A 144,179-nucleotide genomic window follows, 5' to 3' on the forward strand; every position below is an offset into this window, starting at 1 on the left:
CAATAGCTACAGACCTATTCAGGATCTATATTCATCTCAAGGTCTATAGCCACTATAGGTCTATAGGTGTAGGCCGCGAGCTCCGAGGGTCGTGTTTTCAATCCCAGTGTGTGTGTGTGTGTGTGTGTGTGTGTGTGTGTGTGTGTGTGTGTGTGTGTGTGTGTGTGTGTGTGTGTGTGTGTGTGTGTGTGTGTGTGTGTGTGTGTGTGTGTGTGTGTGTGTGTGTGTGTGTGTGTGTGTGTGTGTGTGTGTGTGTGTGTGTGTTAGATGATGGGAACTACGGGATCGGTGTCACTATAATGGGACGGTTGTTGCTAACGTGTGCTAATGTGACTAGAATGACGTAAGTAACAGCAAACTTTCCAGGACATAGACATGTCATATATGGGCAGAAAGCTTACATTCTTGTTAATCAAACTGCACTGTACAATTTACACTAGCAATTACAGTGAAAAAATACCAAGCTACTGTTTGAGGAGAGTGCGCCACAACAAAAAACCTCTGAAGGTAAATAATGTACTTACATTCAGTAATCCTGCTCTGATTTGTCATCCTGAGGGTCCCAGAGATAAAATGGAGCAAAGTTTTGTTTGATAAAATCCATTTTTATATTCAAATGTAGGAACTGGGTTCTACAGTTAGAAACCCCGCTGTCTCATTTCCTCAAACTTCAGTGTCCACAGGTATGCAGAAGAGCTGCTTCAAAATACAGTGTGTATATACAGTACCAGTCAAAAGTTTGTACACAGCTACTCATTCGAGGGTTTTTCTTTATTTTACTATTTTCTACATTGTAGAATAGTAGGGAAGACATGAAAACTATGAAATAACACATATGGAATCATTTTTATATATTCATTTTATTTCACATTTATTTATCCAGGTAGGACAGTTGGGAACAAGTTCTCATTTACAACTGCGACCTGGCCAAGATAAAGCAAAGTAGTGTGACAAAAACAACAACACAGAGTTACACATGGGATAAACAAACGTACAGTCAATAACACAATAGAAAAATCTATATACAGTGTGTGCAAATGTAGTAATATTAGGGAGGTAAAGCAATAAATTTGCCATAGTGGCGAAATAATTACAATTTAGCATTAACGCTGGAGTGATAGATGTGCAGAGGATGATGTGCAAGTAGAGATACTGGGGTGCAAAGAGCAAGAATAAATAACAATATGGGGATGAGGTAGTTGGGTGGGCTATTTAAAGATGGGCTGTGTACAGGTGCAGTGATCGGTAAGCTGCTCCGACAGCTGATGCTTAAAGTTAGTGAGGGAGATATGAGTCTCCAACTAAAGTGATTTCTGCAATTCGTTCCAGTCTTTGGCAGCAGTAAACTGGAAGGAAAGGTGGACAAAGGAGGAGTTGGCTTTGTGGATGACCAGTGAAATATACCTGCTGGGGCACGTGCTACGGGTGGGCGTTGCTATGGTTACCAGTGCGCTGAGATAAGGCGGGGCTTTACCTAGCAAAGACTTATAGATGACCTGGAGCCTGTGGGTTTGGCGACGAATATGAAGCGAGGGCCAGCCAACGAGAGCATACAGGTTGCAGTGGTGGGTAGTATATGGGGCTTTGGTGACAAAACGGATGGCACTGTTATAGACTACATCTAATTTGCTGAGTAGAGTGTTGGAGGCTATTTTGTAAATTACATCGCCGAAGTCAAGCATCGGTAGGATAGTCAGTTTTACGAGGGTATGTTTAGCAGCATGAGTGAAGGAGGCTTTGTTGTGAAATAGGAAGCCGATTCTAGATTTCATTTTGGATTGGAGATGCTTAATGTGAGTCTGGAAGGAGAGTTTACAGTCTAACCAGACACCTAGGTATTTGTATTCTAACATATTCTAACTCAGAACCATCCAGAATAGTGATGCTAGTCGGGCGGGCAGCGATCGGTTGAAGAGCATGCATTTAGTTTTACTGGCATTTAAGAGCAATTGGAGGCCACGGAAGGAGTGTTGTATGGCATTGAAGCTCTGCATCGTGGATGTTGGTGTCGATCCATCTGCTAGCCCCGGCCCGCTAGCTTCCTGAACACTGTGTCTCCCGCTCGCCTAGCATAGTAATCGACTACCGAACAGCTTCCTGTTTCATCTATTGCTGCTCATTGGACCCTATGATCACTCGACTACACTGCTGATGCCTGCTGGACTGTTCATTATCACGGTACTTCATTTTGTTTATCTGTCGGCCCAAGTCTCGAACTCAGGCCCTGTGTGTTTCTAACTGACCCTCTCTGCCCATTCATCGCCATTTACCCGTTGTTGTTGTCCTAGCTGTTAACCCATTGTTGTCTCACCCGTTGTTGTCTTAGCTCTCCCAATCAACACCTGTGATTGTTTTATGCCTTTCTCTAATGTCAATATGCCTTGCATACTGTTGTTTAGGGCAGCTCTCATTGTTTTATTTTACTACGGAGCACCTAGTCCTGCTCAACATGTCTCAGATAGTCCCACCCACCACACATGCGGAGACTGCACCTAGCTTAACTGGCGCCTCCAGAGATGCAACCTCTCTCATCGTCACTCAATGCCTAGGTTTACCCCCACTGTACTCGCACCCTACCATACCCTTGTCTGTACACTATGCCCTGAATCTATCCTACCACGCCCAGAAATCTGCTCCTTTTATTCTCTGTTCCAAAAGCACTAGACAACCAGTTCTTATAGCCTTTAGCCGTACCAACATCCTACTCGTCCTCTGTTCCTCTGGTGATGTAGAGGTTAACCCAGGCCCTGTGTGTCCCCAGGCGCTCTCATTTGTTGACTTCTGTAACCGTAAAAGCCTTGGTTTAATGCATGTTAACAACAGAAGCCTCCTCCCTAAGTTTGCTTTATTCACTGCTTTAGCACACTCCGCCAACCCTGATGCCCTAGCCATGTCTGAATCCTGGCTTAGGAAGGCCACCAAAAATTCTGAAATTTCCATCCCCAATTACAACATTTTCCGTCAAGACAGAACTGCTACAGGGGGCGGAATTGCAATCTACTGTAAAGATAGCCTGCAAAGTTCTGTTGTCCACCCACGACCAGCTCGGAAACCAGATTGCATAGCGGAGAAGGTACGATGGGATTCGAAATGGTCGGTGATCTGTTTGTTAACTTAGCTTTCGAAGACTTTAGGTTTTTGTAGTTCATGTAGTAACCAAAAAAGTGTTATACAAATCTAAAATGATTTTAGATTCTTCAAAGTGACAAAAGCAGCAGTGTGGCGGCTCTACAAGGTATCGATGACAAAACTTTACATGTTTTTTATATTTATTTAACTAGGTAAGTCAGTTATGAACAAATTCTTACTTACAATGATGGCCTAGGAACAGTGGGTTACCTGCCTTGTTCAGGGGAAGAATGACAGATTTTTTTACCATCGGAGCTCAGGGATTCAATCTAGCAACCTTTTGGTTATTGGCCCAACGCTCTAATCACTAGGCTACCTGCCGCCCGGTAAATGTAATGCACAAACAACACATTTTGATTATTTAATTGACCTCCAACATGATTGGCACTACTTTTATTGATCTCACATTATTTCTGTATTTTCCTAGAGGTACGTGTAGTCGGGTTATGTGTTATCATTTTAACTTCCAGTTTCCACGATGATGTTTCTGTATGCAGTGCTGCTGCTTGCACATTGAGATGGTTTGGGATGAGTTGGACCACAGTGTGAAGGAAAAGCAGCCAACAAGTGCTCACCATATATGGGAACTCCTTCAAGACTGTTGGAAAAGCATTCCAGGTGAAGCTGGTTGAGAGAAGGCCGAGAGTGTGCAAAGCTGTCATCAAGGCAAAGGGGGGCTACTTTGGAGAATCTAAAATCTAAAATATATTTTGATTTGTTTAACACTTTTTTTGTTGTTGGTTACTACATGATTCGCTATGCGTTATTTCATAGTTTTGATGTCTTCACTATTATTCTACAATGTAGAAAATAGTAAAAACAAAGAAAAAACCTTGAATGAGTAGGCGTGTACAAACTTATGACTGGTACTGTATATAGATATAAATAATGTAAAATAAAGATACATAGTTAGATATTAACTGATTTGTGTTCCAAGATGGCTTACCATACAAGACAGGAAAGAGAGACAAAAACAGAATAGTCACTTATGGCAGAGCATTAGTATCTAAAATATCACTAGTACAGTGGCTTGCAAAAGTATTCACCCCCTTGGCATTTTTCCTATTTTGTTGCCTTACAACCTGGAATTAAAATATATTTTTTGGGGGGGGGTTGTATCATTTGATTTACACAACATGCCTACCACTTTAAAGATGCAAATAATTTTTATTGTGAAACAAACAAGAAATAAGACAAAAAAACAGAACTTGAACGTGCATAACTATTCGAAGTCAATACTTTGTAGTGCCACCTTTTGCAGTAATTACAATTGCAAGTCTCTTGGGCTATGTCTCTATAAGCTTGGCACATCTAGCCACTGGGATTTTTGCCCATTCTTCAAGGCAATACTGCTCCATCTCCTTCAAGTTGGATGGGTTCCGCAGATGTACAGCAATTTTAATTTAAACTTCTTCAGGACTGGTGGGTCCCCTGCGGGACAGTTGAGCTAACGTAGGCTAATGCAATTAGCATGAGGTTGTAAGTAACAAGAACATTTCACAGGACATAGACATATCTGATATTGGCAGAAAGCTTAAATTCTTGTCAATCTAACTGTCCAATTTACAGTAGCTATTACAGTGAAAGAATGCCATGCTATTGTTTGAGGAGAGTGCACAATTTTGAATATAAAAAGTTATTAATAAACAAACATGTGTACAAATCCATCCCATCCACCCTCCGCCCCCATCCACCCTCCCTCCCATTCACCCTCCCTCCCATCCACCCTCCGCCCCCATCCACCCTCCCTCCCATCCACCCTCCCTCCCATCCACCCTCCGCCCCCATCCACCCTCCCTCCCATCCACCCTCCCTCCCATCCACCATCCGCCCCCAATCCACCCTCCGCCACCACCCTCCGCCCCCATCCACCCTCCCTCCCTCCCATCCACCCTCCCTCCCATCCACCCTCCGCCCCCATCCACCCTCCGCCCCCATCCACCCCAATGTTCCTCAATGATTTGATTTTCTTTGCATCCTGGTTTTGAATTCTATTTCTACTCTTGACAACTATTCCCGTTGGGATGGTCCTGGACAGGGCCCTCTTATTTGTGAAGCAGTCAGTGTGGATGTGGACCATGGATGTGCCTGCAGTGTCTTCATGTCTTTACCTGCTGCAGACAGGGCTTAGGTCTTACCAGGTGCCCCATATCCCCAATATTACTGGAAATAAGTAGCCTACTTTGAGCCCCCCTGAGTGCATCACTGTTCTCATAACCTTGTCAGACAAGAGCAGAGGATGATCACAAGGGTTTTCCCTGGGGCCTATGCATAGCTGTTAAAGCAGGAGGAAGCTGTCAGCCTCTTTAACTGTCTGGCAGTTTTCTTCTCCCTTTCTAGCAGCTCCCTCTATCTCTTTTTAATATTTTCCGCCCTCTTGTCTCCCTCCGTTTTGATGTACATTTTGATTTCATTCGATTTTCAGGTATTTCTTCCGGTGTGTGTGTGACCTATCTGACACAGGACAGTATAATACATCCCAGTGGATCTTTTGAGAGTATCGTACCCATCTCTAAGGCTGAAAACAGACATCCTGGGAAGGGGGAGGGGGAGTGATTTTTGAAATATACTTTGTTCAAGTCAATTGAGTTAGGATAAAGGTAAATATCCTATGACTATCCTTTTCCAAAAGTGTTGGCTCCGACGGCCACTACTGCACATTAAACATTGACATTTCACAGCAACTCGTGAAATCAGAGATTTGTTCAAATAGTAAGTTAGATTGATTTATTACTGTGTTTCTCTGTGTGAAAATGGTAGCCCAGCTAACAATTCTAAGGATAGGGTTTTTGTTATGTAACCTCCAATTTTCTGTTAGTTAAGGGAACATCCTATGTATGTTAGCAAAAACCTGTGTCTCATCAACGTTAAACCATGAGGTGTAGTTTAATCTGTTTTTTACTGCTTGCTTGAGCTACTTGATGTGAAATAGAGTTCCATGTAGTCATGGCTCTATGTAGTACTGTGTGTTTCCAGAGTCTGTTCTGGACTTGGGGACTGTGATTAAGGAGTAACATTAAAACACGAAGATTAAACAACTCTGCAGAAAACCCTAACATGTTTTAAATAAGTTAATCAAATCAATGATGTGAGAATAGTGAGATTAGTTGTTAAATGACACAGACATGGTGGTGTAGCTGGAAGTTTGTAATGCCAAGAACCAATAGTCTGTGAGTTCAAATCCCAGGTGAGGACATGTTGAATGCTAATTACTGTAGAAAAACATATGCACAATCTAGTTATGGATGTCAGAGTGTGTAAAAAAATGTCATGGATGTTAAATTGTCCATCAGTGTCCCTAACCTTGCAGACAAAAAGCTTTGAATGGATCAGTGGTTCACCAATCAGGGCCTTGATGGGCTCAGCAACAGTAAGAAGGAGTGATGTGTAGAGAACCACTTTTATTTTGTAGATCGTTTCTTAAGAGCCATCAGGCGACGTCCTTAAAATGTCTCCAGAAAAAGATGGGAACTTGACAAAAACCTCCAGTGGACCATGATAGAACGTCTTATGTTTTAAATGTCATTGGACACAGGAATGTTCTTGCAACGTTCCAATGAAACGTGTCTAGAACATTAATATTCAATATTCTGAGAACATGGTCATCGCGTTCTGGGTAAGTTCTGTTTGACATTAAGAGAATAGTCTCTTGGAAACAGTCCTTACCCATCACTGGAACATTCCTATGAAAAAGTTAGGTTATTTTTTTTTTTTTTTATTAATTTTTTATAATGACCTAATGAGACCTAATGAGACTCATCTCTAAAGTTGTGGGAGCGGTTGTTGTTAGCTGGGAGTCGCCTACAGCTATAGGGTGTTTTATGGTCCTACAGTAGCAGTATGTTTTTTAGAGCCAGGATGAGGAATTTAATTCACCCTGTCAGCTAACACCAACCAGGAGAAAAATTGAGAAGGCAAGAGGGAGAGAAAGAGAGAGGGAGTGATTTATGTATGTGTGAACACAGAGCATGTTACTGTTTTAGCAGTGAGTATTTTCACTGAAACACAGTCAGGCTTTTATGCAGCAGCTCTGTCACACCATAACGCCAAAACCACTATACCAAACCACTCTACAAACCACTGACAAAGCCACGGTAAAGGGAAAGGGTATACTGCTCTCTAGTGGTTTACAACTAAAAAAGCAGCTTCTCATATCAGAGCTAATCCAATGGGAAGCGCTGTTGTGTTGAGGATTGGGACTGTGGAGGAAAGGAGTTGTACAAGCATAGTTGAACACAGCCCAACCAGACCAAAGAGAGAAAGGGAGGGGAATAGGGAGTGAGAGAAAAGGGGGATAAAGAAAGAAACACAGAGAGACTTTGCTACAGAGGAGAAGAAGGAAAAAGGTTGGAGGGAGAAAGGGGGAGGTGGAGGAGGCAACATTTTGCCCAGCAGCAGGTGAATGACCTAATTGTGCCCTTCTCTCCTTCTCTCTAACTCTCTCTCTGTCTCTTTACCTTACCTCTGTCTTCAGACTAATGATATTGAATGAGGGTTAGAGTGTCAGTCAGAGCCAACAGCAGGTATAACATAATACCTACATGACATTCTTCCTAAAGACTTCTACTTCTAAAGAGATCTGAAACAAGCCAAAACACACATTATTATACGACCCCGTTTGCAGTTTTGAAAGCTGCCAAGAAAGACCTTATGAAAGAGTGAGTGCTGTAGATACAGTAGTAATGTGAAGATAGATTTTGCAATGGAACAACCCAGTTAGGAGAATTTTCTATCAAATTCGGACCAAACATACACAGAACATGGTTGCCATGTTTGCAGAACATAATGTATTAATGTTCTACACATGTTTCATGGGAACATTGCAGGAACATTCATGTGTCCTGTTTTCTGAGGGCTAGGAGAATATTCCATCAACGTCCCACCAAACTTACACAGAACATGGTTGCTCTGATTTGTGAACCACTGATCCATTCCTAGCTCTTCTTCTGTTGACAAGGTTAGGGATACTCAGACACACTTTTCACATAAACTGTTTTCAACTTAAATATTTGACATAGATGATTACATTGTGCATGTTCATTTATACAGCAATTAATATTCAACATGTCTTCACCTGGGATTTGAACTAACAACTTCTTGCTACATGGTACTCTGATCTTCCTGCTACACGACCATGTCCATGTCAGGTGTTGGTTAATCTGACTATTCTCATCATTGATTTGATTGACTAATTCCAGCGATTTAAGGGCTTTCTGTATAGTTTTCTAATGTTGGTGGGGCATGTTGTTTTGTGCAGTGGATAGCAGCCGTCTTACAGGATCCGGATCAATTTAGCGATTTTGTGTGGGGTTTTTTACACTTATTTTAACTTGTTTTGTACACAATGTCTCCGCTATCATTTCCTATGACCGCAAACAGCTTCTGGACATCAGAAAAGCGATCACTAACCTCGATTTGGACGAAAATGTTTACTTCCGTGAGTCAGCTGCTCTGTACGTTCTGTTTACCCCAGACAAGGCCCTAATCCACAGGAATCAAAAGACAGTGGCAGCGAAAGAGAGGCAGAGGAGGTGTTATCCTTACGAGACTACGCTGGCGAGCAAATAAACTGCCATTGCCCTCTGTTCTGTTGGGGAACATGCAGTCACTGGAGAACAAACTTGAAGAGCTTCGTTTGAGACTATCTTTTCAACTGGACCTGAAAATGGTAAAACCCTATGTTACTCAGAGTCGTGGCTGAACAAGGACATGGATATATATCTCACAGGTTTTTCTATGAATCGTAAAGCTCGGACAGCAGACTCTGGTAAGACGAAGGAAGGAGGGGTGTGTCTCTTTGCTAACAACAGTTGGAGCACGATCTCTAATGTTAAGGAAGTCTCAAAGTTTTTGCTCACCTGAGTTAGAATACCTCATGACAAGGTGCAGCCCATATTATTTACAGAGAGAGTTTTCATCGATATTTTTCATATATGTCTATTTCCAACCACTAACTGACTCTGGCACTCAACAGCATTTCTCGTGGCCGGTGATTTTAATGCAGGGAAACTGAAATCTGTTTTACCTCAATTTGACCAGCATCTCACCTGTGCAACTAGAGGGAACAAAAGGCCCTCCCTCACCCTCCCTTTGGCAAATCAGATCATAACTCTATCCTCCTGCTTAAAAGCAAACACTCAAACAGGAAGTACCGGTGACACGCTCAATACTGAAGTGGTCCGATGAAGCAGGTGCTAAACTACAGGACTGTTTCGCTAGCACAGACTGGAATATGTTCCGCGATTCATCCGATAATATTGAGGAGTTTACCACATCAGACTCCAGCTTTGTTAATAAGAGCATTGACGACGTCGTGCCCACAGTGACCACACATACATACCCCAATCAGAAGCCATGGATTACAGGCTGTGCTGAAGGCTAGAGCTCCCTGCCATTTAGGACCTTTATACCAGGCAGTGTCAGAGGAAGGCTCAAAACATTGTCAAAGACTACAGCCACCCAAGCCATGGACTGTTCTCTCTGCTACTACACGGCAAGCGGTACTAGTGCACTAAGTCTGGAACCAACAAGACCCTGAACACCTTCTACCCCAAGCCATAAGATTGCTAAATAAGACTGCTGAATAGCTAATCAAATGGCTACCCCGACTATCTGCATTGACCCATTTTTTGACAATGCACAAACCATGGACTCTACCCACACACTCACACATACTAACGCTGACACTGCAACACACACACACACACACACACACACACACACACACACACACACACACACACACACACACACACACACACACACACACACACACACACACACACACACACACACACACACACACACACACACACACACTACATACGTTCACACACACATAACATGTGCACAAATGCACACTAACACCACACACACACTCACTTTCACACTCACCACATATGCTGCTGCTACTGTCTATTATCTATCCTGTTGCCTTGTCACTTTACCCCTACCTATATGTACATAGCTAGCTCAGTTATCTCGTACACCTGCACATCGACTCTGTACTGGTACTCCCTTTATATAGCCATGTTATTTTTACTCGTTATTGTTATTCATTATTCACTGTGTGTGTAGTTAAATAAAGGTTCATTCCTCGTGTGGCTATTTCTATTTTTTATTACATTCTCTATCTTTAACTCTGCATTGTTGGAAAAGGACCCGTAAGTAAGCATTTCCCTGTTAGTCTACACCTGTTTACAAAGTACTTGACAAATACATTTTGAATTGATTTGTTTTAATGATAGTCCTGAATCACTATGATCAATAATACAAATGTTTTGTGTACTTTTAACAGAGCTGAGATTTACTTCAAAGTGCATTCACCATATTGCTTACAGCTATCCAGTTGTTTCATCTACATAAGTGCCTAGGGAGGAGAGGTTAGGGTTTATTCTGGACAGGGCCTAATTATACTGGCCCAATAAGCACATGCCATGGAGATATCCCTTACTGGGACAGTAGTTAGGGTGTTTGATATTGGTGCTGGTGGCCTGGGTTCGAGACCCACGAGGGCAGGCACCCTCTGCTCACATTCTCAGCAATATATGTTAATGTCATTATTTGGAAAAGGTTACAACACACTTATCTGATCTAATTCAAATGAGTTTGTCAATGACACATGTTTGTTCTACCTTGTATATGTGGTGTAGAGTTTTAAAAAGATGACAGTTCTCTTTGCGATGCACACCAATATAGAACTAATAAATACTAATAATTTTTGAGGTAGTGGAAATGTGGTCATAATTCATGCTCAAGGGGAAATCCTACAGATTCCCATCTTTCAATGAGAGACTCATTTTAATTCGATCAGATAGGTGTGTTTTAAATGACTATCATATATTGCTAAGAATGTGAGATTAGTGTCACGCCCTGACCTTAGAGATCCTGTTTATGTCTCTATTTTGGTTTGGTCAGGGTGTGAGTTTGGGTGGGTATTCTATATTCTATTATTTGTATTTCTATGTTTTGGTTCTCAATCAGGGACAGCTGTCTATCGTTGTCTCTGATTGAGAACCATACCTAGGTAGCCCTTTTTTCCACCTGTCTTTGTGGGAAGTTGTCTATGTTGTTGGCACTATAGCCTTTAGCTTCACGGTTGTTTTCTCATTTGTTGTTTTGTTGGCGTGATTTTTTTAAATAAAATAAAATGTATGCTCACCACGCTGCACCTTGGTCCTGTTCTTTTAACGGCCGTGACAACTAGGGTGATTTCCGTAGCTGCTCTCGAATACAGGCCACCAGTAGCAATGACGAATGCCCTTACCACTGTCCCAATAAAGGATATATCTAGGACATGTGCTTATTAGGCCAGTATAGTTAATCCCTGTCCAGAATATACCCTAACCCCTCCTCCCTAGGCACTTGAGTAGATGTATCAATCAATCAATCAAAAAAAACTTTTTACATCAGCAGATGTCACAAAGTGCTATACAGAAACCCAGCCTAAAACCCTTAACGGTAACCAATGCAGATGTAGAAGCACGGTGGCTAGGAAAAACTCCTTAGAAAGGCTGGAACCTAGGAAGAAACCTAGAAAGGAACCAGGCTCTGAGGGGTGGCCAGTCCTTTTCTGGCCATGCCGGGTGGAGATTCTAAGAGTACATGGCCATTAAGGCCAGACCATTCTTCAAGATGTTCAAATGTTCATAGATTACCAGCTGGGTCAAATAATAATCACAGTGGTTGTAGAAGGTGCAACAGGTCATCGCCTCAGGAGAAAATGTTATTTGGATTTTCATAGCCAAGCATTCAGAGGTTGAGAGAGAGAGAGGTGAGAATTAGAGGAAGCATACTTAAGTTCACACAGGACACCAGATAGGACAGGAGAATTACACCAGATAGGACAGGAGAATTACACCAGATAGGACAGGAGAATTACACCAGATAGGACAGGAGAATTACACCAGATAGGACAGGAGAATTACACCAGATAGGACAGGAGAATTACACCAGATAGGACAGGAGAATTACACCAGATAGGACAGGAGAATTACACCAGATAGGACAGGAGATTTACACCAGATAGGACAGGAGATTTACACCAGATAGGACAGGAGAATTACACCAGATAGGACAGGAGATTACACCAGATAGGACAGGAGAATTACACCAGATAGGACAGGAGAATTACACCAGATAGGACAGGAGAATTACACCAGATAGGACAGGAGAATTACACCAGATAGGACAGGAGAATTACTCCAGATAGGACAGGAGAATTACTCCAGATAGGACAGGAGAATTACACCAGATAGGACAGGACATTTACACCAGATAGGACAGGAGAATTACACCAGATAGGACAGGAAAATTACACCAGATAGGACTGGATATTTACACCAGATAGGACAGGAGAATTACACCAGATAGGACAGGAGATTTACACCAGATAGGACAGGAGAATTACACCAGATAGGACAGGAGAATTACACCAGGTAGGACATACTGACCCTAGCCCCCCGGCACATAGCTTATTGCAGCATAGATACTGGAGGCTGAAACAAGGGGGGTCGGGGGACACTGTGACCCCGTCTGACAAAATCCCCGGACAGGGCCAACAGGCAGGATATAACTCCACCCACTTTGCCAAAGCACAGCCCCCACACCGCTAGAGGGATATCAACAGACCACCAACTTACTTACATATTGTACGTTTTGCTAATCCATAACATATTGTATGCATTTCAATTCGTAACATATCATAAGAATTGTAATTTGTAACATATCATACGAAATGGATGACGGACAACCACAAATTAATACATACCATACAAAACTTAACATATCATATTAAATGGAGTGTCTCGGATTTGAGTACAGAATAATACGAAATGCTCTGAGACCAGATTGAGATAGCATGTTCCCTTAACTAACGGAAAACTGGACACTCAAACATTAGGGGAACATTATGTGTAAAATTACAAAAATGTTATCTCTCAATAGATTTGTTAGCTGGGAATGAATCCTTATTTTCTCCTTCTCCTCCCTCTCTCTTCCAACTCCTCTTACCAAGTCATCTTTCTTTGAACTTTGAACTTTTGCAACATTTCAAACCTTAGCAACAGAAAGACTTAATGAAAGTGTGAGTGCTGTAGATAGTAATGTGAAGGTTGATTTTGCAATGGAATAATCAATCCCTCTCTCCCTCTTCTCCTCCCTCTCTCTTCCAACTCCTCTCACCCAGGCATCTTTTTTCGAACTTTGAACATTTGCAACATTTCAGAGCTATCCTGGACAGTTGATAGGGTACAAGCAAAGAAGTTAGGGAGCACCACACTCATAGGCCTGCTGTGACCTTTGAACTCCTGTAATATGGCTTACTACAGCCTAATCAGTAACAAAGAAGCACTGTGAAGTAGGGTTAAAAAGGGGCTGCCACATTTGAAATCACATGCAATAGCAACACTATATCATGATGGCTCTCAAGGAAAGGGCAATGTGGTGATTAAACAATTTCCTTACTATCTGAGGTAAGGTTAGGGGTTAGGTTAAGGTTAAAGGTTACATTATGGTTGGATAAATTGGATGTCTTATTAGTCAACACTTGCAACATGGCATGTCTTCCATGTCCCTGTTCAAATACTTTCATAACGCATCATTGAGTAAGCACCAATTAGACATGACTGCACAGGCGAAAGCTATTCACCTGTCTAAGTGCAAAAGGTCTGATAAACACAGAACCCTTATGTCTGGGTAGAAAGACAGATGGACAGTAACAACAGACTCTATTCCCCCCACTCACTCACTCACTCACTCATTCACTCACTCACTCACTCACTCACTCACTCTCCCTCTCTCTCTCTCCCTCTCTCTCTCTCTCTCTCTCTCTCTCTCTCTCTCTCTCTCTCTCTCTCTCACACACACACACACACACACACACACACACACACACACACACACACACACACACACACACACACACACACACGCACAGACACCCTGTTGTCACACTCCCCCTCCAGAGCCTCACTCTCATCATCATTCCTATACTCATTTACTCCTACCAACCACAGGACTCAGAGGAGCTACAACTGGCTCTGTCAATGAACAGTGACAAGGTGTTGTTCTTTGGGTTTTTCTCCTCCCTCTCTCGCCTTCCGGGAACACTAATTGGCCACATGCAGAGTAATGTGACCAATCGAATCATCCTCGGCAGAGAGCCGGAGCTGCAGAACGGAAGAGCAGAGCGTTGGGCTCAGTCCGGCTCCCACGCCGAAGAGTTCCTGGGGTGACACTTTCTTTTTCCTCCCTTTACCTCGGGAATACCTCGGGATTTACCCCCCATCTTCTCATCCCAAGGATTTGGTCGTTTTCCCGCCCCTGGCCTCGCCTCCTGCCCGCCCTCGGATCAGCGCTCGGGTGAAAAGGGCACCATCAGAGGGGTGATCGCTGGCCCTGGTGCTACACTACGGTGAGTAACCTTAAGGACGGACAGGGAGTAAGACGATCCCAGCCACTGAGAGGGAGAGAGAGGGTGATACGAGACTGTGAGAGAGACAGATAGAGAGACAGAGCGAGAGACAGAGATAGAGAGACAGAGAGAGAGAGAGAGAGCGACAGAGAGAGACAGAGATAGAGAGAGAGTCAGAGAGGAGACACACAGAGAGAGAGAAGTGAGACTGTGGTGCATCACTACAGAAAAAACTAAAATCTGTCCCAAATTTTTTTTTCAACTTTAAATTTTAAGATTGATTTTGTGCAACGTTCTTGAACATTGTGCAAGAACTTGACCTGCGGAATCACCGATTTCAGCTAAACTTAATCAAGACTGTGTCTACTGTCAATAATGTACATGTAAATGAATACATAAACACAGCTTGTACCCTTAGAGACCCTAGACTGAAGAAGTCAAATAACAGGTCAACTTTTTCCAGCTAGAAGTAACAAAATGGGTGTTTCTTTTAATTTTTAACACATGTTAGATATAGGCCTAAGTAGGACAAAGGCAGGTCAACTTGCACAACCTGTCCAACTCTGTTTTATAACCACAGAGAAAGCATTTACAGGATTTATCTATAAGATAACTGAGTGTAACTGTATAACTGTTTAGCTCTGGGTGGTTAACAGGTTCTCCCCTCTTGTTCTCAATGGATCTTTAAGGGGATGGGGGTAAAGCTGGACAATAGAGTGGGGAGTGGAGTTTCCATCCATATGCTATTAAACAACACTCGTCAGATGCGGTAATCAATACCAGTGGAGGCTAGTGGAGGGTGAAATCGGAGGACAAGTAAAACAGCCTCCTCCTACATATAGCTATACCCTTTAAACTTTGACACCTAAGACAAACACTCAATAACATGCTAGTAATGTGTTATCTACAATTAGCTTATCTGTGGGAAAATGGCAAAACTCTCCTGCACCCCATTTTGCAGTATCATCGTTGGCTAAACTAAGCTATAGCCTAGGGAGCTGTGTAGCCCAGCTACAATATTTCCAACCAACAACCCCAAACTATCTCAGCAGCCACTGAGCCCCCTCATCAATCCACACTGAGAGCACACAGACAGAGTGCTGTTTGTTAGCATCATCTGATAGCCGCCGCTATCCCACACACACACTGAGGAGAAAAGGGCCAGGCCCAACAGACATGGGGGGATATGGGAGATTTGTAACCACTGTTTGTGTGTGATTGTGTGTCTATGTGATTGTGTGTGTGTGTGTGTGTGTGTGTGTGTTTGCCTCCCCTGCACGCCGCATGCCCCTCATGTGACGGTCTCTCTGATGGCCTCTCTCAAGCTGGCATCCCGCCACCTCAGGAAAATGAAGCACTTCTTACTGCGCTAACACATAGCCATGCTTACTATTACCCTATAGAATTTCTGTAATAACAGTCCCATGCTTGGCCTAGAGAGAAGAAGCAGTAGCTAGCAGCTAGCCTCCGAAAGCCTGACTTGTAGCCTGTGCCAGTGATTAGTTCTGGCTGTAAAGAATCTGTCATTGAATTAGCCAACATAAGTGCCTCAATATTCCCCATTTTATGACACACAATTACAGAGGTTGAAAAAGTGCACAATTGTCATACTTGAGTAAAAGTATAGATACCTTAATAGAAAATTACTCAAGTAAAAGTGAAAGTCATCCAGTAAAATTCTACTTGAGTAAAAGTCTAAAAGTATTTGGTTTTACATATACTTAAGTATGAAAAGTAAAAGTAAAAGTATATATCATTTAAAATCCCTTATATTAAGCAAAGCAGACTGCACCATTTTCTTGTTTTGAAAATGTATGGACAGCCAGGGGCACACTCCCACACTCAGACATTATTTACAAAAGATGCATTTGTGTTTAGTGAGTCCGCCAGGCCGGAGGCAGTAGGGATGACCACGTGTTCTCTTGATAAGTGCTTGAATTTGACCATTTTCCTGTCCCGTTAAGCATTCAAAATGTAAGAAGTACTTTTGGTAGTCAGGGAAAATGTATAAAGTATAAAGTGCAATATTTTCTTCAGGAATGTAGTGAAGTAAAAGTAAAAGTAGTCAAAAATATAAATAGTAAAGTACAGATACCCCAAAAAACTACTTAAGTAGCACTTTAAAGTATTTTTACTTAAGTACTTTACACCCCTGCATAATTATAATGTTGATGAATAAAATCCCTTAGAAACAGTTAATCCAGCGAGGCTCCCACAACATTTAGCAACGATTTAATATTTTGTAACTGTCCTGATGCCAAGGCTCAGGGCTCGTTTTTACCACCACGTGTAATTTTATCCCTTTGATACACAGAAAAACGATACACATTTTACTGTGTGAACTGTACAGACATTGTACAGCTTTCGACATTTATATTATTTAAGTGCTTTTGTATCAAAGGAACAGCTTTGTTAGCTGTATATTCCATCTATACTTACAGACAGTGCAGGGTGCACAGTTTACAGGCTAAAGTTCTAAACAGAACAATTTCTTCGCCAAGCATCCCTTTAAGTCCCTCTGGTCCATGATGTGAGTTAGATACAGCACTTAAAAAACCATTTTGTAAAATGTATGTGCAATGTTTTCTCAGCTCATCTCTTACAGCTAGCTATACATACACAATGCAAACAAGAGACTTCATAAAAAGCATATTTAATCTCATATAAACCTCAAACATCATCATACTCTATTCTTGGTGAACCATGTCCGAGTTCTGACAGAAAAATTCTAAAAACATCCCATCATATAGTCTAGAGTCAGTACATGAGGAGGGTGTATATTATTTGTCCAAGTGATCATCCATAAAGCATACTAACATGTTTCTGAACAAGACTAGAGAACAGATGGGAGAGAGAAGTCCCAGTCTGGTACTGTAGTGATTGTTACTGAGTCTGTTCCACCACATTCCTGCTCTGCATGTCGCTGTGTTCCACTGACAGATACCCCACTGAGTACTTCTCTAATCACCTGCAACAACATTCTAGACGTTTCTGGAAGTTTCTGTCTCTCTCTGTCTGTCCCCCTATGTACATAACTAACTGCATAACAATGTCAAAGTGGATTTGTAAAGTCAAAGTTGTCCATGTTTATAAAGTTGTTATAAATGGTCTTCTATGATTCTTGACATAATTATGCTTGTTTCCAGATACCTTCATCCTGACCTGCCCACTTGCCTGCCCTCGACCCCTCACCCCCCTGTAACCATGACAACCAAAACGACCAACGACCTGGACGGGAACAAGGTCTCCTCCTCCCCTCTCCTGTTGTCCACATCATCCCCGTCCTACCTGTCTTGCCAGCGTCTGGTGACCAAGGACGGTCACTGTGCCCTGCGCTCCTCCCCTCCCTCTCCTGGCCTGTGGCCCTCCTGGGCCTCTGCCTCTGCCTGGCTGCTAGCTCTACAGGTAAAATAAATGAGTTGACACACACCCTAAATAGTTGAAGAGGTGCTGCTGACTAAATGGAAAAGTAAACTTAAAATCAAAAGTTACACACATGCGCCGGATTCGCAGACATAGATTAAGACTAGTCCTGGATTTAAACTCTCAATTGAGAATATCCATTGAACATGATTATTAGACCAGGATCAAGCTTTATCCCTGTCTGGGAAACCAGCAATAATTGAATGGGTATATACACCCTGGCTCTCCCCTGCAGGACCTGTGGGGGGCAGTGGTGTGCCTGCGCTGGCGCTGGGTCCTCTTGGCCTTCTGCACCTCCTTCGTGGCCCACTGGCTGCTGTTCGCCTGCCTGTGGTACCTACTGGCCCACCTCAATGGAGACCTGGCAGTGGAGGACCACGACGCTCCTCCAGAGGGACACGTGGTGTGTGTCAAACACATCACCAGCTTCACCGCAGCCTTCTCCTTCTCCCTGGAGACCCAGCTGACCATTGGGTACGGCACCATGTTCCCCAGTGGGGACTGTCCCAGCGCTATAGCCCTGCTGGCGGTTCAGATGCTGCTCGGGCTCATGCTGGAAGCCTTCATCACAGGTACTTTCTAATGGAGAGGAGCACTTCTCTTTCTCACTTTCTCAGTTTGTTGTTGTACCTTCAATGCTGAGGCCACAGCTGTTTGGTCTTCATCTTCATTATTTTACTTTCTTGTTTATATTCAGTCTTTGTTTCACTGGGTCTCTTGAGATTAAAAAAAATAAAACATACCTAATTCTAAGGAAAATTACTGATATGTAAATCTTCACTCTCTCTCTCACCCATCCCCGCCCTTCAGGTGCGTTTGTGGCTAAGATCGCCCGTCCCCAGAAGCGTGCGGGGGCCATCCAGTTCAGCCCCCAGGCGGTGGTAGGTCAGCACCAGGGCCAGCCCTGCCTCATGTTCCGGGCCACCAACCTTCTGCGCCGCCCCCTGGTGGACGTGGAGGTCAGTGCCGTCCTGTACGAAGAGAGAGACGACCAGGTCCTGCACCAGACCAACCTGGACTTCCAGCTGGACCGGCTGGGCCCCCGCCCCTGCCCATTCTTCATCTTCCCCCTCACCTTCTACCACATCCTGGACCGCCACAGCCCCCTTTACCCAGCCCTGCGTGAGGGCAGCGCCAGCCACTTTGAGCTAGTGGTGTTTCTCTCTGCCTCACAGGAGGGCACGGGCGACGCCTGCCAGAAAAGAACGTCCTACCTGCGCCAGGAGATCCAGTTTGAGAGGCGCTTCGTGCCCGCCATGGGGCTGGACAAGCATGGCAGGTACCAGGTGAGCAGTCAGCACTTTGGCATGGCCCACTGCAAGGAGCCGCTGGACAAGGAGTGTGTGGTGCAGATCAACGGGGACGGGAGTGACAGGATGGAGTAAGGGATTTAAAGGAGGAGGGTGGAAGGGAAAGAGGGGCAGGAGAAGGGGGAGAAAGAAGCGTGGGAGGAGGGGGAGGATGGGAAGAAGAAAGCGTGGTAGGAGGGAGAGAAGGAATCGTGGGAGGAGGGAAAGAGGGGGAAGAGGGTAATAGCTGAGAGGAGTAAGGGACAGAGACAACGTGGGGACAGAGACAACGTGGGATGGGTTCCAGGGTTTTGTGTGTGTGTGTGTGTGTGTGTGTGTGTGTGTGTGTGTGTGTGTGTGTGTGTGTGTGTGTGTGTGTGTGTGTGTGTGTGTGTGTGTGTGTGTGTGTGTGTGTGTGTGTGTGTGTGTGTGTGTGTGTGTGCGTGTGTGCGTGAGGGAGGGTAGCAACATAGGGATCGAGATAGGGGCAGAAAGTGAGAGTTAGGGGCATTATGGGAGGGACAGGTTTCTATGGCTCTGCTACCTGGCATCAGCTACCTACTTTTATAGTCCCGTACCCCTTCAAACATTCAACCTCCAGCTGCGTACCCCGTCTAGCACCAAGGTCAGCGCACTCTCAAATGTTGTTTTTTGCCATCATTGTAAGCCTGCCACATACAATACATGTATTAAACATAAGAATGAGTGTGTTTTTGTCACAACCTGGCTCGTGGGATTTGACAAAGAGCTCTTATAGGACCAGGGCACAAATAATAATATAATGATAATCAATAATTTAGCTTTTGCTTAGATATAAAACCTTATTTGTTCATAAAAAATGGTGAATAACTCACCACAGATTAATGAGAAGGGTGTGCTTGAAAGGATGTACATAACTCTTCAATGTTGGGTTGTATTGGAGAGAGTCTCAGTCTTAAATAATTTCCCGCACACAGTCTGTGCCTGTATTTAGTTTTCATGCTAGTGAAGGCTGAGAATCCAGTCTTACATAGGTACGTGGTTGCAAAGGGCATCAGTGTCTTAACAGCGCGATTTGCCAAGGCAAGAAACTCTGAGCGCAGCCCTATCCAGAAATCTGGCAGTGGCTTCTGATTAAATTCAATTTTCACAGAACCGCTTGTTGCAATTTCGATGAGGCTCTCTTGTTCAGATATCGGTAAGTGGACTGGAGAAAGGGCATGAAAGGGATAACGAATCCAGTTGTTTGTGTCGTCCGTTTCGGGAAAGTACCTGCGTAATTGCACATCCAGCTCATTCAGGTGCTTCGCTATGTCACTTTTGACATTGTCCGTAAGCTTGAGTTAATTTGCACACAAAAAATCATAAAATGATGGAAAGACCTGTGTGTTGTCCTTGTTAATGCAGACAGAAAACAGCTCCAACCTCTTAATTTTGTCCCCACATTGAATATAGTTGTGGAGAGTCCCTGTAATCCTAGATTCAGATCATTCAGGCGAGAAAAAACATCACCCAGATAGGCCAGTCGTGTGAGAAACTCGTCATCATGCAAGCGGTCAGACAAGTGAAAATTATGGTCAGTAAAGAAAACTTTAAGCTCGTCTCTCAATTTAAAAAAACGTGTCAATACTTTACTCCTTGATAACCAGCACACTTCTGTATCTTGTAAAAGCGTTACAAGGTCGCTGCCCATATCATTACATGATGCAGAAAATACACGAGAGTTCAGAGGTCTTGCTTTAACAAAATTTTCACTGTAGTGTCTAAAACGTCTTTCAAGCTATCAGGCATTCCCTTGGCAGCAAAAGCCTCTCGGTGGATGCTGCAGTGTACCCAAGTGGCGTCGGGAGTAACTGCTTGCACGCGCGTTAGCACTCAACTATGTCTCCCTGTCATGGCTTTTGCGCCATCAGTACAGATACAAAGACATCTTGACCACCAAAGTCCATTTGATGTCACAAAGCTGTCCAGTACTTTAAAAATATCCTCTCATGTTGTCCTGGTTTCCAGTGGTTTGCAGAAGAGAATGTCTTCCTTAATTGACCCCCCATAAACGTAACGGACATATACCAGGAGCTGTGCCAGGCCTGCCACGTCTGTTGACTCATCCAGCTGTAACGCATATAATTCACTGGCTTGTATGCGAAGCAGTAATTATTTCAAAACATCTCCTGCCGTGTCACTGATGCGTTGTGAAACTGTTGTTTGATGAAGGCATTGTCTGTATAGTTTTTGTTGGCCTTTCCTCCCAGCATTGTTCCAGCCATAACCGCGGCAGCAGGAAGAATTAATTCCTCCACAATAGTATGGGGCTTGCCTGTCCTAGCCACTCAGTAGCTCACCATATAAGACGCTTCTAGCCCCTTCTTATTAATGGTATCTGTTGCTTTTATACGTCTTACTACTCGAAAGTCGTCTTTATTCTCGCTCATTCTCGCTCAAAAAACTCCCGTGGCTTATTTTTCAAATGGTCATGTTTCGTTTCTAAATGCCTGTGCAAGAGTGAAGGTTTCTCGCGAGAAAGTAACGGTTAACGTGATTGGATGTTAATTATTTGACTAGGCTACCTGTACTTGACATTGACAACTTGACAAACCCAAATGTATAGCCCCGTTGGAAAATATAAATGTACTGGGAATCACATTTTTATTTGGCGTACCCACGACGGCATTGCACGTACCCCAGTTTGGGAATACCTGGTTTAGTGTAATAAAGAACACTATATTGTAGAACATGTTCTAGCTACCTGAGAACTCTAGAACCAACAGTTACATTCACTGCCATGAAGTATGATATTCCACAATCAATAACACTACGCTGCTATGGAATACACTCTGGCTGCATTTACACAGGCAGCCCAAATCTGATATTCTGTCCAATTATTGGCAAAAGAGATTTTCGTGGTAATATTTTAAAAATAATTATCAGAATTGGGCTGTCTGTGTAAACGCAGCCTCTGTAATGTAGATGATCCCACTTTGAAAGGTGACAACTCAATGTCTTCAATAATTTTAAGCTGAGGTATCATGCGTTAGAAGATATCAGTTGATTTAACTGCAAATTGATTAGATTACTGCCTTAAATGTTTATGAGAAATCTTCACTGAAATCAGTGTGTGTCTATTTACGCCAAATATTAGTCAAAGATGAAATGTAATACTATGTTATACATTGATTACACATGTTGAATATGTAAAATGCAGTGGCTTTAGATTGAGCACTTTAGTGATAGGCTAAACATCTGGAGAACGATGTCAGTAGATCATCTTTATATTTTCCCTTTGAATTTATGTAAAGACAAAAATCACTATTACATCATGCATGTATGCATTTGAGTCAACAGCAAAACACAAAGATTAAAGAGTAAATGGAAATAATGTTATGGAAAGAAAGAGAGATGAAATCTTATTGTATCATAATACATGTTCCAATGGCTTGTACAGTGTACATTACATGTAATAAAATAATATTTTCTGAACAATTCAAATGGAGAAACAATACTTGTTCATACTTTCTCTATACTTCATTTCACAGAATCTCTCACAATACCCAATGTTTTACTAAATAACATAATATTCTATACATGTTGAATGTGGATGACAATTGGCTACAAAATGTAATCTTGTATGGCGATGAGGGTATTACAGCTGGGTGTGTACGTTACCATATCAAATCAGTCTCGCTACCATGCTGCCCCCTGTCTTTCCTCACCGGTACTGTGCAACAGCTGTTTTAAACTTATCAAGAGCAGCAAACTATTTAACATCACAAGAATACACACATTATTGAGAAAGCAGACAGAATGTGATTACCATTGTTTATTTATGGAAAAATACAATACATCCATTTCCTTTTAATTTCAGAACACATAAGACAACATATTGCTACAGTGTTACATGATGGTATGTTTCTAGAAAAAAAAAAAAAAAAGGATTACAGGTCAATACTCAATATAATAGTACAATCTGCCAAAAGTAAAAACGTAGATTCACAGAGTGATTTTGAAAATGTTTCAACATAATTTTTTTTAGAGAAACTGTTTTTGACACAGGTATTGTAAAATTATTTTGCCTTCTACACATAAATTGGTCAATATATTGCTCCACAAAACCTTTTCAGTAATGTACATCAAACAATAAAATTATTGATAGCAAATAGAAAAATCGATTTCCTTAAAATAGGCATGACCTCACTGTTTTAAAACATGTGAGAATATTGTGTATAATAGCTAATGCAACCATATTAATTAGAACAATAATAACAACAATCAATAATAATAGCCATATCATAACAATAACCGTATTAGCAATCTCTTGCATTATTCAATTAAATATTCTTATTTGTGTATTCAGTGAAGCTGTGGAACTACTTTAAAACCTCCCTTTCTGTGCATGTAAGTCTGCGTGTGATCATGGATGTTTTAAAGTGTGTGTGTGTGTGTGTGTGTGTGTGTGTGTGTGTGTGTGTGTGTGTGTGTGTGTGTGTGTGTGTGTGTGTGTGTGTGTGTGTGTCTACTGTGTTAAGAGCAGAAGGCAGACTGCAGCTCTTTGAAAGCAGCCTGTCTCTGTTTCCTATCTAGCTCCTGTCTCTTCCGTTCCTCCTGCTCCTCTCGGATCTCAGCCTCAAACTTACTGCCCACCTTCAGAGCCTGCACCTGCACCACACAACACAATTAGATATACAATACAGCAAGGATTATATAACACCACTCTAAATCTGTATCTGAAACATTGGATGATGTAACAGACTCAAAAACAGCACAGAACACACACACTGTCACTGTATTTCTCTTTCTATCCACTAGAGGTTGGATGTGACGTAAGACATGCTGATGTAGAATCCTGTTATGATGGGAAAGATGAGGAATAAATCAGGCCAGCTAATGCACGTCAGTTCCTAAAATAGCTGAGTGCTTGTGACCCGTATACTGTGACCTGCATTTCCTCAAGTCTTCACAACTATACATCTGGGACACATGTCACACACCCTCCCCTTGTCCAATCAACCTGGTTTGTCATGGGCATTGATTCTATAACATTGACACATAACCAACCTTTTCTCACACATACTGTACATACACTACCGTTTAAAAGTTTGGGATCACTTAAATGTCCCTGTTTTCCATGAAAACATACATGAAATGAGTTGCAAAATGAATAGGAAATATAGTCAAGACGTTGACAAGGTTATAAATAATGATTTTTAATTGAAATAATAACTGTGTCCTTCAAACTTTGCTTTCCTCAAATAATCCTCCATTTGCAGCAATTACAGCCTTGCAGACTTTTGGTATTCTAGTTGTCAATTTGTTGAGGTAATCTGAAGAGATTTCATCCCATGCTTCCTGAAGCACCTCCCACAAGTTGGATTGGCTTGATGGGCACTTGTTACGTACCATACGGTCAAGCTGCTCCCACAACAGCTCAATAGGGTTGAGATCCGATGACTGTGCTGGCCACTCTATTATAGACAGAATACCAGCTGACTGCTTCTTCCCTAAATAGTTCTTGCATAGTTTAGAGCTGTGCTATGGGTCATTGTCCTGTTGTAGGAAGATATTGGCTCCAATTAACCGCCGTCCCCAGGGTATGGAATTGCATTGCAAAATGGAGTGACAGCCTTCCTTCTTCAAGATCTCCAAATTTATCACCACCAAAGCACCCCCATACCATCACATTGCCTCCACCATGCTTGACAAATGACGTCAAGCACTCCTCCAGCATCTTTTCATTTTTTCTGCGTCTCACAAATGTTCTTCTTTGTGATCCGAACACCTCAAACTTAGATTAGCCTGTCCATAACACTTTTTTCCAATCTTCCTCTGTCCAGTGTATGTGTTCTTTTGCCAATCTTAATCTTTTATTTTTATTGGCCAGTCTGAGATATGGCTTTTCTTTGCAACTCTGCCTAGAAGGCCAGCATTCCGGAGTCACCTCTTCACTGTTGATGTTGAGTCTGATGTTTTGCGGGTACTATTTAATGAAGCTGCCAGTTGAGGACTTGTGATGTGTCTGTACCAGATCTTCAGTTTCTTGGCAAATTCTCGCATTGAATAGCCTTAATTTCTCAGAACAAGCATAGACTGACAGGTTTCAGAAGAAAGGTCTTTGTTTCTGGCCATTTTGAGCCTGTAATCAAACCCACAAATGCTGATGCTCTAGATACTCAACTAGTCTAAAGAAGGCCAGTTGTATTGCTTCTTTAATCAGGTTAAACAGTTTTCAGCTGTGCTAACATAATTGCAAAAGGGTTTTCTAATGATCAATTATCCTTTTAAAATGATCAACTTGGATTAGCTAACACAATGTGCCATTGGAACACAGGAGTGGTAGTTACTGATAATTGGTCTCTGTACGCCTATGTAGATATCCCATTAAAAATCTGGCGTATCCAGCTACAAAAGTCATTTACAATATTAACAATGTCTACACTGTATTTCTGATCAATTTTATGTTATTTTAATGGACAAAATTTTTTATTTTCTTTCGAAAACAAGGACATTTCTAAGTGACCCCAAACTTTTGAACGGCAGTTGTCACGACTTCCGCCGAAGTCGGTCCCTCTCATTGTTCGGACGATGTTCGGCGGTCGACGTCACCGACCTTCTAGCCATCACTGATCCATTTTTAATTTTCCATTGGTTTTGTCTTGTCTTCCTTCACACCTGGTTCCAATCCCATCAATTACATGTTGTGTATTTAACCCTCTGTTTCCCCTCATGTCCTTGTCGGAGATTGTTTTGTTGTAGGTTATGTGCAAGTCATGTGTCTGTGTGCGACGGGTTTTGTACCCACTTATATTATTTTTTGTATATTTTGTTTTTTGGAGTTTTATGAGCACTTATTAAACGACTCTGTTTATACCAAGTTCGTTTTCCTGCGTCTGACTTCCCTGCCACCGACACGCACCCATTACAGAATCTCTGACCATAACTATGGAGTCAGCAGGAGAGGGTACCCCGGCCATTGAGGTGGAGGAGCGCGTCTAGGAGAATGCAGTTATGCTCTACCATCTTGGCGTCGCCATGGATCGCGTTGTCCAGAAAATGGACCGCTGGGAGAGACAGGGAGTTCTTCCAGCGCCTCAACCAGCACAACCGGGGTCTCCCCTGAGCGCCCCTTTCCCGCCGGGACCCAGTGGGATCCGTCTCTCCTTGCCCCAGGAGTACGACGGGAGGGCTGCGAACTGCCAGGGGTTCTTGTTGCAGTTAGACCTCTATCTGGCCACTGTCCACCCGGCTCCATCGGACCGTGAGAGGGTGTCCGCCCTCATCTCGTGCCTTACCGAGAGAGCCCTGGAGTGGGCCAACGCCGTGTGGAGAGAGGGAGATGCGGAGTTGGATCAGTTTGAGGAGTGCATCTAGCATCTGAGGCAGGAGACGAGGAGCGCCCAGGAGTTTAGGAGCCTGGCTGCCGGCGCGGGATGGAACAACAGGACCCTGATCGACCATTACCGCTGCAGTCTGCGCGAGGACGTCCGTCGGGAGCTGGCCTGCAGAGACACCACCCTCACGTTTGACCACCTGGTGGACCTGTCCATCCGGCTGGACAACCTGCTGGCTACTCTCGGACGTTCAGATCGGGGTCTGGTGGTTCCATCCTCCCGAACTCCCTCTCTGATACCCATGGAGCTGGGAGGGGCGGTGCGCAGGGAGACCAGAGGGGGTTCACGCTCGTGTACCATCTGTGGCCGCAGAGGTCACACTGCCGGTTGGTGCCGGGTTGGTTCCTCTGGGAAGCGAGGCAGCAGGCAGGGCGCTCTGGCGTCACCCCAGGCGAGCCGGCACCACACTCACCCAGAGCCCTCTGTTGTTCATATGTTTGTGTCTGTCACGTTCCCTGAGTTTTCCCTGCATTCTCAGCATAAGGCGCTCGTCGATTCAGGCGCGGCTGGGAATTTTATTGATAGAGTTTTAGCCTATAGTTTAGGGATTTAGGGACTCCTGGAGCGGGCCAGCCATATGTGTTCTTTCATAGTGTTGAAGTCTTCACTATTATTCTACAATGTAGAAAATAGTAAAAATCAAGAAAATCGCTTAAATGAGTAGGTGTCCAAACTTTTGACTGGTACTGTACACACACACACACACACACACACACACACACACACACACACACACACACACACACACACACACACACACACACACACACACACACACACACACACACACACACACACACACACACACACACACACACACACACACACACACACACACACACCCTCTCCTCTTCCTCCATCCCAGTCCTACCTTAGCCTCGAAAAAGTCCCGTGCCCCCATGACTCCCTCTGTGGAGACGTCTATCTCAGACAGTCTGGCCAGAGCCATCAGACCACTCTCCTCCTGCAGCTCGCCTGCCGCTGCTCGCCTGAAGATCAGCAGGAACTGGAGGAGAAAGGAAAACATCAAGGTGGGTGAGAGAGGCTCGGACAGAACTATACATATCTATACTTTTTAGGTCAGTAGATTGTAGAATATATACATAGATACAGAGTTTTATTACAGTGCACTGCACATTGTGAAATAAACAGAATATGTTATTGTAGGTCATTTTCTTGCTCTAAAACGGCTATGAAATGACTTTTTTGTCAAATATAGGGTCCTACATTTAATTATACTGCCACAACAATTGTGTTTCATAACTTGCAATCCCGACAAAGCTTCACTTAAGTGATCATGCACAAGAAGCCCGTGTTTGGAGGATATATTGGCACGGGTGTTCGTCCGGTAAACCGTGCCAAAATATCCTCCAAACACCGGCCATTGAGGGCATTATCACTTTTGTACAACGGGTTACCAACATATTCAAATAATGATTGACATATTTTCATTAAAAAAGTTATTTTTATGAATTTATTCATACTATTTCATCCTTCCACAAGACATAGTCCCGACACAAATCTAGGGTTGCTACCCAAGCCGGGTGGTCGTTCGTTCTATTGGTCCGGTTGCTAAAGACGCGACCCAGACATTCAGTCTTTTTGTTCTGTATCCATGGACGCGAGCGACCCAGTCGTTTGTTCTAAATGTAACATTGCAATACTGGCTGGTAATGTTCTTATCCCTTACTTGCTAGCTAGCCAACTACGGCTAACTTACAGTCACTTCAAAAAAGTGCAGCCAGAATAACAGCAAAGTAGCTGCATTTTCATTTGTTTAAGCTGCTTTCTAGAAACATTTCTTTGGAAACATCCGTAACAATGAGATAATGAGGCACGATTTCGCCTGGCATAGAAAATGTGCTCACTCGTCAGTACACTGTTGTTCAGAGGAGCTAGTCAACAACACAGCTAACACAATCACTTCAAACTGAAGCTGGAAAGACTGCAAACTAGCTGCACTTCTTTTCGTTTTACCTTTTAATATTATATTTCCCCCCCCCCGATTTCGATCTTGTCTCATTTCTGCCCCAATGGGCTTGGGACGCGAAGGTCGAGCCATGCGTCCTCCAAAACATGACCCACCTAACTGCGCTTCTTAACATCCGCCTGCTTAATCCGGAAACCAGCCGCACCAATGTGTCAGAGGAAACACCATTCAACTGACGACGAGGTCACCCTGCAGGCGCCCGGCTCGCCACAAGGAGTCGCTAGAGCGCGATGATCCAAGTAAAGCCTCCCCCCCGGCCAAACCCTCCCCTAACCCGTACGATACCGGGCCAATTGCCCCCCTATGGGTCTCCCGATCACGGCCGGTTATGATACCTTCCAGGATCGAATCCGGGTCTGTAGTGACGCCTCTAGTACTGCGATGCAGTGCCTGATTTGCCACTCGGGAGGCGGTTTACCTTTTTTCAATTGACATTTCTTTGTATATATGCATAAAAATTATGCCAGCTGATTCATGATTTCGACTGGTTTAGAAACGCTGCCTGCCTGTTTGTCTTGTCCCGACCTCTGATATTTTCATTACTATGGAACAGCTAGAGATCGAACTTGAATATTTAAACAATATTGCAAATGTCGGAGAGTTTATACAAATCTCCTCTGTTGAAAACGAAATGTTAGACTAAAAGAAATGTGAGATAATGTCGAGGCTTTTTATAGTGGAGATCAAGTTTATTAATTGCTTGGATGGGCTGATGAGAGAGTGGATTGTGCAGTCAGATGGAACAGAGTAAAGAGGTATTTTAACGTTATTGTCACGATCGTGTGGAGGAGAGACGGACCAAAACGCAGCATGAGGAAAATAAGCCATCTTCTTTTAATTAAACGAACGAAGATGAACATGAAACGAAAACACTATTACAAACAAACAAAACAACAAATGATCGTGAAGCTAAATAACGCAAGTGCCCAGACGAGCAACAAACGTTAAACAAGACAACTACCCACAAAAGCCTACTGCTTATGGCTACCTTAAATATGGCTCCCAATCAGAGACAAATGAATGACAGCTGTCTCTGATTGAGACCCAATCTAGGCAGCCATAGACATAACTAGACAACCTAACAATACTCTATCCCATACACATACAACACCCATAGACTAACCAAAACACATACAACATACAATGCCCACCCCAACTCACGCCCTGACCAACTAAACATAATCAAAATAACATAAAAATAGGTCAGGAACGTGACATAACCCCCCCCTCAAGGTGCGTACTCCGAACGCACCACCAAAAGTCTAGGGGAGGGTCTGGGTGGGCATCTGTCCACGGTGGTGGCTCCGGCTCTGGACGCTGTCCCCACACCACCATAGTCACTCCCCGCTTCCGTATCCCCCCCCCCCAATGACCACCCTCCAACTAAACCCACCTAACTGAAGGGGCAGCATCGGGATAAGGGGCAGCACCGGGATAAGGGGCAACACCGGGATGAGGGACGACAGCTCCGGGCTGAGGGACGGCAGCTCCGGGCTGAGGGACGGCAGCTCCGGGCTGAGGGACGGCAGCTCCGGGCTGAGGGACGGCAGCTCCGGGCTGAGGGACGGCAGCTCCGGGCTGGCTGGCGGATCCTGGCTGGCTGGCTCTGGCTGGTCATGGCTGGCTGACGGCTCTGGCTGGTCATGGCTGGCTGACGGCTCTGGCTGGTCATGGCTGGCTGACGGCTCTGGCTGGTCATGGCTGGCTGAAGGCTCTGGCTGATCCGGTCTGGCGGAAGGCTCTGGCTGATCCGGTCTGGCGGAAGGCTCTGGCTGATCCGGTCTGGCGGAAGGCTCTGGCTGATCCGGTCTGGCGGAAGGCTCTGGCTGATCCGGTCTGGCGGAAGGCTCTGGCTGATCCGGTCTTTTTTTTTTTTTTTTTTTTTTTTTCACCTTTATTTAACCAGGTAGGCTAGTTGAGAACAAGTTCTCATTTGCAACTGCGACCTGGCCAAGATAAAGCATAGCAGTGTGAACAGACAACACAGAGTTACACATGGAGTAAACAATAAACAAGTCAATAACATGGTAGAAAAAAAAAGAGAATCTATATACAATGTGTGCAAAAGGCATGAGGTAGGCAATAAATCGAATAATTACAATTTAGCAGATTAACACTGGAGTGATAAATCATCAGATGATCATGTGCAAGAAGAGATACTGGTGTGCAAAAGAGCAGAAAAGTAAATAAATAAAAGCAGTATGGGGGGTGAGGTAGGTAAATTGGGTGGGTAGTTTACAGATGGACTATGTACAGCTGCAGCGATCGGTTAGCTGCTCGGATAGCAGATTTTTAAAGTTGTTGAGGGAGATAAAAGTCTCCAACTTCAGAGATTTTTGCAATTCGTTCCAGTCGCAGGCAGCAGAGAACTGGAAGGAAAGGCGTCCAAATGAGGTTTTGGCTTTAGGGATGATCAGTGAGATACACCTGCTGGAGCGCGTGTTGCGGGTGGGTGTAGCCATCGTGACCAGTGAACTGAGATAAGGCGGCACTTTACCTAGCATAGCCTTGTAGATGACCTGGAGCCAGTGGGTCTGACGACGAACATGTAGCGAGGGCCAGCCGACTAGGGCATACAGGTCGCAGTGGTGGGTCGTATAAGGTGCTTTAGTAACAAAACGAATGGCACTGTGATAAACTGCATCCAGTTTGCTGAGTAGAGTATTGGAAGCTATTTTGTAGATGACATCGCCGAAGTCGAGGATCGGTAGGATAGTCAGTTTTACTAGGGTAAGTTTGGCGGCGTGAGTGAAGGAGGCTTTGTTGCGGAATAGAAAGCCGATTCTTGCTTTGATTTTGGATTGGAGATGTTTGATATGAGTCTGGAAGGAGAGTTTGCAGTCTAGCCAGACACCTAGGTACTTATAGATGTCCACATATTCTAGGTCGGAACCGTCCAGGGTGGTGATGCTAGTCGGGCGTGCGGGTGCAGGCAGCGAACGGTTGAAAAGCATGCATTTGGTTTTACTAGCGTTTAAGAGCAGTTGGAGGCCACGGAAGGAGTGTTGTATGGCATTGAAGCTCGTTTGGAGGTTAGATAGTACAGTGTCCAAGGAAGGGCCGTAAGTATATAGAATGGTGTCGTCTGCGTAGAGGTGGATCAGGGAATCGCCCGCAGCAAGAGCAACATCATTGATGTATACAGAGAAAAGAGTCGGCCCGAGAATTGAACCCTGTGGTACCCCCATAGAGACTGCCAGAGGACCGGACAACATGCCCTCCGATTTGACACACTGAACTCTGTCTGCAAAGTAGTTGGTGAACCAGGCAAGGCAGTCATTAGAAAAACCGAGGCTACTGAGTCTGCCGATAAGAATATGGTGATTGACAGAGTCGAAAGCCTTGGCCAGGTCGATGAAGACGGCTGCACAGTAATGTCTTTTATCGATGGCGGTTATGATATCGTTTAGTACCTTGAGCGTGGCTGAGGTGCACCCGTGACCGGCTCGGAAACCGGATTGCACAGCGGAGAAGGTACGGTGGGATTCGAGATGGTCAGTGATCTGTTTGTTGACTTGGCTTTCGAAGACCTTAGATAGGCAGGGCAGGATGGATATAGGTCTGTAACAGTTTGGGTCCAGGGTGTCTCCCCCTTTGAAGAGGGGGATGACCGCGGCAGCTTTCCAATCCTTGGGGATCTCAGATGATACGAAGGAGAGGTTGAACAGGCTGGTGATAGGGGGTGCGACAATGGCGGCGGACAGTTTCAGAAATAGGGGGTCCAGATTGTCAAGCCCAGCTGATTTGTATGGGTCCAGGTTTTCCAGCTCTTTCAGAACATCTGCTATCTGGATTTGGGTAAAGGAGAAGCTGGGGAGGCTTGGGCGAGTAGCAGCGGAGGGGGCGGGGCTGTTGGCCAAGGTTGGAGTCGCCAGGAGGAAGGCATGGCCAGCCATTGAGAAATGCTTGTTGAAGTCTTCGATTATCACGGATTTATCGGTGGTGACCGTGTTACCTAGCCTCAGTGCAGTGGGCAGCTGGGAGGAGGTGCTCTTGTTCTCCATGGACTTTACAGTATCCCAGAACTTTTTGGAGTTAGAGCTACAGGATGCAAATTTCTGCTTGAAAAAGCTGGCCTTTGCTTTCCTGACTGACTGCGTGTATTGGTTCCTGACTTCCCTGAACAGTTGCATATCGCGGGGACTCTTCGATGCTATTGCAGTTCGCCACAGGATGTTTTTGTGCTGGTCGAGGGCAGTCAGGTCTGGAGTGAACCAAGGGCTATATCTGTTCTTGGTTCTGCATTTTTTGAACGGAGCATGCTTGTCTAATATGGTGAGGAAGTAACATTTAAAGAATGACCAGGCATCCTCAACTGACGGGATGAGGTCAATATCCTTCCAGGGTACCCGGGCCAGGTCGATTAGAAAGGCCTGCTCGCAGAAGTGTTTTAGGGAGCGTTTGACAGTGATGAGGGGTGGTCGTTTGACCGCGGACCCGTGGCGGATACAGGCAATGAGGCAGTGATCACTGAGATCTTGATTGAAGACAGCAGAGGTGTATTTGGAGGGCAGGTTGGTCAGGATAATGTCTATTAGGGTGCCCATGTTTACGGATTTAGGGTTGTACCTGGTGGGTTCCTTGATGATTTGTGTGAGATTGAGGGCATCAAGCTTGGATTGTAGGACTGCCGGGGTGTTAAGCATATCCCAGTTTAGGTCACCTAACAGAACAAACTCTGAAGCTAGATGGGGAGCGATCAATTCACAGATGGTGTCCAGGGCACAGCTGGGAGCTGAGGGGGGTCGGTAGCTGTAAGGGCTGTCTCTCTCCTCATCCTCGGACGAGGAGAGGAGAGAAGGATCATCAGACCAAAATGCAGCATTCGGGAAGTAAGCCATCTTTTTATTATTAACGACGATGGCAACACGAAACAAAAACACTTTCAAATATACAAAACAAGAAAACGACGTTGACGAAACCTGAACATAAACTTACATAACTAAACGTAAACTCACGGACAGGAAACAGACGACATCAAAATAAACGAACAGCCAAACAGTCCCGTATGGTACATACATTCAACGACACAGGAGACAATCACCCACAAACAAACAGTGAGAACACCCTACCTAAATATGACTCTTAATTAGAGGAGAACGCAAAACACCTGCCTCTAATTAAGAGCCATACCAGGCAACCACAACCAACATAGAAACAGATAACATAGACTGCCCACCCAAAACACATGCCCTGACCTAAACACATACAAAAACAACATAAAACAGATCAGGACCGTTACAGAACCCCCCCCTCAAGGTGCGAACGCCGGGCGCACCAGCACAAAGTCCAGGGGAGGGTCTGGGTGGGCAGTTGACCACGGTGGTGGCTCCGGCTCTGGACGCTGTCCCCACACCACCATAGTCACTCCCCGCTTCTGTCTTCCCCTCCCAATGACCACCCTAAAACTAACATCCCCTAAATGAACGGCCAGCACCGGGAGAAGGGGCAGCACCGGGACAAGGGGCAGCACCGGGACAAGGGGCAGCACCGGGACAAGGGGCAGCACCGGGACAAGGGGCAGCACCGGGACAAGGGGCAGCACCGGGATAAGGGGCAGCACCGGGATAAGGGGCAGCACCGGGATAAGGGGCAGCACCGGGATAAGGGGCAGCACCGGGACAAGGGGCAGCACCGGGACAAGGGGCAGCACCGGGACAAGGGGCAGGTCCCGGCTGAGGGACTCTGGCAGATCCCGGCTGAGGGACTCTGGCAGATCCCGGCTGAGGGACTCTGGCAGATCCCGGCTGAGGGACTCTGGCAGATCCCGGCTGAGGGACTCTGGCAGGTCCCGGCTGAGGGACTCTGGCAGGTCCCGGCTGAGGGACTCTGGCAGGTCCCGGCTGAGGGACTCTGGCAGGTCCCGGCTGAGGGACTCTGGCAGGTCCCGGCTGAGGGACTCTGGCAGGTCCCGGCTGAGGGACTCTGGCAGGTCCCGGCTGAGGGACTCTGGCAGGTCCTGGCTGAGGGACTCTGGCAGGTCCTGGCTGGACGGCTCTGGCAGGTCCTGGCTGGACGGCTCTGGCAGGTCCTGGCTGGACGGCTCTGGCAGGTCCTGGCTGGACGGCTCTGGCAGGTCCTGGCTGGACGGCTCTGGCAGGTCCTGGCTGGACGGCTCTGGCAGGTCCTGGCTGGACGGCTCTGGCAGGTCATAGCAGGACGGCTCTGGCAGGTCATAGCAGGACGGCTCTGGCAGGTCATAGCAGGACGGCTCTGGCTGATCATGGCAGGACAGCTCTGGCTGGTCATGGCAGGACAGCTCTGGCTGGTCATGGCAGGACGGCTCTGTAGGGAGGAGAAGGAGAGACAGCCTGGTGCGTGGTCTAGGCACTGGCTGCGCTGGAGAGGAGGAAACAGCTGGAGAGAGAACCCGGAGAGACAGCCTGGTACGGGGGGCTGCCACCGGAGGACTGGTACATGGAGGTGGCACCGGGTATACCGGACCGTGAAGTAGGACACGTGCTCTTGAGCATCGAGCCTGCCCAACCTTACCAGGTTGAATGGTGCCCGTAGCCCTGCCAGTGCGGCGAGGTGGAATAGCCCGCACTGGGCTATACTGGCAAACCGGGGACACCATTCGTAAGGCTGGTGCCATGTATGCCGGCCCGAGGAGACGCACTGGTGGCCAGATGCGTTGGGCCGGCTTCATGACATCCAGCTCAATGCCCAACTTAGCCCTCCCAGTGCGGCAAGGTGGAATAGCCCGCACTGGGCTAAGCACGCGTACTGGGGACACCGTGCGCTTTACCGCATAACACGGTGTCTTACCAGTACGACGCCTTCTACCTCCACGGTAAGCACGGGGAGTTGGCTCGGGTATCCTACCCGGCTTTGCCACACTCCTCGTGTGCCCCCCCCCAAGAAATTTTTGGGTCTGACTCACGGGCTCCCAACCGCGTCGACGCGCTGCCTCCTCATACCAGCGCCTCTCAGCCTTCGCTGCTTCCAACTCCTCCTTGGGACGGCGATATTCCCCTGGCTGAGCCCAAGGTCCTCTACCATCCAGGATCTCCTCCCAAGTCCAGGAGTCCTTGTTGCTCTGTTGAGCATTCCCTTGCCGCTTGGTCTTAGCGTGGTGGGTGATTCTGTAAGGGCTGTCTCTCTCCTCATCCTCGGACGAGGAGAGGAGAGAAGGATCATCAGACCAAAATGCAGCATTCGGGAAGTAAGCCATCTTTTTATTATTAACGACGATGGCAACACGAAACAAAAACACTTTCAAATATACAAAACAAGAAAACGACGTTGACGAAACCTGAACATAAACTTACATAACTAAACGTAAACTCACGGACAGGAAACAGACGACATCAAAATAAACGAACAGCCAAACAGTCCCGTATGGTACATACATTCAACGACACAGGAGACAATCACCCACAAACAAACAGTGAGAACACCCTACCTAAATATGACTCTTAATTAGAGGAGAACGCAAAACACCTGCCTCTAATTAAGAGCCATACCAGGCAACCACAACCAACATAGAAACAGATAACATAGACTGCCCACCCAAAACACATGCCCTGACCTAAACACATACAAAAACAACATAAAACAGGTCAGGACCGTTACAGTAGCAGGCGGCAACAGTGAGAGACTTATTTCTGGAGAGATTAATTTTTAAAATTAGAAGTTCGAACTGTTTGGGCATAGACCTGGAAAGTATGACAGAACTTTGCAGGCTATCTCTGCAGTAGATTGCAACTCCTCCCCCTTTGGCAGTTCTATCTTGACGGAAAGTGTTATAGTTGGGTATGGAAATCTCAGAATTTTTGGTGGCCTTCCTAAGCCAGGATTCGGACACGGCAAGGACATCAGGGTTGGCAGAGTGTGCTAAAGCGGTGAGTAAGGCAAACTTAGGGAGGAGGCTTCTGATGTTGACATGCATGAGGCCAAGGCTTTTTCGATCACAGAAGTCAACAAATGAGGGTGACTGGGGACATGCAGGGCCTGGGTTTACCTCCACATCACCCGAGGAACAGAGGAGTAGTAGGATGAAGGTGCGGCTAAAGGCTATCAAAACTGGTCGCCTAGAGCGTTGGGGACAAAGAATAAAAGGAGCAGATTTATGGGCGTGGTAGAATAGATTCTGGGCATAATGTGCAGACAGGGGTATGGTGGGGCGTGGGTACAGCGGAGGCAAGCCCAGGCACTGGGTGATGATAAGAGAGGTTGTATCTCTGGACATGCTGGTCTCAATGGGTGAGGTCACCGCATGTGTGGGGGGTGGGACAAAGGAGGTATCGGAGGTACGGAGAGTGGAACTACGGGGTCCATTGCAAACCAAAACAATGATAACTAGCCTGAACAGCAGTATGCAAGGCATATTGATATTTGAGGGAGACATACAATAAGGCATAAAGTGATTGCAGGTCTTGATTGGGAGAGCTAGCTAAAACAACAGGTGAGATAACAGCAGCTAGTCAGTTAACACAGCAGCAGCAGGTAAAAATGGCGACGGCTAGGCAGAGAGGGTCGGATTAACTACACACAGATCCTGAGTTAAAGCACAGAGCCGACAGATAAAACACAAATAAACGGAATGGAGTACCGTGAATTAATGGACAGTCAAGCAAGCATCAGCTATGTAGCCAAGTGATCATAGTGTCCAGGGGGCAGCCGTAGATGGAGCAGTGAGGCCTCCACTAAGCTAGCCCGCGGCGTAAGATTGTTCGATAGACCTGTTCAGATAGCAGCCGATATGCTCAAGACAGCTAACGATTAGCGGGCCGCAGTTAGCATATGGGCGTTCAGGTTACGTCGCGATGGAGGGGCCAGTTGAATAACTCCCTCGGGCAGATAACGTCGGTATCCCAGTCGTGAAGGCCCGGTGGGGCTCCGCATCGGCAGGAAAACGGGTCCGGATAGGTGATTGTAGCCCAGGAGTGGCTGATGGAACTCTTCAGCTGGCTAGCTCCGGGATAATTGGTGTTTGCTCCGGAATTGATGTTAGCCAATAGTCACTCGGATAGCAGCTAGTTAGCTGCAAGATCCAGGTGTAAATGCCTTCTGGCGTTTAGCCTTCTGGCGGAAGGCTCTGGCTGATTCGGTCTGGCGGAAGGCTCTGGCTGATCCGGTCTGGCGGAAGGCTCTGGCTGATCCGGTCTGGCGGAAGGCTCTGGCTGATCCGGTCTGGCGGAAGGCTCTGGCTGATCCGGTCTGGCGGACGGCTCTAGCGGCTCCTGTCTGGCGGACGGCTCTAGCGGCTCCTGTCTGGCGGACGGCTCTAGCGGCTCCTGTCTGGCGGACGGCTCTGTAGGCTCATGGCAGACGGGCGGCTTTGCAGGCTCATGGCAGACGGGCGGCTTTGCAGGCTCATGGCAGACGGACAGTTCAGACGGCGTATGGCAGACGGGCAGTTCAGACGCCGCTGGGCAGACGGGCAGTTCAGGCGCCGCTGGGCAGACGGGCAGTTCAGGCGCCGCTGGGCAGACGGGCAGTTCAGGCGCCGCTGGGCAGACGGGCAGTTCAGGCGCCGCTGGGCAGACGGGCAGTTCAGGCGCCGCTGGGCAGACGGGCAGTTCAGGCGCCGCTGGGCAGACGGGCAGTTCAGGCGCCGCTGGGCAGACGGGCAGTTCAGGCGCCGCTGGGCAGACGGCAGACTCTGGCCGGCTGAGACGCACTGTAGGCCTGGTGCGTGGTACCGGAACTGGAGGTACCGGGCTAAGGACACGCACCTCAGGGCGAGTGCGGGGAGAAGGAACAGTGCGTCCAGGGCTCTGGAGACGCACAGGAGGCTTGGTGCGTGGTGCCGGAACTGGAGGCACTGGGCTGGAGACACGCACCATAGGGAGAGTGCGTGGAAGAGGAACAGGGCTCTGGAGATGCACTGGAAGCCTGGTGCGTGGTGTAGGCACTGGTGGTACTGGACTGGGGTGGGAAGGTGGCGCCGGATATACCGGACCGTGAAGGAGGACACGTGCTCTTGAGCACCGAGCCTCCCCAACCTTACCAGGTTGAATGGTCCCCGTAGCCCTGCCAGTGCGGCGAGGTGGAATAGCCCGCACTGGGCTATGCAGGCGAACCGGGGACACCACCTGTAAGGCTGGTGCCATGTACACCGGCCCGAGGAGACGTACTGGAGGCCAGATACGTTGGGCCGGCTTCATGGCATCCGGCTCGATGCCCAACCTAGCCCTCCCAGTGCGGCAAGGTGGAATAGCCCGCACTGGGCTAAGCACGCGTACTGGGGACACCGTGCGCTTTACCGCATAACACGGTGTCTGACCAGTACGACGCCCTCTTACTCCACGGTAAGCCCGGGGAGTTGGCTCAGGTATCCAACCCGGCTTCGCCACACTCCCCTTTAGCCCCCCCCCCCCCCAAGAAATTTTTGGGTGAGCCTCTCGGGCTTCCAGCCTCTCTTACGTGCTGCCTCCTTATACCAGCGCTCCTGGGCTGTGGCTGCCTTCTTCTCCTCCCTCAAGCGGCGATTCACACCAACCTTAGCCCAGGGTCCTTCTCCATTGAAAATTTGCTCCCAACTCCATTCCTCTTCTCTCCATTGCTTTAGTTCCTTCCCTCCTTCCTCAATCCGCTTGGTCCTGTTGTGGTGGGTAGTTCTGTCACGATCGTGTGGAGGAGAGACGGACCAAAACGCAGCATGAGGAAAATAAGCCATCTTCTTTTAATTAAACAAACGAAGATGAACATGAAACGAAAACACTATTACAAACAAACAAAACAACAAATGATCGTGAAGCTAAATAACGCAAGTGCCCAGACGAGCAACAAACGTTAAACAAGACAACTACCCACAAAAGCCTACTGCCTATGGCTACCTTAAATATGGCTCCCAATCAGAGACAAATGAATGACAGCTGTCTCTGATTGAGACCCAATCTAGGCAGCCATAGACATAACTAGACAACCTAACAATACTCTATCCCATACACATACAACACCCATAGACTAACCAAAACACACACAACATACAATGCCCACCCCAACTCACGCCCTGACCAACTAAACATAATCAAAATAACATAAAAATAGGTCAGGAACGTGACAGTTATAGCCGTGGTATATTTAGCCGTGGTATATTGACCATATACCACACCCTCTCGGGCCTTATTGCTTAAATAGACACCGGCTGGATTGCGGTTAACCAATCAGCATTCAGGATTAGACACACCCGTTGTATGAAACATCAATAAGTACCTAACAGTCTAATATCATAACATCATGTAGAAGTGATAACGGTTCCTTCTAATATCATAACATCATGTAGAAGTGATAACTGTTCCTTCTAATATCATAACATCATGTAGAAGTGATAACTGTTCCTTCTAATATCATAACATCATGTAGAAGTGATAACGGTTCCTTCTAATATCATAACATCATGTAGAAGTGATAACGGTTCCTTCTAATATCATAACATCATGTAGAAGTGATAACTGTTCCTTCTAATATCATAACATCATGTAGAAGTGATAACGGTTCCTTCTAATATCATAACATCATGTAGAAGTGATAACTGTTCCTTCTAATATCATAACATCATGTAGAAGTGATAACTGTCCCTTCTAATATCATAACATCATGTAGAAGTGATAACTGTTCCTTCTAATATCATAACATCATGTAGAAGTGATAACGGTTCCTTCTAATATCATAAAATCAAATAGACATTATAACAACTGTTCATGTCTGTGGGTTTAGTGTCGGAACTGTCCTCCTATAAAATGTGCTTTCTGTGTGTGACCTTGGTGTAGCAACCTGATATCAATCAATCAATCAAATGTATTTTATAAAGTTGTTTTTACATCAGCAGTTGTCACAAAGTGCCATACTGATACCCAGCCTAAAACCACAAAGAGCAAGCAATGCAGATGTAGAAGCAGAGTAGCTAGGAAAAACTCTCGAGGTGAACCAGGCTCTGAGGGGTGATAGAATTCCCCGTCTAGCTGGCCCCATCTAGCCTGACCACCAGTGGTCCTAGGGGAACTGTGCTGTGTAATGGGATATGTATGTGTGGAACTCTGCTACTCCAATCAGGAGAATGAGAGGCAGAGAGAAGCAAGGATTGGTCGAGTCAACGCCTCAGAGCTGAAACACAGAGTCTTTGTATATCTCTGTTCAGCTGCCCCTGTCACCTGTTTAACCCTGTGAGTGAACACACTAACTGTAAGTCACTCTGGATAAGAGTGTCTGCTAAATGACTAAAATGTCAAATGTAAATGAGTGTGTGAGAGAGAGGGAGAGAGAGGGGGGGAGAAGGGGAGATAGAGGGGGTAGGAAAGATAAGGAGAGAGAGGGAGGGAGAAGTGAGAGGGAGGGGGTAGGAAAGAGAAGGAGGGAGACAGGGGAGTGGGAGGGAGAAGGGAGAGGGATGGGGTAGAAAAAAGAAGGAGGGAGATGGAGTGGGTGGGAGAAGGGAGAGGGAGGGGGTAGAAAAGAGGAGAGCCCTAAGACAGCAACAGCAACACAATTAGACCCAACCAAAATCATGAGAAAACAAAAAGATAATTACTTGAAACATTGTAAGGAATTTACCAAACAACAGAGCAAACTGGAATGCTATAGGCCCTAAACAGAGGGTACACAGTGGCAGAATACTTGACCACTGACTGACCCACAATTAAGAAAGGTTTTGACTATGTACACACTCAGTGAGCACAGCCTTGCTATTAAGAGACCCCCCCCCCCCATACACTCACAGAGTGATATTGAGACACAGCTTTTTACAGACTGTCCTGAGAGGAGTGCAGTGCCTTCAGAAAATATTCGTACCTCGACTTATTACACATTTTGCTGTTACAACCTGAATTCAAAATTGATTAAAAAAATTATAATGTCACCCATCTACACACAATACCCCATAATGACAAAGTGAAAAAAATGTTTTTTTAATGTTTGCACATTTATTAAAAATGAAATTCTGAAATATCTCATTTACATAAGTATTCACACCCTTGTCTTGCCATTGAATTTAAAGTAGATTTAAGTAAAAACTGTAATTCGGCCACTCAGGAACATTCATGGTCTTCTTGGTAAGCAACTCCAGTGTAGATTTGGCATTGTGTTTTAGGTTATTGTCCTGCTGAAAGGTGAATTCCTCTCCCAGTGTCTGGTGGTAAAACAGACTGAACCAGGTTTCCTCTAGGATTTTGCCTGTGCTTAGCTCCATTCCGTGAATTTTTGATCCTGAAAAACTCCCCTGTCCTTAAAGATTACAAGCATACCCATAACATGACCCAGCCACCACTATGCTTGAAAATATGGAGAGTGGTACTCAGTAATGTGTTGTATTGGATTTGCCACAAACATAACACTTCATATTCAGGACAAAAGGTTAATTGCTTTGCCACATGTTTTGCAGTATTACTTTAGTGCCTTGTTTCAAAGAGGATGCATGTATTGGAATATCTGTATTTTGTACAGGCTTCCTTCTTTTCACTCTGTCAATTAGGTTAGTATTGTGGAGTAACTACAATGTTGTTGATCCATCCTCAGTTTTCTCTTTTCTCCTATCAACTCTGTAACTGTTTTAAAGTCCCCATTAGCATCATGGTGAAATCTCTGAGAGGTTTCCTTCCTCTCCGGCTACTGAGTTTGGAAGGACACCTGTATTTTTGTAGTGACTGGGTGTTTTGATACACCATCCAGTGTAATAATTTTTTTTACCATGTTCAAAGGGATATTCAATGTCTGTTTTTTTATTTGTACTCATCTACCAATAGGGGCACTTCTTCGCGAGGCATTAGAAAACCTCCCTGGTCTTTGTGTTTGAATCTGTGTTTGAAATTCACTGTTTGACTGAGGGACCTTACAGATAATGTTTGGGGTACAGAGATGTGGTAGTCATAAAAAAAAAAAGTTTAAAATTAGTATTGCACACAGAGTGAGTCCATACAACTTACTATGTGACTTGTTAAGCACATTGTTACTCCTGAACTTATTTAGGCTTGCCATAACAAAGGGGTTGGATACTTATTGACTCAAACCATTTCAGCTTTTCCTTTTTAATTAATTAGTAAAAATTAAAAAAATTAAAATAACATGTTTCCACTTTGACATTATGGGGTGTTGTGTGTAGGCCAATGACAACAAAAATATACATTAAATCCATTTTAAAATCAGGTTGTAACACAGCAAAATGTGGAAAAAGTTAAGTGTGAATACTTTCTGAAGGCACTATATGTTTTACTGCAGTTAAAAAATACACACTGTAATTAACAGGCCACACACACACACACACACACACACTCAGGGAAATTGACATGGAAGTAGACAATACAGTACACACACCTCTCTGTAGCTCAGCTTGCCGTCGAAGTCCTCATCCACCTCCTTGATCATGTTCTTGAGGCCGAGGTGGGTCTGAGGAGCTCCCAGCTTCTCCATCATCAGCTTCAGCTCCATCAGGTCTATGAAGCCGTCCTTACCACTGTCAAACCTACAGAGAGAAGAGGGTTGATCCATGAACTTACATTATAACAGCACAACTCTATGAAGCCCTCCTTACCACTGGCAAACGTACATACACTATATATACACAATTATGTGGACACCCCTTCAAATTAGTGGATTCGGCTATTCCAGCCACACCCGTTGCTGACAGGTGTATAAAATAGAGCACAGAGCCATGCAATCTCCATAGACAAACATTGGCAGTAGAATGGCCTTACTGAAGAGCTCAGTGAATTTCAACGTGGCACCGTCATAGGATGCCACCTTTCCAACAAGTCAGTTTGTCAAATTTCTGCCCTGATAGAGTTGCCCAGGTCAACTGTAAGTGCTGTTATTGTGAAGTGGAAACGTCTAGGAGCAACAACGGCTCAGCTGTGAAGTGGTAGGCCACTCAAGCTCACAGAATGGGACCGCAGAGTGCTGAAGTGTGTAGTGCATAAAAATCATCGGTCCTCAGTTGCAACACTCACTATCGAGTTCTAAACTGCCGCTGGAAGCAACGTCAGCACAAGAACTGTTTGTCGGGAGCTTCATTAAATGGGTTTTCAAGGCTGAGCATCCGCACACAATACTAAGATCACCATGCACAATGCTAAGTGTCGGCTGGAGTAATATGAAGCTCGCCTCCATTGGACTCTGGAGCAGTGGAAACACGTTATCTGGAGTGATGAATCAGCTTCACCATCTGGCAGACCGACGGACAAATCTTGGTTTGGTGGATGCCAGGAGAACGCTACCTTCCCAAATGCATAGTGCCAACTGTAAAGTTTGGTGGAGGAGGAATTATGGTCTGGGGCTGTTTTTTATGGTTCGGGTTAGGCCCCTTAGTTCCAGTGTAGGGAAATCTTAACGTTAAAACATTTGTTGACATTCTAGAAACAAGCATTTCGCTACACCTGCAATAACATCTGCTAGACATGTGTATGTGACCAATACAATTTGATTAGATTTGATTTAGACAATTCTGTGCTTCCAACTTTGTGGCAACAGTTTGGGGAAGGCCCTTTCCTGTTTCAGCATGACAAGGCCCCGTGCACAAATCAAATCAAGTTTATTTTATATAGCCCTTCGTACATCAGCTAATATCTCGAAGTGCTGTACAGAAACCCAGCCTAAAACCCCAAACAGCAAGCAATGCAGGTGTAGAAGCACGGTGGCTAGGAAAAACTCCCTAGAAAGGCCAAAACCTAGGAAGAAACCTAGAGAGGAACCAGGCTATGAGGGGTGGCCAGTCCTCTTCTGGCTGTGCCGGGTGGAGATTATAACAGAACATGGCCAAGATGTTCAAAATGTTCATAAGTGACAAGCATGGTCAAATAATAATCAGGAAAAAATGTCAGTTGGCTTTTCATAGCCGATCATTAAGAGTTGAAAACAGCAGGTCTGGGACAGGTAGGGGTTCCATAACCGCAGGCAGAACAGTTGAAACTGGAATAGCAGCAAGGCCAGGTGGACAGCAAGGAGTCATCATGCCCGGTAGTCCTGACGTATGGTCCTAGGGCTCAGGTCCTCCGAGAGAGAGAAAGAAAGAGAGAAGGAGAGAATTAGAGAGAGCCAAGATTTTCAAAATGTTCATAAATGACAAGCATGGTCAAATAATAATCAGGAATAAATGACAGTTGGCTTTTCATAGCCGATCATTAAGAGTTGAAAGCAGCAGGTCTGGGACAGGTAGGGGTTCCATAACCGCAGGCAGAACAGTTGAAACTGGAACAGCAGCAAGGCCAGGTGGACTGGGGACAGCAAGGAGTCATCATGCCCGGTAGTCCTGACGTATGGTCCTAGGGCTCAGGTTCTCCGAGAGAGAGAAAGAAAGAGAGAAGGCGAGAATTACAGAGAGCATACTTAAATTCACACAGGACACTGGATAAGACAGGAGAAGTACTCCAGATATAACCAATCACGTCAGTAACTCAACCCACTCAAGTGACGCACCCCTCCTAGGGACGGCATGAAAGAGCACCAGTAAGCCAGTGACTCAGCCCCTGTAATAGGGTTAGAGGCAGAGAATCCCAGCGAGGTCCATACAGAAATGGTTTGTCGAGATCGATGTGGAAGAACTTGTCTGGCATGCACAGAGCACTGACCTCAACCCCATTGAATACATTTGGGATGAATTGGAACGCATACTGCGAGCCAGGCGTAATCGCCCAACATCAGTGCCCGACCTCACTAATGCTCTTGTGGCTGCATGGAAGCAAGTTCCCACAGCAATGTTCCAACATCTACTGGAAAGCCATCCCAGAAGAGTGCCCATGATTCTGGTATGAGATGTTCGATGAGCAGGTGTCCACATACTTGGTCATGTAGTGTACAGGTGTGTCTACATACAGCCAGGGAGAGAGGAAGGCACACAGACATTACACTACCTCACATTAAATTACCAGGAGAGGAAACATGTAATGTCTGTTTGTCATAAAGGACAACAACTATGGGTCATAGATAGTTATATAGTCAACAACTAGAACTCAGAGGTGTTTCTCATGGTCAGCTCAAATGCTCAGCAAAACCTCATGGCTCTAGTAAGATATGTGCCAAGTTCATCCTAGACTGGCTGACAGGCACAATGTGGTGAAAGGCATCTATACCCTGAGTCTGAACAGACGGCCACATCTAGACATAGAGATACAGGCCCTAAGCCTACCAATGACATTAAACACACACACACACACACACACACACACACACACACACACACACACACAGGAGAGACAGATATATTGTGATAAAGGTCTGATGTCGGGAATAGAGATCCGGGTGGTCGACACTAACCAGACAGTCTCGATAGCTGTATGCGCTTGACTGACACACACAAACACCAACTTCCCCTGATCAATCACAGTTAAACACACCACACTCACTTGTCATCAGACACAAAACAGATTCATCAAGGGTGTTGGGGGTCCTAGATAAACAGATCAGGTGAATCACTGAAAAACAGAGAGGGACATGACTGAGTGGGATGCAGATAGAGCAGCTGTGTGTGTGTGTGTGTGTGTGTGTGTGTGTGTGTGTGTGTGTGTGTGTGTGTGTGTGTGTGTGTGTGTGTGTGTGTGTGTGTGTGTGTGTGTGTGTGTGTGTGTGTGTGTGTGTGTGTGTGTGTGTGTGTGTGTGTGTGTGTGTTTGAGAGGGGGCCTGCAAGGAGTCTGTCTGTCTGACACAACAAGTGTTTACAGATCCGTTCACACAGCTGTTCGAGAGGCACTGGATCTGGGTGTGAGTGAGGAAACACACACACTCTCTCTCACACAGACACACACACAAACACACACGTGTGCTCCTATCTTGCCGACGCCTGAATGGTAGGAGTGTAATCTGGTCAGACCAGAAACCAAAGAGAGAGAGGTCATTGTTTCAGTTCAACTCTTCAAAGGCCATAGGAACTAAACCCCCTCCCTTCAAAACAACCTGATTTAGGACTGTTAACTTTCTAACAATCAGCCTAAAGATATCATCAGCTCAGTAGCACAAAGGACCATTGATTTGAACCACACCCCATCACTTTAAAGGCAAACCTTGCTTTACTAATGCTAAACATCCATCCCAAAATAAATAAATGTTACTAATACATCCACCCATTACTGTAACCCACCCAATACTGTAACCCACCCATTACTGTAACTCACCCATTACTGTAACCCACCCATTACTGTAACCCACCCAATACTGTAACCCACCCATTACTGTAACCCACCCAATACTGTAACCCACCCAATACTGTAACCCACCCAATACTGTAAGCCACCCAATACTGTAACACTACTCATTCCCCTCACACACACACACACACAACACATTTGCTGCCATCTGTGTTCTAAAACAGCTGGTTCCTTTTGGCCCTCCACAGCTGACCAGCATGACAACTGTTCACAGCAATGGGTGACCCCAGAGCAGCTTAGCAACTGTCACCTGTACATACAGGACTAACTCCACAGCTTAGTGACAGGTCCTAGTCCAGATCCTCAGCTGGGTCAGTCAGTATCTCACAATAACAACATGTTATGCTGAAAGAACAGAAAAGCTGTCTAGTCAGAAGCACTTGATCAATATGATCATTAAAATACTACTCTAGACTACTATTACAGCCCCAGCTTTCTACCACAATCTACCGACTGAAAGTCTGCCGAAAGCTTTGACGTAAGAAAAATAAGAAAGGCTGTTTGGCTATCAAAAACTCAAAAGTGAAACGTTGCAAGAAAACATTGTTGTGGAATGTCTTCCATTGTAAGGGAGTGGTGACACAGCCACAGCCACAGCTACTGTCTATAGTCAGGCCTTATTGTCCCACAGCTAACTTCCTGCAGTATGGTAATTATAGATACCAAGGCTTTTGGCATGGACACTGTATTTTTGGGATCTCTCTCTCTCTCTCTTTTCATTTCCCTCTCACTCCATCTCCCTTGCTTTCCCTCTCGCTATCTCTCTTTTCCTGTCCCCACTCTCTTTCTCGTTCCCCCTCTCTCTCATTCCCTCTCTCTCTCTCTCATTCCCTCTCTCTCTCTCTCATTCCCTCTCTCTCTCTCTCATTCCCTCTCTCTCCCCTGTATCTCTCTCTCTCACTCCCTCTATATATCCTTCCCTTCCCACCCCCTCTCGCTCTCTCCCCCATCTCTCCCACTCTCCCTATCTCTCTCCCTTCCTTCCCTCCCCCTCTCTCTCTCCCTCCCTCTCTATCCATCACCCCTTTCTCTCTCCCTGCCTCTCCCACTCCTTTCCTTTCCTCTCCCTCCCTCCCTCCCCCTCTCTCTCTCTCCCTCACCCCTTTCTCTCTCTCTCTCTCAGCAGGAGTGTATTCAGGTCACTCCTGCTGCTATAAGGCGTACAGTGTCAGAGTGAAGATGGAGCAGGTAAGGGCCGACTGATAACGCCACATCCTCATCTCTAATGCAGCCTGTTTTAGACTAGCGTCAGGCTAGGCACGTGTCTGTGCATTTTCACCCCGGAGACAGGAATATTTGTGGACTCTGGGGGAGAAAACAGAGAAAGTAGTGAAAAAGCCATCCCTCAGAAATCACAGTGACTAACACTTTACCATCACAGGCTGATTTTAGAGCAGTGACTCAATCAAAAGTCAGAATTGTGATACACTCTTAGAAAAAAGGGTTCCAAAAGGGTTATTCTGTTGTCCCCATAGGATAACTGGTTTTGGTTTCAAGTAGAACTATTTTGGGTTCCATGTAGAACCCTCTGTGTAAAGGGTTCAACATGGAACCAAAAGGGTTCTATCTGGAACCAAAAATGGTTCTTCAAAGGATTCTCCTATGGGGACAGTCGAAGAACCCTTTTAGGTTCTACACAGCATCTTTTTTTCTAAGAATGTGGTGTTGATGATGAGTATGAGTTATGCAGGGTTAAAAGGCAGGGAAGGGTTAAGACCTCTGGAATGCAGAGAACGTGGGTGAATGAGTGTGGCAAGGGCAGCATCAGGAAAGAGAAAGAGGGTGAGAAGGGGTGAGAATTAAGGTGGTGAGGAGGAGTAGACCAATTTATGATGGGATGAGGCAGAGTGTAAAGGGGTGACAGAAGGGGCAGAATTTAGGATGGAATGGCCCGGCCCTCAATCTAGTCTACTCCCGCTTGGAACATTCCAAAGTGCCCCCTCCCTGGCCCTCACCCAAGCTAGGCTCTGTCACCATGACCGCATCCAACCAAACTTTAGGACACAGACAGACTGGCCACTGTCTAATCAGTGTGCCCCCGCTGAGCATGTGCTTCACCCACATCTAGGTTACCCGCCAGTGGCTAGGTCAGAGGTCAAGTACCCTGCATGCAAAGCTAAAGAGAGCAGGGGAGATGAAAGACGGGTTGGGTAGATAAAGGAGTCTCAACTCAGAAAATATTGAGTAATGTAAAGACAGTACACCTGACCTCTCCGCTTCAGCCAATGAAAAGCTGTGGGGATGTCTTTCAGCGGCAGGGACTGGGAGACTAGTCAGGATCGAGGAAAAGAAGAACAGAGCAAAGTACAGAGAGATCCTTGATGAAAACCTGATCTAGAGTGCTCAGGACCTCAGACTTGGGTGAAGGTTCACCTTCCAACAGGACAACAACCCTAAGCTCACAGCCAAGACAACACATGAGTGGTTTCCGGACAATCCACCAAATGTCCTTGATTGGCCCAGCCAGATCGCGGACTTGAACCCGATCGAACATCTCTGGAGAGACCTGAAAATAGCTGTACAGCAACGGTCCCCATCCAACATGACAGAGCTTGAGAGGATCTGCAGAGAAGAATGAGAGAGACTCCCCATATACAGGTGTGCCAAGCTTGTAGCGTCATACCCAAGAAGACTCAATGCTGTAATCGCTGCCAAAGGTGCTTCAACAAAGTACTGAGGAAAGGGTCTGAATACTTGTGTAAATGTGATATTTAAGTTTTTTATTTGAAATATATCAGCAAAAATGTCTAAAAACCTGTTTTTGCTTTGTCATTATGGGGTATTGTGTGTAGATTGATGAGGGGAAAAAACAATTTAATCAATTTTAGAATAAGGCTGTAACGTAACAAAATGTGGAAAAAGTCAAGGGGTCTGAATACTTTCTGAATGCATTGTATGTCTATGAAGTGCTCCAGTGATGGCTATAGGGGAGATGGATAAAACCCACCCTGGGCAGAACAGCTTGAGAGTCATAGAGGGAGAAGAAGGGGCTATGGAGATAGAGGACACATTCAACCAACACCCAAACAGAATGCAGAGAGAGAGAGAGAGAGAGAGAGAGAGAGAGAGAGAGAGAGAGAGAGAGAGAGAGAGAGAGAGAGAGAGAGAGAGAGAGAGAGAGAGAGAGAGAGAGAGAGAGAGAGAGAGAGAGAGAGAGAGAGAGAGAGAGAGAGAGAGAGAGAGGCATGTTACCTAAATCTTTCTTCATGAGTGCATCTAAGTGCAGTTTTGCCAATGAGAGGCATGTTCAAGTAAATCCTCAGGAAAGAGGGTGATACCAAGCCCCCCTCCTTTCTCCCTCTCTCTGTGACCCATTTGCTCCTCTACATACTGGCTCTTCCTTTCCAACTGTGCTGAGAGCAAAACTAGGCCAAACTCAAATGTAAATCTCAAGTTTAAATACATAGTCCTGGAAAAACTGCAGTGTCAATGCATCTACCCACGAATCAATATCCTTCTCTACGCTGCGTTCACATGCACCTGTAGCTACAAAGCTTTAGATGAACAGATGAACTGGGACAACAGTATTACATGTTGTCAACAGAAATGCAAGTAGTCTCCGCTACAGCTCTGAGCAAATACATGGACACAACTAGTCTCACACAGAGGCTGTCCAGTCTCTGTATACAGTAGGGTCTCCTCTCGTCAGTGGTCCCTCCACACACACACACACACACACACACACACACACACACACACACACACACACACACACACACACACACACACACACACACACACACACACACACACACACACACACACACACACACACACACACACACACACACACACACACACACACACACACACACACACAGGAGAGGGGGTGTCACTGGGGACCCAGTGTTTGAGAAGAGTGACTCTTGTCCCTCCAGTGAAAAAAGACAGTAGCAAAATGACTGTACAGTTCCATTGGCCCAGGAGAAAACATTATTCTGGCCTGGTACAGAGGATATCAATAAAGCCCAGTATAGCCCCACATCCACCCCACTAGCTCCATGAATTTCCTAAAGGGTTGGTGCTGCAGAGACCGGAGTGACACACACACACACACACACACACACTACGTAGTCTATGAGAGGATTAACTGAGAGGTAGAGAAAAAAAATAGGGGGGTTCTCCCTACACAATAATAATAATACTGTTGTCATGTAAGCTATTTAGGGAGATGTATTATTAATATATATTGATGGCAGAAAAGGGATAGTGTTGTAGGCTAGATGAAGACCATTCAGTCTGTGATGTTCCACAACAATTTAACTCCACCAGCAGGAGACAGAGGTCACTCAGCAATATCAATTCACCTTATTAATTGTGTGGTCAGGTAGTTGTCTCCCTCATAATATATAGGCTTCATCTCTTTATCACAGTGATCTGAATCAATCCCTCATACTCACTCAATACCTTACCTGGTTGTGACTAGCCTATACTATGCATAGTGGAGTCCAGGGAGACAAATAACACTTTTAGGCTTTTGCTTTATTATGAAAAGGCAATCTAAGTTATATTAATAATATGTTTATACAAACAACATACATCAACTACCATTATTTACACACTGTAACTACATTTCTAGGATATACTGAAAGTGGCAGGAGTAAAATGTTACAATTGACTCAGCAGGTGGGATGAAATGTAACAGGCTGAGAAGTTAAATGTAACACTGTCTTTAATGGTAAAAAAGAAGGGTAATTAAAAAACATATGTTTTGAAACTGATATTTGGATGAAAATACACTAAATTGAGACCAAATATTTCCATTTGATCTTTTAGGCATATCATATTGACCAAAAATGGAGTAGCCAAAATGAATATATTTTATACAAGATATTTTTTGAATTTAAGTCTAAATGTGTCATTTTATTTGTAATTATTCTAAAGTATTAACTTAGTTGTACTGCTAAACTTGATGTAAATAAGTGACATTTTATATAATTATGTGAATGTGTCTAAATATTATATACGATTTTAGGTACTGCATTACAACGAAACCCCCACAAAATACAACAACAATTCTTGTCATCAACTATACCAATCAAAAGACCCTATCTTACTGATAAAAAGTATATATGTTTAGATACATGGACAATGGTTCCACAAGTCTATTATCAAAAAAATTGTATATTTACCCATTTCTGTCAATACGAAAAATAATTGATGGATTTAAACTAAACTTATTAGCCATGTAGACACTAAGCAAGTATTAGGACATTTTATAACATGTTTCTAATTTGAGTTACTAAGCTGTTACTACTGACCAGGTGCTACTTTGTTCCCCGGTCTCCCCTACAGACATAACTAAGGGACATTCCCTCTTTATCAAGACAAGTCACAACACCATAGCCACATTATTTAGATTTGAATGATATTCAAATAAAAATAAAGTCTTAGCCTACCGTTTGAAAATGTTTTCCATGTCTTTGATCTGTTTGCGGGAGAACTCTTTGAATTCCGTGTAGGGATTGAACACCTTGGCCTGCTTGGGCGCCGCGTTCCCATTGTTGATGCACAGTCTCCGCGTGAGTTTCGCGGTGAGTTCCGATGTGTCATCATTGACAATGACCGCCACCGCTTTTTTCTGCGGACCGGGGACAGGGTCGCTCGCTTTCACCGGGGTCTCCTCTGGTGGAGACGGGTTGAATAGGTGAGCCGGCTCCGCGGCCAGCCTGGGCTGCAGTTCCCTCGCCAATTCGTCCGATGCCATGGTGCGTAATATACTTTTTGACTTGATGCAATGGGAGCGTGTGCCTGGTACTCAGGATGGAAGTCAGCTGTGTCTGTCAGCTCTTGGCTCAGAGAGTTCCTTTCATCACACAGGACAGTTTCGAGGGGGCGGAGCACAACGGAGCATCAGCATCAAAACATTAATTGAGCTATATTACAACATCTGAAACCAACCACAGGCGAGCCCAAGCAAATGGGAGCATACAATGAGCATAAAACGGGTCAAATAAAGGTGCAACACGAGCAGTCAAGCTGTTGTTCAATTAATTGCTTGATTGAGAATTTTTCAAATTTTAGCTAGTATTTGAGAGACATTCTTTGTATGTTTACTTGGTAATCCTCGTCGACCCTATTTATTATAGCTGTGACGCAGGTGCCACAATGCAGCCACAATGCAGCCTCAATCAAAAATGAACTACGGATGCAAAAACAACTGCGTTGGCCGGGAATCGAACCCGGGTCAACTGCTTGGAAGGCAGCTATGCTCACCACTATACCACCAACGCTCGCCGGATTTATAAGGAACCTTTGGCAAGTTCACAAGGGCACTTCAGTCAGCTGATCTGATTTTGTAGCTGAATGTTTGTATGTTATATTAATCAAATACCACGAGTCCCGTTACTGACATTTCCGAGATATAGTCTGTCAAATAAGTGTGGGCTGGCGTGTCAAACAAAACAGTAGCCACTGGCGTGCCAAACAAAACAGTAGCCACATTAATTGCGAGGACCGGCTAAACTCAGCCTGCCAATAAAGACTTCTAATCTAGCTAAATGAAGAAAGGTCATCATCTGCTCCCATGTTCTGTGCAAAACAAACCAAAACGTATTGGTTTCTAGAGTGCATGACGCATGACAGGAACAAGGAGTCCCGTGCCTATCGCCTTTGTACTAGTCATAATAAACAAATGGGGCTTCCTACAGATGCAGCATTGCCCACATTACGGGCTGCAGTTGCACCCTTCTCGTTTATAGAACGCATGTTGCTTGACAGGAACAAGACAGTGTTAACTGCAACGTTGTTACAAAATTGATAAATTAATGTGCGAGAAAGTGTGCGGATTTTGCGGACTCACTGGTCTGGACTGGATTAGTGAGCAGAGACGAACCGATGCCACAATATGCTCTCTCGACATTGGTCAATGCATTACTCGTTTCGTTTATTGATTGTAGACATTTGACTACCAGCAAATTTAGATTTGATATATAGAGCTAATAAAGCTAGTTGTTTCTACACTAACTTGTGGCTCGTTGGTCTAGGGGTATGATTCTCGCTTAGGGTGCGAGAGGTCCCGGGTTCAAATCCCGGACGAGCCCTCCTTTTTGTAAAGAATAATAGTTTTTATTTAGGAGTTTAAAGGCAGGCATATCTACAACTACAATTTTAACCAAACAGGAAAGACCAAGACGATGCAACACAGTCTACCGCTGTTGTGTTTTTTTGTTTTTAATTTTACAAAATGGATGGCCGCTAGCCTATTTTATACTTTAACTATAACCAACAACAACCTAGTGATAACAGCAGTTTAGAGAGTCCAGCGGCAGCTTGTGCAAAAACAACACATAAAAATATACTAAAAAAAGCTTTGACCCCGACGTGATTTGAACACGCAACCTTCTGATCTGGAGTCAGACGCGCTACCGTTGCGCCACGAGGTCCATGCTGTAGTGAAACGCAACATCTCTAGTTAACTATGTACAGTCATGTGACTGATAATACTGAAAGCCTAGTAAATTGATATGACATGGCAAGTCCTAAATGACACGAAAACAATGTAAATTGTTGCAAAACATCCATTTGCATTTTGCAAAAGAAAAGCTTTGTCCATTGTCCTTGGGACGTCCCTACCCCAGATTGAAGTGTACATTTTAAATGCCTATGACCCGGTGGAAAATAAAAAAACACAGGTCAGGTGTATTCAGGTTGCTGTGAACATTAAATGAACAGTGCAAATTCAACAACTTGATATTAAGATTTTGGGGGGTGAAATTTAAAGCAAGCTAATATTTTTTAGGTGGTTTGATACTTCATTCAGACAGCCATGAAATGAGACAGGTAAATGCTAGAAACAGTGGTAAGCAGGAATAGATCTCAGTTCTTAGGTAGAAAGTTCTATGCTACACATGACAGGGAGTGTTACCAATACACCAAGGTTCTGCACAGGATTTTTTTTAAATATAAATGGTTGATGGCAAAGGGTAACCAAATCATAGTTTGCAGTTTCCTTGTCCACAGACTGCTTTCAAGGTAAGGACACAAACATTTTGTTATTTGGGTGAACTGTCTCTTTAATAGAGGTCTAGAAGAAAATCCTGCTTGCCCTCCAAGAGGGTTGGCCAACCCTGATCTACACTATATATACACACACAATTATGTGGACACCCCTTCAAATGAGTGGATTCGGCTATTCCAGCCACACCCATTGCTGACAGGTGTATAAAATCGAGCACACCGCCATGCAATCTCCATAGACAAACACTGTCAGTAGAATGGCCTTACTGAAGAGCTCAGTGACTATGAACGTGGCACCGCCATAGGATGCCACCTTCCCAACAAGTCAGTTCTTCAAATTTCTGCCCTGCTAGAGCTTCCCCGGTCAACTGTAAGTCCTGTTATTGTGAAGTGGAAACGTCGAAGAGCAACAACAGCTGTGAAGCGGTAGGCCACACAAGCTCACAGAACAGCTCCGCCGTGTGCTGAAGTGCATAGGGCGTAAAAATCGTCTGTCCTCAGTTGGAACACTCACTACTGAGTTCCAAACTGCCTCTGGAAGCAACGTCAGCACAAGAACTGTTCGTCGGGAACTTCATGAAAAGGGTTTCCATGGCTGAGCAGCCACACACAATCCTAAGATCACCATGTGCAATGCCAAGCGTCGGCTGGAGTGGTGTAAAGCCCGCCGCCATTGGACTCTGGAGCAGTGGAAATGCATTCTCTGGAGTGATGAATCACCCTTCACAATAATCCCCAGTTTACAATTGGCTCATTCATCCCCCTCCTCTCCCCTGTAACTATTCCCCAGGTCGTTGCTGCAAATGAGAACGTGTTCTCAGTCAACTTACCTGGTAAAATAACGGATAAATAAATAAATAAAACAATCTTGCAGTCCGAAGGACGAATCTGGGTTTGGCGGGTGCCAGGAGAACGCTACATGCCCCAATGCATAGTGCCAACTATAAAGTTTGATGGAGGAGGAATAATGGTCTGGGGCTGTTTTTCATGGTTCGGGTGAGGCCCCCTTAGTTCCAGTGAAGGGAAATCTTAACACTACGGCCTACAATGACATTCTAGATCATTCTGTGCTTGTCATCAAGGATCTCTCTGTACTTTGCTCCATTCATCTTTCCCTCGATCCTGACTAGTCCCCAGTTAAGAAAACAATTCTTATTTACAATGACGGCCTACCCTGGCCAAACCCTAAAAACACTGGGCCAATTGTGCACCGCCCTATGGGACTCCCAATCACGACCAGATGTGATACAGCCTGGAATAGTACCAGAGTCTGTAGTGACACCTCTAGCACTGAGATGCAGTACCTTAGACCACTGTGCAACTCTGGAGGCCCCTGAAGAGTGGCTTCTGTCTGGCCACTCTACCATAAAGGCCTGATTGGTGGAGTGCTGCAGAGATGGTTGTCCTTCTGGAAGGTTCTCCCATCTCCACAGAGGAGCTGTCAGCTCTAGGAAGCGTCTTGGTGGTTCCAAACTTCTTCCATTTAAGAATGGTGGAGGCCACTGTGTTCTTGGGGACCTTCAATGCTGCAGAAATGTTGTCGTACCCTTACCGAGACCTGTGCCTTGACACAATCCAGTCTCGGCGCTCTGCGGACAATTCCTTCGACCTCAAGGCTTGGTTTTTGCTCTTAAATGCACTGTCAACTGTGGGACATTATATAGACAGGTGTGGGCCTTTCCAAATCATGTCCAATCAATTCAATTTGCCACAGGTGGACTCCAATCAAGGATGATCAATGGAAACAGGATGCACCTGAGCTCAACTTCGAGTCTCATAGCAAAGGGTTTTGATCTCAATCAATTCAGCTTTGATATAACTTTACTAAACTAGCACCATTGTGATAAGTGATATCTATTTGTGATCATATTAATAAGTGATGAGTAAGACTATTAGGCGTAGGCAACAGATCTTGATGATAATTATTTTAAGAGATTGTAGCGCCCTTCGAATCGTGGGTCCGGTGAAGTTTTTTGAACATCAAGGCAGACACGCAGTGAATTTGGTTCCTAGATCTCGTTGGTGTGATGATAAGGTTCATGTGGTCGATCAGTTTGTCTGCACACGCAATAGAGGTGGTGTGTGTCTGTAAACTTACGCTTCGATCACACCGATAGTGTTTTTGCGCCAATTAGTACGCAGCATCATCTGGATAAGTATGCAACAAAAGTTAAACGTTCACCTTCTGCTACTATTTCTGTCAAGCCGTCTACACATACAGTTTGACGCACATGTTCGATAAATCCAATATATGCACAGCAACTGCCTCTGCAAGGCAAACGCAGCGTTTCATTGGAAATGAATGTAATTCTGGTGTACCAAAATGCAATGTGCACTGCTGGAGTGTTCGAAGCGTTATTCATAATTTGCGCCACCGCCAGAGAGAGAGAATACAGGGTAGAAACCACAATTTACCTACATATAGGATGGTATAGCCTAAATATGTATTTAGTTTGTCATTCTATTGCTTTGATGGATTTTTTGGTTTAACTAAATATAATTTATTTTGAATTTATCAGAACACGTTTTCGTTCAGGATTCCAGAAACATTGCGAGGGAGTACTACATCCCTGATAATGTCTATACACACACCATCATATACATCTGCCATTGCTCATTTTAATATATCTATATTTCTTAATTCCTTTATTTAAATGTTTGTGATTTGGGTATATTGTTTTGTATTGATAGGTATTACTGCACTGTTGGAGCTAGGAACATAAGCATTACGCTACACCCAGCGATAACATCTGAAAAACATGTGTACGCTACGAATACAATTTGATTGATACCTAAAGGTAGGGACGTCCCAAGGATCCCGTTAGCCGCTGACCATTCTGTGATAAGGTTAAGGGGTCAAGCTCGCGGGGCACGAGCGCCCTCCTTTGAGTGAATACGAAATTACACCAGTGTGGGTTCACCTCCTCTGTATGCTCATCCTAGCCCGTTCATATATACTTTAGTGATCTGTGTAAAATAGCCCACATTCAGGCATGGTCAACAGTAGCACGTCAATGAAACATCTGCAGGAAAGTGAGTCTTGCATCAGACATGAGTGAATTACAACTAATGAATGATAACTAACCTATAACACCAATAGCGTGTCACACGGGTAAGCTTTCCGGAATTGACCAATATATTGGAATAGTACTTATAGGCACTGTTTAATCGCAGTTATGTTAACAACGGCGCTTGCAGGTGTTCAGCAGGCGGGAGCGAAGGACACTGTGTTTGCTTAGCCAGCTAGCACACGGTGTCGCCCCCGCCTGCTGTGTACCAAAGTCCTCTTTAGGACTAACTGGCAAAGATAGCACACAGTACCGCTTGTCGTGGACAGTTTCCCCGGTACACAACAGTGTCACTGACTAGCAAGCTAGTTAGCACACGGTGTCGCGCCAGCCTCCTTACTGCTGTACTAGCAGGGGGGCGACCGGTAGACTGAGTCCTTCGCCTGGTCTGTCAGGGTGCTCGAGGGTGGCGTTTTGCGGAAAAAAATAATGCCCACATGCAGGAACGCCCCGAATTGTGGGCTGCAGTTGCACACTGATGATCTTTTCAACCTAAATTCCGTCTCCCCTGAAAAATGAATGTGGGGACTCCTTTCAGATGTCTTTTTACTATGGCAGTGACCGTTACATCAAATATAATTGAAATATACATTGCAGACCGTTTAGAAACTCTTCAGTAGTTACATTGAATATCATGCATCTTGAGCTTGCGGCCAGCTTGCTACGTGCCACCAGGCGACAGTTACATTTCTGTTGTTTCTATCTAGCAGCGATACAATGCCTAGCTACGTTTTGTGTTGTACTGGCCATATTTGTTCTTTTAGAGTGTTTTGTAAAATATTAAACAGTAGTGGTTCAAAACTTGGATAGTTTTCTTACGAATGAGTTGGCTCGTTGGTCTAGGGGTATGATTCTCGCTTTGGGTGCGAGAGGTCCCGGGTTCAAATCCCGGACGAGCCCTCCTTTTTTCTTTTAGGTCAGATCGTTTGATACATATTTTGCATGTCACAACATGTGCATTTCGGCAAAAATTACAGCAGTAGTGTATCCATTTGGGAAATCGATCTAGTACACTCACTGAATTATGTATTGAAATGACAGATCGTGAAATCATATTATGCTTTGGTTAAGACAGACGCAGTCAGCCTACCCATGTTTTCATTGTCTGCAAAAGGAATAATATGTTGTAAAAGGTTTGGCCAGTACGGGTATCGAACCCGCGACCTTCGCGTTATTAGCACGACGCTCTAACCAACTGAGCTAACCGGCCGTAAAGGTGAATCGTCTGGCAGAGTATATAGCCATATCCAAATAGATAAGGAACGTAAACTAGGTTTTCATCGAATTGGCAATAGATTTTCATGCGACTATTCTCAAATCAGCATAAAAACAATATGCGCATTTTCCCACCAGATATGTTTCCATCAATTTAGCTTGTTGCAGATACAAGGCTGTGTGTGATGATGTGGTGCACATAAAAAATGTCAAATTCGGTTGAATTCCCATGTACCGAATGGAAAATACAATTAAAATAGGTATTCTGCCCTTGAGTTGCGTTCCCATGCAAAACTAGACAGATAGCTAACAACTAAGTCTTCAATAAAACTCCCAAGGCGTGACTTTTCTTGAATGAATATTGAAAACGTTTATGTTGTAAAACTGCAAAACACAGAAAATAATATACTTTAGTATTCAATTCACACCGACATACTGTAGCTGTACATTATACATTTGAAGTTGCATGAATACAAAGCACGTGCTACGGTACCATGCATCTGGCATGATGCCAAACCATATAGCTAATTGCTTTCTCATATGGTAATTGACTAACTCCTTTCATTACTCTAATAATGTACAACCATCTATGTAGAATAACAAAGCATATTACACTAGAAACAGTAACAAAAATACAGTATTGTATATTTTACAATTCGTTTGCATGATGCACGAACAAAGTAATACAGCTAACATCATACATGAAAGGCATTGCAATTTGTGTGAGTAAATGCAACCAACCAACATTGATATGTAAGAAACTCTATCAATAACAAGATTATCATCATTAGCTAAATGCTTGAATCGAACTTACAAACAAATATTTTCCAAGGCTGAAGCGTGACAAGAAATAACTACACTGAAAGACCTGCACGCTGCTTCTATGCGTGCAGAACGAATTCTCTACTTCCTGTTTGCGTACAGTCTAAGTACCAGAAAGCTCCACTAGGGGGCAAATAACACCATGGAACACAATGAAAATCCATCTTAACCATTGTAATAAAATAATCTGTTACCTTCTAACAGGATGGCAGCACACTCCCCACCTGGTATAATGAAATTGTGCCACTATGAAATAAAACATATCAAGAAACAAATAATGTCCTTTCTATTATTATCTTTTGTCTCTAGGATGCTTCAGAAAGAAGAACAACAATCTCTGAGATTGGTCTCAGAAACACCTTAGCAGCTCCTTGCTTGACAATGTTTAGTTCTACTTTCCTAACCTTTTTGTCAGTACTGGGAAAGGTTTTTTGAGTGTACTTTGTTTTGGAAACTCTTTTCCTTTTTCAAGGCATTTGAATTCTTCTCTGAAGGCTTCATGTTGCACACAGTGAATGATTGCTGTTTTGGCTTGTGACAACTCACTTGTACCGCATGGTTTATTACAGTCATGCCAGCCTCTGCAGCTGGTGTTGTCCGCACCTTCATGGAAGGATCTGGCAACATGAATGAGTCGTGCTGTGGCTCGATTGAGAGCTTTCCAGCTTGAGAACCTCTCAAAGCGATGAGAGCCGAGTTGAGCTCCAGAAACCTTAGAGGTGAAGACAGTGACGTCTGTTCGAATCTCTGCGTCTGCGTGAGGCTCTACAAGGTCAACATTTATGTTCTCAGGCTCACTTGAGTTTGTTTGGGTCAGGAAAGGTGGACCTGAGAACCAACTGGTGTACTTTAAGAGCGCAGCAAGTATAGGCCTGGTTGCATGGTCTGTTGGATTGCTGTCAGTGTTTACATAACACCACTGATCTGGATGGGTAGACTTCCTGATGCGAGTTACCCTATTGGCAACATACACATAGAATCTTTTGGTGACATTGTGGATGTAACCGAGAACTATCTTACTGTCTGTGTAGAACTTGGCCACATTTACATCAATGTCGATTTCGTCTCTGATCAGTTCATACATCTCAACAGCTAGCAAAGCCGCACACAGTTCTAGGCGTGGGATAGTGTGGGCCGGACGAGGGGCCAATTTTGATTTCCCCATGACAAATCCAACATGGCATTGACCTTCCGAGTCAATAACTCTCAGGTAGGCTACCGCTCCTATGGCTACTGTAGAGGCATCCGAGAAGATGTGTAGCTCTCTTCTTTGAGTGGTAGACAAGGAGACTGGGATGTAGGTCCGTTGAATATACATATGTTCCAACTCCATCAAAGAATCCTTCCACATTTTCCATTTCTCTTCTTTTTCTGGGGGAAGAGGGGCATCCCACTCACTCTGATCAGAAGAGAGTTCTCTGATTAAGGCTTTACCTTGCATTGTTATTGGAGCCACGAACCCAAGGGGGTCATAAAGACTATTCACTGTGGACAGGATGCCTCTCCGCGTAAAAGGCTTCTCATTGTGGGACACCTGGAATGAGAAGCTGTCTGTTTCCAGGTTCCAGGAAAGTCCCAGACTCCGTTGAAAGGGGAGAGGATCCACTCCTAGGTCCAGATCTTTTAAGTCTTTTGCACGGTCCTCCATAGGGAAGGCTTCCATAACTGTTTTGCTATTGGATGCAATCTTGTGTAGTTTCATGTTGGACTCCGCCAACATTGCTTGTGTTTTTCTTAGAATGTTGATAGCTTCTTCTGTTGTAGCTACTGATGTCAGCCCATCATCGACGTAGAAGTTCCTCACTACATATTGCTTGGGTTCTGATCCGTGTTCCTTCTCACCCTGTAGCGCTGCACGTCTCATGCAGTAGATGGCTACGGCTGGTGAGGGGCTGTTCCCAAATACATGGACTTTCATCCTGTACTCAGTTATGTTTCTATCTGGATTGTTGTCTTCATACCAGAGAAACCTTAAGTAATCTCTGTGATCCTCACGTATACCAAAACAGTAAAACATTTGTTGCACATCTGCTGTTAGTGCAATGCAATCCTTGCGGAAGCGCATTAGGACGCCCAAGAGTGTGTTGTTTAAGTCTGGACCACTGAGCAGAACATCGTTAACGAACTACAAAAATCTCTGAAACTGGAAACACCTATCTCCCTCACTAGCTTTAAGCACCAGCTGTCAGAGCAGCTCATAGATTACTGCACCTGTACATAACCCATCTACAATTTAGCCCAAACAACTACCTCTTTACCTACTGTATTTATTTATTAATTTATTTTGCTCCTTTGCACCCCATTATTTCTGTCTCTACTTTGCACTTTCTTCCACTGCAAACCAACCATTCCATTGTTTTATTTTTATTTATTTTTATTTTTTTATTTTTTTATTTTTTTTATTTTTTATTTTATTTTTTATTTTACTTGCTGTGTTGTACTCACTTCGCCTCCATGGCCTTTTATATTTTTATTTATTTATACATATATTTGTTTGCCTTCACCTCCCTTATCTCACCTCACTTGCTCACATTGTATATAGACTTATTTTTATTTTTTTTCACTGTATTATTGACTATATGTTTGTTTTACTCCATGTGTAACTATGTGTTGTTGTATGTGTCGAACTGCTTTGCTTTATCTTGGCCAGGTCGCAATTGTAAATGAGAACGTGTTCTCAATTTGCCTACCTGGTTAAATAAAGGTTAAATAAAAAAATAAAAAAAATAAAAAGTGACACGCCTTGACACTTAGCACTGGAGTCAAATACTACTCTTATTTGTTCAGGCTTTTGTGGATGGTAAACACCAAATATGGGTAGATACCAACATTCTTTGTCTCCCTCTAGTGGCGGTGAAGGTTCGGCTTGGTCGTTATCCAGCATCTTTTGCATGAAGTCAATAAAATGACGCTTCATGTCAGGCTTTTTGTCTAAAGTCCTGCGAAGTGATGTGAGACGGTTTATGGCCTGCTCCCTGTTATTAGGAAGGCGACGTCGAGTGGGGCGAAAGGGTAGTGGAGCCACCCAGTTGTTTCCATCATCCTGGAAAACCTGTTTGTCCATAATGTCCAAAAAGGCTTTGTCCTCCACTGATGGTGCTGGTTTATCATCGTCTTGTGTTTTGTCGAACACGGAACATCCCAGGCTGTCTGTGTTCACAGTTGGGGCTGTATCCAGGCACTGAGGGCTGTATCCAGGCACTCTGCGTTGTGTCATGTTAAGAACAGCCCTTAGCGGTGGTATATTGGCCATATACCACACCCCCTCGTGCCTTATTGCTTAAATATAGCCTGCCTTAGATTAGATAATGGACAAAATTGCAAGATTATTTTTATTTGTCTACGGCAGCGAAGCATCGATGATCATGTCACCAGAATAAGAGCCACCGACATTTTTCACAAACTTAATTTTACCAACACAAAAACATCCCACCTTGTCTATCTTATTTTGTTATGTTGAAATTTGGAAAATTGACCAAAAAATTTCCATTAGGCTTCTAATTTTTTTTTTTTATCCGACATAGATAAGTTGAATGGAAACCTGGTTACTGATACTGAACAAAATGTTGACTGCATATTACTTTTCACGGAAAAATGAAAGGATGGTCATGGCTCACATCAACACCATTGTCCCTGAAACTCTAGACCCACTCCAATTTGCATACCGCTCCAACAGATCCTCAGATGACACAATCTCTATCTCCACACTGCCCTTTCCCACGTGGACAAAAGAAACACCTATGTGAGAATGCTATTCATTGACTACAGCTCAACGTTCAACACCATAGTGCCCTCAAAGCTCATCACTAAGCTAAGGACCCTGGGACTAAACACCTCCCTCTGCAACTGGATCCTGGACTTCCTGACGGACATGGGCCAAACACACCAAGACAGTTGTGAAGAGGGTACGACAAAACCTATTCCCCCTCAGGAGACTGAAAATATTTGGCATGGGTCCTCAGATCCTCAAAAGGTTCTACAGCTGCACCATCGAGAGCATCCTGACTGGTTGCATCACTGCCTGGTATGGCATCTACTCGGCCTCCGACTGCAAGGCACTACAGAGGGTAGTGCGTACAGCCCAGTACATCACTGGGGACAAGCTTCCTGCCATCCAGGACCTCTACACCAGGCGGTGTCAGAGGAAGGCCCTAAAAATGAGCAAAGACTCCAGCCACCCTAGTCATAGACTGTTCTCTCTGCTACCGCATGGCAAGCGGTACCGGAGCGCCAAGTCTAGGTCCAAGAGGCTTCTAAACAGCGTCTACCCCCAAGCCATAAGACTCCTGAACATCTAATCAAATGGCTACCCAGACTATTTGCATTGCTGCTACTCTCTGTTGTTATCATCTATCTATGCATAGTCACTTTAATAACTCTACTACCTACATGTACATATTACTTCAACTAACCGGTGCCCCCGCACATTGACTCTGTACCGGTACCCCCTGTGTATAGTCTCGCTATTGTTATTTTACTGCTGCTCTTTAATTACTTGTTACTTATTTTGGCAAAAACCAAAATGTGCACCCCTCAGGCCAGGTGCACAATGTAGGAATTTATGGTTGAATCAGAATCACAATTATAATCATTGGCCAGTACAGATATTAAGTAAAACCACAAGTCCAAATCCCTATCTCCATCCATTGCTAATTTAGGAAAGGGCCAATTTTTAGGACAACAACACATGGAGAGGAAACAATTCAAGTTTTTTCTGTCAATGACGTTTAGCGTTTGATGTAATGTGATTGGTGTGAAGCCAAATCAAAACTGACTTCCTTTGATACTTTTTTTGGTGCGTCTGGACCATTCACAGTTGAGCTCACTCAATTTAGTTCATCGCTGATTGATTATTATTTTATGTGTTTTTTTATCAAGGGAGGTCAAATGCTGGCTGGCTTCTGTTGCATTTTTGACCAGACAGCATCATATAGATGGGCTACACATTCAGAGACAGGGCCGCTGTTTCGTTCCCTTGGATGCTTTCAGCCTCTTGCGAATTGAAGGACAGTTATGAAACACAGAGACAAAAGATAAATGTTTTTTTCTTTTTTCTTGATCCATTTTTGGGAAAAGCCTGGCTTCTCTTGGCATCCATGAATACACACCACTGTTTTTTACTTATTTTTCTTTGATTAATCTTTCACTCATTTTTCTTCTTCATTAGTGCCACTAACTAGACTGGAGTGTGGAACTCGTCACCTACGTGGGTATATGCTTGTAAAAACCAATGAGTAGATGGGAGAGGCAGGACTTGCAGCACGTCAAGCTTCTAAAATAGAACCAGGTTCTATTTTAGCACCTGGCTACGCAGACACCCATTGACGCGTGCGAACAGTTTTGATGAAATTATTGAATAACATGTATGTGTACATTTATTTTTTAACGCTCACGCACGCAACACGGGAGGTCTGGTCAGTATGTCAAGCTCCTCCTCTCATCTCGATGGGTCCCGCCTTGCCTCTCTCCACCACCTGCATGGCCCTCAGCGCCTGGTTCTGACACACCTCCGTATCACAGCCCACGTCGCTCTGCTGCTGCCCGTCCCTCTTCCCTGTCCTCTGGTAGTCACACTGGTACCCCTGGGTGACAAAGATGGCACAGAGAGTCTTGGTGTCGCTCTCCCTCAGGCCCAGCTCCCTCAGAGCAGCCCCCCAGCCTTGTCCACCCGGCGGTTCTTGGGCTGTGTGCGGAGGACAGAGGCGGTGGTGGGCAGGCTGGGGGCCAGGTCAGGCACGCGCTGCAGGACCAGAGTGTGGCAGCTGTGGAAGGTGTCGGAAACATACCCTAAAAGCAGGCTGACCTCCACAGTGGACAGACTGAGGGGATGATGATAGAGAAAGAAAGGAAGACAAACTGGTTTATCATTTATAATGACCACCTTAGCCTAGAGGCAAATATGTAGCCTACAGCAGAGATTAAATAAACAAAACACAATATCCTAAAATTCCCTACATTCATAGTGGCTTGACTGAATAAAGAGGATGAGGATAATGATGATGACGATGAAGATAGTGGTCTGTCGTAGTCTTCATAGTGTGTTGTTTGATGGCTTTCTCACCTGTCCTCTAATAGAGAGGTCCAGACCTGCTTTTGTTGTTTTTGTTTGTCCAGAGCCTGCCTGTGGCGCTTCAGCCTCCCTGTCAGGACCCTCTCTGCCTCATCCAGCTCCCTAAAACGACCAAAGATTGCGTCCAGCCGACTCCCCAACCTGGAAACAAAACAACCTCAGAACTCACAACTCACAACCTCAGAACTTCAGAGGGAAGACTCAGAACTTTAGATAGCATAGCACTCAAGAGCATTGTTGCTGGTTTGAATCTCTGAGCCGACTAGGTGAAACAGCTGTTGATGTATCCTTGAGCAAGGCACGTAATCCTAATTGCATCCTGTAAATCACTCTGGATAAGAGAGTCTACTAAATGACAAAAATGTAAATATTGTCTGGTAGCGCTGTATGTTTAATACGATAAAGAAATTACAAGGTATTTGTACTGTAAAGTGGCAATTATATATATTTTTTGAACATTCTTCGGGATTCATTAAAACAGGCACCACTAGGCACGTTGTGGTATGTAGGGAGGTACCAGGTAGTATGCTATATACCTCATAACTTCCCAGACTCCAAGAAGCCTTTTAGAGAGGTCCACTCTGAAAACATCCTGTAGCTCTCTGTTAAAACACTCACTCCCACACATGCACTCTATACACTCTCCTATGCTTCCACAGACACAAATGCACACAGGAAATGCTGTTAGCTGTTGCGGGATGAGTGAGTGAGCGAGGTGTTATTTTAAAAAGTGGCTAAAATAGAAAGCAAATGGCTACTCTGGTATCAGTGCAGGTCCATGGGTAATATTAGAGTACTCGTCCGCATTGTATTTCTTCTATCTACTTTCCCAGTACAGCATACAGTGCATGATTATGGACTTGATAAAAATACACTCTGGTTGATTTTATTCACAGAGTGGTTGGCTGGCTGATGTACTGTCTATGGTTCTGGTGAGCAGTGGAGTAATATTGTCCTTAGTTTGGTTTTACCACCGCTGTGGTTGCAGCACACAACATGGGGGGAGACAGTTGGCCTCAATTTGGACAAAACTAGAACATCTAACTGTAGACTGTGTGTGTCATGGCCTCTAATCTAAACACCTGTTCATTATAATATGTAGGGAAGGCCTACAATATGCAGTAGTAGAGCCTATGGATGGTAATCTACTAATCAGATGCATTTACATTAGCTAGACAGCAGGGGAAAGTAGTTTCATCAACATTATCATTATATATCATATATTAATAGTAATGCTCAATTGTTGAGGTAATGTGTTAAAAGAAGGTCTAATGTTTGTTAAACATGAATATTGGTAAATCCCCATTGAATTACAAGTCTTAATCTCTAAAAGCATATAATATATGTTTTATTTGTCCCATAAACCAGATAGGTGCAGTCAGTGGCGACCCGTCATTCAGGGCGGGTGGGGCAAAGCCACCTGTTTTGAGCCCCACCTGTTTAGCTAAAAAAAAAGCTAAACAGGTGGGGCTCAATATATATATATACAGTGGGGAGAACAAGTATTTGATACACTGCCGATTTTGCAGGTTTTCCTACTTACAAAGCATATAGAGGTCTGTAATTTTTATCATAGGTACACTTCAACTGTGAGAGACGGAATCTAAAACAAAAATCCAGAAAATCACATTGTATGATTTTTAAGTAATGAATTTGCATTTTATTGCATGACATAAGTATTTGATACATCAGAAAAGCAGAACTTAATATTTGGTACAGAAACCTTTGTTTGCAATTACAGAGATCATACGTTTCCTGTAGTTCTTGACCAGGTTTGCACACACTGCAGCAGGGATTTTGGCCCACTCCTCTATACAGACCTTCTCCAGATCCTTCAGGTTTTGGGGCTGTCGCTGGGCAATACGGACTTTCAGCTCCCTCCAAAGATTTTCTATTGGGTTCAGGTCTGGAGACTGGCTAGGCCACTCCAGGACCTTGAGATGCTTCTTACGGAGCCACTCCTTAGTTGCCCTGGCTGTGTGTTTCGGGTCGTTGTCATGCTGGAAGACCCAGCCACGACCCATCTTCAATGCTCTTACTGAGGGAAGGAGGTTGTTGGCCAAGATCTCGCGATACATGGCCCCATCCATCCTCCCCTCAATACGGTGCAGTCGTCCTGTCCCCTTTGCAGAAAAGCATCCCCAAAGAATGATGTTTCCACCTCCATGCTTCACGGTTGGGATGGTGTTCTTGGGGTTGTACTCATCCTTCTTCTTCCTCCAAACACGGCGAGTGGAGTTTAGACCAAAAAGCTCTATTTTTGTCTCATCAGACCACATGACCTTCTCCCATTCCTCCTCTGGATCATCCAGATAGTCATTGGCAAACTTCAGACGGGCCTGGACATGCGCTGGCTTGAGCAGGGGGACCTTGCGTGCGCTGCAGGATTTTAATCCATGACGGCGTAGTGTGTTACTAATGAATTTCTTTGAGACTGTGGTCCCAGCTCTCTTCAGGTCATTGACCAGGTCCTGCCGTGTAGTTCTGGGCTCATCCCTCACCTTCCTCATGATCATTGATGCCCCACGAGGTGAGATCTTGCATGGAGCCCCAGACCGAGGGTGATTGACCGTCATCTTGAACTTCTTCCATTTTCTAATAATTGCGCCAACAGTTGTTGCCTTCTCACCAAGCTGCTTGCCTATTGTCCTGTAGCCCATCCCAGCCTTGTGCAGGTCTACAATTTTATCCCTGATGTCCTTACACAGCTCTCTGGTCTTGGCCATTGTGGAGAGGTTGGAGTCTGTTGGATTGAGTGTGTGGACAGGTGTCTTTTATACAGGTAACGAGTTCAAACTGGTGCAGTTAATACAGGTAATGAGTGGAGAACAGGAGGGCTTCTTAAAGAAAAACTAACAGGTCTGTGAGAGCCGGAATTCTTACTGGTTGGTAGGTGATCAAATACTTATGTCATGCAATAAAATGCAAATTAATTACTTAAAAATCATACAATGTGATTTTCTGGATTTTTGTTTTACATTCCGTCTCTCACAGTTGAAGTGTACCTATGATAAAAATTACAGACCTCTACATGCTTTGTAAGTAGGAAAACCTGCAAAATCGGCAGTGTATCAAATACTTGTTCTCCCCACTGTACATATATAATATATTGATATACATATATAATATATTGATATACATATATATCAATATATTATAACATGATAGATTCAGAGAGAAGAGAAGGGGGTTTTGGAAGGAAGACTAAGGAACATTTGTCTTTATCGGACCTGGGAAGCTATTCTCACATAAATACATATGCCACTAACGATCGCTCATTGGAAACGCAATGCATTGTATTTACGTGAAGCTGGTGATGTGAGGCCCTGGTTTGCCCAGTGATGTCGCCCTGTCATTGTGGAATCTTCCGGGTCGTCATGTGAGAAGTTCACGTGGTCTGAGAGGTTCATCTCACTCTGGAGATTGGTCCACGTCGGTCAGTGTTCTCCTACTAGATTTGCTACCTTTCCAGCTGCAGTCTGTTAGGCTGTCATCTAGGACTCACTTCTTGAGTGATCAATAGTTCAGAGTTCATACCATTTCACGTGTAGAGCAAGCTCCCACGGCCTGTATGGTTGACATGGTATTCGGAACTTGAGTGACTTTTCGTTATGTAGAGTGGATATTCAACTATTCGCCACCACAGCTCACACTGGGGTTTGCTTAGTCCAACGTGAATTGGGTCACGGGGACTCTTATAGAAATGTAGAAAAGGGGTTGGTTCATAATTTCCAACCAATGCCTATTCACTTGGGCTGACTTAGTTAAACTTTACAGGGAAGACGGTTTTCTCATTTTAAAAGGTAACATCACATTACATCACTTCGCAAATAGTTTCAACTTTACTCATTCATTTTATACATGTGTTACGTGTTTCAGCCTAGCTCAGTGCTTTCTGTGGTGGTGAGGCAGCCAGCAGAAAATGCGGAGCGTAGGGGTTGGTAATGTTCTCTAGTTGCGCCGTGATTTGCTCAGTGTTCTGTCACTCATGGGGTCACTACATCACCACAAAATCTACGGGGTGAGCTCTAAAATTCAAGCCCCTTGGGTGCTGCCATAGAGTTACATTAGAAGTGCCCATCCAAGAAAGCTCAAGGTCATTGGCCACAGAAAAAATTATCATGTCAACATCATACTTTCAAAACCTTAGCTAGCAAGCTACGCAAGCAGTCATCATCATGAATCACATCAACTATCTACTGGCAAATCCTTTTCAATCCTTGTCATATGAAGAGAAATGATAGATAAAACGTATCGATGTCACGCCCTGATCTGTTTCACCTGTCCTTGTGATTGTCTCCACCCCCTCCAGGTGTCGCTTATTTTCTCTGGTGTATTTATCCCTGTGTTTCCTGCCTCTCTGTGCCAGTTCGTCTTGTATGTTCAAGTCAACCAGCGTGGTTTTCCCATGCTCCTGCTTTTCTATTCTCTTTTACTAGTCCTCCCGGTTTTGACCTTTGCCTGTTTTTCTGGACTCCATTCCCGCCTGCCTGACCATTCTGCCTGCCCTGACCTTGAGCCTGCCTGCTATTCTGTACCTCTGGAGCTCTGAACTGGTTTGGACCTTTTGCCTGTCCACGACCATTCTCTTGCCTACCCCTTTTGGATTGTTAATCAAGATCTTGGACTCTAACCATCTGCCTCCTGTGTCTGCATCTGGGTCTTGCCTTGTGCCCTTACAATCTGTGCTCATCGGCCATTGGACATAAACATTACACAACAAGTTGGAAATTGCAAATTCAACAATGAGTGGTTTGGAAGGAATCAGTGGCTAACTGCAAGCAGAATCAAAGCAATCACTAGCCTGCTATTCAGTGAAGTGGGTGTGTGTTCCAAGTCTGGGTTTATGAGTATCTTTTCCAAGCTTAAGGATAAACATTCAACACCATGAGACAGAAAAGTTTGAATACATTGGCCATGCTGTCAATCCAGAATGACTTCTGCCGCGTTCAAAATAACTGGAAACTCGGAACTGGGAAATCTCAGACTTCAGTGAGTTCAAGACAGCTGGGAACTCTGAAAAAAACAAGCTTAGACTGGGAAAATACGGATTGAACTGTCATCCAACTCGGAATTCCAAGTCGGGAACTAAGGCCTCTTTCTAGAGTACCGACCTGAAGATCACTGATGTTATAATTCAACCTTCTTTTCTTCAGAGTTCACAGTTGTGTTGAAAGCAACATGAATCCAGAGAATGTACAGTTACATGACCTACAGCATTGTCAAACAAGTAAATGTTTCTGAGATTTCCGAACCACTAAACAACTATTGTGTCACGCCCTGAGCATAGTTTGCTTTGTATGTTTATATGTTTTGTTTGGTCAGGGTGTGATCTGAGTGGGCATTATTTGTTGTATGTCTAGTTTGTCTGTTTCTGTGTTTGGCCTGATATGGTTCTCAATCAGAGGCAGGTGTTAGTCGTTGTCTCTGATTGGGAACCATATTTAGGTAGCCTGTTTTGTCATTGTGGGTTGTGGGTGATTGTCTATGTGTTAGTTGCCTGTGTCTGCACTGTTATATATAGCGTCACGTTCGTTTTGTTGTTTTGTATTAGTTTGGTTAGTGTTTCTTCTTAAATAAATAGAAGAATGTATTCACTTCACGCTGCACCTTGGTCCTCCTCTCTTCCACATTACGACGAACGTGACATTGATTTAGAACCACAGAGAATTACCACAAGGTGCATAGAAAAGAGGAGCTGCCTCCACTCTTCCAGCACCATTTCAACTTCAACATTTCAACATCATCAAATCACCTATGCCTAGTCTAATAAAGTGACAACCAAAAAATACCAAAAACAATTTAGTCCAATCAATGCAAACTAAATATCATGTGGCTGTCCATGGTTCTGATGTATGTGTGTGTGTCTGTGTGCTCGCGCATTCGAGCAAGTAGAAAAACATGTTGACTCAGCCTACTTGTAGAGAAACACCAATGCCATCCTCCTCTCGTTCATGTTGACGAAACAGTCTATCACTCAGTCTATGTCATACAGTACACACTTTTAATTTTTGTTGTCCTAGGCTCTCTGGCTAAAATGCTTGCTCGCTAGCCTAACTTCCATTCATGGGCAACATTTGCTAGTTAACATTAGCCTTTTACATCTAGCTACATATTGAACTTCCATCCTCTCAGGCAAAGGGCACAACAATGTATGAATTAATTAATGGTTGGATCAGAATCACCATTATAATCATTGGCCAGTATGGAAAATTATGTAAAACCACAAATCCAAATTCCTATCTCCACCGATGGCTAATTTAGGAAAGTGCCGACTAGCTAGCCACCGGAGAACAACAACACAACGAGATGTAACAATTCAAGTTTTTCTGTCAATGACGTATGTTCTCAATGGGATTTGATAGGAGTGACGCCAAATCCAAGATTGCTTCCCTTGACCCTTTTTTTTGGTCCCCCAGGACCATTCACAGATTCGCTCAGTTTAGCTCAAAGCTGACTGGCACATTTTTTTATACTTTTTTTGTTGAGGGAGACCAGATGCTTGCTGGCTTCCTTTGTCTTCAATGCTACGGGCGGCAACAATGTCATACTTGTTTGGACCAGATAGCATCAGATACATGGCCTACACGTAGAGAGACAGAGGGTCGCTGTTTCGCTTGCTCGGATGCTTTCTCCTGTGAGATACATTCAGCCTCTTGCGAATTGAAGGAAAATTATAGTCTGTTTTTTGTGGGAAGCCTGGCTTCCCTTGGCATCCATGAATACACGCCACTGCATATACAGTGCATTCGGAAAGTATTCAGACCCTTTGACTATTTCCACATTTTGTTACGTTACAGACTTATTCTAAAATATATATATTTTTTAATTCTTCATCAATCTATACACAATACCTCATAAGCGAAAACAGAAAAACTTTATTTACATAAGTATTCAGACCCTTTGCTATGAGACTCGAAATTGAGCTCAGGTGCATCCTGTTTCCATTGATCATCCTTGAGATGTTTCTACAACTTGATTGGAGTCCACCTGAGGTAAATTCAATCGATTGGACAGGATTTGGAAAAGCACACACACCTGTCTATATACTGTAACCAAGCCATGAGGTCGAAGGAATTGTCCGTAGAGCTCCGAGACAGGATGGTGCCCACCAAAAAACTTCTGCAGCATTGAAGGTCCCCAAGAACACAGTGGGCTCCATTATTCTTAAATGGAAGAAGTTTGGAAGACTCTTCATAGAGCTGGCCGCCCAGCCAAACTGAGCAATCTGGGGAGAAGGGCCTTGGTCAGGGAGGTGACCAAGAATCCGATGATCACTCTGACAGAGCTCCAGAGTTCCTCTGTGGAGATGGGAGACCCTTCCAGAAGGACAACCATCTCTGCAGCACTCCACCAATCAGGCCTTTATGGTAGAGTGGCCAGACGAAAGCCACTTCTCAGTAAAAGGCACATGACAGCCTGCTTGGGGTTTGCCAAAAGGCACCTAAAGGACTCAGACCATGAGAAACAAGATTCTCTGGTCTGATGAAACCAAGATTGAACTCTTTGGCCTGAATGCCAAGCATCACGTCTGGAGGAAACCTGGCACCGTCGCTACGGTGAACCATGGTGGTGGCAGAATCATGCTGTGGGGATGTTTTTCAGCAGCAGGGACTGGGAGACTAGTCAGGATCGAGGGAAAGATGAAAGGAGAAAAGTAAAGAGATCCTTGAAGAAAATCTGCTCCAGAGCGCTCAGGACCTCAGACTGTACGAATGTTCACCTTCCAACAGGACAACAACCCTAAGCACACAGCCAAGACAATGCATGGCTTCGGGACAAGTCTCTGAATGTCGTTGAGTGGCCCAGCCAGAGCCAGGACTTGAACCCGATCGAACATCTCTGGAGAGACCTGAAAATAGCTGTGCAGCGACGCTCCCCATCCAACCTGACAGAGCTTGAGAGGATCTGCAGAGAATAATGGGAGAATATCCCCAAATACAGGTGTGTGAATGCATTCAGTTGTACAACTGACTAGGTATTCCCCCTTCCCTTTCCCTTTCAACAAAGTACTGAGTAAAGGGTCTGAAGGCTTATGTAAATGTCATATTACAGTTTTTTTATGTATACATTTGCAAAAATGTCTAAAAAACTGTTATTGCTTTGTCATTATGGGTGTTGTGTTTAGATTGATGAGGGGGGGAAACTATGTAATCAATTTTAGAATGAGGCTGTAATGTAACAAAATGTGGAAAAAGTGAAAGGGTCTGAATACTTTTTGAATGCACTGTACAGTATTGTAATGAAACAGTCAGGGAGTAGGCCTCGAACCGTCGACCTTCTATAGCCCGAAGTCTAGCGCGCTATCGACTGTGCCGCAAAAGCATGCTCCAGCGGCAGAGTCGTTATCCGCGCTTATAAACCCAGGGTCGTTACACTATGTAGCGAATATATACAAGAAGCGGGCATTTGAAATGTCAGTCGTATCATCTAATTAGATTGCAAACCGTTTTAATGGCGGACTCTGTCTAAAACCTGTGATTCAGTATCATCTGCCATATCCTGGATTATACACGTGACAGTGTTATTGTAAAGTGGGATTTCACTGACCTTTGCAGCAGCAGTTGGGCCTTTCGGCAAGCATCCATGACTGAGGGCATGACTAGCTTGTCAACTATAGTGAAAGGAGCTTGGCACTTGGAAATATTATGAGAGTACGAAGCCTTCAGTAAAGTGTCGTTGTCTGTGAAATTATTGTGCAGCATTTTTGTTTAGTTGGACAGCTCATCTCTTTTTGGTAAAACCAAATCGCTTATTTATACTTGATGGTGATGCTTTGTTTCTAAATGTCTGCGTATTTTCAATGGCTTCATAGCATCGTTTCTGAGGCAAGTCTGACAGACCGGTTTTGGTGTGCAGCTGTCATTTTAAACAAATCCAGGGAGAGAGAGTGAGCGTGCAGGCTGCGCGGCAGGGCTATACTAGTATGTGTGTGTGCTTAGTGTAGCTATACTTCATGGCAACACAATTTGTTTACTGCAGCCTCGGTTCAAAATATATCCCATCTTTATCCTAGACTGCAGCATGCATAGTTCAGCGCATTGCCCAAGTTGGCCTATTTATTGAAGTCAAATATGCCGTGGACCAAAAAAAAAAAAAAAGTGATATTCAAGACAAATATTCCTCCACGGACCGGGTTTTGTCTGGCTACACTAGTCTACCTGCCACCTTATTATACATGAATACATAATAGTAATGGTCAATAGTTCAGGTAGTATGTTAGAAGATGATATGTTTGTCTAATGTTTTATAAACATTAATATTGTGTCAGGAAGACAAGGCTCTGATTCACCACCTGATAACCTTTATTCAGGGTAAAACATTTCTCCACATTACCAGGATGTCATTCAGAGATAAACCTAAAACAGTGCTCAACACGTGGGCTAAATACCAGTCGAAACAGTTAAACACAAATCATTTCCATTTGAATTTAGTTTATTAACAATAAATTACTTCTTACATAATGAAATTACACAATTATTTAGTCATTATTTCATCACATATTGAACATTCAAGACTTACAATATACACACGTACACATACTGTACTCATCATACACACACGTTTTGTCACTCGCATGCCATTGCAGTTCTGTCAGTGTGCTGGCACGGTCTGTGCATATGCTTCAGGCCAGGTGTCTGTGGAAGGTTTTTAGTGTTGGACAGGTTGTGCTGGATTTCCCCAAGTGTTTGTGTGTGTGCGCGTGCGTGCGTTTGTCAGCGTGTGTATATGTGTAAGTGGCATATCAGTATTGGTGAGGGAACTGATCCCCAGAACACGTCCATTGTATAAGCAAGGCCTGTGATTCTGTAGTGCTCGTCTTCGCCAGTCGATTACCTCCAGCCCAATACTGAACACCCAGTCATGTGATTGTTCTATTTACTATACAGAATCATGAAACATTCATGGATAATTTCCATTCAATGCTGGTGGCCTGTTTTTAAAACTTGCTTCTTGAATGGTTTCAATAGAGGAGTTGCTCTTTACAAAAGGGTGGATCGCCAAGCCATTGTTCTGGGGGATTTAACTCTCAAGCAAAGAAGTCCTTAAAAAGATTAAAGAACAAAATCACACCCATGCAGCTGAGGCAAGGATACGATACATTCACATGCTACCATCCCCTTGAGAACTGTTTCTGTGGTTATCATCTTCTCCCATCACATGCATAGCTCCAGTTCCACCAGAGCCCTGTTTTACAGTTAGACTGTTAGTGCTGAATCATTCCACTGGAATTAGTGTAAGACATGCAGTGTGTTGGAGTTATTGACAAAGTGCTCTGATTATAGGACCCATCAGGGGAGCCTGGGACCCTAAAGCTTGGGGCCTGGGACCCTAAAACCTGCAGCCTGGAACCCTAAACGCTGGAGCCTGGGACCCTAAAACCTGCAGCCTGGGACCCTAAACCCTGGCACACCAAAACCATCGGAGAAGGGGAAACAGTTAACAGGAAATAATGTCATTGCATCACTTTCCTCTAATGCAATCCCATGCTGAAATCACATGATCTCTGTCATTTGACCCATGTGGTCCAGTAAAGATTACTGCCAGGGGGTTCCAACCAATCACTTTCAGAGTGGAATATTATGTGCTTCACTGCTCCTCCTCTGACTGGTCAGTCCAGGTACCGAAGAAGTTGGAGACTTTGGGTGTTTTCGGGGTGCGTCTGGCCCCCCTGGAGCCCAGTCTGGCCCCTGAGGAAGTGCCCCCTCCCTGGGCCAGGTGGATCCTCTGGCACTCCCTGAGGTTCTGGGCCCGCACTTCCTGGTTCTGGATCTCCTCTACCACCCGACAGGGGAACCAGCCCCTCTCTCCATCATGGAGCCTCTCACCCATCATCCAGCCTGAGGAGGTGATAGAGGAAAAAGCGAGAGAGAGAGAGGAGAGGGAGAGATATTAAATAACAGGCAGCCTGGTGAATCTACAGTAGAGGTCCTAGTAATAACATCTCCCAGGAGATATGTTGTCTGGTCTCACCATCGTCTGTCCTCTCCAGGATGTTCAGCAAGTCAGCCATCTCAATGGACAGCTCATCTGGCTCCTGAGACGAGTACGACTGAATACACTGGACCTGGGGAGAAGCTGACCGCACACACACACCATGGCACAATAATAGCATACACTATATACACAAAAGTATGTGGACACCCCTTCAAATTAGTGGATTTGGCTATTTCTACCACATCCGTTGCTGACAGGTTTATAAAATAGAGCACACAGCCATGCAATCTCCATAGACAAACATTGGCAGTAGCATGGTCTTACTGAAGAGCTCAGTGACTTTCAAAGTGGCACCGTCATAGGATGCCATCTTTCCAACAAGTCAGTTCGTCAAATTTCTTCCCTGCTAGGGCTTCCCCGGTCAACTACGCTGTTATTGTGAAGTGGAAACGTTTAGGAGCAACAACGGCTCAACCGCGAAGTGGTAGGCCACACAAGCACACAGAACAGGACTGCCGAGTGCTGAAGTGCATAGCATGTAAAAATTGTCTGTCCTCGGTTGCAACACTCACTATCGAGTTCCAAACTGCCTCTGGAAGCAACATCAGCACTATAACTGTTCGTCGGGAGCTTAATGAAATAGGTTTCCATGGCCGAGCAGCCACACACAAGCCTAAGATCACCATGCGCAATGCCAAGCATCAGCTGGAGTGGTGTAAAGCTCACCGCCATTGGAATCTGGAGCACTGGAAACGCACTCTCTGAAGTGATGAATCACTCTTTACTAGAGGTCGACCGATTAATCGGAATGACCGATTAATTAGGGCCGATTTCAAGTTTTCATAACAAATCGGAAATCGGTATTTTTGGACACCGATTTGGCCGATTATTTTTATTTATTTTTACACATTTATTTAACTAGGCAAGTCAGTTAAGAACACATTCTCATTTTCAATGACGGCCTAGGAACGGTGGGTTAACTGCCTTGTTCAGGGGCAGAACGACAGATTTTTACATTGTCAGCTCGGGGATTCAATCTTGCAACCTTATGGTTAATTAGTCCAACGCTCTAACCACCTGCCTCTCATTGCACTCCACGAGGAGCCTGCCTGTTACGCGAATGCAGTAAGAAGCCAAGGTAAGTTGCTAGCTAGCATTAAACTTATCTTATAAAAAACAATCAATCAATCATAATCACTAGTTAACTACACATGGTTGATGATATTACTAGTTTATATAGCGTGTCCTGCGTTGCATATAATCGATGCGGTGCGCATTCGCGAAAAAGGTACCTAACCATAAACATCAATGCCTTTCTTAAAATCAATACACAGAAGAATGTATTTTTAAACCTGCATATTTAGCTAAAAGAAATCCAGGTTAGCAGGCAATATTAACCAGGTGAAATTGTGTCACTTCTCTTGCGTTCATTGCACGCAGAGTCAGGGTATATGCAACAGTTTGGGCCGCCTGGCTCGTTGCGAACTAATTTACTAGAATTTTACGTAATTATGACATAACATTGAAGGTTGTGCAATGTAACAGGAATATTTAGACTTATGGATGCCACCCGTTAGATAAAATACGGAACGGTTCCGTATTTCACTGAAAGAATAAATGTTTTGTTTTCGAGATGATAGTTTCCGGATTCGACCATATTAATGACCTAAGGCTCGTATTTGTGTGTGTTATGTAATAATTAAGTCTATGATTTGATAGAGCAGTCTGACTGAGCGATGGTAGGCACCAGCATGCTCGTAAGCATTCATTCAAACAGCACTTTCGTGCGTTTTGCCAGCAGCTCTGCTGTTCATGACTTCAAGCCTATCAACTCCCGAGATTAGGCTGGTGTAACCGATGTGAAATGGCTAGCTAGTTAGCGGGGTGCGCGGTAATAGCGTTTCAAACGTCACTCACTCTGCGACTTGGGAGTAGTTATTCCCCTTGCTCTGCATGGGTAACGCTGCTTCGAGGGTGGCTGTTGTCGATGTGTTCCTCGTTCGAGCCCAGGTAGGAGCGAGGAGAGGGACGGAAGCTATACTGTTACACTGGCAATACTAAAGTGCCTATAAGAACATCCAATAGTCAAAGGTATATGAAATACAAATGGTAGAGAGAGAAATAGTCCTATAATTCCTATAATAACTACAACCTAAAACTTCTTACCTGGGAATATTGAAGACTCATGTTAAAAGGAACCACCAGCTTTCATATGTTCTCATGTTCTGAGCAAGGAACTTAAACGTTAGCTTTCTTACATGGCACATATTGCACTTTTACTTTCTTCTCCAACACTTTGTTTTTGCATTATTTAAACCAAATTGTTTCATTATTTATTTGAGGCTAAATTGATTTTATTGATGTATTATATTAAGTTAAAATAACTGTTCATTCAGTATTGTTGTAATTGTCATTATTACAAATAAATAAATAGGCATCGGCTTTTTTGGGTCCTCCAATAATCGGTATCGGTGTCGAAAAATCATAATCGGTCGACCTCTACTCTTCACCATCTGGCAGTCCGACGGACAAATCTGGGTTTGGCAGATGCTAGGACAACGCTACCTGCCCCAATGCATAGTGCCAACTGTAAAGTTTGGTGGATGAGGAATAATGGTCTGGGGTTGTTTTTCATAATTCGGGCTAGGCCCCTTAGTTCCAGTGAAGAGAAATCTAAACTCAACAGCATACAATGACATTCTAGATGATTCTGTGCGTCCAACTTTGTGGCAACAGTTTGGAGAAGGCCCTTTCCTGTTTCAGCATGACAACGTCCCTGTGCACAAAGCGAGGTCCATACAGAAATTGTTTGTTGAGATTGGTGTGGAAGAACTTGACTGGCTTGCACAGAGCCCTGACCTCAACCCCATCAAACACCTTTGAGATGAATTGGAACGCTGACTGCGAGCCCGGCCTAATCGCCCAACATCACTAATAATATTGTGGCTGACTGGAAGCAAGTCCCCGCAACAATGTTCCAACATCTAGTGGAAATCCTTCCCAGAAGGGTGGAGGCTGTTATAGCAGCAAAAGGGGGGGACCAACTCCATATTAATGCCCATGATTTTGGAATGAGATGTTCGACGAGCAGGTGTCCACATACCTTTGGTCATGTAGTGTATATACCACCTGGTATTTGGTACCTAAGAGTTCAGCTGTGAGTAGTGGATGTCATCTCTGAGTCGGTGTGTGGCATCTTTGTGTATGTCTCACCTGGTTGATGGGCGCTGGTGGACATGAATCGCGTGCGGCGATTTGGCGTGAGAGCACAGATCCACCGCAGCTTATCACTCCTGGCAGCAGCACACAGGAACACATGGGAGATTGATCCGTTATAAACAATGACATACAGAGAAATACTGTACAGAGTACACTAGGTGCCGAGGGGTCTTGAGACTCATATACACTGCTCAAAAAAATAAAGGGAACACTTAAACAACACAATGTAACTCCAAGTCAATCACACTTCTGTGAAATCAAACTGTCCACTTAGGAAGCAACACTGATTGACAATAAATTTCACATGCTGTTGTGCAAATGGAATAGACAAAAGGTGGAAATTATAGGCAATTAGCAAGACACCCCCAATAAAGGATTGATTCTGCAGGTGGTGACCACAGACCACTTCTCAGTTCCTATGCTTCCTGGCTGTTGTTTTGGTCACTTTTGAATGCTGGCGGTGCTCTCACTCTAGTGGTAGCATGAGACAGAGTCTACAACCCACACAAGTGGCTCAGGTAGTGCAGCTCATCCAGGATGGCACATCAATGCGAGCTGTGGCAACAAGGTTTGCTGTGTCTGTCAGCGTAGTGTCCAGAGCATGGAGGCGCTACCAGGAGACAGGCCAGTACATCAGGAGACGTGGAGGAGGCCGTAGGAGGGCAACAACCCAGCAGCAGGACCGCTACCTCCGCCTTTGTGCATAGAGGAGCACTACCAGAGCCCTGCAAAATGACCTCCAGCAGGCCACAAATGTGCATGTGTCAGCATATGGTCTCACAAGGGCTCTGAGGATCTCATCTCGGTACCTAATGGCAGTCAGGCTACCTCTGGCGAGCACATGGAGGGCTGTGCGGCCCCACAAATAAATGCCACCCCACACCATGACTGACCCACCGCCAAACCGGTCATGCTGGAGGATGGTGCAGGCAGCAGAACGTTCTCCACGGCGTCTCCAGACTCTGTCACGTCTGTCACATGTGCTCATGTGCTCAGTGTGAACCTGCTCTCATCTGTGAAGAGCACAGGGCGCCAGTGGCGAATTTGCTAATCTTGGAGTTCTCTGGCAAATGCCAAACGTCCTGCACGGTGTTGGGCTGTAAGCACAACCCCCACCTGTGGACGTCGGGCCCTCATACCACCCTCATGGAGTCTGTTTCTGACCGTTTGAGCAGACACATGCACATTTGTGGCCTGCTGGAGGTCATTTTGCAGGGCTCTGGTAGTGCTCCTCCTTGCACAAAGGCGGAGGTAGCGGTCCTGCTGCTGGGTTGTTGCCCTCCTACGGCCTCCTCCACGTCTCCTGATGTACTGGCCTGTCTCCTGGTAGCGCCTCCATGCTCTGGACACTACGCTGACAGACACAGCAAACCTTCTTGCCACAGCTCGCATTGATGTGCCATCCTGGATGAGCTGCACTACCTGAGCCACTTGTGTGGGTTGTAGACTCCGTCTCATGCTACCACTAGAGTGAGAGCACCGCCAGCATTCAAAAGTGACCAAAACATCAGCCAGGAAGCATAGGAACTGAGAAGGGGTCTGTGGTCACCACCTGCAGAATCACTCCTTTATTGGGGGTGTCTTGCTAATTGCCTACAATTTCCACCTTTTGTCTATTCCATTTGCACAACAGCATGTGAAATTTATTGTCAATCAGTGTTGCTTCCTAAGTGGACAGTTTGATTTCACAGAAGTGTGATTGACTTGGAGTTACATTGTGTTGTTTAAGTGTTCCCTTTATTTTTTTGAGCAGTGTATATATAATACTGTTAGTTGTAGTCACTCACATGCTGGAGGTCTTGAGCATGTAGTTGACAGGCCTCTCCTCCTGGTTCTCCAGGAGTTTCAGGTTGAACACATTGGCCAGCATCTGACCCTGGTCTTCCAGGTCCTCAGTCCTCAGCATGGCCCGCGTGCACGAGTCCAGCACCTGGAACTTCTCACCACTAACACACATACATACATACATAAATATAAACAATGCCTGCTGTGAGCACAGGGCAGTTTGGCAGGTAGTAGACTTCGAAACTGCCTGTATACAAAATGATGTGACGTGGGGGGGAGCAATAGAAAGTCCCAGACTGAAAGTGGGTGTGCTGTGACCCCCAATGACCACTAGCTGTCTGTGTGATGATGTCATGTGCTGACCTGGAGCTGCGCTTGGTGATGAGCAGCAGGTTGTTGAAGAGGAACAGGTAGACAGGGTGGTGGAGCTTCTTGCTCCGCATGGTCCTAGTGCTCTTGGGCCCGGCCATCTGCTGCACCTCACCCTTCTTCAGCAGCCAGCGGGAGTGGGAAATCACCGGCACCGACTGGAGGGAAAGGGTCACAGTTCACAAGGTCAGAGTTCAACTCAGGGTTATTAGAAATCATGGAGATCTTCTTTTATTTTTATACAATCGACCTCAAAGTATTCAAACAGACAATGAACCTAACTGCGATAGATAACCTTTGACTAAGTCTGTGTCAGTCTGGCAGTGTAACTGTTTTACTATACAGAATATAGACATGTTGTCACATGACTGGCAGCTGCAGGTACCTTAGACTTGAACTCCAGTGTTTTCTCAATGCTGATGAGTTCCTCTGTACGACTCATCTTCCTCACACCCTCGTTGCACTCCTTCACAATCTGACATGCACACAAACAAACCCTTAAATAAGGAACACATCCCAAGGTTCCCTTGGAATTGAATATAGTCAGTTAAAACTTCTTCTTAATAGGGGGCGCTATTTTCACTTTGGGAAAAAATCGTGCCCAAATTAAACGGCCTCGTATTCTGTTCTAGATCATACAATATGCATATTATTATTACTATTGGATAGAAAACACTGAAGTTTCTAAAACTGTTTGAATTATATCTGTGAGTAAAACAGAACTCATTTGGCAGCAAACTTCCAAACAGGAAGTGAAAATTCTGAAAATGGGGCTCTGTGTCAGGGCCTGCCTATTCAACTGGCTTATATTTATGGATCTGTATGCACTTCATACGCCTTCCACTAGATGTCAACAGGCAGTAGAATGTTGAATGGGGTGTCTAGCTTGATGTGAGACCGAATGAGAGCTTTTGGAGTGACAGGTCCGCTCTTTTGGCAGGGACCAAAAAAGTGTGCACCAGGGAACCTCACATTGTCTTCTGAAATGCGTTAGGTATACACGACGAAATGCTCCGGCTCTGATTTTATTGGATACATATGAGAAAAACATCATAAAGTAGGATTTTCAACCAAGTTTGACCAGTTTATTCGACGTTTATTGGGACTTTTGGAATTTTTCGTTCCATGCGCTAAGATTTCTTGGACATGTGCCCTCCACATGACTAGCCAAAGTTACTAATTCGACAGAAGAAATGGACATTCTAAAACAAAACAACGATTTATTCTGGAACTAGGACTCCTTGCACAACATTCTGATGGAAGATCATCAAAAGTAAGAGAATATTTATGATGTTATTTCGTATTTTTGTGGTTTGTGTTGGCTCCAACAAGGCGGAGAATTGTTGGGCGCTGTCTCACAATATTGCATGCTGTACGTTATACTAAAGTTAGATTTTAAAATCTAACACAGCGGTTGCATTAAGAACCAGTGTATCTTTCATTTGCTGTACAACATGTATTTTTTAGTAACGTTTATGATGAGTTTTTTGGTTAGATTACGTGACTGTCCAAAATTTCTCCGGACAATTTGGTGCATCATGGCTACGTATTCACAATGTAAAACCACGATTTGTACCTCTAAATATGCACATTTTCGAACAAAACATAAATGTATTGTATAACATGATGTTATAAGACTGTCATCTGATGAAGTTGTTCAAAGGTTAGTGATACATTTTATCTCTATTTGTGGGTTTTGTGAAAGCTATGTTGGCGGTGAATAAATGGCGTTGTGTGTTTGGCTATTGTGGTGAGCTAATATAAATATATATTGTGTTTTCGCTGTAAAACATTTTAAAAATCGGAAATGATGGCTGGATTCACAAGATGTTTATCTTTCATTTGCTGTATTGGACTTGTGATTTCATGAAATTATATTATATTATATGATATCCCTGTGGCGCTAGGCTAGGCTATGCTAGTCAGCTTTTTTGATGAGGAGGATCCCGGATCCGGGAGAGAGAAGCGGTAGAGGTTATTAAAGACATGCTCCGGAACTTTGGTGACTAAGCATTTTTTAAACCTCCCGCTTTGGGCTGGATGTGTCAATGTGTAGTTTATGTAAGGGATAATCAACGAGGGGCTATGCGTTCTATGGAAAATAATGAATGACATGGAAGGTTTCCAAGACGCGCTAACGGAGTGAAACCCCAAGTTGATTATCCTTTTAATACCATGGCTATAATTTAACACATTTGCCACTAGAAATATGTTAATTTGTCAGTAGAAATGTGTTCAACACCCACTGAAGTATCTAGCAAGTTTACTAGATAGCTACAGTAGTTGCCGTGGTAACCAAACAGACTTGCTAGTTTAGCTAACCAAACCATCAGTCGTAGCTTGCTATTATGAAAATCGAATTCAACAGCAGCTCAAACAAACATGTAAAAATGAAATATAACCATTGAATTCTGACGTGCAAATATATCATGCGTTATAGGGACATAATGGGTACTCTAGAATGCCATTCAAGCCAATCAGAAAGGAGTATTCAACAATGCCATTGTACAAACATGCATAATCTACAAACAGAATTACTGTCTTATCTCAATTAGCCACAAATTCCCTAGTTTGAAGGCGACTCTTTACTGGAAGCTAAGCGGCGCCATTGTCCCTACACGGGGGCCGACCCCCTAGCAATTCCAGTTCTAGCCAATGAGCTTCAGCCCTCGCCATTTGAGAGGCAACTAGCAAGGTGCACAGACAGAAGAGCGAGAGAGAGCAATGATGTGGTTAACATGTCTGCACATATGTGACGTAGTACTACATTTTCGGGCATCACTTTTGGCTCGTAAGCGCTACTTTCAGAACTACTGGCAAAAAATGTATACAAAAGTACCGGAGAATCTTTTAAACAGAACATTACTGGGAGGCAAATAATATATGCAAAATGTGTGTCCAAAAGGAATGGGTGCTGAACCTGTTTCAGAGCGCAAACCCTATGTTTATGTAGAGGCTATGCTCCAATTAAAACCACATTCCTTTGTTTGTGGCGACGACAATTAACCTCATCATGACAATCATCATTCCATACAAAGCATAGAGAGGCGTGACAAGACTAAGTCTTCTCAAAATGATGAACGGCGATGATTTTTTTCTGATGTAACACTCAACACCATGACATGCCCTGAGCCTATAATCACCACCGGCACTACTTCCTCCAACACACCCCAGGCCAGTACTGAACCAAATCCAGCACGCTTTCATCTCTCCCAGACTGGTTTGGTACTGTAAACTGGTCTGGTACTGTTACTGTACCTGCGTCAGTACTGGACCCAAGCAAAGTCAGCACCCCTCCCTACTCTACCTGCTCCAGCTGCTGGTGAGCCTTGATGGCATTAGCCTCAATCTCTGAATTCTCCTCTGCCTTCTTCAGAATGTTCTGCAAGCAAACACAGCATCAGAAGTTAAAAGCAAAACCTACATCCTGAATAATGATACTGCAATATGTTAGCACACAGTAAAGCATTATCACAACTATTATTAACTTTTAAGAAACGCCATGTGTACCTGGACCAGCATTTTGAGTCGTGTGATCCTCTGGAAGGGGAGGATGAGGAAGGATGTGAAGGACAGGCCTCGGACACACGGATGGTTCTCCAACTGAGCCATGGCCTCGCGGAATAACTGATTTCCCTGTCTGGACAAAACACAGGCATGTTCAAACCACCACAAAGACAGCCAACACAAAACACAGGCATGTTCAAACAACCCCAGTCTGAATCAATGATGTTGTCTGACCACATACGGTCTACGCAGAGTAGACAAGCTTCAGAGTTGATAGATGTTGCAGCAGACTACTATACTACATGAGCAACAAACAGTGTTGCCAACTAATTTTCAGGGAAAGTTGCTTGAGGCAGGTTGATTTGTTGCTAAAAGTTGCTAAATGACGTTGTGATGTCATTGCGTGATAATGTATAACTGCGTCATTATGTAGAATACACAATAACGTTACTCAAATTGACTGGCCATCTCGGCAAAAAATATGATTTGACATTTGTTCAGGTACAGACTCCCACTCTTTTCTGTACTTCTGGCTGTACAATTTTGATTGAGACAAGTTGATTTTTGTTGTAAGTTCTTTTCAAGATCAAACATTCGTGACCAACTATATTCATTGGGTTTGGCTTGTCGAACCCGTACTACTGCTGCTGCAGTCGGCCAACAATGATTTGCAATTTGCTGAAATTGCTGCTGGCCTGCTGCTGCCTGTGGACGAGCTGAGCGCCTGCTGCTGACGTCACTCACAATGCACTTTTGCAGCCAGGCATGTGTGTTGTGACTGAGTGTGTGACAGAGAAAATCGTTTTTGTGTCATTTAGAGGGAAAATGCGTGCATTTTAGCGTTTGAGTCACTTTTCAAAAGTTGCTAAAAGTTCCAAATATATTTTTTAAAGTAGCTAAATTTGTTGCTAGGTGCTGATTGAAAAAAAAGTTGCCAGGGTAGTCTGAAAAGTTGCTAAATCTAGCAACAAATTGCTAAATTGGCATCACTGGCAACAAATCATCACACTGACTTCATCCAACCAAGTCCAAACACACAGACCACCTTTCCATACGATGTGTCCTACGAAAAACCACAGCCACCTGTAGACTATGACTTCACACTGTCTTGGCAACAGCAGAGGTCCAGCAGAGGTCTCCCTCGCTAAAGTTAGCTTGATCTCTAGCTCAGCAAGCTTAGTTCTTTCCACACAGTGTTTAATAAGAATTAGAGGTTTTTTTGCATAGAGAGGACAACAATCGCCTTTACCAAATTTTGACGCAAACTACGTGCAGCCTGTCAATAATCTGGTTAGGAATGAGAGGCATCAGTGAAAACCTCTTAAGAATCTCCCAGCCAGCAGGGCAAAACAGCTGCTCACACTAACGTCACCAATACCTTGGTGACTCAGAGCACAGTCACTGACGTTCTGTATGTCATTAATGGTCGTTAATGCTATGCCGATGATCGCTATATCACATTATATGGAACATGTCAATACAGCACATACCGGTAACTGCCAAAATAATGGAAACACTTGAGTAAATTATGGATACAAAGTACATTGAAAGTAAGTGCTTCCACACAGGTGTTGTTCCCGAGTTAATGAAGCTATTAACATCCCATTGTGCTTAGGTTCACGTATAAAAATGCTGGGCAGTCCATTATTTTGGCTACCATGGCTATTCCCCCAAAGGATGACAATGCCCCCATCCACAGGGCATGATTGGCCACTGAATGGTTTGATGGAAGAATGTTGGAGGGATGCGACACCAGAGTTCCAGACACATGTAGAATCGAAGCTATTCTGGCTCATGGTGGCCTAACACCGTATTAAATCAAATAAAATGTTATTTGTCACATGCGCCGAATACAACAGGTGTAGATCTTACAGTGAAATGCGTACTTACAAGCCCTTAACCAACAATGCAGTTATGAAAATTGAGTGTTAAGAAAGTATTTACTAAAATCAACTGAATCAAAAAAATAACAATAAAATAAACAGTAACAAGACTATATTCAGGGGGTACCGAGTCAATGCACAGGTTAGTCGAGGTAATATGTACATGTAGGTAGACGTAAAGGGACTATGCATAGATAATAAACAGAGAGTAGCAGCAGTGTAAAAATGGAGGTGGGGCAATGCAAATAGACCAGGTAGCCATTTGATAAGCTGTTCAGGAGTCTTATGGCTTGGGGGTAGCAGCTGTTAAGAAGCCTTTTGGACCTAGACTTGGCGCTCCGGTACCGCTTGCCGTGCGGTAGCAGAGAGAACAGTCTATTACTCGGGTGGCTGGAGTCTTTGGCAATTTTTAAGGCCTTCCTCTGACACCGCCTGGTATAGAGGTCCTGGATGGCAGGAAGCTTGGCCCCAGTGATGTGCTGGACCGTACGCACTACCCTCTGTAGTGCCTTGCGGTCGGAGGCCGAGCAGTTACCATATCAGGTCAGGATGCTCTCGATGGTGCAGCTGTAGAACTTTTTGAGGATCTGAGGACCCATGCCAAATCTTTTCAGTCTCCTGAGGGTAATAGGCATTGTCGTGCCTTCTTCACAACTGTCTTGGTGTGTTTGGACCATGATAGTTTGTTGGTGATGTGGACACCAAGGAACTTGAAGCTCTCAACCTGTTCCACTACAGCCCTGTCGATGAGAATGGGGGGCGTGCTCGGTCCTCATTATCCTGTAGTCCACAATCATCTCATTTGTCTTGATCACGTTGAGGGAGAGGTTGTTGTCCTGACACCACATGGCCAGGTCTCTGACCTTCTCCCTATAGGCTGTCTCATCGTTGTCGGTGATCAGGCCTACTACTACTGTTGTGTCATCCGCAAACTTGATGATGGTGTTGGAGTTGTGCCTGGCCATGCAGTCATGAGTGAACAGGGAGTACATGAGGGGACTGAGCACGTTCATTTTGTAGAATTTCTTTCTTTCTTAATGTGTTTGAGACAATCAGTTGTGTTGTGACAAGATAGGGATGGTATACAGAAGATAGCCCTATTTGGTAAAAGATCAAGTCCATATTATGTCAAGAACAGCTCAAATAAGCAAAGAGAAACGACAGTCCATCTGTCACGATCGTCTTGCGGAGAGAGAGAGGACCAAGGCGCAGCGTGTGCCAAATACATTCTCTTTTATTTAGAGAAGGAAAAACCAAGAAACGAACACTGATAACAAACTAAACAAAACAACAAACGACCGTGAAGCTAACGACGTAAGTGCATAACACAAGCAACAAACGTACAACATAGACATTTACCCACAAAACCCAAATGCCTATGGCTGCCTTAAATATGGCTCTCAATCAGAGACAAATAAACCACAGCTGCCTCTAATTGAGAACCAATCTAGGCAGCCATAGACATACAAACACCTAGACAAGACACTGACCCATTAAACGTACAAACCCCTAGACAAACCAAAACACATACATTCCCCATGTCACACCCTGACCTAACTAAAATAATAATGAAAACAAAGATAACTAAGGCCAGGGTGTGACACCATCATTACTTTAAAGACATTTAGGTCAGTCATTACAGAACATTTCAAGAACTTTGAAAGTATCTTCAAGTGCAGTCGCAAAAACCCTCAAGCACTATGATGAAACTGGCTCTCATGAGGACCACCACAGGAAAGGAAGACCCAGAGTTACCTCTGCTGCAGAGGAGAGCTTTACAGAGTTCAAATAACAGACATCTCAACATCAACTGTTCATAGGAGACTGCGTAAATCAGGCCTTCATGGTCAATTTCTGCAAAGAAACCACTACTAAAGGACACCAATAAGAAGAATAGACTTGCTTGGGCCAAGAAACATGAGCAATGGACATTAGACTGGTGGAAATCTGTTCTTTGGTCTGATGAGTTCAAATGTAAAATTTTTGGTTCCAACCGCAGTGTCTTTGTGAGACGGAGAGTAGGTGAACGGATGATCTCCAATGGGGGGTTCCCACTGTGAAGCATGGAGGAGGAGCTGTGATGGTGTGGGGGTGCTTTGCTGGTGATACTGTCAATTATTTATTTAGAATTCAAGGCACACTTAACCACCATGGCCACAGCATTCTGCAGCGATACACCATTCCATCTGGGTTGCGCTTAGTGGGACTATCATTTGTTTTTCAACAGGAAAATGACCCAACACCCCTCCAGACTGTAGAAGGGCTATTTGACCAAGAAGGAGAGTGATGGAGTGCTGCATCAGATTACCTAGCCTCCATAATCACCCAACCTCAACCCAATTGAGATGGTTTGGGATGAGTTGGACCACAGAGTGAAGGAAAAGCAGCCAACAAGTGCTCAGCATATGTGGGAACTCCTTCAACACTGTTGGAAAAGCATTCCAAGCGAAGCTGGTTGAGAGATTACCAAGAGTGTGCAAAGCTGTCATCAAGGCAAAGAGTGGCTATGTTGAAGAATTTCAAATATAAAATATGTTTTGATTTGTTTAACACTTTTTTTTGCTTACTACATGATTCCATATGTGTTATTTCATAGTTTTGATGTCTTCACTATTATTATTATTACAGCTGCCATACCAACCACAACACCATCTATTGTACTACTGCACAGAGAGGTTACACAACATATGGTACTACTGTAGACATTAGTTGGAGGGGTACCCACAGAATGCGTCGGTAATTCTTCTCCTGATACACCTGGTTGATGACGTAGGTGATAAAGACGTGGAAGTGCTTGACGGCGTGGTGGTGGACGATGTCACACACCTCTGAGATCTGGAGGGACTGTTCGATGCGGTTCTCCAGGTCCATCAGGAACCTAAGGAAGGATGTATAGTACGGCATCAGCAGCAGGGGACAGGTGAATAAATGTCACCGTACAACTATTACAGTATGATATGGAATGAAAGATGATTAAGGACTTGTTTGCTTTTTACTTTCAGAAAGCTTAACAGCAGTTTAGTGGGGTCAGTAGTCAAACATTGCAGAGAGGATGGGGTGCTGATTAGTCACACACACAAACGCTTCTCTTACCTCTCGCTGGCCTTCATCACCTCTTCAATGTTGGAGAACAGGAAGTGCATGTCTGATTGGCTGAGTGTGTTGACCAGCACAGGGTTCTTCAGGAAGTGGGTCTCCAGCACCTCCAGACTCTTGTAGTAGGACGCCTCTGAGGTTACCAGCTCAAACATGGCCTAGAGAAGAGAGAGAGGACACAGGTCAAGAAGGCACTCACTTACCATTCAGGTAAGACCTCTCTGAACTTTTACCCTACAGTATAACCTTTCACCTCTCTCTCTGCTGTACAGCCCTTCCCTCTACTGTATGACCTTTGACCTCACACCTCTTGTATGATGATCTCTCTCTGCGGTAGCTGGGTGAGCAGGCCGCTCTGCTGCACAACCTCCAGGTTCTGCCACAGACTCAGAGAGCGGGAGGTGTTCCTCAGCTGCAGCTGCAGGGCTGGTGGAGACGTCACCCCCAACCCTTCCTGCTGCCGTCGCTGCTCGATCTCCTGCTGTTTGGATGTGTCCCGGTACTCCTGGTACAGGAAGGCTGGAGGGAAAAAAGGGACAAATAGAAAGAAAAAAGACAGAAGGAAGACAACATGAGTCTGAGCACATGGTCATGTTTGGTTGATAACAATATTATATTATTAGGGTTATTTAGCAGACACTTTAGTCTGAAGCCACATCACACAGCATATGTGGCCCATGGGGGAATCAAACTTCTAACTCACAACTACACTTTGGTGTCTTTACATTGACCCCCGTGACCTAGAACTAAAACGTTCCCTTTATATTTATGTGAAATCGTGGAGTTGTAACGACATGAGTTATTGTGTACAGTAAATTTGGAAGGAATGGATCTCATCCCCTATGAAAGAATGGATCTCATCTCCTATGAAAGAATGGATCTCATCTCCTATGAAATAATGGATCTCATCTCCTATGAAATAATGGATCTCATCTCCTATGAAATAATGGATCTCATCTCCTTTGCATATTGGCAGGCCACCAGTGGCTGACTGACTTCACATTTCTCTATCAGTCCTCTCTTTTCTTTCTCTTTACCTCAGCCAGTTTCAGGTGAAAGAGGGCTTGATATTTGCACATTGATAAGCGGGGTGGTTTGGCACTGTGTGTGTGTGTGTGTGTGTATGTGCACGCATGCATGTGTGAGTGTGTTTAGCCCTCTTACCCGACAGAGGTTAAAGGGATTGTGAAAAGCAGGAAACAGTTGCATAAGCCCCTTTAGTCAGATTCAAATGCTAACCTATTGTAGGTGGGTGTCTGGTATTGACACTTATATAAGAGAGGGAGAGAGAAAAGAGGGCTATAAAGACAAGCAGAGCGAGAGATGGAGAGAGAGGGTAAGATTGAGAGAGAAGGAGAAAGAGGCATGCCTGAACCAACATGTTGACAATAAGCACTTTCGCCCGAGTTCTTCTATTAATGCATCCTTTCAAAGGACATAACCTTGCTCTGAACTCATCTATACCCATTACTGTAAGTACAGATAACAGAGCCCCGCCACACACTAAACTTAACCTTCAACCTTGACGGATGCACAGTGAAGTTTTAAGTGATAGATGGATGGAACTTCAGGGAAATCTTGTTCTTTTTAAGGCAATGTCATAGGATAGATATGTTGTTGTTAACAGCTGTGTGTGTGTGTGTGTGTGTGTGTGTGTGTGTGTGTGTGTGTGTGTGTGTGTGTGTGTGTGTGTGTGTGTGTGTGTGTGTGTGTGTGTGTGTGTGTGTGTGTGTGTGTGTGTGTGTGTGTGTGTGTGTGTGTGTGTGTGTGTGTGTGTGTATGCGTGTGTTCATACCTGCATTCATGTGTGTACCTGCATGTGTTTGTGTGTACCACTATCTGCGCATGTGTGTGTGGTGGAACAGAGAATATCATTATGTCAGTGCAGCAGCAGCTCTGGAGGTCGAAGGGCTGTGGGTGGAATACATATGTTACCTCCAACTTGCATGGAATTGACAGTTCTACTGGCTACATTTTTCTCACCAACGTTCTTGACAATGTTGAGACTGTAGCAGATGGATTCTATTTTCAATGGTGTTGAGCCCTTTCTTTCCCCATTGCTCACCAATCTGAGTAGAGTAAGAGAGAATGAGAGAAAGAAAGAGAGAAAAAGAAAGATGAGCAAGGAGATGCTTTGACGTCAACGGCAAAGCACTGTTCATCCTATAATTTACAACAATTCGAGGACAATCATTGGAACATCTAGAGGTCTATGAGAGTCAGATTGAAAGCACTTCCTTTCACATTGTCCAAATACCATCTGTTCGTGGCCTCCTGACACTGCATGAGAAATGTTAGATATTCATATCTCAACAGGCTACCAATAGATCCTTGTTCCCACAGACATTCCATCCTCAAAATCAATAATATGCATTTTAAAAAGAAGATTCACATAAAATAAGGAATATATTCATGCCCCAAGATTTAAACCAGAGCCCAGGGACTCCTTTATGCTACCAATATGGATTTGATAGAAGGTACAGAAATGCTGCAACTCCCACTTCCTCTCATTCTACAGGCACAAAAAAAATCAGAGGACTACATGTTTATCTCCACACTGTCTAGCTCACTACATACTGTTTTAGGACTTCACTGAGCACCTCTTCAAAAGGCTCACCCTCTTCAGCATATTATTACACAGAAATAAATCACCTGCAACATACTGCACTTTCATTAATCAGTTACCAATTAGCACATAATTACCACTTGCAGAACCCAACAGTTCTTCTCCCCATCTTTTTACCTGAGTTTGACTCCCTCTACGTCGACCCCCTCTTCCGCTGGTTGCGGTGACTGTGTGTCCCCTCCGGGCTCCCGTACAGAGCAAGCGGCGGTGCATTCTGAGAGGCTCTCCATGTCTTCAGTGTGTGCGTGCATGCCATGTGTCCGGTACAACAGAGCGCTAGAAATGGAGATGGAGGAAGTGGAGCCCCCTCCACACTGACCGCTAGCTGGAGAAGCATCTGCGCTCTTCCTCCCTCCTTCTCCTCCTCCTCCTCCGCTCCTCATCCAAAGAGGGGAAGAGGCCCCGCTAGAAAGTATGTGTGGGCTCCTGGGCTCCCCGTTGCTTGGCAACACAGTTCCAGAATGGAGTGGTCGTGGAGATGTTGGCTTACTACATACAACACGTACACAGTAATAAGCAGCTGCAATAACAATAAGCAAAAGAGATATCTCTACTTGAAGATGAGGCAAATATAACTCTATCTGTATTACAGTAACAAAAAAGTATGAAAATGTATCCACTCACTACTTTAAGTCGCTCTAGATAAGAGCATCTGCTAAATGACTAAAATGTCAATTTAACTGTAACACACTCAGAAAACAGATATTCCTTGACACAATATATAGGACAAAGAGCAGTGCAGCCTGCTCTAGACTCAAATCTCACTCAATGGAAAGGCAGCTCATAAAAGACAATGATAAATTGGTTGCTTCTCAGTTTGAGTGTGTGTCTGCGTGTGAGTGTCTGGGTTTGAATCAGTCTGGCCTGGCTTATGGCGGGGCTCACCGTCGTGCCCGGGGAGATAGGGGAGTTTTCTGGAGATCAGGGACACTGAGGGTGCTGCTGCCTGACCTGCTGGCTGGGCTGGGCTCTGGGCCAGGCCTCAGAGAGACTGCAGGTCCTGAAAGAGGGAGAGAGGAAAAGAGAGAAGATAATCCTTAATTAAGGGAAAGGGGTGTGAGCAAAGAAGAAACAGTGAGTGAAGGACAAGGAAATTAAAATACTCTAGCTCTATTTTCCTATATTAAAACGCACACACAGTGAGTACAGGGCTGATTGGCAGGTGGTCATGACTTTGAAACCTCCTTTAGATGGAAGAATGTGTTGCTAGGAGAGCCTCCTGAGTTGGATTGAGGGAGAGTGTGTTTTCAGCAGATTACAGTACCCTGGGACACGTGAATAACTGGGTTTTCCTCTCAGTGCTGAACTAGTCTACTTAGTGATTGTTTTTCAATGGCACTGTTTGCCTAGCAGCTCCATTCTGGTTCTATAAAAGCTGCTGCACCACTGACTAACACCGTTCAGACCTGATTTTCCTCTGGCAAACTGACACCAAGTGGTTGTGTTAAGTGAGTGATTATCTCATGAGAACACTCACACAGTGAAATTTGATTTAGTCAGCTATAAGCTCTTGATAAACAGCTGTGTGAATCCGATTTAACAAAAGAGACATTGAGATGTGTCAACTATTGTCTATACAACTAAAACAAAGGACAATATTATATTTTGAATGTGGTACATGAGGTCACAAACACATTGGACTTTGGGGCATTTTTGGTCAGGAAACTCCTGGTTGCTGACTCAGACAGACCATAATAATAACCCAGAACTCCTCAGAAGAATATACACTTGGCAGACTATCAATGTCACCACTTAAAGGATTAAGGGAATCAGGTAAATCGAGTAGGGAGATGATGAGATAGCATTGTAAGATTCTGGCCAATGGGCATACAGTTTGAACTTTCTCAACACTCCAGTGGCCAAGGTACCTCCTGTTCTTTGACATATCTAATCTTCACTGACATGAAAGAGCTTGATAGGTCAGTGCAATCCGGGATCCTTGGGATGTCCCTACCCTAAACCTTAACCCTAACCCTTCCTTTAACCATTTACAAATGTCAATTTTAATGAGGTAGGGACAAGCCAAGGACCTCAGATTGCATGGACCAATCTGGATAGCTAGCCTTCAAATTCCCCTTTTCTGAGATTACCTCCTGCTTATTTGGGGTCAATTGCTTCCATATGTTCCAGGTTATTGTTGTAAGAGAAGTGATATGAACTGATATGCATCAGTTAAGAGCCACCTTTTTCTGCTGATCTAAGACCACAGAGGGCAAAGGCACATGTTGTTCTAGTTAAGTGATAATGCCCGAGAATCCGGTGTTTGGAGGATATATTGGCACGGGTTCGTCTTGGACCGGTAACCATACTAATATATCCTCCAAACACCAGCTTCTCTGGCATTATCACTTTTATACAACGGGTTACCAACATATTCAAATAATGATTGACATATTTTAATTGAAATCTTTATGAACTTATTCATACTGTTTCATACTTCCATGAGATATAGTTCAGACACAAATCAATGATTGGTACCCAAGCCAGCTTGTCATTCGTTCTATCGGTTGCTAGAGAGGCAACTCAGTCATTAAGTTTTTTTGTTCTAAATCTATGGACAGTCGTTCGTTCTAAAACGTTCCGTTGCCATGATGGTTGGTAACGTTCTTATCCCTTGCTTGCTAGCTAGCCAACTTTGGCTAACACAGTCACGCTTAACAGTGTTGCCAGAATAACAGCAAAGTAGCTGCGTTTGGGTTTGTTTAATCTATTGTCTAGTGATTTTTGGGGGATATATCCAAGACAATGAGCAGCTGGAGATCGAATTTCAATATTGAAACAATGTTGCAAATATCAGAGAGACCACCAGCAAGGTAATTACAAATAACCGATGTTGAAAACCATCAAAAAGAAACAGGAGATAATGTCTAGACACTTTTACCAGTGTAGATCTAGTATATAAATTGCCTGGCTGAGCTGATGAGACAGTGGATTGCGCAGTCAGATGGAACAGAGTAAATAGTCATTTCAACATCATAGATTTACCTGGCGGTAACTTCACCTCAGTAGCTATAAAACAGCCAGTCCCACACACCTCAGTAGCTATGAAACAGCCAGTCCCACACACCTCAGTAGCTATGAAACAGCCAGTCCATTCGCACACACACACACCTCAGTAGCTAGGAAACAGACAGTCCAGTCCCCCACACACCTCAGTAGCCATGAAACAGCCAGTCCAGTCCCACACACACACCTCAGTAGCTATGAAACAGACAGTTCTGTCCCACACACACACCTCAGTAGCTATGAAACAGCCAGTTCTGTCCCACACACACACACCTCAGTAGCTATGAAACAGCCAGTCCAGTCCCACACACCTCAGTAGCTATGAAACAGCCAGTCCAGTCCCACACACCTCAGTAGCTATGAAACAGCCAGTCCAGTCCCACACACACACCTCAGTAGCTAGGAAACAGCCAGTCCATTCGCACACACACACCAAAGTAGCTAGGAAACAGCCAGTCCAGTCCCACACGCACGCACACACACACACACACACACACACACATCTCAGTAGCTAGGAAACAGCCAGTCCAGTCCCACACACACACCTCAGTAGCTATGAAACAGCCAATCCAGTCCCACACACACACACACCTGAGTAGCTAGGAAGCAGCCAGTCCAGTCCCCCACACACCTCAGTAGCTAGGCAACAGCCAGTCCCACACACACACAGACCTCAGTAGCTATGAAACAGCCAGTCCAGTCCCACACACCTCAGTAGCTAGGAAACAGCCAGTCCAGTCCCACACACACACACCTCAGTAGCTAGGAAACAGCCAGTCCAGTCCCACACACACCTCAGTAGCTAGGAAACAGCCAGTCCAGTCCCACACACACCTCAGTAGCTAGGCAACAGCCAGTCCCACACACACACAGACCTCAGTAGCTATGAAACAGCCAGTCCAGTCCCACACACCTCAGTAGCTAGGAAACAGCCAGTCCAGTCCCACACACACACACCTCAGTAGCTAGGAAACAGCCAGTCCAGTCACACACACACCTCAGTAGCTATGCAACAGCCAGTCCATTCGCACACACACACACACACACCTCAGTAGCTAGGAAACAGCCAGTCCAGTCCCCCACACACACACACACCTCAGTAGCTAGGAAACAGCCAGTCCAGTCCGACACACACCTTAGTAGCTATGAAACAGCCAGTCCAATCCCACACACACCTCAGTAGCTATGAAACAGCCAGTCCAGTCCCACACACACCTCAGTAGCTAGGAAACAGCCAGTCCAGTCCCCCACACACACACACACCTCAGTAGCTAGGAAACAGCCAGTCCAGTCCGACACACCTCAGTAGCTAGGAAACAGCCAGTCCAGTCCCACACACACACACACCTCAGTAGCTATGAAACAGCCAGTCCAGTCCCCCACACACACCTTAGTAGCTAGGAAACAGCCAGTCCAGTCCCACACACACACACACACCTTAGTAGCTAGGAAACAGCCAGTCCAGTCCCACACACACACACACACACACACACACACACACACACACACACACACACACACACACACACCTTAGTAGCTAGGAAACAGCCAGTCCCACACACACACACACACACACACACCTTAGTAGCTAGGAAACAGCCAGTCCAGTCCCATACAAGGGCACCCACAGCACTTGTTCATAGCAACATACAGAAAAAACACATCCACAATCCGGCACTAAAAGTGCAGCTGTCCCAGTACTGTAAGATCATCCACAACAAACTCCTTACTAGCCAACATGTAGGTCGCTTACACAAACATCAACCTAGCTTTCTAAACTCATCCAGCCATTACTGTACATCATTCCTGTAGATTCAAGGTTGTTTTGAGAGCATATGGGGAATGAAAAAGTTCAACAACAATTGTTATACAACTCCCATAATAAGAAAGAGCACTTGGACAGAGATAAGGTTATCCCCAAAGTGAAAATCGTAACCAGCGTTGACTAGAGGTTGAATAATGGTTTGACTTCATCTCAAAGGACTCAAATCCTTCAAGAATGAAATATCAACGGTTACAGTCTTTGATGCTTAGGTCATCTAAGAGTATCACCTCTTCTCATCCTATTTTAGAATTGTCCCATATGTTTTATGAAAAGTTTTACAACGTACTCTTGTTTAACTAGGGCACCTGACTCTCCTGACCTAACTGGTCATAAATAAAGCAATTTCCCTCACACCCTAAAAGCCTATCCCACAGGCTGGGCAAAGTCTCCCAGGGACCAGGAAAGAGTCCTGGAGAAATTAGCGGTCTGTGTCTGTTCCTGGAAACCTGCACCATGTACAGGTGTCACCTTTATTTGGGGTAATAAACAAAAATAGGGGGATGGTTGAAATAAAAACAGCATACAATACTGCCATAGAATGCACTAGTGTAGTCACACAGTTCATTGTCCAACACATTCATGTATCTGAATACTTTGTTGTTATATATATTATATATTATGGTATGTACTAAATGTTAACAACCCACTGGGCACAGACGTCAGTTCCACGTCTAGTTTTGATTTTCACTTGGTTGAGTTGTCAACTAATGTGAATTTAACTTGAATTCAACGTGAAATCAACAACAAAAAAAGTCACCCTGTTATTGAATTTCAGTTAATAGAAAACGAAATTCCCTTATGGGTTGATGACTTTTTGCAAGTCCAATCAGTTTTCCAAGTTGAATCAACGTCATCACGTGAAAACAACGTTGATTCAACCATTTTTTGCCCAGTGGGAAAGGTGTATTTCAGTGATGGTAGCTCTCCTCTCCAGCCTCAGGCTATATGAGGTTAAAGGTGGGTGGCTAGAAGAACAGGCATCACTCATATTTTAAAACATTGGAACCGGTTCCTCTGGTTTCATTAGCTCTCAGGACCGGCCTACCGTCAAGCCTGTGTTCTCTGTAGAACAATACAACCGCTCCCGTTCTGTGTTCTCTGTAGAACAATACAACCGCTCCCGTTCTCTGTAGAACAATACAACCGCTCCCTTTCTGTGGTCTCTGTAGAACAATACAACCGCTCCCTTTCTGTGGTCTATGGAACATCACAGAATAACAACTATTGATATTTTTGACAACTTTTACTTCACCACATTCCTAAAGAAAATAAAGGTACTTTTTACTCCTTACATTTCGATTGCTTAGCAGGATAGGAATATTTTCCAATTCACACAGTTATCAAGAGAACATCTCTGGTCATCCTTACTGCCTCTGATCTGGCAGACTCATTAAACGCAAATGCTTGGTTTGTAAATGATGTCTGTGTGTTTGCGCCCCTGGTTATCTGTAAAAATAAAAATAAAAATCATGCCATCTGGTTTGCTTAAAGGGATACTTCAGGATTTTGGAATGTGCAGTTGAATGGCCTTACTGAAGAGCTCAGTGACCTTTCCAACAAGTCAGTTCATCAAATGTCTGCCCTGCTAGAGCTGCCCCAGTCAACTGTAAGTCCTGTTATTGTGAAGTGGAAACGTGTAGGAGCAACAACGGCTCACCCGCAAAGTGGTAGGCCACACAAGCTCACAGAATGGTACCGCCGAGTGCTGAACCGCGTAGTGCGTAAAAATCATCTGTCCTCGGTTGCAACACTCACTACTGTTCCAAACTGACTCTGGAAGCAACGTCAGCACAAGAACTGTTCGTCGGGAGCTTCATGAAGTGGGTTTCCATGGCCGAGCAGCTCCACACAAGCCTAAGATCACCATGCGCAATGCCAATCGGTGTTGAGGAACTTGACTGGCCTGCACAGAGCCCTGACCTCAACCCCATCAAACACCTTTGTGATGAATTGGAATTCAAACTGCGAGTCAGGCCCAATCGCTCAACATCAGTTGTGGCTGAATGGAAGCAAGTCCCCGCAGCAATGTTTCAACATCTAGGGGAAAGCCTTCACAGGTGAGTGGAGGCTGTTATAGCAGCAAAGGGGGGACCAACTCCATATTAATGCCCATGATTTTGGAATGAGATGTTCAATGAGCAGCTGTCCACATATTTTTGGTCGTGTAGTGTATTTTAGCAATTCATTTACTTTTGATACTTAAGTATATTTAAAACCAAACACTTTCAGACTTTCACTCAAGTAGTATTTTACTGGGTTGCTTTCACTTTTATTTGAGTCATTTTCCATTAAGGTACCCAAAAATTGGGTAATTTTTCCACCACTGCTAAAGAGATCCAGTTAACCAACCAGCTCAGCTTTAAACTCTAGAATTAGGGCCTTACATGAAATTAGATGGAGACAAACGTCAGAACTTTCCTAAAACTGCTGTAGACATAGATTATAGCATTCCATGCTACCTAAATCCCAGGTATTTTCAAACTGAATGAGTTACTGTATTCTCAAACTTAATGACTCTCCACTGTAGCAGACAAAAGACACAGACACTTGGTGAAATTCTGAGCGGAAGGGAAGAGGGGGTATTCTATTCTTACTTTCAGGTTGTTCTGACGAGGCCAGCCTCTTCTTCCTCATGGAACGGTAGAAACGGGAGTTCCTGCGGATGGGGGTGATGACCCTGTCATCCTCCTCATCCTCCTCGTGATTGCTGGAGTGCACCGGCGCTGCGGGCCGCTTCTCAGGGGGCTCCTGTGACTTTTGACCCCACTTGCCCCTGAACAGGGCCGTCATCGCCATGACAACTGGCTCCAAGCTCCGTTTGGGGTGTGTGTCCCACTCCTGTTCTCAGATCTGGGACTGTGGGGTTGTTCCTGTAGGGTTTGTCTTCAGGGCAGAGGAGAGCGTAGAATCCATCAAACGTTAGCCTGAATCAAGGAACAAATACTTCCCTGTCAATCTCAAGTCCCGGTGAGGCAACACAACACACACTTCAGGGCTCATTCTCACATAGGTTAGCGACTGCATGGCACACTGAGGCCCGTAGCTTTCTCTCTCTCTCCTCCCCCTGCCTTTGGCAGGAGTGTTGTTAGTTACCCATGGAGCCAATCAGAGTCAGCCCCCTCTCTCCTTAAGCTGAAATGATTCCGTGTATAACCCGCCCTCTCTTTTTCTTTCTACCACTATCCACGCCCAGAGGTATTCAAACTTTTGCAACGGGGACCCCATTTCTTCCGCCAGAATTTCTGGGGACACCATTTTTTCCCCCTCGCAATAATTTCTTAAAATCAGTACATTTGATCAACAAATAACTTTCAATTCATTACATTTTCATCTCTTATCGAAATGAAAAGAAACCAATAAATACATTTACATTTTTCTAATTATTTTTCTCAAAACCTTTTGTATATTGTCCCATACAATGACCTGTACTCTTAATTTGTATTTTATTTTGGCGACACCACTGCAGACCCCGACTTTGAATACCACTGCTGTACTGTCTTTATTTGGCCTGCTGAAAGACATTCCAGAGCCTAGCCTGGCCTCACCTGCATGTCTGACTGTCTCTGCTCTGCTCTTCTGTGCTTTGGAGAACCAGAAAAGCCACTTACCTGTGCCAGGGAACACTGATCCCTCCTTTAGAACTTTTCTTTATATCCCTCCTCTCAAGATCTTCGATGTGTTCCCCAGTGGTGTATACCAATTATTCTCCTGTATAGGGGTTATTGTCGCACCTCAGAGAACACACTAAAAGCCAGTACACCTGCCAGTTCTCCTGTAGGTCCTCCAGTGTGGTACAGAACTGCGTCTCCAGCTGACGTGTCGCGTGTTGTCCTTGCTTGTCGTGTGGCGGCCTCTCTAAACCCGCTCCCTTCCTTATCTCCAGGCAGCTGACCAATAGAGTTCAAAGTTCGCTCTGTATTTCTCCACGCAGTAGCAGATAGTATTCCAGGGCTCCATTATGACATAATGCAGAGAAAGAGACTCAGCGAGGCCTCGTATGAGCAGAGTGCTCGTCTCGAACCATCAAACTCCCTCCCTCTAATCAGACCAGGCGGAAAGGGGCTGGGGGTCAAACACATTTACACAACATCCAAAAGATAGGGGAAGGAAGGCTGACAGAGTAACAACACAAGTTCTCTGAAGCTGCATGTCTTATACAGAACGCCACAGGAATAACTATCTGTTTCTGTCTTGATCATCCAACCACAATAGTTATTGTGTCACTGAGAAAGATTCTCATTTCTAATAATAGATTAGAGCCACAATAAGGCACAGAGATCTTCTTGACATCTCAATAAAAACAGAAACAATCTCACGTCACATCAACAAAACAACAATGGGGATGAATTTCCAGACTCACCCTACTGACTCCTCTCCTCAGACGGGCGTGGGGTGTGTTTGTGTGAATCACACAGCTTTGTTGACTGGATCTACCCAACCAATCATATTGAGCTGTTCTGTGAGGTCAAAGGTTATAGTTGGGTTGGACAGGGTTGGGGGTGTTTGGAAGGGATTTGGGGTTGAGGGAGGAACTATTTGAAGGCTCTTTTTTATTTTCCCAGAAGTACTGAGTTATGTAGTAGGATTTAGAAATGTGGAGCTAATGTTGTAAACCATGATTGACCACACACTTCTGCACAGTAGGTGGCGACATGCACCTTTAACATTGGTTTGCACACCGCCATTATATCAAACAAGAAGAAGACGAAGAAGAAGAAGAAGAAGATTATAGTTGACATGAGACCAACACACTCTCCTGAGGAAACCATTCCCTGTAGGTACATACAGTATCTACATGAGTAATGTTTGAATAGAGAGAAAGTGTGTAGGGAGGAGAGGTACAGTATAAAGAAGGAAAAGAGAGAGGGAAAGTGTAAAGGATGTTTACTTATAGTGACTATCAGTACTCTCATCCTCCTTTTGTCAACAGTATATTGAAAAGGTTGGTTTCTGAACTGACAGACAGTGAGAGAGAGAGAGAGAGAGAGAGAGAGAGAGAGAGAGAGAGAGAGAGAGAGAGAAACAGTGAGAAAGAAAGAGAGAGATAGATAGACAGACAGAGAGAGAGAGAGAGAAAGAGAGAGATGGACAGAGAGAGAGAGAGAGAGAGACAAACCACATGGCTAAAAACCACACGGCTAACAATATTGGACACATTATGGAACACAAAGCCTTCACTATTTCATCCTAGAATATCCAAGGCCTGAGGTCATCTGGCTTTGGCCTAAAGAGCAGGAACCTGAACTTCACCAAAGAAATCAGAAATACAGACATTGTCATCCTACAAAAAACATGGTATAGAGGAGATGGACCCACTGGTTGCCCTCTAAGTTACAGAGAACTGGTAGTTCCATCCACCACACTACCAGGTGGGTGGTATAGAGGAGACGGACCCACTGGTTGCCCTCTAAGTTACAGAGAACTGGTAGTTCCATCCACCAAACTACCAGGTGTAAAACAGGGAAGTGACTCAAGGGGTATGCTAATTTGGTATAGAGCAGACCTAACTCACTCTGTTAAATTAATCAAAATAGGAACATTTGGCTAGAAATTCAAAAGGAAATGATCTCAACAGAGAAAAATGTCCTCCTGTGTGCTCCCCATATCCCCCCACAATAATCCCCATACTTTAATGAAGACAGCTTCTCCATCCTGGAGGGGGAAGTCAATCATTTCCAGGCCCAGGGACATTTCCAGGCCCAGGTACATGTACTAGTCTGTGGTGACCTAAATGCCAGAACTGTACAAGAACCTGACACCCTCAGCACACAGGGGAACAAACACCTACCTGGAGGAAACAGGATTCTCTCCCCCATATGCCCCCCTAAGCACAACTACGACAACATAACCAACAAAAACTCCTGTAGCTCTGTCCCACGCTGGGTATGTAAATACTCAATGGTGGAAAAAGTACTCAATTGTCATACTTAAGTAAAAATAAGATACCTTAACAGAAAATGACTCAAGTAAAAGTGAAAGTCACCCAGTAAAATAATACTTGAGTAAAAGTCTTTGGTTTTAAATATACTTAAGTATCAAAAGCAAATGGAATTGCTCAAATGTACTTAAGTTTCAAAAGTAAAAACAATTTCAAATTCCTTATATTAAGCGAAACATATGGCACCATTTTATTTTAATTTTATTTTTATTTACAGATAGCCAGGGGCACACTCCATCACTCAGACATCATTTACAAACAAAGCATTTGTGTTTAGTGAGCGTAAGGAATTTTATAATATCTGTAAATTATAGGAACACCTGTAATTACAAAAGTAATTTTTGCTTTAAATTGAGATTAAGGATCAATGATAGACACATTGCACGTGCATGAAGAGACAACTGTACAAAGTCATACAAAGTCGTTAACAGATGGATAAAGGGAACTAAGAGTTCCTGTTGATGCTATGTTCCAGTCTTACTTCTGCTAGCACATGATAGCAATAAGAGTAAGAAGGATTGGGAAAATAACTGCCAATAACGCAATAAGCTGAACTCCGCCTAGCAGAGACATCAATCAATCAAATGTATTTATAAAGCCCTTTTTACATCAGCCGACGTCACAAAGTGCTATACAGAAACTCAGCCTAAAACACCAAACAGCAAGCAATGCAGATGTAGAAGCATGGTGGCTAGGAAAAACTCCCTAGAAAGGCATGAACCTGGAAGAAAATTCGAGAGGAACTAGGCTCTGAGAGGTGGCCAGTCCTCTTCTGGCTGTGCTGGATGGAGATTATAACAGAACATGGCCAAGATGTTCAAACGTTCATAGATGACCAGCAGGGTCAAATAATAATATTCACAGTGGTTGTTGAGGGTGCAACAAGTCAGCACCTCAGGAGTAAATGTCAGTTGGCTTTTCATAGCCAATCATTCAGAGTTAGAGACAGTAGGGAGAGAGTCCAAAACAGCAGGTCCGCGACAAGGTAGCACATCCGGTGAACAGGTCAGGGTTCCATAGCTGCAAGCAGAACAGTTGAAACTGGAGAAGCAGCAGGTGGACTGGGGACATCAGGTGGACTGGGGACAGCAAGGAGTCATCAGGCCAGGTAGTCCTGAGGTATGGTCCTAGGGTTCAGGTCCTCCGAGAGAAGAGAGAAAAGAGAGAAAGAGAGAAAGAAAGAAAGAAAGAAAGAAAGAAAGAAAGAAAGAAAGAAAGAAAGAAAGAAAGAAAGAAAGAAAGAAAGAAAGAAAGAAAGAAAGAAAGAAAGAGAGAGAGAGAGAAAGAGAGAGAGTTAGAGGGAGCACACTTAAATTCACACAGGACAACGAATAAGACAGGAGAAATACTCCAGATATAACAGACTGATCCTAGCCCCCCCAACACAAACTATTGCAGCATAAATACTGGAGGCTGAGACAGGAGGGGTCGGGAGACACTGTGGCCCCGTCCGACGATACCCCCGGACAGGGCCAACCAGGCAGGATATAACCCCACCCACTTTGCCAAAGCACAGCCCCCACACCACTAGAGGGATAACTTCAACCACCAACTTACAATCCTGAGACAAGGCCAAGTATAGCCCACAAAGATCTCCTCCACGACACAAACCCGAGGGAGGCGCCAACCCAGACAGGAAGACCACGTCAGTGACTCAACCCACTCAAGTGACGCACCCCTCCTAGAGACAGCATGGAAGAGCACCAGTAAGCCAGTGACTCAGCCCCCGTAATAGGGTTAGAGGCAGAGAATCCCAGTGGAGAGAGGGGAACTGGCCAGGCAGAGACAGCAAGGGCTGGTTCGTCGCACCAGTGCCTTTTTCACCTTCACACCCCTGGGCCAGACTCCACTCAATCATAGGACCTACTGAAGAGATTTGTATTTGTATTTGTTTTTATTATGGATCCCCATTAGGTGCTGCCTTGGGAGCAGCTACTCTTCCTGGGGTCCAGCAAAATTAAGGCAGTTTATACAATTTTACAAACATGACAATACATTCACAGATTTCACAACACACTCTGTGCCCTCAGGCCCCTACTCCACCACTACCACATATCTACAGTACTAATCCAAGAGATGAGTCTTCAGTAAAGACTTAAAGGTTGAGACCGAGTCTGCGTCTCTCACATGGATAGGCAGACCATTCCATAAAAATGGAGCTCCATAGGAGAAAGCCCTGCCTCCAGCTGTTTGCTTAGAAATTCTAGTGACAATAAGGAGCCCTGCGTCTTGTGACCGTAGCGTACGTGTAGGTATGTACGGCAGGACCAAATCCGAAAGATAGGTAGGAGCAAGTCCATGTAATGCTTTGTAGGTTAGCAGTAAAACCTTGAAATCAGCCCTAGCCTTAACAGGACGTTAAGTGCTAGCCGTAGAGAGGCTAGCACTGGAGTAATATGATCACATTTTTTGGTTCAAGTCAAGATTCTAGCAGCTGTGTTTAGCACTAACTGAAGTTTATTTAGTGCTTTATCTGGGTAGCCGGAAAGTAGAGCATTGCAGTAGTCTAATCTAGAAGTGACAAAAGCATGGATTAATATTTCTGTGTAATTTTTGGACAGAAAGTTTCTGATACAAACACATCTTTGTATTAGCAACTGATAATTATGAACTTATATGGTAATAAAGTTAAGGCACATCACCCTGGGTGGGGTGAACCACAGTAGAGGATAAAAAGGGAAAACACCATCTTTAGAACTGAGTGTCTTGCTTGCAAATTACTGTAAGTGTAAACTCCGGGTTGCAATCCTTATTAAACAAACTAACCTCTGATCAAATAAGTTTCCTGTGGTCTCTTGTATGAACATATGGCATAAATGACTTACATGAGTCCACCAGATCAGATGCAGTAGGGATGACAAAGGATGTTCTCTTGATAAGTGTATGAATTGGACCATTTTCCTGTCAAAATGTAACGAGTACTTTTGGGTGTCAGGGAAAATGTATGGAGTAATAAGTACATTGTTTTCTTTAGGAATCTAGTGAAGTAAAAGTTAAATAGTAAAGTAAAGTACAGATACCAAAAGAACGACTTAAGTAGTATTTTTACTTAAGTACTTTACACCACTGTAAATAGTCAATAGTAGTCTTCGAGGGGACTCCTTAAGTACTTTACACCACTGTAAATAGTCAATGGTAGGCTTCAAGGGGACTCCTACGGTAGGTACACCTATAGCTCATCTCTTGGCATTAGTTCTGTACACTACTTTATCACTGACCTCAACCCAGAGTCTCTCAAAGCGTTCACAGTCAGCCCACTGACACACCTATCAGATCACAGCAAAAGCACAGTCTACTTGAACAGAGCAATACTCAATCATGAGGCATCAAAGGAACTGAATAATATTAAGAAATGCTATAGATGGAAGGAAAGTAGTGTGGAAACCTACCAAAAAACAATTAGGCAACAACAAATTCAATTCCTTTTAGACAACTTCCTGGACAAAACGTTTCACTGTAATAGTGAAGGTGTAAACTTAGCAGTAGAAAACCTAAACATTATATTTGTCCTCTCAGCTTCCCTATCAAATCTAACAATTTCAACCAGAAAACTTAAGAAAATCAACCACATTGACAAATGGTTTGATGAAGAATGTAAAAACCTAAGAAAGAAATTCAGAAACCTATCCAACCAAAAACATAGAGACCCAGAAAACCTGAGCCTATGCCTTCACTATGGTGAATCACTAAAACAATACAGAAATACACTACGGAAAAAGCACGTCAGAAATCAGCTCAATGTTATTGAAGAATCTATAGACTCTAGTCACTTTTGGGAAAATTGGAAAACACTAAACAAACAACAACACAAAGAGTTATCTATCCAACACAGAGATGTATGGATATACCAAATATCCAATATTTTTGGTCCTATAACAAACAGCAAAATCATATACACTACCGTTCAAAAGTTTAGGGTCACTTAGAAATGTCCTTGTTTTTGAAAGAAAAGCACATATCTTGTCCATTAAAATAACATCAAATTGATCAGAAATACATTGTTAATGTTGTAAACGACTATTGCAGCTGGAAACGGCAGATTTTTAATGGAATATCTACATAGGCGTACAGAGGCCCATTATCAGCAACCATCATTCATGTGTTCCAATGGCACGTTGTGTTAGCTAATCCAAGTTTATCATTTTAAAAGGCTAATTGATCCCTTTTGCAATTATGTTAGCACAGCTGAAAACTGATGTCCTGATTAAAGAAGCAATAAAACTGGCCTTCTTTAGACTTGTTGAGTATCTGGAGCATCAGCATTTGTGGGTTCGATTACAGGCTCAAAATGGCACGAAACAAAGGCCTTTCTTCTGAAACTCATTGGTCTATTCTTGTTCTGAATGAAGGCTATTCCATGCGAGAAATTGCCAAGAAACTGAAGATCTCGTACAACGCTGTGTACTGCTCCCTTCACAGAACAGCGCAAACTGGCTCTAACCAGAATAGAAAGAGGAGTGGGAGGCCCCGGTGCACAACTGAGCAAGAGGACAAGTACATTAGAGTGTCTAGTTTGAGAAACAGACGCCTCACAAGTCCTCAACTGGCAGCTTCATTAAATAGTACCCGCAAAACACCAGTCTCAACAACAACAGTGAAGAGGTGACTCCGGGATGCTGGCCTTCTAGACAGAGTTCCTCTGTCCAGTGTCTGTGTTCTTTTTCCCATTTTAATCTTTTATTTTTATTGGCCAGTCTGAGATATGGCTTTTTCTTTGCAACTCTGCCTAGAAAGCCAGCATCCCGGAGTCGCCTCTTCACTGTTGACGTTGAGACTGGTGTTTTGCAGGTACTATTTAATGAAGCTGCCAGTTGAGGACTTGTTCACCCGATATGGATGAAAATAACCTAAAATTAAAGCTGACATTTTAAAGCCAAAGTGCTGGAGTACAGACCCAAAACAACAAAATTGTCACTGTCCCAATACTTTTGGAGCTCACAGTAGTTTATTAGGATTTCCATTAGCTATTGCACATGCAGCAGCTACTCTTCCGGGGTTCACAAACAACTTAAAAATACATTACTGAGTACAGAACAGTTATAGATAAGAACAACATAAAATAATATTACATAAAGTTTTTTTTTAAACACCAAAAAAAACTATTAGGAGTAATACAGTGCATACGGAAAGTATTCAGATCCATTGACTTTTTCAACATTTTGTTACGTTACAGCCTTGTTCTTAAATCGATTAAATTGTTTTTTTCCCCTCATCAATCTACACACAATACCCTATAATGACAAAGAAAAGACAGGTTTTTAGAAATGTTTGAAAATGTATTAAAAATAAAAAACTGAAATATCCAATTCAAGTATTCAGACCCTTTACTCAGTACTTTGTTGAAGCATCTTTAGCAGCGATTACAGCCTCAAGTCTTCTTGGGTATGACGCTACAAGCTTGGCACACCTGTAAGCTTGGCATACCATTCTTCTCTGCATATCTTCTCAAGCTCTGTCAGGTTGGATGGGGAGCGTTGCTGCACAACTATTTTCAGGTCTCTCCAGAGATGTTCGATCTGTTTCAAGTCTGAGCTCTGGCTGGACCACTCAAGGACATTCAAAGACTCCTGCGTTGTCTTGGCTGTGTGCTTAGGGTCGCTGTCCTGTTGGAAGGTGAACCTTCGCTCCAGTCTGAGGTCCTGAGCGATCTGGATCAGGTTTTCATCAATAATCTCTTTGTACTTTGCTCCGTTCATCTTTCCTTCGATCCTGACTAGTCTCCCAGTCCCTGCCACTGAAAAACATCCCCACAGCATGATGCTACCACCACCATGCTTCCCCGTAGGGATGGTGCCCGGTTTCCTCCAGAAGTGACGCTTGGTACCCAGGCCAAAGAATTCAATCTTGTTATCATCAGACCAGAGAATCTTGTTTCTCATGGTCTGAAAGTCATTTACGTACCTTTTGGAAAACTCCAAGTGGGTTGGAAGGTTCTCCCATCTCCACAGAGGAACTCTGGAGCTCTGTCAGAGTGACCATCGGGTTCTTGGTCACCTTCCTGACAAAGGCTCGTCTTCCCCGATTGCTCAGTTTGGCCGGGCGGCCAGCACTAGGAAGAGTCTTGGTGGTTCCCAACTTCTTCCATTTAGGAATGATGGAAGCCACTCTGTTCTTGTTGACCTTCAATGCTGCAGACTTTTTTTGGTAACCTTCCCCAGATTTGTGCCTCGACACAATCTTATGGAGGACCAAGATGGCCAAAATTACAAATAAATGAATACATAAATAAAGTAAATACATCTATAAATATATATGCACGTAAATGTAAAAATAAATGAATGTACACGGAAATCAATCAATAAATAAGACAATTGGATATAAATTAGTACTTTTGCATTTACTTATTTTGCCAAAATATGTATTTTCCTAATTATCAATTTCCCTATTTATTTATTTCCCTGTTCATTTATTTCCTTGTCCATTTATTCCTGTTTTGATTTATTTCCCTATTTATTCATTTTTGTCAAATATTATTTCTTAATTTATTTACTTCTGTATTTCTTCGTCTCTATGCAAATGATGAGGCGGGACTTTAACATTCAGGCATAGCATTCGAGCACAGAGTGCGGATAGGCTGTAGATCTCCTCCCTAGATAGGGGGAAAGAGGCTGACGGTGTGTATGTCTACGAGTGTCAGTGTCTGAGCTTCTTCGAGAGGCGGCGGATCGGCTTGGAGGAATAGAGTACTGTAAGTATAATGAGACATACTCTGAAAGTATAAATTCGATTTTTGCTGGGCGTCAGTTGAACATTATTTCACGTGTGCGTTTCGCGCACATAGAAACCACATGTTCAGACCGCTAACGTTAACTTAGCAAGCAGACTGACCAAAGGAACACATGTTCACCAAAGGGAAGAGTGCAGACTGGCCAAAGCTAGCTCTAATCATTTGCTTTTCACTCCACTGTTGTAGCATAAGTTAGCAAGCAAGCATGGTTAATTGTCTAGCAGTCCACAGAGAAAATATTTGAATATTTCCCTAGGTAGATTGCCAGATATCTCTGAAATGGTGCGGTCAAGTTTAGAGGTAAGCATGGGTAATTTAGCAATATACTCCTCTGCAGTTTGAATGAAATTGTATAGCTACATATTTTATTCCGTTGATATGTAGGCCTAATGGTGCATACTGATAATTTGTATTGTACAATTTCATTGTCAACAGTAAGTTCATCTGGGACCTCATTTGGCACTGCGTTTAGCATTTCATCTGGCACTTCAAGGGGTTGAGTAGGCCTACACCATGTTGATGGTGAGCTAGCTAATATACAAACAATAATGTATTATAATTAATATTATAATATCATTTATAACCAAGTGTAAAGTAAGATTGTGCCTCCGATGACTGACATATCACTTTTCTGTTATAGCCTAACTTACTTGTGCATAAGCCTAGTATACTTAAAATATTAGACCACATGACACAAGCTAAGCTGATCTATTGGTTTAGAATGTATTTTTTCTATAGCTGAAGTTCCAAGGCTATTTGGTGCCTATAATAACCAAACCAGGTCAAGGCGTCAACCAAGTATCATCCAAACAAACCCACTTACCACTTACACCCACACATTTTGCTGTCTTGGGCGGAAATGCACAACTACTGTCCCAAGCAGGATTGGTAAAGAGCACCTCCAGCGAGTGGGGTTGGGTGAGGGGCGCCTGAACTTTCGAGGTATGCCATCTGACAAAAGTTGTGCTGAAAAAGAATCGTGGTCACATCACTTGATAGACAAAAGGGAGCCCTTAACCAGACGTTTAAAGTCAATCAACAGAGTGAACCAAATTGTTTTGTGCAATATTTTGACAATTTGATTTATGGTGTGCATAGGCATGCACAAATCTAAGTTTTAGAACATATAACTGTAATGTATAGAGAGTTTCTTGTTGAATTATGAAGAGATTCTTGCATATTTGAATTAAATTTGCATAGTGTATAATACTGACCTTAGATCGACACCTGTACTCTGAGAAGCCTGATAACTTCTATGGCTATTAAATATGAAATCCTACTCATGTGATTAAAGCTAGTCTGGGCATGTAATTATCAAGCTTCTCAGAGTATGGGTGCAGATCTAGGGTCAGTTTTTCTATCTAGCAAAGAATAAGGATAGAATATAGACAGGGGAAATTTGATCATAGATCTTCACCATAGTGCAAGAAGCTGGACAGCTGGCCCAAATATCACACCATTTTGAAGGTCCTGTCAGTTAGAGATGTACACTCACCGGCCACTTTATTAGGTACATCTGCGTGTTAACGCAAATAGCCAGCTCCTTCGAACAGCGAATAATGTGGCTGCCTGCAACTCAATCTATAGAGTAGAGAGCTTTAGTTGTTGTTTGACCAAACAGAACGGACAAGATGTGTAATCCAAGAAACCTTGACCGTGGTATGATTGTTGGTGCCACACATGGTGGTTCCAGCATCTCAGAAACAGCTGCCCTCCTGGGATTGTTACGCACTACAGTCTCTAGAGTTTACAGAGAATGGTGCGATAAGTGAGTGGCAGTTCTGTGGGCAAAAACGCCTTGTTAATGAGAGAGGTCAGAGGAGAATGTCCATACTCATTTTATTGTTCAGAAATGTGGTGGGTACTTTCTTCGTTCGCTGGACTTTATCCTGCTAACTGTTCCAAATGTCTGAACTGAATTTGGTAAAAGGGCTTTTATGTACTCTGTGCCATCGTCTTGGAACGCCTTACAAAATACTTTTAAACTGGAAGAACTTGTCCCAATTGGTATTTTTAAATCACTGATGAATGATCTTGAGACTGATTCCCTGACCTGTCAATGTTTTTAATTTGCTGTTTTTGATTTTGTTATACTCTTGTGAATTCTATGGTTTTTACTAGATTACTTGTAGTTTTTCATGTTTGTCTGTAATTTTTGTAATGACTTGGTACTGCCTATCTTGGCCAGGACGCTCTTGGAAAAGAGATTTTAAATCTCAATTAGCCCTTCCTGGTTAAATAAAGGTAAAAATATATATATTTTTAAATTAAGCTAACAGAAAGGCCACAAATGCTCAAATAACAGCTGTTTAAAACAGTGGTGTGCAGAAGGGCATCTCTTAATGTACAACACCGTGAATAATTCAGGCTGTTGTGGAGGCAGAAGGGGCTAATCCAAATTGATGGCCTCAAACAGAGGAAAATAATTGCTGGTTGTAAATAAAAAATGGAAAGGAATTTCTAGGAAATTGTGATATTAATGCACTGCCTCATTTCTATACTGGATAAAGGAATTAAGGACATGAGGACAAATATTGAGTTGGTATGTTTTGTGGGTCCCTCTCAAAGAAACCCATGCTAATTGTGACTAACTCCTCTTTATAGATGGCAAACAATTTACTTTTGAAGCCAGGTGGGGTTTTCCAACTGTGGGAAACATACTGTATTAGGGAATATTGTGTGGTATATCAGAATTCCCATGCACTTGTTCTATGCCTGGCTGCACTACAAGGTGAGCTGTAAGGCAAGTGTAATATTTGTGTTGTGGAGAAATGACCAGGCAGGAGACGGGAGTACAGTTAGTTTTCGTTTAGTCAAAACCTCTCGTGCTCTACAGTTCCCGGGCACACTAGTGCGCATGTGCATTCCCTATTAGGTGTAGTAACGTAACACTGTCGTAATACATCACCGCTTAGTAACAGTATAGTAACTAATATAAACAGATGTAGATCCCAGATACTACACTCCTCCCCCATAGTTTTTAACTCCCAGAGAACAAGGTAAATATGTTAGGGAACTACTAATGCAATATCTGAACAATGCATTCTTAACATTTTTCAACTACTGGGTTGAAGCAGACTTTTCAGAGCCCAGCACAAATCCAGGGGATTATTCTGCCCCGAAGATGGAGTTTGTGTCCTAATAACTAACCCAGGTAATGTCCTTTTTCTTTCCTTTTATCTAGGACATATTAAAGTGTTTGTTTGTTTTACTGTCTGTTACCTTAAACAGCTCAACTCACAGGTCAAGCTTTTGAGGTGCCCTTCGCTGTCGAATAGGATATCTCCGCTCCTCCTGGGCTTCCGGTGGTGGGCCAGGTTCGGGTGGAAGGTCAGGCTCTGTCTCTCCCGTACGTCCACAGTCAGGAGAATAGTCCTGGGGGTCGTTATTGTTCTCTCGGCGTGTCTCTGCTGGGGCGTTGGACCGTAGCAGATGATCCACATGAACGTTGACCTGGCGATGACCAATTTGGACTTGGTAAGTCAAAGGTCCTTTGCGTTGCAAGATCACACCTGAGTTCCACAGGCTCTTGGGGTGTCTGAAATCACGTACCATCACCCTCTCTCCCTCTTTGAATTCTCTGACAGTCTTTGAGTGTCTGTCATGAGCTTTCTTCTGCTGTAGCTGGTGCTTTGCCACAGTGCTTGACAAGTCTGGTTTCAACAATGTCAAGCGGGTACGTGGTTGGCGTCTCAGAAACAGTTCAGCTGGTGTACATTCCGTTACTGTGTGTGGTGTGTTACGGTAAGTAAACAGGAACCAGGGAAGCCTTTGGTGGGTGGGCACAGACTGAACCTCGAGTCTAGTCCAGGCCTTCTTAAAGGTTTGCATGGCTCTCTCCGCTGCTCCGTTTGATGCCGGATGGTAAGGTGGTGACCGGATGTGCCTTACTCCATTGTTCTTGAGAAACATTTCAAAATCTTTTGACGTGAAAGGAGGGCCATTGTCCGATACGAGCTCCTTGACTAGTCCAAAGGATGCGAACAGGTGTCTGAGAAGATTGATGGTCTTCTCAGCTGTGGTCAGTTGAGTAGGGAACACTTCCATCCACTTGGAATGGACATCGACGACTACAAGGAAATGTTGCTTGTCAATCTCGGCGTAATCCACATGGATGCGTTCCCAAGGTGTCGCAGCCCAGGACCATGGATGAAGAGGTGCAGCAGCAGGCTTGTTGCGAACAGCTTCACAAGGTGAGCAGTGGCCTACATGCTGTTGAATGTCCTGATCCAGTCCAGGCCACCACAGATAACTGCGAGCGAGTGCTTTCATTTGAGTGATCCCTGGATGTCCCTCATGCAGGTCAGATAGCAGTCTCCTCTGGAATTTGTGAGGTACCACCACCCTTGATCCCCACAGAACACATCCTTGATCAGTGGACAACTGGTCTTTCTTGTCGATGAATGGACGAAGGTTATCGTCATTTACGAAGTTTGGCCAACCTCCTAATGTTAAGTCCAAGACCTTGGAAAGCACTGGATCTTTCCTTGTTTCCTCTGCTATGTCTGAAGCAGATATGGGCAGTTCGTCAATGAGAGAGATCTGGAAGACTGCTCTATCATCTTCACTGTCGGAGTCACTATTGCATGGTAGTCTTGATAGTGCATCTGCATTTGCGTGATCACTGGATCGTCTGTACTCAATCTCGTAGTCGTAGGCTAACAATATCAGAGCCCAACGTTGCATTCGAAGTGCAGCAAGGGTTGGTATAGCTGATTTTGGTCCAAGGATGGCCAACAGAGGCTTGTGATCTGTCAGCAGTTGGAACTTACTTCCGTACAGGTATTTGTGAGACTTCTTCACTCCGAATATTATGCTCAGGGCTTCCTTCTCAATTTGAGCATAATTTTTCTCACTTGGTGACAGAGTCCGTGATGCAAATGCAATAGGGTGTTCTTCACCTGACGATAGAACATGTGAGATGACGGCTCCTACTCCGTATGGAGATGCATCACACGCGAGTCTCAGCTTCATCTCTGTGTTGTAGTGGGCAAGCCACTTGCTCTTTAGCAGACGCTGTTTGCAAGTCTTGAATGCTTCTTCGCATTGCGGGGACCAATTCCACTTTGTATCGGCCTGCAGCAGTTGGTGAAGCGGATGCAACAATGTGGACAAGTTTGCCACAAACTTTCCGTAATAGTTCAGGAGCCCCAAAAATGACCTCAGCTCTGAGATATTTGTGGGTGCTGGTGCGTTTACAATTGCTTCCACCTTGCTGTTGGTTGGGTGCAGGCCTTGTGCATCAATCTTGTATCCGAGATACTCCACTGAGTCCTGGAGGAACTCACACTTGCTGCGTTTCATTCTCACTCCGTATTTCTCCAGTCTTGACATCACTTTGTCCAGCACTACCAGGTGCTCTCCAATGGTTGGTGCTGACACGAGGATGTCGTCCATGAAGCACACAACGTTGTCTATACCGTCCAAATCTGATCCATTGTGTGTTGGAATATCGCTGGAGCTGTCGAGATTCCATAGGCCAAGCGATTGAATCTGAATAGCCCCTTGTGTGTATTGATGGTCAGATACTGTTCTGACTCCGGATCCAGCTTCAGTTGCTGATAAGCGAATGCCAGGTCCAGCTTACTGAAAACCTTCCCACCAGCTAGAGTGGCAAACAGATCTTCAGCGTTTGGCAGTGGATATTCCTCTGGTAGTATGCAGCGATTTACTGTGACCTTGTAGTCACCGCACATTCTGACGGTCTTGTCTTTCTTTGGGACTACAACAATCGGAGCGGCCCAGTCGCTCCTCGCTACTTTCGTGATTATGTTATTCTTCTGTAGGCGGTCCAGTTCCTTCTCTACTGCTTCCTTAAGAGCATAGGGAACTGGACGTGGTTTGTGAAAGATAGGCTTGGTTCCTTCTTGCACTCTGACTTTTGCTGTGAAGTCTTGTATTTCGCCGTAGCCATCTTTGAAAAGTTCTTTGTGCTTCTCCAGCATGTTAGTGAGTGTAGCCTGACTCACTGGTTTGTCCTTTCTCAGACTGAAGATTTCTCCCCAGTTCAACTTGATCTTTTGTAGCCAGTTTCTGCCTAGCAAGGCTGATTTTTTCTCCTTTAACAATGACAAGCGGTAGCGTCCACTCCTTCCCCTCATACCGGACTGGTACCTGGATCTGCCCTAACACAGGAATAGTGTCACCAGTGTATGAAGAAAGGCGGATGGACGCTGGCTGAAGAGGGCACTCTTTCAGTTTTTCTTTGTAGAGTCTCTCTGGAACCAGAGATACAGACGCTCCGGTGTCCAGCTGCATTTTTACCGGTTTTCCCGCTAACTCCATGTTGAGATAGATTCCATCTTTTTGTTGTTGAGCTGTGTACACTGTGGACAGTTCCAATACTGTTTCAGTTGTACCTTCCTCTTCTTGTGCTGCGTCTGACACTTTGTGCGCTCTTGCTGTGCTTTCTGTAAATGTCCAACCTTTCCACAATTGTGGCACTTTACATTTTGGAATCGACATTCACTGTGCTGATGATTATCTCCCCCACATCTGTAGCAACTTGGCTTAGACCTTTGAGATGTGGGCTGCTTTGTTCTTGTGTAACCTTGAGGACGGGACTGAGAAAAGTGTGACTTTTGTGAGCCTTTTTCACCACGTGCATCACTGACCTTGTGAACACCTTTCTGACTTTCTGCATATCCCGATAGCTCAATAGTATCCCTGTGGGCAAGCTCGAGTCCAAGTGCGATATCACAGGCTTTCCGAAAGGTCAGGTCCTTCTCTGACAGAAGCCTTCTGTGATATGCTTCACCTGTGAGACCACATACAAACTTGTCTCGAAGAGCATCATCAAGAAATTGTGCAAACTCACATGTACTTGCCAGTCTTTTCAAAGCAAGGATGTAGTCAGCCACGGTTTCCCCTTGACTCTGGTGACGTTGGTAAAATCTGAAACGTTCTGCAATGAGAATTGGCTTAGGCTTGAAATGCCTTGAAAGAGTTTCAGTCAGTTCTGCATAGTTCAACTCCACTGCTTTTATTGGTTCAATGAGACCTTTCAGCAATCCATACTCAGTTGGACCCAAAACACTGAGAAATACATCTGCTTTCTTTTCATCCTTGATTTCATTTGCAGCCAGCCAACGCTCAAAACGCTCCAAATAGGAATCAAAATCCTCTTTTGTAGCCTCAAACTCTGGTACTCGACCAATGGTTGCCATTTTCACAGTTAATTGTTCAGTTTCCTTATTCCTTGTATTCCTTAATTTTCCTCTAATTCTTCACTTCAGAAGTTTCTGCAATTACTTCGTTCACAGCACTCATTTGTAATAATGTACACACCGTGTTACGTTCCTTCTTCCTTTTTTTCCCTTTTTTCTTGACAATATTTCTCCACCGAGATCGCCTAATTTCAATGGGTTCAATGACAGTTTTTATTTTATTTATTTAACCACCAGAGGGCAGTGTCGCTATTCTGGACTCCAATAGTCTTGCTACTTGGCAGCTCCTGAACACTGTACCTGCTAGCAGTGCTTAGCCTTTTTTTACTGGCGAAAGAAAATAAAAAATAACTGACGAATTACGTAATTATTTTGAGTTTCATTACTCACGCAACATTCTTCCCTTCAAGCAATGTCCGTTTAAAGAAGTTAAATCACCTCGTCGCCACTGTAATATTTGTGTTGTGGAGAAATGATCAGGCAGGAGACGGGAGTACAGTTAGTTTTCGTTTAGTCAAAACCTCTCGTGCTCTACAGTTCCCGGGCACACTAGTGCGCATGTGCATTCCCTATTAGGTGTAGTAACGTAACACTGTCGTAATACATCACCGCTTAGTAACAGTATAGTAACTAATATAAACAGATGTAGATCCCAGATACTACAGCAAGTTACCCTCAAACTGTACAAGAGACTGAAATAAACTGATGCTTCATCTGATGTTTGAATATTTTTGATATATCTACAAGATATCCACTCGATAACTGCATTTACCCTGAAATATGTTTTCCACCACACTGAGGGAGAAGGTGTCTCAACTGGCCAATCAACGTTAGGGGTGCCCTTGACAAACGAGGCCCATCGCTCCTCCAGTTTAACTCGACCTTCACCTGCCTGCGGCTCTGCTGGATCCACTTTGCTCTCGTTTTCTGCAATAAAGCGCCTGATGTATATTAACCAACATTGGTGTTCATAAGGTCCAGAATCTCACAGGCCTGATAAAGACAAATACCTCCACTTTTTCACCAGATGAGGGGTTTCTTTATTGCCGTGAACTAGGTCTGAGAGGAGCAGGACACCAGAGGCCGCAATGAAGTGAAAAATGGATTCTGAAAGCTGAAATTCGGGGGGAAAATATAACGTGTACAGGGTTCAGTGCAGGGGCATCCCAACTGCCTGTGTGCACTCTGGGTCAAATACTGTTTTGAGGAATTAACGCAGAGGGCAGGGGAAATCTGGGTGGCCTAAATGCTAAAAACCAGCCAGAGACTTAAATGTAGCATGCCCATGGGTAAGGGGCCAGATCCAAGCCAAAGCAATGTTCTAAATTCAAACAGGCATCATTCTGCCTTGTTATGTCTCACTTCCTTAGAAAAACATTGGAATTTGTAATGTTTCTGCGTAATTACCGAGTTACCTCAGACAGCCTGTCTGTTGAATTTAACAAGAAGTTTTAGGAAGGACAAGCCCTTCTGAATAAACAACAAATTATGACTGTGCACTCCGCAGTTAGGAAGTCTTCTCTGCCTTGTAATGTAAGACATGGAAATTATAGCTCTTAAGCTGTATAAATGTTCAAACAGTGTGGGACAGAGTGATAAGACATTACTCTTATTTCTCAGCCCTCTCCCTTATATTGAAATGTGCTGTAAGGCCTTTGGCACAGTTCATTAATATAGTAAGATCCAGTATATCATGAATCCATTATTTGGGGACGTTGAGAATATTTGACTGCAGGTAATTACAGTGAACTGTTAATTTAGCACCCAGTAGACAGTGCTTCCTGTCACAAACAGGGATGAACATGTGAGCTGTGTCTCAAGACCTCCCCAGTGTTAGAAATCTGACAGTAGACGGGCAGTGCAGCCGTTTGACCCCTGAACTCTCCTGATGATAGGATGTTTCAAGGCAATGATAAGGGCTTTAGCCCAGGGAATTCTGACACTGAATAAACCTGATGTAGTGTATTGTAACAGAAGCCAGATTTGGGGTCGCTCCACTTGCACTTCCACTAACACCTTATAACAAACTTCTCTCGGAGTCCAAACATTTAAGGAAGAAAATTATACAGTCTAGTGTGAAGGGGTCAGAGAGTGGAAAGGGAGAGGCCCATTTACATGTATTAGTGTGCCCTACCAAGGTGACTGGCTTCAGTTGGTCTTGACAGGGTTTGGAGCACCTGATCCTGTTTGAGGCCCCCGCTCACGTTCCATCCCTGTCTCCCCACGCTGTGATGTCCTCGTTCTGTGGCCTGGCTCAAATTGAAATCACAAGTTGCTCCAGAGGCCGTTGCCTCTGTGTTCTGGGGGTCTGTGGAGAGATGGCTGTGTCGGCAAGCCTTTCCTCACTGTTGCAGTGTTCGCCCCCGGTTATTACAGCATAGATAGCACTGAGGAATAGAAGGACTAGAATGGTCATTACGGTGCGTGATATGGTCATGGTGAGGGTGGTATTTTGAGTTTGCTTGTCTCAGGAGGGGCATGATTGATAGTTAGACGTACATCACTAGTAATAAACATTTTAATGTATTTTTTAAACAGTCATGAAGAAGACATTCAGCTGAAGTTGAAGTGACACTTTTTGTTCTACTCTAGTTGAACTGCTCAGACGGTCTGTCTGCTCACTAGTGTAAAGACAGCAGCATGTTATTATTGACCGTTTCTCGCCGCAGTTTTACTGAGACAGTCAATGGGGACAGGGCAAACTGTACAAATTCAAATTTAAGAATAGAATTGAGCGGTTATTGAACACCCTTTCTAAAGGCTCTACAAGTAAGCATCAGTAATGTTTGTTTACCATGCTTCCTGATGTACTTTGGGCTTAAATCTGATTTTTAAAGGCAAACTCAAAATTGGTGATGACAGTTTTTTCACAGAACAGCACTAAAGTAAAGCACTTCGGCAAATGAATACACCCTAGACAAGTTGTCAGACAATCGATGATTGATTTTTATGTCACATTCGCTCATTCTTTTGGGAGGTAAAACGCTTTGGAACTAAATCAGCCATGTACAGCACATTTTACAGAGAACCACGTGACGCACCGATTAGCTTGTAGTTTCTTATTACAGTGTTTTGCTTGTTGCGTGATGAGTTTGAATGAGTGGCACTCATAACGCCAACTCATTTTCTGTCAGAAATCACAGCTTGTTTGTATCATAATAGATAGCACTTGTCTTATCAGTCAATTGCATGTTATTTGCAGACAATTGCACCTCGCGTGGGGGACTCCCAGACTCCGACCTGCCCTCAGTGTGAATCACTCAGTGAGAACAGCCAAAACAGCTCAAACAGCATTTGCTGTGACATAGAAACTATTAGCACTTGAAATTCTCTTGGAGATAGTTTGACCAATCCAAATACTAAAATCCATTCAATTCTCAGACCCGGGCTTTTAAACATCTCCAATTATATCTGATAATATGGCAACTGTCTCACTATAGATATTTAAGACGTTGGAAAAAGAACCTTGCGCATCTGGCAATGTGTGCACTTCCATGTCAGTCAGTGGCCGTGGAAGCTGAACCTCAGGGACTGTGACTCCTTCATGATAGTGACCATAAGGACCTCCCCAGTCAAGGCCATATTCCATGTCAACCTAATGTGAGATCAACAGTAAAATATGAGCATGTCTATTCTATGCAAATAATAAAGGAATGCCAATCACAATAGAACAAGGTCATTTGGCAATACAGTGTTTGCTTGCAGTGTAAAGAAATTACCACATGTAGTTGCAATTTATCTCGAATCGTGTTAAATAAAATGTGGTAAAATAATGTTTACCAATTGAATTATATTATTATTTGCATCATTGATTGCTGCTTACATTCATATGTACAAATGTGTGTGTCATGCATTAGAAGTGTACTTGCTAACATTGTTTAAAGTACAAACCTGGAGAGGGTCATGATATCCCTCACGTTGATTCTGAATCCATAGCTGCAGTGGTGACTGATTCCCCTCAGTGCGCAATCGATGGTGGTTCCAGCCGTCCTTGAAGAACTGCAGGTGCCTTTGGATTTGTGTAAGAAGGCTCCAGTGCAGGGCATAGATGTGGATCTCTTAATCTAGGTTGAGTAGACCCTCCCTCTCCAGGTTGCAGAAAGAAGTATAGAAGAGGTCCAGCACTCCCCCAAAGACATCCCTCCACAGCCGCTCTATCCTGGATAAAGAGACAACGCAGCAAAGCAGAAGAGTGTGAGAGAAAGAGTTGGGGGAGAGAGATATGTTATTATTGTTATTCCTAAAATCACCACAGTTGTCTACAGTCACAACTCTTTCTATGCAAAAGAAGTTGTAAGAATGTTTACTAATCAGAGCAATTTAGCATGTGACCTAACACAAACCTAACAGAACCACAATATCAATCTGATAACTCAGTTGCTTCTTAAACATGTTTATCTGCAAATTTAACAAAACATAATTGGCCATTTAAGCTAATAAGGTTGATTTGAAGAAGTATGAAAATATACACAATTATTACAAAATGATTATACCTCTGGTTGTGTGTACTTCTACCAGTGAGATGGGAATTCCCTGTTTAGGCCTCTGGTGGACACCATGAAGTGTGCCACTTGAACATTTCCTCCTCCTCTGTCAGACCTAACGCATGATGGCACTCCATAGGTGTTGACTGCTTCAAGGAAGCTGTTCATCACTGTTGAGGCCAGGTTGTTGGTGGCGGCGCTGAGGTACACGATTAGATGGTTAAAACCATCAATGCCACCATGAACTACAAATCGCCATCTGTAATAAAGAAATTGCTTGTTTCGTTTACTGGAATATTAAAGGTCCGATCTAACATAGTCAAAATAATCTTCACTCTTCAATCACTGGATGGATGTGTTATTTTTTCTTCGACTGACATTTTACATTGGCTTTACACATTGCACAAGTGCAAAGTCTTCAAGACAGTAAAGCAAATGTACATGAGTGAATTAGTAATAAATATATAACAAATACCTCCTGATCATTGTCCCAGCTTGTTGAATAGGCCTCTGGCATAAACGTTGCTCTGTGACGGTTAGTAGAGCACTTCATGCAGCGCAGGCGCCACCCCAGGGGCATGAGTTCAACTGAGAATGGAGGGGAGGGGTGACGTCCCCCAAGATGATGAGAGTTTTCTCGTAGAACGAGGACTGGATACGGAGGGGCACACCAGTGACTTTGGAGCAGGTTTTAACAATGGGTTAGAGACCTGTTTGGTTACCAAATTGCTGAACACTACAGGGTCAACCTCTGTGTCAGTAGATGCAGCTAACTGGAACAAATTGTCAGCCAGAGACTCACACGAAAAAGTTAATCATCAGATTCAGCACAAGCATTTTCAGCTAGGTTAGCCAACACTCTCAAATCTCTGGCTATCTCTTGCATTCGTGTAGCCATATTGCATAGTGTCTGTGTCATAGAAACCATGCATGTGAAGTCAATCTTCTTACTCTGATACCGATCAACCAATGGGAGTAAGGTCATTCATTTATTTTTACATTTACCTGCATATATATTTAGGGATTTATTTATGTATTCATTTCTTTTTTGATTTTGTCCATCTTGGTCCTCCATAGACTGGAAGATCACTCATTCAAAGTAGGAAAAGTGGAGACGGAAATGAAATGAGGATGTGGTTGTGGTGGTGATGTAGGTTATGTCGTAAGGACATTGTTCTCTGCACGACAGTATCAGACAGACCTCTCAGGAAAAAGTCTACTTCTACTTTCAGGCAAGAACCATAGTTTCCAGAGTGCTAGATTACATATTTAGTAGTCATATTTCAAACACACAGACAAACATACATTTTAGTTGGCTCCTGACAGTGTACTCAAGATGTCCCCTGACTGTTCCTGTGGCTCCCTCTAGTGCCTCTTTGTACGAAATAACATTATAACATCATATTTCACTGTTGCATTAGCAATGACAGTTGTTGGAATCATGATATGATAAAAAAAAATAAGATTTACAATTGAAAAACTTTTCGTTTACAGCTTGGTTTCTTCTAGAAAATACTAAAAGAAAAACTCCAACCTGCGTAGGAAACGTATATAATTATATCAATGGGAAACCCCTTCTGTTAACATACACATCTTACAAAGGCAGTGAAAAGTTTCACATCAAAAAACAACAGAGCATGCTAAACCACGTGAGCGTGGCCTAGGCAGAAACTGTTTTCCATGGTATGTGCTCAAACCACACAATACTTGATGACTGTCTTCCTTTAACTATGCAATCTAGTCAACAAAAGCGGCACTAGCCTAGAGCAGTTTGCAGGTGCAGTGCAGTTCTGTTTAATTTTTTGGGGGGGGGGGGGGGGGGGTGTTCAACGGTTTCACTATCAATCAGAGGAAGAAGTATTGGCATGACAGGCTGTCTATTGTAGGTTAAAGTGTGTCTTACCAAACAAGTATTCAAAGACAAAAGGTTTGGTTCTAGTTGAGACGAGATAATTATCCCAACAAGATTTCGGTAAGTGTTTTTTTCCGTAGCCTACTATAATACTTTTGGACAGGAGTTTTGCTCCCAGTTCGTCACTGCATGCTTTATAGAATTAAAAGCACATCATACATTTATTTACATTCACCCGCGGTTTCTGCTATGCTGTTGTGAGATGTCGTATAATCTTAAATCCTCTAGAGACATTTAAATGTCACTATCCCTAAAACAATGGAAATACATTTTAAACACAGGCACTTTCTACAATTGGGAAAAATCACGCTGTTCAGACCTATACAGTAGTGATGGGCATTCCGGCTCTTTTCAGTGAGCCGGCTCGTTCAACTCAGCTAACCAAAGTCAAGTCAAACAGATTGTGATAGTTTGACTATGATTGGTGTTAAAACAATTCTAATTAAATGACATCGTACTCTACCTTAACCACAATTTAAAATGCATTGGTTTGTTATGAAAAAGATTGTTATTAAACATATGCATTTAAAGTATAACTTTTTAATGTATATAAACAAAGTGCATATAAATCTAACCATTCAAAACGAATACAATCTGAACAGCATAATAGAATATTTCACCATATCAAAGAAAAAGAAATAACAATTTGCAAAACTGCAGCATCCCACAAATTGAAATGTAACAAAGAAGGATGCTATTAAACATGTGCATTTAAAGTATAACTTTTTTAATGTATATAAACAAAGTGCATATAAATGTAACAATTCAAAACGAATACAATCTGAACGACATAATAATAGAATATTGCACCATATCACAGAAAAATAAATAACAATGTGCAAAACTGCAGCATCCCACTTAAAACATTAAACTGGTCCCTCTTTTCTCTCTCTTCTTTATTGCCATGTTATAACCAGCAGCACACAGCAATGCTGACCATATTTTGCTTTTATGAGATTTGCATTCAGAAATGCTAGCTGCCTTACTTTCGAGGGGCTGATGCGGTTTCTTCTCTCAGTAATTATTTGTCCCGTTTTCGAGAAGACCCTCTCAGAGGGAACGGATGTGGCCACTATGCAGAGTCTCCCTGTCATGACTTTAGTAAGCCGTGGGTAGACCGAGGCCTTGTTCTTCCACCAGCTCAGAGGATCTGGAGATCTTTGGAGGCGGGGCTCCTCCAAATAGGATCGGACCTTCATTATGACATCTGCTGAGGGATTCCTTCGTTGTGCATCCCCAGTTGCTCTCTCGTCAAACAGCATCCAAACAGAAGAGTTTTGTGGCACTCCTGCTGGTGCTTCTGCTCCATCTGATCCCTCTTCTTTCTGTTGCCCTGGTACCTGAGCCAGCTGACTGTTGGGGCTGTCCCTCCCTGCTGCTGAGGTTATTCTTTGAATAGCCTCATCAATCGCTCTGGCATCACTGAAGGCTAACTTCTTAAACCTGGGGTCAAGTGCAGCGGTTTCACATGTCGTATGGTTACATTTGCTTCTCTCTGGCGGCTGGCTGTGATTCGCTGCAGACCCTTACACATGAGTATAATTTTTGAGGCTGTCACATAGCTGAAAAGAGAGAACAGTAACTTATTAGTTCAGGTTCATGTTTTGTCTACTGATACTACATTCTCATTTACGGCTCATATACATATATAACACTGGATTAAATAATGATGTAGTAATAACTGCTTACTGTACCTCTCTCCACTGATCTCCACAGTGACCTGCTCAAATGGTTCCAGAACTCTGCACACCTCCTCCACCACCTCCCATTCCTCTTGGGTCAGAGCATCAACAGGTGCATTGACAATGGCCAGGGTAGAGATGATGGCATCCTTTGACTCAAGAAACCGCTTCAACATATAATGTTGAATTCCACCTTGTAGTTCAGTCTTGTTTAGGCCTCAGCTCAGGCATCCCTATCTGGCGTTGTGTAGACTTTAGTTGTTCAGCACTTACTGTGCTCCTGTGGAAGTATTTCACTTTGTACACAGTGAGCTTCATCACCTTCAGAGCATTTCTTACAATCAGGTTGATTGTGTGGGCAAGACATGGATGATGGGTCCATCTAAACATTTTCATGGCTTTGGTTATGTAAGCTGCATTGTTGCTAACACAACAGACCACTTTCCATCTACTGCCATTCTCTGGCCACTCTCAACAGTTCCTCTGCCAAGTTCTCTGAGGTGTGTCTGTCGCTGAACTCAAAGCAGTCCAGAAGACAGCTAGACATCGAAAAATCTTCAATGAAGTGTCATGTAACTGACATGTAAGAAATGGTTACCCTTGATGTCTTGCAGTCAGTGGTAAGGCAAACTGCAGTAGCTTTTTGGACTCTTTCCCGCACTGAAGCCTGTGTGCTCTCATACAGTTGTGGAATAAGTGATTTTGAAAGGGTTTTCTTGCTTGGAATTGTGTACATTGGATTTAGACTATTGCTATAGTTTTTAAAACCTCTGTCCTCCACGATCGAAAATGGCTGGAAATTGGTGGCAATAATTTTAGCAAATGCAATATCAATTTGGCCTTGTTTTGCTACAGACATAGACTTTGGCATAAACTGGTCCATAGAAGACTGCGTTGCTGTGGGTCGCGGAGTAGGCCTACTTGACTGAGTGGATACTTCTCCACATGTGGAGGTGCAGGCTCCACCACTATCACTAGCAGGCCCGCTAGATTCTCGAAGCTCTGCTACAGCTAGCTTCACAGTTGGGTGCACAGTTCACATATGCCGGTGTAAGTTGTGCGTAGAACCGGCTTTATATGAGATTTTGTTTTGGCAAATTCTACACTGTGCTCTAACATTGTCTACATTATTAAAATGCATCCAAATGCTACTGTGCTTCCGTCTCATTTTCCAGCTGTTGTTTTCACAGCTGTGCTTCTTCTCTCTCCTCGGCTGCTAAGTGTGTGACTGTGTGTTGGCTCGGCCCTCCCTCACGCATCTTTGGTTTATTGGTTGACACTGCGTGTTGGATTGACAGGAACAACAGGTGAGGCTGTTAGTCTGAGCAGACAGAACGAATTTGTGTGCTCTTGAGCATTTAGGCCTATATTATTATTTAATTTTTTTTGTTCTTTGAATTAGTTAATTCAATTCATTTCAATCTTTTGATTATTCATATCTTTATTTTTTAATTTTTTAATAAATAGATTCGGCTCTTCTGATATGCGAGCCAGCTCCCAACGTTCACCTACAAGAGCCGGTTCTTAGAGCCGATGGCAGGGTTTACAGACAATCATGGACTACAAAGAGAAAACCAGCCACGTCATGGACAACGATGTCTTGCTTCCGGACAAGCTAAACACCTTCTTCGCCCGCTTTGAGGATAACACAGTGCCACCGACACGGCCCGCTACCAAGAACTGTGGACTCTCCTTCTCCATGGCCGAAGTGAGTAAGACATTTAAACGTGTTAACCCTCACAAGGCTGCCAGCCTAGATGGCATCCCTAGCCGCGTTCTCAGAGCATGCGCAGACCAGCTGGCTGGAGTGTTTACGGACATATTCAATCTCTCCCTATCCCAATCTGCTGTCCCCACTTGCTTCAAGATGTCCACCATTGTTCCCGTACCCAAGAAAGCAAAGGTAACTGAACTAAATGATATAAATGATTATTATTAGTGCTTTGAGAGGCTAGTTAAGGATTATATCACCTCTACCTTACCTGCCACCCTAAACCCACTTCAATTTGCAATTTGCGTCTGTGGACCCCAATAGGTCCACAGACAATGCAATCTCCATCACACTGCACACCGCCCTATCCCATCTGGACAAAATGAATACCTATGTAAGAATGTTGTTCATTGACTATAGCTCAGCATTCAACACCATAATACCCTCCAAGCTCATCATTAAGCTCGGGGCCCTGGGTCTGAACCCCGCCCTGTGCAACTGGGTCCTGGACATCCGAACAGTCCGCCCCCAGGTAGTGAAGGTAGGAAACAACACCTCCACTTCACTGATCTTCAACACTGGGGCCCAACAAGGGAAGCATGCTCAGCCCCGTCCTGTACACACTGTTCACCCATGACTGCGTGGCCACGCACACCTCTAACTCAATCATCAAGTTTGCAGACGACACAACAGTAGTAGGCCTGATTACCAACAATGACGGAACAGCATACAGGGAGGAGGTGAGGGACCTGGGAGAGTGGTGCCAGGAAAATAACCTCTCACTCAACATCAACAAAACAAAGGAGCTGATCGTGGACTTCAGGAAACAGCAGAGGGAGCAAGCCCCTATCCACATAAACTGGACCGCAGTGGAGAAGGTGGAAAGCTTCAAGTTCCTCTGCGTACACATCACTGATGATCTGAAATGGTCCACCCACACAGACAGTGGCTGAAGAAATTTGTCTTGGCCCCTAAAACTTTTACAGATACACAATTGAGAGCATCCTATCGGGCTGTATCACACCTGGTACGGCAACTGCACCGCCCACAACTGCAGAGCTCTCAATAGGGCGGTGCAGTCTGCCCAACGCATTACCGGGGGCAAACTACCTGCCCTCCAGGACACCTACAGCACCCAATGTCACAGGAAGGACCACCCGAGCCACTGCCTGTTCACCTCGCTATCATCCAGATTGCGAGGTCAGTACAGGTGCATCAAAGCTGAGACCGAGAGACTGAAAAACAGCTTCTATCTCAAGACATCAGACTGTTAAATAACCATCACTAGCCGGCTTCCACCCGGTTACGTAACCCTGTACCTTAGAGGCTGCTGCCCTATATACATAGACTTGTAATCACTGGCCACTTTAAGAATGGAACACTAGTTACTTTAATAATGTTAAAATAATGTTTACATACTGCTTTACTCATCTCATATGTATATACTGTATTCTATTCTGCTGTATTTTAGTCAATGCCACTCCGACATAGCTCAATCTAATATTTATATATTTCTAAATTCAATTATTTTACTTTTAGATTAGTGTGTATTTTTGCGAACTATTAGATACTACTGCACTGTTGGAGCTAGGAACACAAGCATTTTGCTACACCTGCAATAACATCTGCTAAATATGTTTATGTGATCAACACAATTTGATTGGATTTGTGTCATAAGTGAAAGTGCAATGACATTTATATGCGTATTCTATTTCCCTCTCTGTTTGCAGAAAAATGCCACTGTGTGAAAGGAACGTGTGCTATATACAATGGATTGTCTACATCCCCACGTTCGTGGTGGGTTTACCCCTCAACCTGGCCACCCTGTGGCTCCTCCTCTTCAGGATCCGTCGATGGACTGAGTCCACAGTATACCTCAGCAGTCTGATCATCAACGACAGCCTTCTCCTCTTTTCTCTGCCCTTCAAGATATACGCCTTCGGCCGCACCTGGGGCCTGAGCATGGGCTTCTGCACCTTCCTGGAGAGCCTGGTGTTCGTCAACATCTATGGGAGCATCGTACTGATCGTGTGCATCTCAGGCGACCGATATGTTTCTCTGCGGTTTCCATTCAACGGCAAGCGTCTACGGTCGCCACGGAAGGCTGCCCTGGTATGCCTGGCTGTGTGGGTGACAGTATTCGCTTTCACCACACCCGTCTATGAGCTCCACAACAAAAACACTACTAGCCTGTACAACAACGAAACCAGGTGTTTCGAAGGATTCTCCAGAGAAACCTGGGGGAAGAAATGGATCATTGTTGCCATGGAGACGGTGTTCACAATCAGCACTGTCACTATGTTGTTCTTCTCGGTGCGCGTGATGCAGATCCTGAGAGATATGCGGCGTCGGAACCCGCTGGACAAGAAGGTGAGGGACAACAAGTCTGTGAAGATCGTCCTGAGCAACCTGGTGGCCTTCATGCTGTGCTTCATCCCGTACCACGTGGCCGCAGTCGTCTACTTCCTGGCCAAGAACCGCACAGAGAACCCAAACGTCATCAACCCCCTCAGAGACTTCGTCCACATCAGCACCTGTCTGGGCAGCGTCAACTGTCTGACGGACGGGGTCTGCTACTACTTCATCCTGAAGGAGAACCTGTTGACTGCCAGCCAGGAGAGGAGGAGGATGTCCACTAGAGGGAACTACGTGGCAAAGCCCGGGGAAATCAACCAGCATCCGATGGACAACATCATGGTCAAGGGACCCGGAGAGACAGGATCAGACAACCAGGTCACTGGAGATCGATAGGACTTGCTAGATAGATGTGGTTTATCGGACTGGAGTGGAGAGCAGGGTGGAGGCGATTTTCCTGTAGATGGATGTTTATCACCTCTATCTGGGAAACGGAAACTCAGATCACCACAACAGAGAGGAGACAAGTCTCATGAAAGACTCTCGAAGAATGAATGACTGGTGTGAGGTTCTAATTCTCAGAGTATAAAACTCAAAGGACATTTATGAAAGCTTAACAAAGTTTATTCTGCCCAGAGGGTCAATACAGCTGCATTCAGATAAAAACATTTTCACACAAGCACTGATATTTAACTGTTCCTCATAGGCTGAGTCTCCTCCTACCCATCTGTACAAACATCATTCTTTACTGCTAGGCAGGACACTAGTGATACGGACCATAAACTTTTATTTCTCCCTTAAGGTGACCTGACCTGACCTCAACCTCCCTCCATCACTAATCCACAGCTCTCTCCCCTTATCAATGCCTGCCACATGTAATCGCTTCTGATGGGTGTCACCTTGGGGTCATGATAGTGGCTGCACCAAATGATTGATGTATTATAATAATTGATTATGCATATGTTGTATGAATAGAAGGGGAAGGGCTATAAGACCCTCCCCCACTACATTTATACGGTACTGGACCACAGATTAGCAATATATTCATTATAAGGTTTAATACTGTTCCACAGTTATTTTCTAGTCTCTGCCTCTTATAAGAAACGGTCTGAGCAGATATGTGAGCCATTGCAGTGAAAACAGGGTGTCTGTGAGAAAGTGCCTCAAGGCTAAAGGAGATACATAGACACAGACCCCTGCAGGGGAGTAAATAGATAGGAGACAAGTTAAACATACCACTGTAAGCCACACAGGAATGGAAAATTACTGCTGGGCTATTGTTTTCTCCTGCAAGTTTGTATAACTGTATATGCATGGGCTTGGTCTCATGAGTAGAAGGTGTTGACGTAGGCAGTTACATTACTAGGGGTTGACTGCAAGCATATTAAAGCAACTTTGACCTTTTTTATTTTGCAGAACTTACTCTGAAACATGCGTGCTGTGTTTCCGTTGTCAACTTCTGTCTGCAATTGCATTAATAAAGGTTTGATTGATTTACTTAAAGAAGATATTGTCTGATTGCGTGTTTTCACCAATAAGCCAATGATTGACAAGGAACAAGGAACCTTCCCCAACACTTCCCTGCACTCAACACATTCCAAGCTTAGTTGCACACACTATATACCTTCCTCCTATAACCATTAACTGCTGGTGTAGACCCTCTAAACCTCAGCACTCCATCAGTGACATGAATAAGTATATTTCATATTCTCAGAACCCAACAGTCCCTCCTCTTGAACAATAGCTTCCTACTGTTCAACTTACTTAAACTTGGAAATTACTTATAAATGAACAATCAATGATAACAAAACATGAACAAAAAATAATAAAACATGATTATAAATGAACAAACAATGATAACAAAACATTCACCGTGAGGTTTACAAACTCAGAGACTTATGGCCTCTGATCTATGATCACAACAAACACAATCTTAATTTCCATCTCTCATCACACAACAAAATGACATTCCAGCTGAAGCTGTTGGCTTCCTCCCCTCCAGCTGGAGCTGCTTTTAGTTTCTCCACTTTCTCCTTCTAGTTCATAAGAGAGTGATAGCATAAGACTTGGAAAGCAACAAACAGACACACAAAACATAACAGTATTAACAATGTGGTAAGCTATGCATAATTATATATGCATGAAAACCCAAAGTCTGAGACCATGACAATTCCCACTCTCTCTTCACCTGACTCTTTGCCTCCAGGATACTTTTCTGCTGGATTCCACAAAAATGAAAACCCTCAAAAGCCTCCTCATGCTCTTCGCTCAGTCTTCCCCTTTCCGGCCCCAGGTTCCGAGAGGTGTTCCCAAGCCATGTCATTTTCACTTTGTTCCCCATCTCCTCCATTGCCACCTGATAGGCAAGTGCGCATCCATAATCAACGCTACATCCTCTTGAGGTAACTCAGGACTGTATATGCTTTCACATCAATGCCGTCAAAATGTTGTTCAGAGTACAATTACCCCAACATCTATCCTCTATCATATGATGCATTAACCAATAAAGCAGCTAACCCCAACCCAACTATGATGTTTAAAGTAGCTCCCAGACCCGACCCATCTGCATGTCTACAGTGGAATCTAGTCTCTCTCTCTCTCTCGCTCTGCTTCCTCTGTCATGGTGTCTTCAAGCTCACCCATTATACATCTGGACCTCACTTCACGTGAGAACTATGCACCCACCGAGGTGAGATGTGACGATCATTAACGCTGCAGGTGCTGTAAGGAGTACTGTATGTGGACCAGACCAACACTGTCCCAACACCCCCGCCTGGTGTATCTTGATGTACACTCAATCTCCAGAATTCAGCCCGTGCTCTTGGTTATCTCCAGCTCCTCATGTGCTACTTTCACCTGAGGATATACACACTGCAACACATGGGTCATTTCCTGACAACATAGACTCTCCTCCTATGGTAAGATCACTAATTTGTGACATTTGAATAACAGCCTCCCCTGTACTCCCATCGGTCTCCCAGTTACCAGTGATCCGGATCACAGCCCCAATGTAAGTGTTGCTTTCGTCCCTCTCCTCGCCCCTACCTAGGTTCGAATCAGAGACCCTCTGCACACATCAACAATAGTCTCCCACAAAGCATTGTTACCTATCGAATCCACAAAAGCCGCAGCCCTTGCAAAGCATGGGAAACAACTACTTCAAGGTCTCAGAGCGAGTGACGTCACCGATTGAAACGCTATTTGCGCGCACCCCGCTAACTAGCTAGCCATTTCACACCGGTTACACTCACCCTCCTTTGACCTCCTCCGACCTCCTCCTTTTCCACAGCAACCAGTGATCCGGGTCAACAGCATCAATGTAACAGTATAGCTCCGTCCCTCTCCTCGCCCCTACCTGGGAACGAACCCCTATAAAAGAGCTTGTTCAAACCTTCATACACACCCACACACACTCACACCCTGCGCTCTCATGGCCACTGCGACTGGGCCTTTCACCCTCTCGTTACAGGTTTAGCAGGGAACCAACCCCACCCGTTTCTTATTCCCTAGAACTTAACCTTCACAGGTCCCAGCCTGCTGGAGTTTACCTTCCGGAACTTACCCTATACTTTATAGTACTAGCCGGAACCAACCTACTATATACCACAAAGCTACGACCGGTCGTAACACAATGGGCTTACTGAATAAACTCAGGCTTTCTAGGTCCGTCTCCTATAATTGTTCAGCCTACGATTCTCATCTCCCCAAGATGTCAAAATGAGTGGAAACAGGTGTAGGAACTGTGCCTACCTTGTTTGTTGCCAGCTCCTTCTCCACTGGACTCTTTTGTTTTACTACAAACGTGGTGAACCCTGCTTGCAGCGCCAGCTGTTAGGTTCTAATTCTTATGAAGCTTAACCAAGTTTATTCTGCCCAGAGGGTCAATACAGCTGCATTCAGACAAAAACATTTTCACACAAGCACTGATATTTAACCGTTCCTCATAGACTGAGTCTCCTCCTACCCATCTGTACAAACATCGTTCTTTACTGCTAGGCAGGACACTAGTGATACGGGCCATAAACCTTTATTTCTCCCTTAACTTCTCTAGGGTAGGGGGCAGCATTTTCACATTTGGATGAAAAGCATACCCAAATTAAACTGCCAGTTACTCATCCGCAGGAGATAAGATATGCATATTATTAGTAGATTTGGATATAAAACACTCTGAAGTTTCTAAAACTGTTTGAATCATGTCTGCGAGTATAACAGAACTTATTTAGCAGGCAAAACCCCGAGGGCAAACCATTCAGATGTTTTTCTTTTTTGAGGTCACTGTCTTTTCAATGAGTTTTCATTGGGAAACCAGATTTCTAAGCGAATTGTTTGCAGTTCCTACGGCTTCCACTAGATGGCAACAGTCTTGAGAAATAGGTTGAGGTTATTCCTTTGTGTAATGAAGAAATACGGCCATCTTGAAGTCGAGGCACTCCAGGTGTCCTGGACATGCGCGTCAATCAAACAGAAGGCATGTGACATTTCATTTTAATCCTGTATTGAACACATATCATCCCGTCTTCAATTTTATCGATTATTAACGTTAAAAAATACCTAAAGTTGTATTACAAAAGTAGTTTGACATTTTTTGGCAAAGTTTACAGGTAACCTTTGAGATATTTTGTCCTCACGTTTAAGCAAGTTGGAACCAAGCAAGTTTTTCTGGATCAAACGCGCCAAATAAATGGACATTTTGGATATATATCGACGGAATTAATCGAACAAAAGGACCATTTGTGATGTTTATGGGACATATTGGAGTGCCAACAACAGAAGCTCGTCAAAGGTAAGGCATGGATTATATTTTTATTTCTGCGTTTTGTGTCGCGGTTGCAGGGTTGAAATGTTTTCTCTCTTTTGTTTACTATGGTGCTATGCTCAGATAATAGCATCGTATGCTTTCGCTGAAAAGCCTATTTGAATTCTGACAAGTTTGATTTTATATTAATTTTCATAGTAATTCATTTTAATTTGGCACTCTGCAATTTCTCAGGCTTTTTGCCAAGTGATACAGTAGCGTCTTGCCTAAACTCGGATTTTTGGATATAAATATGAACTTTACCGAACAAAAAATACATGTATTGTGTAACACGAAGTCCTATGAGTGTCATCTGATGAAGATTATCAAAGGTTAGTGATTAATTTTATCTCTATTTCTGCTTTTTGTTACTGCTCTCTTTAGCTGGAAAAATGGCTGTCTTTTTCTGTGACTTGGCTCATACCTAACATAATCGTTTGGTGTGCTTTCGTCGTAAAATCTTTTTGAAATCGGACACTTTGGCTGGATTTACAACAAGTAGCTTTAAAATGGTGTAAAATACTTGTATGTTTGAGGAATTTAAATACATTTCTGTTGTTTTGAATTTGGCGCCCTGCAGTTTCACTGGCTGTTGACGAGGTGGGACGCTACCATCCCACATACCCTAGAGAGGTTAAGGTGACCTGACCTCAACCCCCCTCCATCACTAATCCATGGCTCTCTCCCCTTATCAATGCCTGCCACATCTAATCACTTCCCTGCACTCAACACATTCCAAGCTTAGTTGCACACACTACAGTCGTGGCCAAAAGTTTTGAGAATGACACAAGCGCCAGGACCGTCTCCTAAAGTTGATTCAGCTGCGGGATCGGGGCACCACCAGTACAGAGCTTGCTCAGGAATGGCAGCAGGCAGGTGTGAGTGCATCTGCATGCACAGTGAGGCAAAGACTTTTGGAGGATGGCCTGGTGTCAAGAAGGGCAGCAAAGAAGTCACTTCTCTCCAGGAAAACCTCAGGGACAGACTGATATTCTGCAAAAGGTACAGGGATTGGACTGCTGAGGACTGGGGTAAAGTCATTTTCTCTGATGAATCCCCTTTCCGATTGTTTGGGGCATCTGGAAAAAAAGCTTGTCCGGAGAAGACAAGATGAGCGCTACCATCAGTCCTGTGTCATGCCAACAGTAAAGCATCCTGAGACCATTCATGTGTGTGGTTGCTTCTCAGCCAAGGGAGTGGGCTCACTCACAATTTTGCCTAAGAACACAGCCATGAATAAAGAATGGTACCAACACATCCTCCGAGAGCAACTTCTCCCAACCATCCAGGAACAGTTTGGTGACAAACAATGCCTTTTCCAGCATGATGGAGCACCTTGCCATGTCACGTTCCTGACCTGTTTTCTGTTGTTTTTGTATGTGTTAGTCGGTCAGGGCGTGAGTGTGGGTGGGCATTCTATGTTATGTGTTTCTATGTTGGTTAATGGGTGACCTGATATGGTTCTCAATTAGAGGCAGGTGGTTTTCATCTCCTCTGATTGAGAATCATATTAAGGTAGGTGGTTTCACATTGTTTGTCGTGGGTGGTTGTCTCCTGTGTCTGTGTCGTTATTGCACCATACGGGACTGTATCGTTCGTTCGTTCATTTATTTGTAGTCTGTACTTGTTCGTGCGTTCTTCGTTGTATGTAAGTTCGTAAGTCAAGGTCTGTCTACTTCGTTTGTTGTTTTGTAGTGGGTTAAAGTGTTTCCGTGTTTTTTCGTCTTTTCTTTAAATAAATATAATGTCAAATTACCACGCTGCGTTTTGGTCATCCGATCCTTCTCGCCTCTCCTCGTCTGATGAGGTGGACGAAGTAGAAGAGCGGTACAGAACCACCCACCAAACCCGGACCAAGCAGCGGGACTACGAACAGTGGTCCACTACACGGGAATTCTGGACATGGGAGGAAGTAATGGAGGGAAAAGGACACTGGGCTCACATTGAGGAATATCGCCGCGCTCGTGAGGAGATGGAGGCAGCGAGAGCCCAAGATCGGAGGTATGAAGGTACGCGGCTAGCACGGAAGCCCGTGAAGAAACCCCAAAAATGTATTGGGGGGGGGCTAAGAGGTAGTGGGCCGAGGGCAGGTAGGAGACCTGCGCCCACTTCCCAGGCTAACCGTGGAGAGCGGGAGTACGGGCAGACACCGTGTTACGCAGTAGAGCGCACGGTGTCTCCTGTACGTGTTCATAGCCCGGTGCGGGTTATTCCACCTCCCCGCACTGGTAGGGCTAGATTGGGCATTGAGCCAGGTGCCATGAAGCCAGCTCAACGCGTCTGGTCTCCAGTGCGTCTCCTCGGGCCGGCATACATGGCACCAGCCTTACGCATGGTGTCCCCGGTTCGCCTACATAGCCCGGTGCGGGTTATTCCACCTCCCCGCACTGGGCGGGCGACGGGGAGCATTCAACCAGGTAAGGTTGGGCAGGCTCGGTGCTCAAGGGAGCCAGTACACCTGCACGGTCTGGTATATCCGGCGCCACCTTCCTGCCCCAGCCCAGTACCACCAGTGCCTACTCCACGCACCAGGCTTCCAGTGCGTTTCCAGAGCCCTGTTCCTCCTCCACGCACTCTCCCTATGGTGCGTGTCTCCAGCCCGGTGCCTCCTGTTCCGACACCGGTACCATCAGCCCGGTACCATCAGCCCGGTACCACCAGTGCCGGTACCACGCACCAGGCCCATAGTACGCCTCCAGAGCCCTGTACACATTGTTCCTTCTCCCCGTACTCGTCCTGATGTGCGTGCCCTCAGCCCGGTACCACCAGTGCCGGTACCACGCACCAGGCCCATAGTACGCTTTGAGAGTTCAGTGTGCCCTGTCCCTGCTCCCCGCACTAGCCTGAAGGTGCGTGTCCTTAGCCCGGTGCCTCCAGTTCCGGCACCACGCACCAGGCCTACAGTGCGCCTCATCCGGCCAGAGCTGCCCGTCTGCCAAGCGCCATCTGAGCCACCCGTCTGCCAAGCGCCATCTGAGCCATCCGTCTGCCCAGTGCCATCTGAGCCATCCGTCTACCCAGCGCCATCTGAGCCATCCGTCTACCCAGCGCCATCTGAGCCATCCGTCTGCCCAGTGCCATCTGAGCCATCCGTCTACCCAGCGCCATCTGAGCCATCCGTCTGCCCCGAGCCATTAGAGCCGCCCGTCTGTCCCGAGCCGTCAGAGCCGTTCGTCAGTCAGGAGCCGCTAGAGCCATTCGTCAGTCAGGATCCGCCAGAGCCGCCAACCAGACAGGATCTGCCAGAGCCGCCAACCAGACAGGATCTGCCAGAGCCGCCAACCAGACAGGATCTGCCAGAGCCGCCAACCAGACAGGATCTGCCAGAGCCGCCAACCAGACAGGATCTGCCAGAGCCGCCAACCAGACAGGATCTGCCAGAGCCGCCAACCAGACAGGATCTGCCAGAGCCGCCAACCAGACAGGATCTGCCAGAGCCGCCAACCAGACAGGATCTGCCAGAGCCGCCAGTCAGCCAGGATCTGCCAGAGCCGCCAGTGAGCCATGAGCAGCCAGAGCCGTCAGCGAGCCATGAGCAGACAGAGCCGTCAGCGAGCCATGAGCAGCCAGAGCCGTCAGCGAGTCATGAGCAGCCAGAGCCGTCAGCGAGCCATGAGCAGCCAGAGCCGTCAGCGAGCCATGAGCAGCCAGAGCCGTCAGCGAGCCATGAGCAGTCAGAGCCAGCCAGCCAGGAGCTGCCAGCCAGCCAGGATCCGCCAGAGCCAGCCAGCCAGGATCCGCCAGAGCCTACCAGCCAGGATCCGCCAGAGCCAGCCAGCCAGGATCCGCCAGAGCCAGCCAGCCAGGATCCGCCAGAGCCAGCCAGCCAGGATCCGCCCCTCAGTCCGGAGCTGCAGTCCTTCAGTCCGGAGCTGCCCCTTATCCCGGTGCTGCCCCTTATCCCGGTGCTGCCCCTTATCCCGGTGCTGCCCCTTATCCCGGTGCTGGCCATTATCTCGGTGTTGCCCCTTAAATTAGGTGGGTGGAATAGGAGGGTGGTCATTCGGAGGGGGATACGTAAGCTGGGATTGACTATGGTGGGGTGGGGACCTCGCCCAGAGCCTGAACCACCACCGTGGTCAGATGCCCACCCAGACCCTCCCCTAGACTTTTGGTGGTGCGTCCGGAGTACGCACCTTGAGGGGGGGGTTATGTCACGTTCCTGACCTGTTTTCTGTTGTTTTTGTATGTGTTAGTCGGTCAGGGCGTGAGTGTGGGTGGGCATTCTATGTTATGTGTTTCTATGTTGGTTAATGGGTGACCTGATATGGTTCTCAATTAGAGGCAGGTGGTTTTCATCTCCTCTGATTGAGAACCATATTAAGGTAGGTGGTTTCACATTGTTTGTCGTGGGTGGTTGTCTCCTGTGTCTGTGTCGTTATTGCACCATACGGGACTGTATCGTTCGTTCGTTCATTTATTTGTAGTCTGTACTTGTTCGTGCGTTCTTCGTTGTATGTAAGTTCGTAAGTCAAGGTCTGTCTACTTCGTTTGTTGTTTTGTAGTGGGTTAAAGTGTTTCCGTGTTTTTTCGTCTTTTCTTTAAATAAATATAATGTCAAATTACCACGCTGCGTTTTGGTCATCCGATCCTTCTCGCCTCTCCTCGTCTGATGAGGAGGACGAAGTAGAAGAGCGTTACATGCCATAAGTCAAAAGTGATAACTAAGTGAAACTAAGAAACTCCCCAGACCTTAATCCCATTGAGAACTTGTGGTCAATCCTCAAGAGGCGGGTGGACAAACAAAAACCCACAAATTCTGACAAACTCCAAGCATTGATTATGCAAGAATGGGCTGCCATCAGTCAGGATGTGGCGCAGAAGTTAATTGACAGCATACCAGGGTGGATTACAGAGGTCTTGAAAAAGAAGGGTCAACACTGCAAATATTGACTCTTTGCATCAACTTAATGTAATTGTCAATAAAAGCCTTTGACACTTATGAAATGCTTGTAATTATACTTCAGTATTCCATAGTAACATCTGACAAAAATATCTAAAGACACTGAAGCAGCAAACTTTGTGGAAATTAATATTTGTGTCATTCTCAAAACTTTTGGCCACGACTGTATATACCTTCCTCCTATAACCATTAACTTCTGGTGTAGACCCTCTACACCTCAGCACTCCATCAGTGACATGAATAAGTATATTTCATATTCTCAGAACCCAACACTGGCCAACACATTTTCAAATCAATCATCCAACCTTCAAGTTTATGTTCCGTTGTATTCTCACTCATCACACCTGTGACCTCATTCAAGTATTGCCCTTAAGGAGGCTGAGATCCATAGAGGTTCCACAGAAGATCTCAGAGGGCATATCTAACTCTTAACTAATCTGATCAACAAAAGGCATGGGATTTACAACCCTGAGTCTTGTAATTTATTCATACTGAATTGAAGCATACACATAATTATACATTGTTTAGATATGGACCGCTCAGATGTAATCCACCCTCTCTCAATCTAGCAGTGGCGTAAAGTACTTCAGTAAAATTACTTTAAAGTACTACTTAAGTAGTTTTTTGGGGTATCTGTACTTTACTATACTGTTTATATTTTTGACTACTTTTACTTCACTACATTCCTAAAGAAAAGAATGTACTTCTTACTCCATACATTTTCCCTGACACCCAAAAGTACTCGTTACATTTTCAATGCTTAGCAGGACAGGAAAACGGTCCAATTCACTCACTTATCAAGAGAACATCCTTGTTCAGTCCTACTGCCTACGATCTGGCGGTCTCACAAACACAAATGTTTCGTTTGTAAATTATGTCTGAGTGTTGTGTGCCTCTGGCGATCTGTAAATTGAAAACACAAGAAAATGCTGCCGTCTGGTTTGCTTAATATAAGGAATTTTAAATGATTTACACTTTTACTTGTACTTTTGATACTTAAGTATATTTGAGCAATTGCATGCACTTTTGATACTTATATATTTAAAACCAAATACTTTTAGACTTTTACTCAAGTAGTATTTTACTGGGTGACTCATTTGAACTTGTTACTCAAAAAGGATTCATGTTATCAAGTATCTTCAAACAGATTTGCAGATAGAATGGGAGGCCCTTGCTGAGAAGAAAAAAAGTATCCTCACTTCCTGTTTCAACACCTATTTCAACACTGTTATTTCAAAAACACAGTTAAGAACAGCTCAACCTTCATACAGACCGCTCTACTAGGAAGTGGAAACCAGAACACTGAGTTGCTGGTTTGTCGTGGTTTCGGTCTCTTTTCAGTTCACACACACAGACACGCACAGCTGTGTCTGTCTTAAAGGAGCAGAGATACAGTACAGCACCATGAACAACACCAACGATACCTTAGAGGACAGCGCTCCGGAGCTGAGTTGTGTGAATGCAGTGTATACAGTCTCTGCCGCGGTGTACGGCTGTGTGATGGTGCTGGGCCTGCCGCTCAACGCCGTGTCACTCTGGGTTCTGCTCCGCCGCCACGGCCTCAAATCCTCCAGCGCTGTCTTCATGAGCCACCTGGCTCTGTCCGACCTGCTGCTGGTGCTCTCCCTGCCCACCCGGGTCTACTTCTACACCACAGGCACCTGGCCCCTGGGCATCCAGGCCTGCACGGCCACCACCATGCTGTTCCGCAACAACATCCGCTCCAGCGCTGTCTTCATCACCTTCATTGGCCTGGACAGGCTGCTGGCTGTGGTCTACCCTCTAAGAACCCGCCACATCCGCACCACCACCAATGCCTGGAAAGCCTGTGTCTTCATCTGGATCCTGATCGTGGCGGTCAACATCCCAGAGGCCCTGTACTTCATCAGTCAGATGAAGAGCTGTAACGCCACTGACAAATGCTTTGAGTTTACTCAAGAATGTGCCATGAATGTGCAGATAGCTGGTTACGTGCAGTTCGGGCTGGTGTTCGCCATGCTGGGGGTCAACGTGGTCTCCACCGCCATGGTGTCCTGGACTCTACACAGGCACCTCAGCGATGCTGCCATGGTCAACAATAAGATGAACGTCATGCTGATCTTCACCATCAACCTTCTGATGTTTATTGTCTTCTTCCTGCCCTCCTCCATCATGCTGCTGCTCGGTATCAGGCAGGCTATCATGCCCATGTTCTGTCTGACCAGCATCAACTGTTGTCTAGATCCACTGTTGTACTGCTTCTCTTTAGATGCTTTCTGGAAGAAGAGCGTTCTGACGTAGAGGTTTCACTGGCCAGATCACATGAAAGTAGATTAGGGAGGACAGTGAGAAACGACTACCGGTGGAGATAGTTTGAGGAAACTGCGTCAACATGTGTTCCTAAATATTCCACAATTTATAGTTAAATGTTCAATTCTATTTTGCCAAATGTCACTCATTTTCTTTTTTTGTAACAGTTCATCTCTTCTTCTGTAAGTTGAATTGCACTCATCTGTACTTTTAAGATGTGCTCATATAATAGGTTTTATTTAATAAACACTTTACAACCGTATCTTCATGTGATTTTGATCATTAATAAGACTGGGTGTTATTGACATTTACTGAATGTAGGTTTTGTACATCGACCACAGTCCCTTTTCCAAAAGTACTGACAATAACTAAGGCTTTCAATTCAGCTTTCATCCACATGCAGGGCCGGGTGCCCAACACTTCCCACTGTTGAGTGGTTCAAACATCACAGTCATGTGAATTTGTTGATAATTCATGAGGATCCTGGCTGAGGAACCAGACAGGCAGCAGCAACCATCCAACAGCTCAGAGCCCTGCCACATGGAGGGGCATCTGTGTCCACACTATATGGCAGACAGACTGTAAATAAGGAGTCACTATGGATTTAGTACAGGAAAGCCAGTGTAAAGGTGGCATGCAAATAAATTCATCCTTTGAGCCATTGTCTTCCAACAGGTGGGGTCACTCCTTTGCAACGCTTATCCCTCAACCATCAGAAAAGGGGAATCGACGCGGTATCTGCGAAAAGCCGCTATCTTACAAAAGACAATGCCTTTGGGCCTAAGAAAACTCTAATCAAGCAATGTATGTTGACTGGATATAGGCTATGTGAAAAATGTGTAGTCTAAAAGGCTCTACATCTTGTGCTGCCCTAAGGGGAGAAGAAGTTAGCTGGGACCTACTAAGATCTCCTTTTTCATGTATAAAAACTAGGTCATACAGCTTAATTAACTGTCTGAAAATAACATACTTTTCCACTATGCCCAAACAGGTCAGTGCATGAGATTTGTTTGTACTTTCCCTTACTAAAAAACACCTCATATCATACCACAGCTGTCCACTTAAACCTACATACTGTAGAACAGTCTGGTTTCACACTTTCACCCACTGACACTTAAGGATATGATCCGTTACCTCCAGACAATGAAACAAGGCTGGTGGCACATACACAGAGCCAAAGAGAACCGGGACAGCGAAATGTCCCAATGATACCCACAATACAGTAACAACTATCATTTATTTAGACAGAACAAAAGACAGAAGCCCCCGGGTGTTAAACTACTTTATTCACAGATAAGACTTCACCCGCAGACAAAATATACAGACCAGTCTAAGGTATAGATTAACAGACATAAGCTCCTTACAGCAATACTTTAGTCCAGTCTCTGACTCTGGACCAAGGCTTTAAACATGCTCTTATAAAATATTCTAACAGTGCAGTTTTTCCATACAGAGAAACACACATGCAGGGGGGAAATCAAGACAGAATTCTACTAGAACGACTCACAGAAGCATTGATAAAGAGTGCAAATGAAGGGAGAGAGGCTAAACCTCCCCAGAAAGAAAGAACAAATAATGAAGAGGTGATAAGAGGGGCATTAAAATGGAGGAAGCAACTTTATTTGATGCTTTCACAGGGGGAAGGGCAGCTTGGCTGGAAATAATCTGGTATAATATTACATATAACTGCACACAGTAAGTGAAGAGCAAGTATTTCATGTCATGTACATGATTCTAGACTCTACTTACAATACAGGTGCAAACATGCAAAGACTAATAATGGCTAATTTGTTTACCTCACTTTGTAGGGACACTGATTCTTAAACTGACATTCACATTTTTTTTACTTTAGTCTGATAGGGTGACTGAGCTAAAGAAGAAGACAGACCAGGTGAAAGAGAGAAGCAAGAGGGGTGCAGTGAGAAAGAAACACAGACAAAGAGCAAGAGAAAGCGATGCTGCACAACATTAGGTCAGGTGTTTGCTGAGGAACAGGATTTCTTGCCTTAGTCCTATTACAAAACTAACAGGAACGTGCAGTAATTTCAAGAGCAGGGAAATCAATTACACTCACATTGACAACACATGGAAATGGTTGTCTCCCCTGACAACCGAGGCCGTGACACAGTTCTCTTAAGTCGACCCCC

The 144,179-nt window shown here is 44.4% G+C and overlaps 7 protein-coding genes and 5 non-coding genes across 19 annotated transcripts in view; 5 read left to right on the forward strand and 7 right to left on the reverse strand.

The window, feature by feature from the left end:
- Positions 1–13,938: 13,938 nt before the first annotated feature.
- LOC139548296 (inward rectifier potassium channel 13-like) lies at positions 13,939–22,719 on the forward strand. Its single transcript, XM_071357886.1, has 4 exons — positions 13,939–14,542; positions 17,689–17,947; positions 18,201–18,537; positions 18,776–22,719. The coding sequence occupies exons 2-4, from the start codon at positions 17,747–17,749 to the stop codon at positions 19,348–19,350; spliced, it is 1,113 nt and encodes a 370-aa protein (XP_071213987.1). The 5' UTR covers positions 13,939–14,542; positions 17,689–17,746; the 3' UTR covers positions 19,351–22,719.
- A 316-nt stretch (positions 22,720–23,035) lies between these two features.
- On the reverse strand, positions 23,036–52,685 carry LOC139548297 (EF-hand domain-containing protein D1-like). Its single transcript, XM_071357887.1, has 4 exons — positions 52,082–52,685; positions 42,862–43,009; positions 27,487–27,621; positions 23,036–23,886 (listed from the first exon to the last, which is right to left on the reverse strand). Exons 1-4 carry the CDS (start codon positions 52,387–52,389, stop codon positions 23,752–23,754), a joined length of 726 nt encoding a protein of 241 aa, XP_071213988.1. The 5' UTR covers positions 52,390–52,685; the 3' UTR covers positions 23,036–23,751.
- A 158-nt stretch (positions 52,686–52,843) lies between these two features.
- Positions 52,844–52,915, reverse strand: trnag-ucc (transfer RNA glycine (anticodon UCC)). The gene has a single exon. It is a non-coding gene; the product is annotated as a tRNA-Gly (tRNA).
- Positions 52,916–53,653: 738 nt separating this feature from the next.
- Positions 53,654–53,725, forward strand: trnap-agg (transfer RNA proline (anticodon AGG)). Its single transcript has one exon. It is a non-coding gene; the product is annotated as a tRNA-Pro (tRNA).
- Positions 53,726–53,995: 270 nt separating this feature from the next.
- On the reverse strand, positions 53,996–54,067 carry trnaw-cca (transfer RNA tryptophan (anticodon CCA)). The gene has a single exon. It is a non-coding gene; the product is annotated as a tRNA-Trp (tRNA).
- A 4,470-nt stretch (positions 54,068–58,537) lies between these two features.
- Positions 58,538–58,609, forward strand: trnap-ugg (transfer RNA proline (anticodon UGG)). Its single transcript has one exon. It is a non-coding gene; the product is annotated as a tRNA-Pro (tRNA).
- A 236-nt stretch (positions 58,610–58,845) lies between these two features.
- trnai-aau (transfer RNA isoleucine (anticodon AAU)) lies at positions 58,846–58,919 on the reverse strand. Its single transcript has one exon. It is a non-coding gene; the product is annotated as a tRNA-Ile (tRNA).
- A 6,250-nt stretch (positions 58,920–65,169) lies between these two features.
- LOC139548500 (single-pass membrane and coiled-coil domain-containing protein 1-like) lies at positions 65,170–70,401 on the reverse strand. Its single transcript, XM_071358194.1, has 4 exons — positions 70,355–70,401; positions 65,808–65,957; positions 65,415–65,565; positions 65,170–65,328 (listed from the first exon to the last, which is right to left on the reverse strand). The coding sequence occupies exons 1-4, from the start codon at positions 70,399–70,401 to the stop codon at positions 65,170–65,172; spliced, it is 507 nt and encodes a 168-aa protein (XP_071214295.1).
- Positions 70,402–75,233: 4,832 nt separating this feature from the next.
- Positions 75,234–102,388, reverse strand: LOC139548314 (ephexin-1-like). 3 transcript variants are annotated; one of them, XM_071357924.1, is made up of 16 exons: positions 101,679–102,388; positions 100,665–100,953; positions 94,125–94,239; positions 93,357–93,728; positions 92,597–92,682; positions 90,921–91,132; positions 90,611–90,771; positions 90,243–90,395; positions 85,638–85,767; positions 85,435–85,509; positions 82,513–82,602; positions 82,122–82,285; positions 81,761–81,919; positions 79,968–80,047; positions 76,791–76,895; positions 75,234–76,657 (listed from the first exon to the last, which is right to left on the reverse strand). In XM_071357924.1, exons 2-16 carry the CDS (start codon positions 100,864–100,866, stop codon positions 76,407–76,409), a joined length of 2,355 nt encoding a protein of 784 aa, XP_071214025.1. In that variant the 5' UTR covers positions 100,867–100,953; positions 101,679–102,388; the 3' UTR covers positions 75,234–76,406. The 3 variants fall into 3 exon arrangements, with proteins under 3 accessions (XP_071214025.1, XP_071214022.1, XP_071214023.1); XM_071357921.1 differs by having other exon boundaries at positions 100,665–100,994; XM_071357922.1 differs by lacking the exon at positions 101,679–102,388 and having other exon boundaries at positions 100,665–101,097.
- Positions 102,389–124,198: 21,810 nt separating this feature from the next.
- On the forward strand, positions 124,199–131,553 carry LOC139548298 (lysophosphatidic acid receptor 6-like). Of its 6 annotated transcripts, none has more exons than XM_071357893.1 (5): positions 124,199–124,357; positions 127,170–127,286; positions 127,447–127,687; positions 127,847–127,882; positions 129,421–131,553. In XM_071357893.1, exon 5 carries the CDS (start codon positions 129,425–129,427, stop codon positions 130,439–130,441), a length of 1,017 nt encoding a protein of 338 aa, XP_071213994.1. In that variant the 5' UTR covers positions 124,199–124,357; positions 127,170–127,286; positions 127,447–127,687; positions 127,847–127,882; positions 129,421–129,424; the 3' UTR covers positions 130,442–131,553. The 6 variants fall into 6 exon arrangements, with proteins under 6 accessions (XP_071213994.1, XP_071213990.1, XP_071213993.1 ...); XM_071357890.1 differs by adding an exon at positions 126,014–126,091 and having other exon boundaries at positions 124,201–124,357; positions 127,447–127,882; XM_071357889.1 differs by having other exon boundaries at positions 127,447–127,882.
- A 9,438-nt stretch (positions 131,554–140,991) lies between these two features.
- Positions 140,992–142,294, forward strand: LOC139548299 (lysophosphatidic acid receptor 4-like). Its single transcript, XM_071357895.1, has one exon. It carries the CDS (start codon positions 141,148–141,150, stop codon positions 142,021–142,023), a length of 876 nt encoding a protein of 291 aa, XP_071213996.1. The 5' UTR covers positions 140,992–141,147; the 3' UTR covers positions 142,024–142,294.
- Positions 142,295–143,301: 1,007 nt separating this feature from the next.
- The window catches only part of LOC139548300 (integral membrane protein 2C-like), an 11,263-nt gene continuing 10,385 nt past the window's right edge, over positions 143,302–144,179 (reverse strand). The window contains exon 6 of the mRNA XM_071357896.1: positions 143,302–144,179. This exon is cut by the window's right edge and continues 378 nt beyond it. The gene's annotated coding sequence lies outside the window, so the exon portion shown is untranslated.

The sequence above is a fragment of the Salvelinus alpinus genome, chromosome 21 (genome assembly GCF_045679555.1).
Source record: "Salvelinus alpinus chromosome 21, SLU_Salpinus.1, whole genome shotgun sequence".
NCBI lineage: Eukaryota > Metazoa > Chordata > Actinopteri > Salmoniformes > Salmonidae > Salvelinus > Salvelinus alpinus.

Excerpts from the sequence above, each read along its gene's own strand:
- LOC139548314 (XM_071357924.1), bottom strand. The coding sequence starts at position 100,866 with ATGGCGATGACGGCCCTGTTCAGGGGCAAGTGGGGTCAAAAGTCACAG. Across the intron at positions 94,240-100,664 it reads CTCGTCAGAACAACCTGAAA|GACCTGCAGTCTCTCTGAGG; the intron begins GTAAGAATAGAA and ends TCCCTCTTTCAG. Across the intron at positions 76,896-79,967 it reads CACCAGCGCCCATCAACCAG|CTTCTCCCCAGGTCCAGTGT; the intron begins GTGAGACATACA and ends GTGTGCGGTCAG.
- LOC139548296 (XM_071357886.1), top strand. The coding sequence starts at position 17,747 with ATGACAACCAAAACGACCAACGACCTGGACGGGAACAAGGTCTCCTCC. Across the intron at positions 17,948-18,200 it reads CCTGGCTGCTAGCTCTACAG|GACCTGTGGGGGGCAGTGGT; the intron begins GTAAAATAAATG and ends TCTCCCCTGCAG. Across the intron at positions 18,538-18,775 it reads GCTGGAAGCCTTCATCACAG|GTGCGTTTGTGGCTAAGATC; the intron begins GTACTTTCTAAT and ends CCCGCCCTTCAG.
- LOC139548500 (XM_071358194.1), bottom strand. The coding sequence starts at position 70,401 with ATGGTCGTGGACAGGCAAAAGGTCCAAACCAGTTCAGAGCTCCAGAG. Across the intron at positions 65,566-65,807 it reads ACCTCTCTATTAGAGGACAG|TCTGTCCACTGTGGAGGTCA; the intron begins GTGAGAAAGCCA and ends TCATCCCCTCAG. Across the intron at positions 65,329-65,414 it reads CACAGCCCAAGAACCGCCGG|GGGTACCAGTGTGACTACCA; the intron begins GTGGACAAGGCT and ends TTTGTCACCCAG.
- LOC139548299 (XM_071357895.1), top strand. The coding sequence starts at position 141,148 with ATGAACAACACCAACGATACCTTAGAGGACAGCGCTCCGGAGCTGAGT.
- LOC139548297 (XM_071357887.1), bottom strand. The coding sequence starts at position 52,389 with ATGGCATCGGACGAATTGGCGAGGGAACTGCAGCCCAGGCTGGCCGCG. Across the intron at positions 43,010-52,081 it reads ATGGAAAACATTTTCAAACG|GTTTGACAGTGGTAAGGACG; the intron begins GTAGGCTAAGAC and ends TTCTCTCTGTAG. Across the intron at positions 23,887-27,486 it reads GGGACTTTTTCGAGGCTAAG|GTGCAGGCTCTGAAGGTGGG; the intron begins GTAGGACTGGGA and ends TGTGTGGTGCAG.
- LOC139548298 (XM_071357889.1), top strand. The coding sequence starts at position 127,737 with ATGGCATCCCTAGCCGCGTTCTCAGAGCATGCGCAGACCAGCTGGCTG. Across the intron at positions 127,883-129,420 it reads CCGTACCCAAGAAAGCAAAG|AAAAATGCCACTGTGTGAAA; the intron begins GTAACTGAACTA and ends CTCTGTTTGCAG.